This window comes from Abramis brama (assembly GCF_963993115.1).
Source record: "Abramis brama genome assembly, chromosome: 18".
Classification (NCBI taxonomy): domain Eukaryota; kingdom Metazoa; phylum Chordata; class Actinopteri; order Cypriniformes; family Leuciscidae; genus Abramis; species Abramis brama.
In genome coordinates this window covers 3,645,223-3,778,815 of record NC_139980.1, presented here as the reverse complement: position 1 = coordinate 3,778,815, position 133,593 = coordinate 3,645,223, and the positions used below count along the sequence as shown (strand labels likewise).

The following is a 133,593-nucleotide window of genomic DNA, read 5'->3' as shown; positions in this document are numbered from 1 at the left end:
GTTCATCGTTTCAATGAAATAAATAAAATGAAACATTTTTGTTTATTTTCTGTTTCTTTTTTATTTTATTCAATGGAAGAGCATGTGGAAAAAATACCATATTATCAGAGGAGCGGGCAGAAGCAGTCAATGTACTGAAAAGGTACTTTTACCTGTGGGCTTTTGTAGGCAGGAGTGGGACAAAATGTGAATGTTGCAGGTGAAAGCGAGAGAAGATAACATATATATTTTTGCGGGAGCAGGACAGAATCTTGAGGAAGTGAGATGGAAAAATCTGTCCCGTGCAGGTCTCTAACCCAGGGTGTAACAGATCCCTGGGCAGAGCATCCGCCACTTACAGTATCTTCTCTTGAATCCAGTCGGTCACTTAGCCGCAAGGATGTGACAAACAAGCACATGAGGGCCTTTCAGAGCTGGTAAAAATTGACACGGTTCTGGTTGTCCACTGACCTGTGCAATTTCTACACTTCTTCCAAGATATAATAAATAGTATATATAATAGGGGTGTAATGGTACATGTATTCGTTCCAAACCGTAAGGTACGGATGTCACGGTTCGGTGCATGCAGTTGCACGACGAATACATTAAGTCACAGGCGATCCACACTTCAATCCAGAATGGGGCGCGTGCACCAATGCAACGCTGTTTGCTTCCAGTAAAAAGTGCAAAAGAAGAAGAAACAATCGATCAGTATGTTTGTTTACATCTCTCAACTGTGGAAAGATATCAATAAAACAGCTTGAAAATAATATCTCACATAGCATTACATTTACGTCAGGCATTTAGTGTCGACAGCATGTTAGTTCGCTAGAGAAATTAACTCTAGAGAGAAGCATTTTGTATATGCACTATATTAGCCTATTCATTATTTACTTAACCTGTTATTGTCTTGATTAATGTATGTTAAAATACAATTTTAACAAATTGTATGTGTGTGTACCAACCATCATGTGTGTGTACTGTTACACCCCTAATATATAATAGTTTGCTGTCTATGTCCTGCTGTCTATGTCCTCTTCTATCCTTTCAGAAGACTTTCTCACTCCTGGCCCGTCACTCCTGGCACCTTCACTAAATTTGACCCTCCCATACATATCTCCCATATCTCGGAGCTAATCAAGACATCAAACACATCTTCCAGCCATCTTGACCAGGCCCCAACTGCCTTACTTAAAAAGTGTGCTTCTATAATTTCATTGCTCATTTCATTTCTCATCTCCCAACTTCTTATACTGTTTTTATTCCTCGAGAATTTAAAACTGCAGCGGTCACCCCTATCTTAAAAAACCTGACCTTGACAGTGTTGGACATGGCTAACTATAGACCAATTCCACATCTTCCATTTCTCTCGAAGCTACTCGAGAAAGTGGTCGCTGCTTCACAGCTATTTGTCATCACACGACCTTTATGAATGCTTCCAGTCAGGTTTTCACACTCTCCACAGCACTGAGACAGCACATTAATAAGCTCCTCGTCATCAAATGTTAGGTTCAGATCTCTTTCTCAAATTTTCTTAAGAGCTAAGAAAACTCCTCAACCAGGAATAATACACTGATGCTTCATCATGACCCTTCCCATATGCCAAAATTACCATACTGTGAACGTCTGCTGACTCAGGAAGCTGTGTATTAGAACCAAATATAGTACAACGTAAATGTCATAACTGTAAAAAACAGAAAAACTGAGATCTAGATATACCATACTGCTGTCGTATGTGTTCAAATGACTTCAGACTACCATTTTCATAAATAATAACACCCTTCTTAATCCATTCCTTCCATAGAAAGGGGGTTTTATTAATACACAATTTAGGGTTCAACCATATGCTTGAACAAGCATTGAAGTAAGGGTCAAAGCTATGCAGACGGGAAATCTTTAACCATACTGCATGCAAGTGTGGAATAATAGGATGTTTTTTCACCTCTCCATCCAGTTTACTAGACAGACTCTGCAATAGTGATATTGAAGGCAAGACAGATTGTTCAATCATTTACCAAGGGGGAGCTCGCTCAGGAGGACCAGTGAGCCAGGTGTCTAAGATTGAAAGCATAATAATTAAACAAAACATTAGGCAGGCCTAGACCACCTTTCTCAACAGGTCCCTGTAACTTATTAGAATGCATTCGAGGTCGCTTACCATTTCAAATAAAAACCTTACATATTCTGTCAAACTGTTAAAAATAGGAAAGCGGTAGGCTATTTGTATTGGGCGAGACTGTTATAAATAATTCAGTTTGGGCGTACAACTCATTTTAATTACATTGACTTTTCCAGCCATCGACATATAGAGTGGAACCCATCAATCTATATCACAGGAAATTGTTTTCATTAAGGGGTCAAAATTAGCTCTCACTAAATCATTCAAATTTAGGTGAAATAAAATGCCTAAATATATAATGCCTGACTTAGGCCATTGGAACGGGCCAGAGTGAAACGCTGAAGCAGGGCAAAATGCAGTCAGTGCAAGAGCTTCTGATTTAGACCAATTCACCCTATAAACTGAAAACTTAGGGAAAACCTGAAACCGTAAATTATTCCAAGGAGACAAGGTATGGACCTACCAGGGTCAGAAACAAATATTAAAATGTCATCTGCATAAAGCATAAGCTTATGTACTTCTCCCGCTACGATACCAGGAAAATCATAATCTTTTTCTTATTAGAATAGAATTGGAATTCAGAATTCTTAATAGAATTGACCTAAGCCATTGAAACTACAGCACAGGCCATTTTTGACCTCCTTCTAGGCTCATTGGAACCTGTGCACTGAAGAACTGTGATCATAAGCACTGTCATGAGCCCGGTGGGGCAGAGAGCAGTGGGAGCAGAGCGAGGCTGGTGGAGCGACGGTTAATGAGCAACACCTGTGAGTCACACTGGTCTCGAGTCCCACGGACGAGTTCTGGAAGACGAGGAGGTTTTCCAGACAGCCAGGTTAACTTACCGTCACATACACCCTGAACTCTCGGGTTGATTCTTCTTTCTTCTTGTTACGTCCCTAGATGTAAAGTTTTGTTGTTTATTTGCATTCTTGGTGATGTGATGTATATTATGTATTGTGTGCTGTTCACTCGTTCACTCACTCTCTCTCTCTCTCTCTCTCTCTCTCTCTCTCTCTCTCTCTCTCTCTCTCTCTCTCTCTCTCTCTCTCTCTCTCTCTCTCTCTCTCTCTCTCTCTCTCTCTCTCTCTCTCTCTCTCTCTCTCTCTCTCGCTTTGCATGCTGAGGGTTTGGGTTATGGGAGAAACAAACGGGTGAGAAGAGCGATTTGGGTTTTTCTACTGTTTTTCTTTATTTTTCATTTTTTTTAATTAATTTCTTCCTTTAAGTTTTATTTTGCTTTTTGTATAAATTGATTCACTTAATTTCGAGTATTACATACGCTTCAGTTTTCGGACGTTTTTGACTTTGTGGCGGAGGCCTGAGATGGAGGCTCACCCGAGTGGGGGTGTAGCCTCACTCTCGCTCCGCCATGGAGTCAGGTGTGTACCTTACGCAGATTCTAATGTGGAAGACGTGCTTGTCGCTGTTGGTGAACAGATTGGATACGGAAATATGATTTCAGCGTCAAGGATGAACAAAGCCGTGGTAGTTTTCCTTAAAGATGAAAGTTTGGTGAGTAAACTAATTGAAACTGGCATTTGGGTAAATGGAGCGTTTACTGTTGTGTCACCGCTTGTGTCACAATCTGTTAGTGTCACGATTTCTAATGTGCCCCCCTTTATATTAAACAGTGACATTGAAAAAGAATTGTTGAGGTTTGGAAAAATGGCCAGTGAAGTAAAAATGATTCCGTTGAGGTGTAGGAATGAAGCATTGAAACACGTGCTGTCTTTTAGGCGTCAGGTGTTTATGTTTCTTGATCAACAAACGTGAGGGTAAATCGTACACAGGATGGTGAAAATGTAGTGATCAGTGAGGAACCAAGCAAAACAACAATTGATGGGAAAAACAGACGAAAATGTAAATGAAGGGACGAGCAGTCAGAAGAAAAGAAACTCAACTGGCAGTTTAGTTGGTACTGAAAAGAGAGACAATCCATGTGGAGATGGTAATGGTGGTGATAACGAAGACGTTCTAAGTTACCAAAAGTTGTTACAAATGATGCACGAAATACTGGGCAGATTTGTTTGTCCCAGTTAACTGATGCTGATGAGCAAGATGACATGGAAGATGATGACAAGTTTTCAGAAGCATCGGATATTCTTTCTCAATTTGGAGAAGACCAATTGTATACTGTAAATGAGGTTAATGATTTCCTGGATGCGACCTTTGGAAAAACAATAGAGATTAGTGAATTTTTTCCTGATGCAAAATTTTTTTTGCAATCAGCTGTGAAAATTCAACAGACAGCCAGTTATGATGAATTGAGTAGAAGAAAAAGATTTAGATTAAAAAAAATTGTAACTACATTGAGAATTTAGTTACGCCGATGCTGACCTGCCAATCTTGTTGATGGACTAGTAAGTAAATCTCTTATTTGTAATCTCTTACTTGTTTGCGTTCTATGTTGTATGTTGTTCCGCTTACTTGTAGTATGTAATTCTTTACGATGCTGTTCATTCATCCATTGTTGATAATTAGACCAGTCCAATAATTTCCACATATGTCTAGCTAGCTTTCGATAATCAGAGCTGTCTTGCAGCTAACAAACACTCATTTCTCTTACGTGTTTTTGCGTTATGTTTTATTGCCTGGCTTGCCACACAAGCTAATTTGCCAGCTGAACTCGGGTGTTGTGGGGTGTTTAATAGCTCATGGACAGCTAGACGCTAATTCAGTGTCACAGAAGTGTGCTTTATGCCCCGTGCGCGCGCTGCGTGCTTATGTGAACAGCCAGTTTCGAACTTCGGAGCAGCTTTTCATCTGCTACGCGGGCACCAAGAAAGGCAGCGCGCTGTCGAAACAGAGGCTATCACACTGGATTGTGGTTGTCATGGGCTTGGGCGAAAGGCATGTCTATTCAGGACATTTGTCTCACAGCGGGCTGGTCATCTCACAACACTGGTATAGTGTGTATATACTGATTGGTATATATATATATATACCAAAAAAAATTTTTTTTTTTACCAATTGAAAGCTTACAATCTCTAGTCTGATTTTCAAAACAAATTACAGAGCAGTAATTTATCAATTTGCAACAAGAATATTTTCATACTCATAGGGCATGTTCAGACCTTTATTTTGAAATCATGAAAGATTGGTAGAAACTTCAGTTTGTTTTCATGTCAAGAGTTTAAAAGATAACATTTATTAAATTTTTGGAGAAAAACATGTCTGAAAATGTTTTAAATGTAAAGAAAAAAAATATACACTACCGTTCAAAAGTTTGGGGTCAGTAAGATTTTTAATGTTTTTAAAAGAAGTATCTTCTGCTCACCAAGGCTGCATTTATTTGATTAAAAATACAAACAAAAACAGTAATATTGTGAAATATTATTCCAATTTAAAACAGCTGTTTTCTATGTGAATATACAGTAAAGTGTAATTTATTCCTGTGATCAAAGCTGAATTTTCAGCATCATTACTCCAGTCTTCAGTGTCACATGATCCTTCAGAAATCATTCTAATATGATGATTTGATGATCAAGAAACATTTATCATTATTATCAATGTTGAAAACAGTTGTGTACAATTTTTTTTCAAAATTCTTTGATGAATAGAAAGTTCAAAAGAACAGCATTTATCTGAAATCTAAAGCTTTTGTAACATTAAACACTACCGTTCAAAAGTTTGGGGTCAGTAAGAATTTTAATTTTATTTTTGGGGGAAAGAAATAAAATAAATCAATACTTTTATTCATCAAGGATGAGTTAAACATTTAAGTTATTCTTAAATGTTAAATGTAAATAGTGATTTTATATTTCATGGAACACCAATTTGCAGTAATTTTGGATTTAAAACATGCTTTAAATCGCATTGGCTTTATAAAATGTTAATTAACCTGCTCTGTGACTCACTGCAGCTTCCAATTATGCCTATTGGGCAAATAAAATACCTTTACTTTACTATGGTATTCCTATAAATGTTATCATCCACCAAAAACAAACCAAACCAAAAGAAAGAAAAACATTGTACACATTTGATATGATATGATACTGACCTGCGAAGACACACCCTGTTCTGTCATTTTTCTAGAAGGTAAAGCAGAAGAGAATATAAGGAATACATCGTTTAATATGAGAGTATCTTTAACTGAGACGATTGAATAGCAAAATTAACAGTACAGATAGGCTAGCATTAGCGTTAGTGCAACTTACATTCCGTGAAACAAGGCTAACCCAACTAAGAAACAATGATTACCAACTTAGCCGACCAGCGCACATATTAAAACTACTTAAACAAATGTATAACGGTGAGTGATTGGATTGCAGGGGGAAGATAAGAAAAAAAACCTTACCTTTATTGGTCCTTCACATCGCCAGCTCGGGAAAATGGTCATGTTTTTTTTCCCCCTTTCTCGGTCGCGCGCCGACGGCTCAAACGAGCTCTTCTGATTGGCCGAAATTCTCTGCTCTCTGAACAGGGCCTGCCGCTGCCTCACAGATGCACAAATCACTTTTGCTCCACATTTCACGGAGTATATGGTGCAAAAGTGAGAGCGCGCGGAACTTGTCATTTGAATGCGAAAAAAACTGCGTTTGACACTCGCAGCAGCAGATTCAAACAGTTGTAGTGATTGGACTTGTGATTGTGTTAGAAAACTATCCAAGAAAAGTAATGCATTTGTGACCAGATATTCTACAAGTGTGCAACTCTCATTGTATGGATTCACATATTAATTTGCGGGTGTGCAAAATTTGTCCGTGACTTCACATTTTTGATACGGGTGTGTGAATGCATTTGCACCATATTCACTGCAGCAACTGTAGCCAAAAATGTGAGCGTATGAGTTTCTTCATGTGTGATTCGTAGAATAGAATTTGTGCACCTGCAGTGAAGAATGTGTGAAGGTGTAACTGTTGTGTTGTGTTTGTAGGAGAGGAAAAAAATCTATAAGTTTACAACTCCTAAAAGATTTTTCTCTGTGACTTAAAATGTATTGATACACATGTGTGGTATGCTTTACAGCTACAAATTCCGCTCTCACATGTGTTCAGTAGTTTTGCACCAAAATACCTTCATATTTGTCTTTCAAGAGGTCAACTCTGTTAAACATCCAATGGCCCGCGGACGGGACGTCGGAACTTTATCTGCCAGACTGCCCATGCTTTATTTATTGCATTTCCCAGATTGCAGGCCAATACTGAATCTACATTGAATCAATGTTAATGCATTAACCAAAAGATCATTGAATCAATGTTGAATTATCAACATTGATTCAATATTATTTTAACATTGAATTTTCAACATTGTTCCAATATTATTTTAGCACTGATTTTTCAACATTGATCCAATATTATTTAGCATTGAATTTTCAACCTCAACTAAAATGATGATTCTGATGGAATTTCAACATTTAATCAATGTCACCTTGCTATCTGGGTTGTCACTGAGTTTTTAATAATTTTTAATATCTTTGTGACTGTGAAGATGTTTAATGCAAAAGGAATCGATAAAACAAAACTCTATAATAATTATGTGGCCAAGACACAAACTGAAAAAAAATATATTCAAGCTCTACTATGATGTCACAGAGACATTCTATAGAACTCTTCTGAGCAAAAGTCCCACAAAGTCAAAATCCTGAGGTGACTTTAATCAGAGTTTGAGGTGAGAAGACTGAATACATTTACAGTCCTGAGAGAACATGGAGAACATAAGAGCCACAGCTTTTGACGTGTTTGATGAAGCACGTTTACTGGGTGAACACACTGACATGATCATCAAGTCAAATGACAGAGAATTTGAAGTGCACAAGATCATCATGTGTGGCTGCAGCAGCTACTTTAGGTGAGAAGCAGCATTTGAACTGCAATTGTGTGCAAATTACTAAGAAATAATTAATTATAATTATATAATTTCCACTGCTAACATCATACTGTTGAAACTGCCTAAGCTTTCCAAATATAAATGCATGAAAATGAATGTGTATTGCCAGAACAAAGGATGTAACTTAACTACGGTATCTAGGAAACCCCTTTCTTGAAATTTAATTCTTCATTTTAATGGAATTGAAGAGTGGCAATGAATGATGAAACTAATTGGATTCTGAAATGTAAATGATGAAAAGTTATTTTATTTATGCTCATTATTAATTCTTTGTCAAATTTGTTCACAGGGCTCTTTTCTCCAACAACTGGAGCAGACCACAACATTTCTGTGAAATTCTAGGAATATCCAGAGACATCATGCGTCTTATTATCCAGTATGCGTACACAAGATCTGTGCTCATTACTCAAGAGAATGTGATGGAGCTCTTGGTGGCGGCTGACATGACCTTAGTCTCAGGTCTTGTAGACGCCTGCTGTCAGTTCCTGGAGTCACAGTTATGCCCAGAGAACTGCATTGGCATCTGCAAGTTGACAGAGGACTTTTCCTCCTGCTCAAAGCTCCGCTGTAAAGCACAGCACTACATCCTGCAGCACTTTGAGGAAGTTCTGCGCGTACCTGAGGAGTTCCTGGAGCTCTCCCTGGAACAGCTGGAGGAGATCATTGATGAGGATGAGCTGAATGTCAGACAGGAGAAGGTGGTTTTTGAAGCCGTCCTCCACTGGATTAATCATGCACCAGAAAACAGGAGGCAACACATTGCCGTGCTTCTGCCAAAGGTAAAACAGAGATTTGTGTCTTGTTTTTCACTACAAATATCTTAAAACTGTTAAATCAAGATACGTTTTCTGCTATTATTTTAATGTTAGTTAAATGTTAGAAATTTTGTTTTGTGGTTTTGCCGTTTATATATATATATATTTTTTAATTTGTCTATAATTTAATATCATATTTTTTCAGTTTATTTTTTTGTTATTTTAGTATACATCAGACTAAATGAAAACGAGAAAAGGTTTTTAATTTTATTTTAGGGTTTTAGTTTAACTACAATAATCCTGGCATGCGGTAAGAAAAATAAACTTAATTCAAAGGGCAAACAAGTTTATTTTTCTTCCCCTTCTGACAGATTTTTTCTTTTTCTTGTTTTAAGCAGTAACTCACTTAATTTTGATACATTTTTCATAAAACGACTGCTTAGTAACAGTCTTACAACAGTCTCTGAAAGTCTAAACTCTCCCTTGTGCTTCAGGTTCGATTGGGGTTGATGTCATCAGACTACTTCATCAATAATGTAAAGTGCAATGCGTTAGTGATGGAGAATGAAGACTGCATGCCTGTTATCATCAATGCAATGAAGACTTTGTTTGACCTCAACATGGATGAACCCACCAACTCAGAACTCATGCATCAACTGACACGTCCACGTCTGCCCTCATCGATCCTATTGGCCATCGGAGGATGGAGGAGCGGCACTAGTTACACCAATAAGACTGAGGCATACGATGCGAAGGCAGACTGCTGGGTCAGTGTGACTCAAGAGGATGAGCGTCCCAGAGCCTATCTTGGTACGGCAGTCCTGGATGAGTTTGTCTACTGTATTGGTGGTTATGACAACCCCGTGGAGTGTTTCAACAGTGTGACGAAATTCAATCTTATCACTCAGACTTGGCATGAGGTGAGTAATGTTGTAGCTCAATGATGTGCTGTACTCCACATTACTTCAAAGAATAGATACAAACCATGATACATTTTTGTTTGTGTTCCAGCAATTGTTGTAGCTTAATAATATAATATAATATAATATAATATAATATAATATAATATAATATAATATAATATAATATAATATAATATAATATAATACACCAGGGCATCATGATTGTGTCAAAAAAATACCATTAAGAAAAATAATAATAGTAATACCATTGTATTTATTTGCAACTGATAGGACAGAACCAATGAGATGGTGTATTGGTGTGTGTTCGCACACTGATGTATTTGGTGTGTTGTAGGTGGCCCCCATGTATGAACGCCGAGGCTTTATTAGTGTTGCTGTTCTGGACGGGCTAATTTATGCCATTGGTGGTTTTGATGGACACCAATGGCTTAAAACAGTAGAGCGCTACGATCCAAACACCAATCAGTGGACAATGATGGCACCCATGAATGAAAAGAGGAGTTGTGCCAGCGCCACCTCACTGCAGGGCAGGGTAAGAACACTTACCCATGATTCCACACTCTTCTACTGGAGACTCTTAATGCCTGTAAAGCATGAAGGAAAGGTGAAATGGGGATATGGCATGCATGGGAATAGTTTAAATATGAAAAGGAATATCATAAAATTTGCTGTGTTTTAAACACTGCTTTTCTGATCCGTCTGTGATGATTGTGCACAAACATCATGCATGTTATGTTTGTGTTTGTCAGATTTATATCTGTGGTGGTTTTACTGGTACCGAGTATCTCTCCTCTGCTGAGAGCTTCAACCCTGAAACAAACCAGTGGACTCTCATCGCTCCCATGAGTAGCCGCCGCATTAGTTTAGGTGTGATCGCTTATGCAGATCGAGTGTATGCTGTGAGTATTAAACACACATATCAGTTTTATAGTGATAATTAGCTATGATAACCATGACACAAATACAGAAATATGGAACAATCACAGTTTAAAGGTTGCACTTCTGTAAATGCATGCATGGATGTGCATATACAAATGCTCAGAATACATAAATAAAGAGTGTATTTATTTAAAGGTTGGTGGTCTTGATGGTGCCAGTCATTTGCGGAGTGCGGAGGCCTACAATCCGCTCACTAACATCTGGAGTGATGTTGCATCAATGTGCAATCCACGCAGCAGCTTTGGCATTGAGGTGAGATGTGGACAGTTAATATCTGTATCTGGTGAAACTATGAAATAACATTACAATAATGATTTGATGATAATGAATATGCAGGAAGAAAATTGTTTTGGTCCCATATTGACAATAAGTGGAAAGTTGCACCCTAAAATTGTTGAAGGCTTCAAAGATCAATGTGTTTGATTATAAAAACATCTACCTAATTCAAAGAGTCAGAACATTCTACTATGTTTAATTGAAGTGTTGCATCTATAAGATTTATTGATGTCAAGTTAAAGAGTTTAGCTGTACATTATTCATTTTCCTTTTTCCTTTCCTCAAAATCCAGGTAGTTAATGGTCAGTTGTTTGCTGTCGGAGGCTTTAATGGATTAAGCACCACCTCTGATGTGGAGCACTACGATGAGAAGACAGATCAATGGTAACTTCCACAAACAATAAATCTCACAGATCATTTCACACTGCATTAGATATAAGTGTAAGTCTAATGCAGGCTATATTTCATTGCATTCACTGCATCCGTTTTCTATACAGGTTTGCTGCAAATGAAATGGCCATTTCCCGCAGTGCTCTGAGCTGTTGTGTAGCATCAGGATTGCCTAACATGGCACAGTATGCTGCCCTACGAGACACCAGACACAAGACGAGTCTGACAGTGAATGATCTCCCTCTAGCAGATCTGACAGTCTGACTACAAATGGAGTGTGTTACACCTGAATAAATGCATTCAAAAAAGAGGCTGTATTCTAAATGTTAAACTTTCTCTCAGGTGTAGTGTTGTTCATTAAAAAAATGAAACCTTGCAAGGGATCTCTACAGCTTTGTTATAAAGCTTTCGGCTGGTTACCAGTCTCCACGTTTTGAGAGCACTTTACACCAAATCCTTCATTCAGAACCCTTAAAGGATTAGTTCACCCCAAAATGAAAATTTCCTAATAATTTACTCACCCCAATGCCATCCAAGATATCCATGTCTTTCTTTCCTCAGTGGGAGAGAAATTATGTTTTTTGAGGAAAACATTTCTGGATTTTTCTTCTAACAATGGACTTCATTGGTTACCATCATTTTTAAGTCCAAATCAATGCAGTTTCAAAAGTCTTTGAAGTGTTTAAACGGGCTGTACGCGATCACAGCTGAAGAAGAGGTTCTTATCTAGCGAAACGATAGGCCATTTAATTTTTTAAAAATAATTTATAGACTTTTTACCTTCAATAGTTCGGATTGAGCTGATCAACAAACGGACAGGGAACTACGTCATCACGTTGAAAGGTCACGCCTGCGCCGGCAGAAGTATCGCCCCACTGTTTACAATGCGACCGTACGTAGGAGGATAGTTTAAATAGTATTGTTTGCTATTATATATATAGTAATAGTATTCAGTGAATATGAATATGAATAGTATATGAATAACATTCTGATGAATATGAATAGTAGTTCAAATAGTATTGCCGGCGCCAGCGTGACCTTTCAACGTGATGACGTAGTTCCCTGTCCGTTTGTTGATCAGCTCAATCCGAACTATTGAAGGTAAAAAGTCTATAAATTATTATTATTTTTTTTTAAATGACCTATCGATTCGATAGATAACAATCTCTTCTTCAGCTGTGATCGCGTACAGCCCGTTTAAACACTTCAAAGACTTTTGAAACTGCATTGATTTGGACTTAAAAACGATGGTAACCAATGAAGTCCATTGTTAGAAGAAAAATCCAGAAATGTTTTCCTCAAAAAACATAATTTCTCTCCCACTGAGGAAAGAAAGACATAGATATCTTGGATGGCATTGGGGTGAGTAAATTATTAGGAAATGTTCATTTTGGGGTGAACTAATCCTTTAATACATCAGACTAGATGATTTCTCTCACTGTGTGTTTGCGGCTAATCGCTACACCTGTTTAGAATGTATAATGTAAACATTCTTTATTCAAATGAAAATACTAAAATATGAAAATCACACACAAACCATGATCCATCTTATTTGTGTTTATTATTTCAAGTGTAGAAATGTTTCTTTGGTTCGTTCTTCACAGAGCACAGGGCAAGGAAATGTACAGGACGGTGTCATGCAAAGGGCAGGGTTATGGTTATGTTGACTCACGTACAATGACTGACAGCTGTAGAGATCAAATGAAACGAGTCATAAACTGATGCAAATTAGGAAGAGGAGAGACAGAACTCGCTCTGAATGCTCTTTCAGCTCTTCAGAACGCATAATTCAGTGGGAAATAAATAAAAAGGGTATTCTATATGACAAAAGATTTTGCAAACATGGCAATAAATCAATATTTCTCCAAATATGCACACTTTTGAACTAAGTGCCCTAACGGATGCTGTCTGCATGTATGTGAACACAAATAAACCGCAGTAGACATGCGTGAATTCATATGAGTGTTGATATTCTATACAATAATCTGGGGCCATCTGCAATCTTTGCCTATAAAGGGGTTAAATATCTATATCTAAAACACAAAACCACCACACAATAGCAGAGGACAGCACTCATTGGCCCATTCTGCTCTGTAAAAATTATTTTCAAGGGTTTTGCATTTGAAATAATATTTAAACTTTATAAAATCATTAAAATAACATTACAAATGACTTTGTCAAAATTTAACTCTTCAATTGTTCATTTTATGCATCGTATTTTGCAATATCACATTAGGATTGCAGTGACACCTGAAAATTATATTTTAAATTGGAGGCCTGAAATTTAATTTAATTACATTTATTTAACTATCGTTTATTTCAAATATCTATATAAACAAAAAATTGTGTGTGTGTAAGCATGTTTAAGGGAGTTAACATGGAAAATGTGCCTTGCTTTAGTGGAGACAAACTGACACTTAAAACAGACACATTTAAATGAAAGCAAGCTAATGAGTTAATGCTGGTCTTTTTTTCTTACTACTTACTAATGTGTTTCTATAATTCATATTTAGAAATGATAAAATCACTATTATAACATTTACAATCATATTTTATCAAAATCCATCACTTCATGTCTATTTAAACATTAGTTTTGACAATTGTGCTACATTATGAGTAATGTGAAACCTGAAAATGGTGTTTTACAGAAGACATTTGCAGTAAACATTTTTTTACCCATCATAATATCTGTATCTAAAACAAAATGTGTGCATGTGTGTGTAAGCATGCTTAGTCTATATTAAGTATTATTGTTTAAGCCTTTCATTCTTTTGTGAATGTGTTTTAGCATATTCTCCATCATGGATATTTTATGGTGTCAGGCAGTCAGCCCTACATTTCGGGTTGGCCTAGACCTAGACCTTAAAGAAACACGCCGACTTTTTGGGACTTTAGCTTATTCACCGTATCCCCCAGAGTTAGATAAGTCCATACATACCTTTTTCATCTCCGTGCGTGCCGTAACTCTGTCTGACACACCCACCGCTAGCCTAGCTTAGCACAAAGACTGGAGGTAAACGGCTCCAGCTAGCATACTGCTCCCAATAAGTGACAAACTAAACGCCAACATTTTCCTATTTACATGTTGTGATTTGTATAGTCACAGCGTGTACAAATAACACACATTCTCAGAAGGCGAAGCATTGCTACTTGGGCAGAGTGATTTGCTCGCAGCACCTGAGAAGAGAGTTCGCTCAGAGTGTTGCGCTAATCACTCCGCAGAAGTAGCAGTGCTTCGCCTTCTGAGAATATAGTTCCCAGTATGTATATGGTTAGAAGATGGCTATGTCTCATGTGACCTTGTTATTTGTACTATTTGACTATAATTCTTTGTGTATATTACTTTGTTTATGACCCATTTCTTCATATTTCTGAATTTTTTTTATTTTAATTACGTTAAGTGATATTTGTTATGTATGTGTAATGGACTAGTCCTTTGTGTATATAAGTTCTCCATGTGTGTCATTGAGGAGATGTATACATGTATTTTGTTTAGTTTGGTTTGCTTAGTTCGTTTGATTACTGTTAAATTTGGTTCTGTTCAGTTGACCCTTTTTATGGACCCAGACCTGACTTTATTTCATTCCGTTTAAGTAATTTAATTGGTAACTTTGTTTGGCATTTAATAAATCATTTTCTTTGTTTGGAAATCCTGCATTATTTGCCCTTGACTGCTTGGTCCCTCACACCCCCTGTGGTGAAAATCAAGTTTTTAATGTTGGTTCTATGTGGTGTTTTTTAATATGCTTTAAGACAAATCATGTGCAAAGTCATAAGTCGGCACCATTGCTGAGTGTTTTCTCCTTAAAACTGCAGTGAATCAAAGACGGTCTTAAAAACACGGTTTGAAATCACTGGGGTTTCTGACGTCACAAACTACCTTGTAACCAATCAGATCAACGTGTGATCGTCAATGAGTGGATCTCTGAGCTGCTGTGAGTGAGTGGAGGCGGGGCTCATTTGCATATTCATAGAACTGCGTATACTAAATGAGGCAACCTTTTATTCTCAACCCCATAATGGACAAAATGGAATTGGTTTAAAAAGGAAAAAAAGATTTTACACAAAACTTGCAATAAAACAAACATCTACCTACATCTCATGTGTCCCTCATAACAATTGAATAACTACAAATGTAATATGTATAATAATTCTCACATTTTGGGGGCTGAAGTTAAAAATAGACATATTGTTTGTCTGTGGTCTCTTTATTTAAAAAAAAAAAAAAAAAAATTAAATGTTACTAAAACCACTATTTTATTGTGTTAGTCCTTAACATGTCAGGTAGGAATTAGCAAGAAATGCCTTTTTTTGCCATTTTTAATCATCTTCCCTTTTTTTCCCCCAAAAGAATAGTTGAGATTAGTGTGACGGGGTTGAAGAATGTAACCGCTTTGAAGGGAGACATTGCCTTCAATTTTATATTTTTTATTCTGTCCCTCTCTCATATTGTGCCTTTTTTCTGGGTCAAAATATCTGCTTGCACAACAAAGTCTTTCTGCTGCTGATGTGGCTGCAATTTCTGACATATTGCTTGTCAGTGTTTAAGTGGACACATTACATCAAATATTATATTTATAACAAAATTATGAGTTTTGGTAAGTAGCCTATATCTTTACTGAAACCATGACTATATTATATATATATATTTAATTCAAATTATTCATAAATGAAGTGGGGGGTGGAGTAGGGGAGTGGGTTAAGTGAGCAATCAGTTTGGTGAAATTAAAGGTAGGCCTAGTGTCTTTGACCAGTGTTAAAGATTGATGACAGCCGAACATAAGTTGACTATTATAAAGAAAAGCTGAAATAAAATATATTTTTGAATCGTTACTGCCTTTATGTTTTGGAATAAATGTAAAAATGCTTAAAAGCACTAACTTGATGAGAGATTGGTTTTATTAAATAAAACATTAATTACATTGTTAATGTAAAAATACAAAATATTTATTTGTTTTTTCAATTTTAAGCATAGTAATGTTTAGTCCCAGCCAGCACAGCCACGTGGGGCCCAAATGGGTTTGACCTGGGCTGTCTAACTGGGGCCCAGCCAGTTTTGTCCTCGGTTTCCATGTAGGCCCCACATGGGTTTGCCCAGATATAATGAACACTGCTTAGTGTGCACACTACAGGCTGTTTAATGTAACACTTAATCAGTGTTGGAGGTAATGAGATTATTAAGTGATTGAATAATGATAGTGCATTATTGATGAACACCTGCTGTTAACAAGCATAATCACTGAAGGAAAGAGAAACACAAGAACTACTTCCAGCCATTGCCTTGGATGAAATCAACTGAAGATAAAATACATTAAATCTCTTAAGATCTGATTAAACAACTCCACAAACAGCATTACCAGCTTCACTTATTAGTAACCAGACTGACTTTATTTCTGTCAGACGTCTACAGAAGAAGAGGTTTAGATGTTGATTACTTATTTGAAAGTAATAGTTTGATTTGATGTTACCACTGTGGCGATCAGTGTGTGCTTTAGTCAGGATCTTGACTTTTTAACATTAGTTTTTCTCTGGCAGCTGTATCTGTTGTTATGGTGAGAACAGCAAGAGAAAATATAATCAGATGCTGTAAGCTGATTGATGATGAGTATAATCATCATGTAGTGGCTTAGCTCATTGAATATGTGTGAGGTTTTTATGGGTAGTATGTTATTCATTTTGTTTTATAGTGATTCTACAGCAAGAGAACAATAGAATTTAATCAGTCAAATGATTTTTAACACAACATTTACATATTTTGGGCTCCTGTGAGATTTACTCGCACACAGACATCAAGAATCAGCATATGAATCTCAACAATGGTGACATGCTTCATGCTGCAATGCATTCTGGGAGCTATGGATAAGTTTCGTATGATGCACTCAGAATGCATTGCAGCATGAAGCATGTCACCGTTGTTGAGATTCATATGCTGATTCTTGATGTCTGTGTGCGAGTAAAATTCACAGGAGCCCAAAATATGTAAATGGTGTGTTAAAAATCATTTGATGTTCTGATTAAATTCTATTATACTTTTGCTGTAGAATCACAACAATAAAACAAAATGAATAACATACTACCCATATAAACCTCACACATAATCAATGAGCTAAGCCACTACATGATGATTAGATTCATATGTTATCATCAATCAGATTACAGCATCTGATTATATTTTTTTCGTGCTGTTTTCACCATAACAAACAGATACAGCTGCCAGAGAAAAACTAATGTTAAAAAGTCAAGATCCTGACTAAAGCACACACTGATCGCCACAGTGGTAACATCAAATCAAACTATTACTTTCAAATAAGTAATCAACATCTAAACCTCTTCTTCTGTAGACGTCTGACAGAAATAAAGTCAGTCTGGTTACTAATAAGTGAAGCTGGTAATGCTGTTTGTGGAGTTGTTTAATCAGATCTTGAGAGATGTAATGTATTTTATCTTCAGTTGATTTCATCCAAGGTTGTGGCTGGAAGTGGTTCTTGTGTTTCTCTTTCCTTCAGTGATTATGCTTGTTAACAGCAGGTGTTCATCATTAATGCACTATCATTATTCAATCACTTAATAATCTCATTACCTCCAACACTGATTAAGTGTTACATTAAACAGCCTGTACCTTGCACACTAAGCAGTGTTCATTTCATCTGGGCAAACCCATGTGGGGCCCACATGGAAACCGTGGACAAAACTGGCTGGGTCCCAGTTAGACAGCCCAGGTCAAACCCATTTGGGCCCCACATGGCTGTGTTGGCTGGGGTTAAGCAGGAAAATGTGACAACATTAAGTAACGGACATGATATAGCATATATATATATAGAGAGAGAGAGAAAGAGAGAGAGAGAGAGAGAGAGAGAGAGAGAGAGAGAGAGAGAGAGAGAGACGGTGGGGGAAGGTTGACCAACCCTAGGGTAAGGCAAGATGCGATTCCTCCTTAAAAACACCTACACATCCCAGCATAAACGCTTTAACATCACATCAAACCATTTGAACAGGCAATTTGAACAGGCAAGCATATGCATAGGCTACTTTAACATGGAAGCCAGTTCGAATAATAAATAACCTATTGCCTTACCCTTACCTAATGCATTTTAATTTTAATTTCTGGATGGATTATTTCAGAACAGCACTGGAGCAGGGGCTGATCTGAGTTTAAGAGTCAAGAGCACAATTATGATCAGCCTGGTTGAAACCTACCATCACAGATCACGAACCGCTCTCGCGCGTCTTGCGTCATTGAAGTCTCTGATCTAGAGAAGGTGCGATTCGGTTCCCATCCGTCTCACTCATTCAACAAGCTGTACATTTCTGAGAGGCTCGGACAGTTTAACAGCAAAAAAAAAAAAATCTACCCTATCACGGATCAGAAGAAATGGAGTTGCAGAAATTGAACCGAACAGCTGCGACCACACGGTAACGCGAGCGTCGATGAGGAGAGGACTGAAGAAGTAAGTTACATAAACACCGGAACACAGCCGGCGTTATACATCAGATGTGTTATTTATGCGTGTGTATGTGTGTATGAGAGAGAGGGGAAGAGAGAGGGTACGCTACTCGTGAGGTTTGGATTTGATTTAGCCTAGTCCTTTATTTCAACTGAAGATAATAAACGAAATGATTAATATTACCCTACAAGATGAACCAAATCAGTGAATAATTTCCTTGGATAAAAAAGCAAATCTGTACATGGGGAAAAAAACCTACTGGGCAGCCTTATGAAATGGTTCATAAATTATCAATGTATTGCGTATCACGAAGAGATGTGATGCATGCGTACACTCATATCATACCATATTTCAAATCATATCACCTGAATATTAGTTCGTGATAATTTGGAGAACTGTTTAACAGTAGGCTAGTATTGATATGAGTGGGACATATAAATGCGATGTTTTGAGTTGGGGGTGCTGTGATTTTCTGGGGTGGATTTCTACTCAATAACAATTGTGCAACCTAGGCAATACTGTCATTAACAAGACAACTTTTTTTTTTTTTTAAATGGTGCAGTTAATTTAAAATAATTTCCAAATTTATTCTTCAGAATGATAGACTGGATTGTTCAGGGTTTAATGCAATTTAACGTACAGTCGACAGCATTTGTGGCTCAATGCTGATTATTTACACAAAAAAAATATTTAGCTTTGTCCCTCATTAAAAAAAAAAAAAAAAAGATTATGGCGAGACACTTACAATAAAAATTAATTTACAAGCAGAAATGTAAAGCTTATGTTGGTAAAAGCATTTACATAAATTCTTGTTAAAACGTACAGTATTTGAGGTGTACAGTTGTTTTAATCATCATTTTACAGTCATAGGGTTTAAGGCATATCATTGTAATTTCAACACTAAGTCATGTTATTTGGATATTATTTAAGTCTTGTGGCTATGCTATTAAAACAGTGAACACTTTGAATGTTTACAAGTTGGCCCTATTCACTTGCATTGTGCCATAAATCTTTTAAAGGTTGTTTTAAGTAAAATGTTCATTTCAGTGCCTTTCTCAAAAGTTGAAAATGCAAACCTTTTTTTGCATGACATTTGGTGCAGACACCCTCAGCACGAATTGTAGTAATTTGTGCATCTGTTTTGTGCGTTTTAGCCCTGATTTACTGAATTTTCTGATTTTCCTTGATAGCAGCATGATTGCTTGATTATATTTTCTTCAGCGTTTCTGTTTAATTGGTTGTTCTTTGTAGTTCTCAGCCTTTGTTGTGTAATCTAACAAATGCTGTGTGATGGCCATAGCCATTCATCGGTGGTAAAGTGCAGTGAAGATACACTATTTGCAGTTTGAAATTAAGATTTCTGTTGGGTATAAACCTGTTCTGTGGTGACTTCAAAGTGTACCGCTTTTAGGTATTGAGTTTGCAGATGTATCTGCATCAAATGAAAGATTTTATTTTATTTTATTGTTTTTTTATCTACAACTTATCCCTACATGTGTAAATTAACACATTTAATATAACATGCGGTCGCACCAGCCTGATTAACTCGATTTTTTTCCATCAGTGCGAAAAAGACTCAAATAACTAATTTTTGTCATACAGGCAAGTGTTCTACATCATTCAAAACTGTTAAATGTCTACTTTTATTTGTGTACATTCATAATTGTTTAATAATTTTTATTTTTAAATTATGTAAATCACATCAAAAACAAATATTCTCTGTTTAAGTAATCTGTATGAAAGCAATGAGATGTACAGTTCCTCATTAGCTCTAATCTGACCACACCCACGCGCGCAAGAGCATTTCACATGCAAATCGTCCACGTGAAGGAATGCAGACCTGTAAACGCCCCCATCACCTCAAAACAAAGCAATAGACTTCATCAGTCCTCTGCTTTTCATCAAGTCTGGAAGACACGTTTTGATGTGCTGTTTACCTTGGATTTACCTCAGAAAAATTAGAAGAACGCCATTTGAAGATGAAAAATATTTTTAAGGTAAGCAATTCCCACTCATAGTAAGCATGTTATGGTTGCATAAACTTCACATTGTAGCAACTAGTTAAGCTGATGCCAGCCTAAAATGTATGAAATATACAGAAACATGTTGGAATATGAACTATAGACAGGTAGGCAACCTTTCAATGCTAAATTTATATACATGTACGACATGAGGATGTATTTATGTTCGATAATAAAACACAGCATGATATAAGTAGGCTAGTATGAGTGTTTACACTAATATGGTGAATATTATAATGTTTAGACCCGTGTTTACTGTTAAATACTGTATTTGTGGATATCTGCTCAAACTTAGATATAATGTGGTAACAGTAATGTTTCATAGTTTGGTCCGACTTGATCGCTTCAGTAAATGGTCTCTGCACACGCTGTGAGTTTGAGTCACTTGCGCTGTGTGTTTGAAAAGCAAAACGCTCCAAACATTAGGCTTCATATTTTTACTACAATCTCATATCATAACGTTATAACGAATGGAAACATTTGAAGTAACATATAATAATCCATATATTTTTCTCTAGTGTAGTGTACTGAAGTGTTCCTTTTTAACGATTTATCGTTATGGCCGCCTGCATTTTTGTAAAGTACAAATGATTATTAGGCTATTGTTATTATTATTTTATGCAACCATACAAATATATGCCTACAAGGCACAACAAACCGGCCGTTCATTATATATATATTTTTTTTTTTGTTGCAATTTTAACCAGAAAAATCTAAAATTTCTCCCCAAAATAGCACAGCCCTATAGTTTCTATTGATATCAGCATGTTCACAGTTGTTTCGTTTTTGTTTTTTTGTTTTTTACAGGGACCAGATACCACTGATGAGTCCTGCTGGCTTAAACATTCACATGAGTCTCTGTACATGAACATGATAAAATGAAAAGTCAAACACCTTGAAAATGACAGGTATGTACTATGTTTCAGGAATGGCACAAAGGTGTGTGACTGTTCAGGTCTCTGTCTTTGGATCAGTGTCACGTGTCATTGTTTGTTTGGACTTTCAGTTTGTGTTTTGATTGGTTCCTGTTCTCCTTTGTTCTTTTCCCACCACTCCTTTGTATCAAATCAAATCAAGTATATTTGTATAGCGCTTTTCACAATACAGATTGTATCAAAGCAGCTTCCCAGTATTAAATTAAAATAAAATAATACAACAAGGTTTGTTTCTAGTGGAATTTATTGATTGATAGAATAAAATTAAATATCCCCAAAATATCCCCAACTGAGCAAGCCAAAGGCAACAGTGGCAAGGAACCGAAAAAACTCCATCAAGTGACCTATGGTGTCCTAAAACTCCATCAGGTGACCTAATGGAGAAAAAAAAAACCTTGGGAGAACCCAGGCTCAGTCGGGGGCCAGTTCTCCTCTGGCATTTATGAACTAGAGGCCGGATTGTAGTTTGAACTGTAAGATTAACAATATTATATGAATGCCTGGCCGAAAAGATGCGTCTTTAATCTAGTTTTAAACTGGGAGAGCGAGTCCGAGCAACGAACAGTATCAGGAAGACTATTCCAGAGTTTCGGAGCCAAATGTGAAAATGCTCTCCCTCCTTTGGTGGATCTGGATATCCTAGGTATGACCAAAAGCCTCGAATTTATTGATCTTAAAGCGCGCAATGGATTATAGGGCGATAGAAGATCCGTTAAATAGACTGGAGCTAAGCCGTTTAGGGCTTTATAAGTCAGTAGCAATAACTTATAATTAATACGGAACTTTATAGGTAGCCAATGTAGTGATGATAAAATCGGTGTTATATGATCATATTTTCTTGATCTAGTAAGAACTCTAGCAGCTGCATTTTGAACTAACTGTAGCTTGTTTACTGAGGATGCAGGACAACCGGCTAATAAAGCATTACAGTAATCTAGTCTCGAGGTCATGAATGCATGAACTAACTTTTCTGCATCAGAAACTGATAGCATATTACGTAGCTTAGCAATGTTTCTAAGGTGGAAAAAGGCTGTTTTTGTAACATACGAAATATGATTTTCAAAAGACAGGTTGCAGTCTAGTATAACACCCAGGTCTTTTACTGTAGAGGATAAAGTAACAGGACATCCTACGATGTCAAAGTTGTATTGTGAGAGGTTCTGTGGGCGGTTTTTTGAACCGATAAGTATTACCTCTGTCTTGTCTGGATTTAATAAAAGAAAATTACGCGTCATCCAATCTTTTATATCTTTAACACACTCTGTCAATTTGGATAATTTAACGTTTTCATCCGGCCGTGATGAAATATATATTTGAGTGTCATCAGCATAACAATGGAAACTAATTCCATGTTTCCTTATAATATTTCCAAGTGGCATTTATATTATCCATGGTTACTGTCATTATCAGTTCAGTTTTGTCACCTGTTTAGTCATCATCATCTGTATCACCTGTGTTCTGTTAATCAGTGTAATCTATGTTTGTATTTAAGTTCTATCTGTTCAGTCAGTCTTGGTCTGATCTACATCGTATTAAGTGTGTATGAACCTTCTGCCTGTCTTCTATGTACCTGTATGATTTATATTGTGATTAAAAGTTTGCATTGGAACTTTTGACTCTTCTTCGTCTTCTTCTGCCTGCACCACACTGTGACTGTCAGTGTGTTCAGTGGTGTCCTTTTTTGTACTTTATGTATCTTTATTATTTATTGATTATGTTGTGTTGTAAATAAATCCAAACAATCAAAAAGCCATTCTTAAATTCTCCTAATTCTTTGTTCTGGGTACCTCACAGTCCCACCTGATAGGGCCATTATGGGAGGGTATTTGTCTTCCCAGGTGTGAAACACATCGATATCCATGATGATTCATGCCTCCTCGCATGTGTACAGTACAATATGTACAGACATTACTGTTGATTACCAACTGAATATAAATGGCCATAATTTATGGTTGGACTTCATTGGGACAGATGAAGTGATCATCTTTGTGTTTGTTGGCTCTAATTGAACCTTAATACACCCTAATTACCCTAATAAAACCTTAATTAGGGTAGACGCCATATTGAATCTTATTATGAAAATCTAAATGAAATTTTGTTTTGAGTAGGATGATCTAAAACTCTGACTTACCTGCTCAGGATGACCGACCAGTGAAATTTAACTCACAAACCTAGCCCTAACCCTTAGCCTTTTGAATGGCCATGGGTGTTAATCTTCAGTGGAACATAAAGTAAAATTTTAAAAGGTATATTCTATTTTAGACCATTTTTTTTTTTCAAGCTGCAGAGAAAATAATTAAAAGAGGCACTTTTTACATGGACAATGCAGCCATATATCTGTTCCCACAGATTCCATCAATCTGCTCAAGCACATCACTTTTTGAATCAAATCTTGAACTGCATAAAATTGCCACAAACACCATCACTGAAATGCAAGCTTTTTCACTCCAAGGACTTGGACTCTCAAAAGGTGAAAGTCTGCCCACACAAAGAAACCTTCAAACGTTTCTTTATGTGTCCATCGCATACATGAAATAACTTCTCCACTTACAGATCAGATCCCAGCTTATGATCTTGCCACCAGGTCTGTGACTATACTGAAAAAAATACCGGTATATATTATATTTAATTATAATTATACCGGTATATATTATCATAATTTTGTTCAATTTCTCAATTGTTGGAAAAGGTGAACCAACAAACCTTAATGCACCAATCTGCAAATGCTGCTATAAATCATGTGTTTTCACGGGAGGCAACACATCAAATCTTGCCAAAGCGTTTGTCGTTTGCTCCTCCTAAATTGTTCCAAGAGTTGAGAGATTGCCAGGTGAGTGCATCATTCAAGTGATTTAATTTAGACTTTAATTCACAACACTGATCAACACACAAATATAAGAGTGTATAAATTAAATATGACACAGTAAAAACGAAAGCTCAACTGTGCATGCATGACACGCTAGAACCAATGAAGTTTAGGTCTAATAATATTTACACTTTGTCAATATTTATTAGGTAACCTCACCTAACAGTATTATAGCATTTATTAATCTAGGTCAATGAAACAAGGTATGTGATTGAGTCACAACTGTCCAAATAGAGTTACTTTGCTTGTACAACAGACCTTTGGATGAGTCGAACAGTAGACAATTTAGTTAATAAGTGACTCTTGGAAAATGCAGTCCTGGTGTCTTGGATGTGCAGCAAGACATTCAGATCACACAGGAGAGAATATTAGGGAGGTTCTTGAAGAAACAGTAACTCAAACATGGAAACGATATGACACTCCTGAGTGGAATCACAACTGATAATGCATCCTCAAACATCAAGGCATTTAAGGGGAAGTCTTGCCACTTTGGCCACAACCTACAGTACATCTGGCAGTGAACAAGGCTACAAGCCTGGGTGGCGTCTAGACTTAGAAAGACTATATTTGCATTTTCTAGATCTAACAAAATGACAAGGCTTTTGAAGCCTTCACCTCACAGAGCACAAGCTGTTTCACAATGAACCTACTTTCTGGGGTTCTATATTTGAAATGGTGGACCGTTTCTGTGAACAGCAGCAAGCCATCTGTGAATAAGTGGTGCCTAATGCCTACTGGCACAGACATCACCACACTGGAGACAGTGTGAGAGGCCCTGGGCCCACTAATTACTTCCATGGATGCCTTGTGTGCAGAAAAAGTGGCAACACTTTCTTCTGTCATCCCTGTGATGTGGAAGATACTGTCACATGCAGTGGCGGTCTTAACATAGAGGCATAGGTAGGCGGCTGCTTGGGGCCCCCTACCAGCAGTCGTAGTAGGGGGGCCCCCAACCAACCTCAAAAAAAAAAAGCATCTTATCATCATGAACGCTTCAAAAGCATGGTAAATTGTATTAATATTCTTAAGAAATACGTTGAAACGTTGAAGTAGTAGTTAAAATGTCCAGTTCATGCCTTCATGGTTATCCGTCTCTACACATACACTCCCGACTTTCACAATGAAATGGACTAGTCCGTAACGGTGCGCGGCGCGAAAGATAAACACGCAGTGACAGGAGGACTGTCTGGGACGTACACAAACAGAGACGAAACAAGACGAGTCTAAACGCGAAAATGAAACGAAGTTACCCAAGCGGCTCAAATAAAAGAAAAAAGCGAAAAGACGCAGATAAGTATTTGGCAACGCTGCCAAAGATGACAATTTTTTTTACGGCTACTGTTGGGGATACAGACAGGAACAACAACGTCCAAAGCGTTGAACATGCCTCTACAGCAGCAGCATCTAACTTAACGTTAGCTGTGAAGTGGCGCTAGGTGAGAATAATGTTAACGAGTCACATGGATATACGTGGATTTGCTTGGAGCAAAATGCAACATCACCTCTCCCAAGTTCGCCCCTCTTACGTTAACTTACCCCCTTACTATAAATACCGTTTTGGCACTTGTAAATGTGACGTGACAGATCACTAGCAGCAGGTGAACCGAATCGATCCTCTCTACTAGCTAATAGTGAATAAACACGAATGAACAATGTTGAAAGATATAGTACAACTTACCGAAATGTATATTCCTTATATATCGATCAATCAGTGTTTTTCAACCTTGGAAAGACGTCAATAAAACAGCTGGAGAACAATTATGTCACTTAACGTTACGTTACCTCAGGAAAGCCGTAATATATGTTATAGCATGTTAGTTGGCTAGAAAAAAGAGATTATTTTGCTAAATATGTGTAATATATTACATATTTAGTATATTTTTTTACTTATATTATTAAAATTGTTATTATAATAAAAACACATTATGTTTAATTTGAGTTTAATATATGTTTACAGCATTATGTGAGTTTTTTTTTCTTTGGAAAAATTAACGCCTATCTTGCGTACCTAATATTTATCCAAATGAGTCAATATTGGATCAAATCACAAGAATTGAATTGAAATCGTGAAATTTGTGTCAAGCAATAAAAAAAACCCGTAGCTTACCAGAAATTGTACCATGTAAACATTGTAACATGTTTCTGTTTAGTTACTAAAATGTTTTGACATCACAATACACTTATTGTGATGCTAGATTGTTCTGGTGTTATCTGAAACCGTATTCTCTGTTGGGTGCCATTGTGACTATTAGTTTGTGTAGTGCTACACTTTGTGTGTTCTCTGCTTTTTGGATTAAAGAAAATGTATGCAGGATTTAAAGGGAAAGTTTTTTTTTTTTCCTCTCCAACCTTTACTTCCCTGTAGATTAGCTTTACCTGCCTATCCACCATTCAGTCTGTAAAAAATTTTTTCGTTCTCTTTTAAAGATCGAATGGGGGGGCCCCGTACATACTTTCGCCTTGGGCCCCCAATTTGCTAAATCCGCCACTGGTCACATGTATAGGACAGTGATACAGACTCTGTGCTAACCTGCAATATGAAAACTGAGATCAGGAAATATCTGGAGATGAGATACAGCACTGAAGAGTTACAAATCCTTCTTAATTCAGCAACCTTCTTTGAATCTTGATTTAAGAACACATTTGTAACTAAGGAGAAGGAAGTGACGGAAGTACATATGCAAAAAGCTGAAACAGCTGATCTCCCGAATCAACACTCATTGATGGAGAACAAACAGAGCAGGAAGAACAAACAGCTGCGAAAAACAAACAAACAACAAGACTTGGGTAGCCTCCTGTCAACTATTGTATAAGAGAAAAACAAGAAAAGAGAGGGGAAATGGATATGAATGTCAAGCAGAGAGAGAATATCTAAAGATGCCAGCTGACAGACTAAACAAAGAACTCCAAACATACAATTTCATGAAAGAGACCAATGCCACAGATTCCACTTTCTTGGTGGAAAAGGCATGAATCAAACCTCCCTATTCTTTCAATGTTTGCCAAATATTACCTTTGCATTCCAGCATCAAGCTCAGCTTCTGAGAGAGTTTTCACAGCCCACTAAGATCCTGACTGTCAAGTGACAATATTGGCACATTAGTTTTGTCCAAAAATCTACAGATAGCAAAGGAGCTGTCAAAAAATAAAGACTGAAAAGATATGAAGATATGAACCTATTTTAATTGTATTACAATTTAAATTGTTTCCTAAATCCAATTTTAATGTTCCCTGTAGTTTTTTTTTTTTTGGTAAAATTTTGATACATTTTGTTTGCACCATGTTATAAAGACTGAAAAGATATGGAGAGTCACGTGATGGCAAGCTGGGAAATGGCAGCACGCTAGAGCAGCGCTCTGGATACCCACCATTATTTAGATTATTTAGTATATATTTGCTTTGCAAATTTAATCAAACTTCGAAAGATAACTTATTTTTAGTTGAAGCATCTGACAAACGACAAAATGACATCTTCCATGCAACCAATTCGAGTAGTGCAAACACGTCGGAAAACAACGAGCCCTGGAGCTTACGATTATCCGTCAACTTAAAATATATTTTTGCTGAAATTAGTCAAACGAACGCTAATTTGCAGGGGCAGCAAGTGATTTGATAACTATTAATGCGACTACTATAGAACTTAAAGATGCGATTAGCTCCATACAGGCCTGACTCGACAAAGCCGAGTATCGCATCTCGCACATGGAAGATTCAACGAATCACCTGACTGGTGACACTGAGAGGATGGCGAAACTTGTGGACGGACTCTGGAATAAAGCTGAGAATTTAGAAAATCGCAGCAGGCGGAATAAGATCAAAATAATCTTAAAGAGGGGAAAGAAGCAGGCTGCAAAATGAGTCTGTCCAAAAGATGGGGGTCAGAGGGGCTCAGGTTGATGGGATCACAGTTCGAGATTGAGCAGAGTCATCGGAGCCTCTGTGATCCCCTAAGCCAGTGTTCTTCAACCCTGCTCCTGAAGGACCCCCAACACTGCACGTTTTCTTTGTCTCCCTAATCAAACACACCTGATTCAACTCATCAGCTCATTAACCCATGTGATAATGAGCTGATGAATTGAATCAGGTGTGTTTGATTAGGGCAGGGTTTCTCAAACTCGGTCCTGGAGGGCCACTGTCCTGCACAGTTTAGCTCCAACCCTGATCAAACACACCTAGCTGTGAGTTTCTAGTGATCCTGAAGACATTGATTAGCTTCCTCAGGTGTGTTTGATCAGGGTTGGAGCTAAACTGTGCAGGACAGTGGCCCTCCAGGACCGAGTTTGAGAAACCCTGGATTAGGGAGACAAAGAAAACGTGCAGTGTTGGGGGTCCTTCAGGAGCAGGGTTGAAGAACACTGCCCTAAGCCTAATGATGATCAACGTCCCTGGGCCATGTTGGTGAAATTTCTACATTATACCACGAGGGAGAAAGTCCTGGCAACAGTGAAAAAGAGCAGGGGATTTGAATGGGAGGAATGCAAGCTTTCCATCTTTGAGGATATGTCAAGGGAGAGAGCAATGATGAAAAAATTCTTCACAGCGAAGAAGTTACTCTGGGACCGTGAGGTTCTGCATACCCTGGTTCATCCAGTGACACTGAAGTTTACTTGGAAGGGAAAAAAAGCAGAGTTTTACTGACCACAGTTATGGAATCAAGACCATCAACACCTGACCTTTCAGCTCTACCCATTCGATCAGCCTTACCCGAATTCCAATTCATCACACCTGTCGCCATCACGGTATTTAAGCAGCCACTCTCCACACCATCACTGTCTGGTTTCATTGTTCACTTCTGCTCAACTTACCTGACCACCTACCTGTTCTGCTCATCCCAGATCCCTGTTTGTCAGCCTTCGCCATCTTCCGTCTTCTTCAGCTCAGCTTCACCGTCTTCAGTCACTCTTGCCTGCCACGCACCTGCAAAGGACAAAGAGAGTTAACCAAGAGCTAAGTCATTCAACCAAACCTCCCTGTAAACCTGCCTGTTTATCCTGCTTGTTCTTTGCTTCCTGTAAATAAACCATCAGTGTGATTGCATAGCTGTCACTGGCAACTGTCCGCTGGCAACCACATGAAAGCGGAAAGATATATAAAGGAGCACATCCAGGAGGTGACAAGTAAATTGCTATGACTGAACATATGCAAGTTGAAGTATTATGATACGTGGTTGAAATGGTGGGTCGGGCAAAGCTTTGGGGTCTGTCTTCCTGAGTCAGTGAGTGCACGCTGACCGTGAGCATCAGGGACCAGATTTGTGACCCAGAAATGGGCTAACTGCCTCTTAAAGGTGCTCTAAGTGATGTTGGGTCGAAGTATTGTCCCCCTCCCTTCCGTGCTTCCTGAAACAGCCATGAACCATTTAGAAAAAACAAACTGGATTTACCCATCTGTCCAGCAAAAACAGAGCCACCTGAATGTCGTATTGGAAGCCCTTCTGCCGGCGGAGTTCTCGCCACCTTTTGAACGGTTTTCCGATGTCAATTCAGGGACTTCACGTTCCTTCTCCTTTTCCCTATTCTTTGTTATTTGTTCATCGGAACGTCGTCTCTTTGGCCGTGTGTCGGCCATATCAACATTCTCAAGAATATAAAATTTTAACGTTAGTCGTTGTTAGGACATCTCTCCTCTAGCTAACTTCCCTCTTTATGCTTCTCTCTCCTCCACTCCCCACACCCCCCTTCATGTGCATGCGCACTAACCCCCCGACCCCCACCCTCAAATCATTCTGGGTATAATACCAGTTTATATGTTAAAGGTAAATTTTTTTCTTTCCTTTTGGAACTTAACAAGGAAGTTGAATCGGAGCACAACAGGTTCAAAGTGTTACATTTTATTAGTTTGTGATTGATATACAATGTATAAATAGCATATCTTGGAATATAAATGGCTGTGGGTCACCTGTTAAAAGGAAAAAAATACTTGCGTACCTTAAGGTCAGAAAAGCTGATATTGCCCTTTTACAAGAGACACATTGTAAAGATTAAAACGAAGCTTTGAAACTTAGACGTGGCTGGGTCCGACGTAGTAGTAGCCATACTAGTGAGGAAGAACATACATTTTGTATTGATGAATCAACATAAAGACAAGGAAGGTTGTTTACTCTGCATATAAGCAAAGCTCAACTATGTTAAAGTAGTTCATAAAAAAAAAAAAATGAAAAAAATCCAGGTCCAGGCACTCAGTAGGAAGCTCAGTAGGTTGTTGTCACCAACACCCTGATGAAGGCCGATACGCGTTGGTGTTTTAATGCTTTAGCCCTTTAAAATAATAAAGGCTTTTTTACTTTTGCATCCTACTGAGTGCCTGGACCTGGATTTTTTTCCAATTCTTTTTTATGAACATTTAACCCTTCCACGAGCACCAGAGGATACAAGGGATACCAGCAGCGCTCCAGTTCCCCTTTGTCTATGTTAAAGTAGTGTTGTGTAATGTATATGCACCAAATAAGGAGGAGCCTAAATTCTTACATGAGGTAAACTAAATATTAGCCAACTTCGAGGGACATGTTATACTTGGAGGTGACTTTAATCAGACTATCCTGGACAGAAGTCAAAACAACATCAAATCAATCCCTAGAGATAGAGCTGCCATTCACACTCTCAAAGATGACAATGGATTAACAGATATTTGGAGATTGGTTAATCCATGAGAACGGAAATAGTCATTCTTCTCAAATTGTCACAAGACCTTTTCAAGAGTTGATTATTTTCTGATATCCAACTTTTTAATTCTCTGTTGCTGACTGCATAATTGGAGTAATATGATTGACAGATCATGCACATGTGGAGTTAAAATTAGAAGTCAAAGTAGATTTTAAGAAAAGGTGGAGGTGGAGACTAAATACCTTTATGCTGGAGGATAAGGTCTTTGTAGATTCATTGCAGGATGACAAAGTTGTTTTCTGAACTTAATATTGGGTCAACTCAGAGATTAGCAACAGTATGGGATGCCTCTAAAGCATTTATTAGGGGAAAATGTATTGCTTATACCAGTAGGAAGAAAAAAGAAAGTGTTGAAAAAGTGAAACTTTTAGAAAAACAAATAATTGATTTAGTAAAAGAATTTGTGCAAGGTTTTATAGATTTGAAATTTAAATAGCTTTGTCAATTAAAATTCATGAATCCTGAATGAATTCTTTAATAAGAAAGCAGAATATGCATTATTTAGATTGAAGACCGAGTATTATGAGAGTGGGGAGAAAGCTGGGAAACTCTTTGCTAGGCAGATAAAGCAACATGATGCATCTCACCGTCATACCTGCAATTAAGGAAGGAAATAAGGTGCTCACCTCCATCAAAGAAATTAATAGGTTTATTAACCAGTTCTATTCAAAACTGTACACACCAGAATCCATTTACAGTCAGGAGTTAAAAGACTTTTTATCCAATGTTACATTGTCCTTGATTTGTTTTATTCATAAACCACTAACGGTTAGATAACACTAGTAAAGGGGATCAGTGCAAGTGCTTACACCAGTGCCAGTGCTTTACAACTTTACCCTTCAGACACCACGTTGCGGTTTATGGGAAAGGAGAGATAGACTCTCTGTTTACAGCAATGAATGTGCCAGTTATGGTGAGGGGTGTTATAATTCTGTCACGTTCTAAGAGGTAAACTAATCACCACAGACTTAGCCAGCTGACCAATCAAAGCAGACTGGGCTTAACTAAATCATGTTCAGACAGAGGGTAAAAACGTGCTTCAACTGTGTAATTATAAGAAATACTGAACATTATTTGAACCTTAAATCATAGACATATTCAAGTAGACCAAAACCTATTCCAGTGAACAAAAAAAAAAAAAAAAAAAAAACAATAAACCATGTACATGAGCATAATAGGGGTCCTTTAACACTTTCCCTGCCAGCGTTTATTAAAACATTTGCCAGCAAAAATGTGTCGCCAGCATTTTTTTAAAATCATTTTCAGTTTAATTTAAAAAAAAGGATCATATTGAACAAAAAGCTGAGAAAATCATGTTTTTGCTAATGACTACATCATAGAAAAACATAGTTTGAGTCCATCAACACCGATAAAGCTTGTCTTATACCTCCTTGGTTTACCTTTTTATTTCGTAAAGTTAGCATAAAGTTTAGATTTATATACTGTTGAATGTTGGATGATCATGTTAGCTTACATGTGCGTAAGCAATATTCTATTGCTTGTTTTTGCGGCTTCTTCTTAGCTTGTTTTTGGATGTCCTATTTTAGAAAATGCATAACAGCACCCACTACTGTATAACAGTGAAAACATGGATTGCAGGAAAAACTCATCAATGGCTGGGAAGAGTTGTGTCATAAATTATGGAAAATCTTGTCAATGGCGGGGTAAGATTTAAGTGTTCAGATATGGCTGTCTGATTCTGTCCAGGAAACTCACAGAACAAATCATGAAAGTATAGAAAGAAAATAACTACATCAATTCAATAAAATCAGTCATTAAGGTTTAATCTGTACTTATCTGTACCTAGTTGGTAAAGTCTGCAAGGTTCAATATGTAAATATATTAGTTTAAGCCCCATTCTGCAGTCCCAGACTGATCAATCTTAAATTGGTATGGAAAGCTGTTAAAGTGTCTTGTTTAATATGGTCCTCAATATGCATATAAAATAATTCCTTTCACCAGATTATTATGCAATATATTATGTAAATTATAATATATTATGTAAATTCTAAAAGTAGCATAACATTTTGGGTAGTAGTATAGTATGTTGCATTGTTCCATAATTATGTTGCTTTAGGTAATGCTAAAAGGATAAAAGTAAAGTTTGAGATTATTTAAACATGTTCAACACAGTAAATTATGTAATTTAGTAAACACATTCATTCAATTTGACATTGCATCTTTATTCTGTTCTGTGCAAATTTGAAAGACTGAAACAAGAGCACTTGAACGGACTCACAAATCCTGCTAATCAGAAAACCACTGAGCTACTGGTGTGATTGTGTGTATAATCTGGTGAGCAAAACAATCTTCAGAATGTGTTCTTCAATTCACAGTCATTAGCTTATCTCATGCTCTTTCTTTCTTTCTTTCTTTCTTTCTTTTAGTGGCTGCTCCTGACCTCCTTGATCCTAAAACAGCCGCTCATAACTCCAGACCTCGTCTCTCATTCTCGGCTCAGCCAGTGCTGCTGAAGTCTTCTGAAAACTTTGAGACTCGTGTAACCGTCATGCGCTGGAAAACAGTGCTGACCGTCTTCCTGTTGGTGGTGCTGTACTTGATTATTGGAGCAACTGTGTTTAAAGAGTTGGAACAGCCTCATGAGATGTCAAAGAAACTGGCCATCCTAGTGGAAAAACTGGAATTCCTCGAGCAGCATCCATGTGTGAACTCCTCAGATCTGGAATATTTAGTGAAGGTAAAACAGCAGACGTGCACACAAACCAAATATTGGACTGAACACATGTTGGGCTACTTGGGTTACACATTTGAGGTTGATTATCTGTCCATAATGTCATCTTATGCTGGGCTCGTTTTACTTGTTTTTATTTTTTAAATAAGAACATTTTGTTTATTTTTTTCTTGATCATCACATTTATTTTGATCATCACAAATTTTAATTTTCATTCATTAATATCCATAAAATAATAATTAAATACCAATGAAAAAAAACGTTAAAAAAAACTTCAGAGCACTGGTGTATGTGCGATGGCAAGTATATGGTATGGTAACAAAGTTCGGGAGGAGCACACTTGGACAATCTACCCAATCAGCACGAGAAGAGGCATTTATATATATATATATATATATATATATATATATACAGTGAGGAAAATAAGTATTTGAACACCCTGCTATTTTGCAAGTTCTCCCACTTGGAAATCATGGAGGGGTCTGAAATTGTCATCGTAGGTGCATGTCCACTGTGAGAGACATAATCTAAAAAAAAAAAATCCAGAAATCACAATATATGATTTTTTAACTATTTATTTGTATGATACAGCTGCAAATAAGTATTTGAACACCTGTCTATCAGCTAGAATTCTGACCCTCAAAGACCTGTTAGTCTGCCTTTAAAATGTCCACCTCCACTCCATTTATTATCCTAAATTAGATGCACCTGTTTGAGGTCATTAGCTGCATAAAGACACCTGTCCACCCCATACAATCAGTAAGAATCCAACTACTAACATGGCCAAGACCAAAGAGCTGTCCAAAGACACTAGAGACAAAATTGTACACCTCCACAAGGCTGGAAAGGGCTACGGGGAAATTGCCAAGCAGCTTGGTGAAAAAAGGTCCACTGTTGGAGCAATCATTAGAAAATGGAAGAAGCTAAACATGACTGTCAATCTCCCTCGGACTGGGGATCCATGCAAGATCTCACCTCGTGGGGTCTCAATGATCCTAAGAAAGGTGAGAAATCAGCCCAGAACTACACGGGAGGAGCTGGTCAATGACCTGAAAAGAGCTGGGACCACCGTTTCCAAGGTTACTGTTGGTAATACACTAAGTCAAGATGTCATGGTTTGAAATCATTTATGGCACGGAAGGTTCCCCTGCTTAAACCAGCACATGTCAAGGCCCGTCTTAAGTTTGCCAATGACCATTTGGATGATCCAGAGGAGTCATGGGAGAAAGTCATGTGGTCAGATGAGACCAAAATAGAACTTTTTGGGCATAATTCCACTAAACGTGTTTGGAGGAAGAAGAATGATGAGTATCATCCCAAGAACACCATCCCTACTGTGAAGCATGGGGGTGGTAGCATCATGCTTTGGGGGTGTTTTTCTGCACATGGGACAGGGCGACTGCACTGTATTAAGGAGAGGATGACCGGGGCCATGTATTGCGAGATTTTGGGGAACAACCTCCTTCCCTCAGTTAAAGCATTGAAGATGGGTCTTCCAACATGACAATGACCCGAAGCACACAGCCAGGATAACCAAGGAGTGGCTCTGTAAGAAGCATATCAAGGTTCTGGCGTGGCCTAGCCAGTCTCCAGACCTAAACCCAATAGAGAATCTTTGGAGGGAGCTCAAACTCCGTGTTTCTCAGCGACAGCCCAGAAACCTGACTGATCTAGAGAAGATCTGTGTGGAGGAGTGGGCCAAAATCCCTCCTGCAGTGTGTGCAAACCTGGTGAAAAACTACAGGAAACGTTTGACCTCTGTAATTGCAACATTGATTTTCTCAGGTGTTCAAATACTTATTTGCAGCTGTATTATACAAATAAATAGTTAAAAAATCATACATTGTGATTTCTGGATTTTTTTTATTTATTATTATGTCTCTCACAGTGGACATGCACCTACGATGACAATTTCAGACCCCTCCATGATTTCTAAGTGGGAGAACTTGCAAAATAGCAGGGTGTTCAGGCCAAATTCTGAGCTCGGATCCCTCCCCTCGGCAGCACGCCAAATATGCATATTTTATTATATATCTGATGATTATATGTAAGTGCGAACTTGTGAAAAAATGGTTATGTAGTTAGTTTGTTTGTGACAGTACTCCTGAATCTACTGCTAGTACTTCTGAAAAAAAAAAAAAACACTTTCAGGGACATACAGTAACAACAAAAACTAGCAGTGTAAACTTTGGTTGCTTCCACAGTTGCTCTCTTCCTTTCCTCACATTATCTTCACCAAAGTAATACTTTAATACTACAGTGAGGCAGTTTACTAGATTCACTTAAGGAATTGTCCAGATCAGGCAATGGCATAAACATGTCCACAAAGTCTGTGCTGAATGCAATTTGCACAGTGCAGTTCTTCTGGGCCATATTTAGAGTGCCATATTTTGGATGATGACCTAAAGCAGGTCATCTGGTTAAACAGATGCAATCACCACTTAAATAGCACTGCACAATAACAGCTTTTGTGCAGTGCCATTTCAGTGGTGATTGCACCTATTTAAACCAGTTTGTTAATGTATAAGATGCAGCTTTTTTTGTGGATAAATAAAAAGTGTTAATTAAATAAATTTTGGACAGGTGCTCTGTTCTTTGTAATGTTATTGTGGTGCCCCATTGTCTTCACTTGTCTTGTTGATTATGGCCTTCATGGTTTTCCATGGCACATCTGATGTTTTGAAAATGCTTTCGTACCCTTCTCGTACCCAAGTTTTAATTGTGGTACCAAATCTTACCCTTCAATAAACCATATCAACACATCAGTCTTTAACCAGAAACCCCAAAACTAAGCCACAAAAATGGCATCAAAATACTCAGCCAACGGATTCATCCATAGGCAGTAAAACACACATTCACACCAATAGACAATTTAGTGTCTATAATTCCATCTTTGGATTGTTAGGGAATCCAGATCTGAGGGAAAGACCTTCTGGCTCAGCTGGGAGTCATCACTGAGCCACTGTGATGCCCTTAATCACAACCATAAGACACAGATACTGTGTATAAGAATTTTTTTTATGTTTTTAGGTCAAACAAACAAAAAACAACAAAAATTCGACTTCATGCAGTGCTGCGCAGACCGATCTGACTTGAAGTCTTCAGTTTCGGTTAGAAATTTTGTGCGACTTGAGACAGCGCCAACCTCACATTACTGTAACGTATGGCATCAAAGTACCGTGAGAGCGATCTGAGAGCAGCCAGACGATTCAGCCAGCGCAGCTTCTCCAGAGCGGCTGCACGAGCTCTGATGACGACACAGCTGATCCACGCATGACAACAATCATGTGTGTTTCTTGTTTATTCGAACACCTTCAGTTCCGCTAATGCTCACAAATCCTTGTTTTTATTACTCTTTTCTTTTCAAATTTTATATTGTGTCATGATTATCAAAATAAAACTGATAAAAATATATAGACCCACTTTATTGGTATTTAAATAGTATAGGCTTATGTTGACGCTCGGTATACATGTTCTCTGTCAACGCAGGTTTGATCCAGAGTTTGTGATTAACTCTGAAGAGTGTGCACCTGAAAGTGTGACACGTGCAGCGAACAACCAATCACATGGAACATGGAGAGCGTCAGTTTGATTCACTTCTCGCTAGAGAAAACCTCACTTTACTCACAGCTGATTGGTCCAGTTTGGGTTTGCGATCTCTAACCCAGAAAAAAACCTGCTCCGAAGCAGGTTAGCCATGTAGCGTAAGTTACCATGGCAATGAAACACGCTCAAAACCAATCCACCTTCTTGAGCCCGAAAAAACAGAAAATTATGTCAACTTACCTGGGTAGCAACTGAATCTGGCTTCATGCAACAGGCCACAGGAGTTGTCAACTCCTTGTTGATAATAACAAAAACAGCTTTTACTGATCTCAAATCTCCTCATTAGTTATAATAGTGATATGTTTATAACTTTATGTTTATAATTTGTGCCACCAACCCCTGTGAAACTGCCGAATGACATCCAATAGCATTAAACAATCAGATAAAGTCTAAAAGTGTGCACAAATCATTTTGAGCTACTGGATTTTTTTTTTAGACACATAAACATCAAGATTATTCATCTGAATCTCAACAATGGTGACAGTAAAAAAAAAAAAAAAAGCTTCATGCTGCAATGCATGATGGGTACCAGCATAGTACAAAACTCATCCATGACTCCCAGCATGCATAAATTATGCAGATGAATTGTCTTACTGTTTTCTGCTTTTATTTTTGCAGATTTTTAGTAGCTTGTTTAGCAATATTCAGAGATGATATTTTTATCTGAAATTGTTATACATATGTTGAATACTGTTTATTGTCACCATTGTTGAGGTTTGTATGATGAGTGTTAATGTCCATACATCTCAATAACCATTGAAAGTCTCTCGAAAAAAAAAGATATCATCATTTTGAAGTGATCTCTTTTCACGTTGTTGCTTCACAGAAATATTTCTATTATAAATGCTACATATGTTTAATAGGTTGGTATATTTAATATAGATTATATTAATCTTTAATTTAGTGTTGAAGACTGCAGCTCAATATATGAACTTCCTGCTCAGCCAATGGTGTGACTTAGTATGTGACAAGTGTTTGCCCAAACAATTACAGATGAAGGAATGTTTAAGAAATCTGCTTGGATCAATATTTTTGTCATTGATTTGGTGGATCAAATATATACGCAGAGGCAGAAACAGTATTAACTTAAAATGTGCATGCAATTATAAATATTTGTAAATATGTGTAATATGTGTAATTATTACAAACCTTTTTTTCTCTTATAACAGCAAGTGGTGTCAGCATTACGAGTAGGAGTGAACCCTTCAGGAAACTCCAATCAGAGCAGTTTATGGGACCTCAGCAACTCCTTCTTCGCTGGAACAGTTATTACAACTATAGGTACTAAAGTACACAAACACACATGCAAGCACATTAGCAAACACTATATTACTGTTCTAAAACCTAGTTCTCCTCCATTGGGAGGAGCAAGCCGGCACTAGAGCGGGTTCTTCGGTGTTACTGGCTTGAGGCGAGCACACGGGAAGAAACCGGCTCTACACCTAGACTATAGAATCTAGCGAACGTGTTTGTGTCGTCCAGCTCGCAGCTCTACAGATATCTGTCAGCGAGGTGCCGTGCTCTAGCTCCCAGGAAGAGGCAACACTCCGAGTGGAGTGGGCTCTCAACCCGAGTGGGCAAGGCACGCCTTGGGACTGGTCCGCCAAGGCGATGACATCCACTATCCATTGGGCCATCCTCCGTTTGGAGACAACCTTTCCCTTGTGCTGGTCTCCGTAACAGGCGAAGAGCTGGTCTGAGGTCCTCAGGCTTTGCGTTCTGTCCACGTATAGGCGCATTGCGTCTTGGACACGTATCCGGGCCGGGGTCTCAGAATAACCTGATAGTTGGCCGGGCCAAATTCTAGGCACGATTCGTCGACCGAAAATGCATGCAGGTCCCCTGCCCTCTTTATGGAGGCCAATGCAACCAGGAGTACTGTCTTCCAGGACAGAATGTTTAACTCTGCTAAATGCAAAGGCTCAAAGGGTGGTCTGTGAAGTGCCGAAAGACCAGAGACAAGCCCAAAGAGGGCATCGAGAGCGGGCGAGGCAGATTTTGTCTCCTCGCCCCCCTCAGGAACCTGACGATCAGGTCGTGCTTTCCCAGTGACTTACGTCAACTGCATCGTGATGTGCGTGAGGTGTGATAGGAGCCCGGCACGAGCACGAGCTGCTCTGCCACAACAATCTCAGGACTCGATCGTGGAGCCAGTGTTGAAGCGGCCTCATATGAAGCAATCCGAGCGATGTCACAATGGCTGCGGGTGCCATATGCCCCATTTGCTCTTTTCCCAGTTGACCCGAAGCTCTAAGCGGCTGGATCCGCTCTCCTATACCAATGAATGAATGTAATGTTTCCCCAGGGACACTACAATGCACTGTCTGATGCGATATATATATATATATAATTACTCATAACGCGTTATGATCAAATATTGCCTAAATATTTAAATCACCAAAGAAAGGGAATACATAGCCCATGTATTTGTACATAAATATATGGATAATTAATTACAAAGGATATAATTAATTATGAATATATACAGTACATCTTTGGTGCTGAGCATGCGTGTGTAGATTCTCGGTGCGTGGTTCGTGAGCATGAAACGTTCTTTGGGTTCTTCTGGAGGGCGCGTCTTTAACGGGAATATTTGAACGAGATAAACTCGAGAGTCAGTTCACCAGGAAGATGTTGTCTTATCCAAAGGAAAGGAAAAATGAGCAGACAGGGAAAAATAAGCAGGGAAGAAAGATTGAGCTATTATCATCGTCCTCTAAGGATAAATCAGTCCACACCTATTTTGGGTGAAATTACTAATAGTAGTTAGGAACTTTTAGCGGGAGAGAGTTTTCTTTGTCTCTTTCTGAAAGGCTAATATAAGGTGGGGGACATACATAATGTATCATATACATTCTGGGATGACTTAATTATGAGTTAAATGGAAAGAATTTCTATGTCTATGTATATTGGGTTAGTTTCTCCAATGCCCATGCCACATGGCCTTACTTTCCTGCCATAGGAGGGAAGTTGAGTTGATTAAAGCAGGGCTCAGTAGTTTCGGGATTTCTTCGCTGTATTCTCGCTTTTTGCTTACAGGTTTCTCTCTAGAGCTCCCCCCACAGCTTCGGAATAGATATTTGACAACACTGTTGTAAAAACTCGTTGGTGATTCTCAGACACCAGAGGCTAGTAGATTAACGACATCAAAGCAGATGGGACATTCTTTAAAACGTCTTCTTCATTCGGGTTCGAACAGCGTGAGGGAGCGCAATAATGACAGCATTTTAGCAGATTTCTTCTGGCCGTAAAGCAATTGTTTACATCGCAAGACCTGATATCACGCGAGACTTTCTGACGCGGCGGCCGGTGGCCCGCCGGCTCAAAGTTGCAAGTGTGTATTTTCCGCTCACGGGCACCAGGGGGGTGCGAAACGACCACCATTCAATCCGAAATAAGTAATATAACCATTCCAATGACTCCGAAGCTGTTCAGTTAAGGTAAAAAAGTTACTTAGAGCACCTTTAAGATCTTTTTGAACCTCACGAAGGAGCTTTGAGTTGTTTTCTGTTTAGCATTTGCCAGGCAACTAAAGGGGCAATTCGATCCAGACTCAAGGCCTGTGATTTACATGAAGTACAAAAGGTTAAAAGCTTTCTGAAGCTTAGATATGAATCGGTCATCGTGATTCAGTCCAGATGCTACAAAGTTCATAATGTCATTACTGCTGTGCTGTTTGGAAATGTCAGAAGTTTAAGCTTTATTTCATGTTAATTTAGCCACTGTATCAAATAAATACTTAGGGTTGTGTTTGTTTTCTTCTAAGAGAGTCGAAAAATAAGCAGATCTAGAAGGCCTTTCTGTACTCAATCGTGCTCTTGGAAACCTAGGGGAACTCTCTGCAGTTAGCTGTGCAATGGAAAGAATAGAGAGACCACTGATATGTGCCGTAAACTACAGCTAAAATGTTTCCTTTTGCAGAGGTGAATGGATTGAGCAATTGCTTGAGCAACCGATCCAAAGAACAAATCTGAATGAGTGGATGCACACCATCTCATTTTATTCCTCTAAGTCCGGGGATTGGCACGTGTAAATTGCACTCACCAATTCTAATTAGCTTTTCTCAAATTATCAGAGGTGTTTGGGGCCCCTTTAGTCGTCGCTGCATCTCTCTCTCTCTTCTTAATGTGCTTTTGGTGACCAGATTTATATACATTCTCTACTATTCATGTTTTATGATAATCTTCTATGGCTACAAGAGTTCAAATAAATAATGTAAGGGTTCACCAATTTTATTTAAATAGCTGTAACTTGAACAAAATGAGTTTGGTACAAAAAAGAAATACAAAATACATTGCCACCATCACCCAATCAGCTTTAAACAGCTATTGTCATATTATGTATGCATTGTTTGATGCAGACATGCATAATTCATATCACTTGATAGGCTTTCTCATGCTGAAGAACTTCACCTCAAGAGAAATTGGATAATAATAATAATAATAACTATGTTTATAAATACTTTTTTTAAACTTTACTTTTATTGACTCCAGGATTTGGGAATATCTCACCTCACACAGAGGGTGGACGCATCTTCTGTATTATCTACGCCTTGTTGGGAATTCCTCTGTTCGGATTCTTGCTGGCAGGAGTGGGAGACCAGCTTGGAACAATCTTCGGAAAGGCAATCGCTAAAGTAGAGGGTATGATTGATGTGAGTTAAAGCAGTTTTTTTTATATTTACACCGATAATAAATATTTGTTTAGTCTGTACAAAACCATTTTACATTTTTACATTATTTACAGATATCTTCAACCCTGTTCCTGGAGACCTAATGTCCTGCAAGATTTATTCCCAACCTGTCTTTAATTTTCAAGCGATCCTGAAAACCTTGATTATCTGGTTCAGGTGTGTTTGATTAGGGTTGGAAATAAATTCTGCAGGACATTGGGACTCCAAAAGCAGGGGTGAATGAAGATTTACAGTATACAAAAGGAGTACACCCCAGTGCAATATCACTAAAATGTCAAATGATTATAAATTGTATCACCTCTCAATAATTACAATATTTCTAAGTTGACAAATACTATAAAAAAAATGTCCTCATATAAACAACTAAAAACAAATACTATATTGAAAATATAGGCCCCAAAAAAAGAAATTCAATGCAACAATAGTGAATACACCTGTGATTAAAAGTAGAGATACATGGAGAGACCTGGAAGCCCAAGGTGGATCCGAGGAACAGTATGGTGTTGGCAGAGGTGGATGAAATGGGAGGCTGGGTCGGACCATCCACAAAGAAGGAGACTTGAGGTTGGGCGGGACATGCAGTGAAGAAAAAGACTTGAGGCTGGGGGGGACCAGTGGTGATGAAGGAGACTTGAGGCTAGGTGGGACCAGAGGCGAGGAGGAAACTTCTGGATGGGACCAGCAGGGGAAGGAAGGGCTAGGGAACTGGTCAGGACCAGAGAGTCCATGATGAATAAGATGGCACTCCTGAAGGCTGTCTCGGGGTGTCGCTGCACACAGCTGTTTTCTTGCTTGTTAGTTTGTCCTGTCTTTAGTTATATCCCTATAATTAGTTTTACCAGGGATGAAATGCTGAATTTGACAATACACATTTTAGAGGGACAGCGCCGCTGCTGAAGCGCCCCAGGATGCGCAAGCGTGGGAAGAGAGCCGGCATGCTAGTCAAGCTCAGACAGTGCTGCTTTAGGACCACGCTGTCTAGTATCTATCTGACAAATCTCCTCTCTATACCCAACAAAATGGACAAACTTCTTCTGCTGTCTCGGACAAATAATGGCAGAAGAAGTTTGGAAACCTGGCAGAATGAAGCCATTCTGGACAGCGCGCTGCATCTGCCGGGCTTTCAGCTGATCAGAGCGGATCGCGACACAGAATCAGGTGGGACATGCTTCTACATCAACAAAAGATGGTGTACAGATGTAACAGCATTGAAGAAGATGTGCTGCCCAGATCTAGAAGCTCTTTTCATCAACTGTAAGCCTTTCTACTCGCCGCAGGAGTTTTCCTGATTCATTCTCATGAGTGTTTCCATCCACCGCAAGCTCGCAAGTATTATGTTACTAAAGGTGATGATACACTGGGCAACTTTTTGAGCAATGTTGCTGGGCAATGTTGCCATCAACGGGCAACCAGATGAGACACAGGGCCCACGACCAATCTAAATTATCCAGATAGAAATGTATTGCCCATTTTCAATGGGAAAGTGCCCAAGCAACAATCGCTCGGCGAGATTGCCCAGCAACATTGCTCAAAAAGTTGCCCTGTGTATCATCACCTTAAGAGGGGCAGAGGGTGCCTGAACCCTCCCAGCTCTACAGTGCCCCACAGGTTTCCAATGTAAATCTGTGGTGAAAAATGGAACTGCAGTGTGCTCTAATTTAGAGCCACTGGGGGCAGATTTCAGACTATCCCACTTATTTACATGCTACTTTACTTAAACCACGCTCCAGACCAAGACGATATCAATCCGCTTCAGCTATGTGTATATTAGTCTGCATCAGGTCAGTAACTAGTTGGCATGTCTGTTCTTCCTTTGTGAAGAAGCTTATCAAATTAATGAAAGTGTAAATCCTTTAGTTTAAACAAGCTCATGTAAATAACCAGATTTATATTTGTTCTGAGAATAGACATCACATTCTTTTCCTCAGCGGAATTCCTCTACAACTTGTAAAATTCTAAAGTATTCTGAGGCAACATTTGGGAAATTCTAAGATAGCATCTGTGCATGTGTCGAGTGCTTCACTCAGGCTGAATAACTCAAGGACACTAGACCGCTGCCAACAGTGTGTCTGCATGTGATCAGCTGTGTTCTAGTACCAAGACCCAGAATCTGCTCTACCCAAATGTATGGTTAGGAGCTGCCACTGGGTGCAGGTGAACATAATATGTAACACTGGAAACAAAAGAGATAGGCAACATACATAGGCTAAGCCAGGAAGTACAAACTAAAACTACTGTACATGCCTAAATAGTGAATCAAATGAATTATTTCCCCATAGAACAGAGATGTATTCCATTTCTCATTATAGCCACTTCAACCTGTCTGCACATTTCTACACTTATGGTCCTCATGTCTCTATTTTCCTCCATTCATTCAGGAGATTAATAAAGTGTAGCTGTATGTCACATACATTCCCACCACTGCAGACTATCTCAATCTTTCATATGTCCACTCCTAACCTAACACAGACCTTCAGAGCTAATAAAGTCAATTTAAAATTTTATATATTTGCTATCCGTTGACTTGTTCGTTGACTGTTTATACAGCAAAATCAATGGCGTTCCACAGAGATATGTGACAAAACCTGTCCCATAATTTAATCTGCCATTAGTTCTTAAAATACCCGTTTTCACACTTCAAAATGTATCACAGATGATTCCTAGAGTGTTCTTAACACAAATGTTCCATTTCATCTTTTCTTAATTTAAAAAAATTATGACATTACCTTTTTAATGACTCCCCCTAACCATCCTGACAGCATAATGCAGTACTTATCCTGCTGAAGTCAATGAAGGTTTGTTGTTATTTCTCTTTTATGTGGCCATGTGTAAACGGTAAAAAGAAATGTTTCAATGTGATATTGACCCATACTGGGTGACAGACAATGAAAAAACACACTGTGTGAAAAACAACAACATGAAGTAGCAGGAGAAACATATCTCTGACCATCTTGAACAGATTAATCCAAAATAATTACCTGGTACATAAACTATATGGTTAACAAATAAAAATGTGTTAATTATGTGATTAATTTTTTTGGTTTAACACGTTAAAAATATTTAATGTAATTAACTCAGCATCTTTTTTTCCCCTTCCTTAAGTAGCTATGCTAATGTCTCTTCACATCATTTGGCAAGCATTAGAGTATATGATCACTCTATCTGGGTTCTGCTCACCTGCTCCGTGAAGCGAGATGGAGTGGCCGAAGTTAATCTCAAAGTTACTCAGATCTTTTTCGCTTGCCCATTTTTCTTGCTTCCAACATGTTCAATTCTACAAAAAAAAAAAAAACTGTTCACTTGCTGCTATATCCTACTCCTTGACAGGTGCCATTGTAACACTATAATCAAGGTTATTCTCTTCACCTGTTAGCGGTTTTAATGGTGTGGCTAATCAGTTAATACATTATATACAACAAAGACATATGTTGTGGCATTTCTTAAATGGGCTTTTATGATGATTATTATAAAGTTCACTTAATTTTATAAATGTTTTTAAGCCTATTAAATGTTTAAAAAATAAAATAATGTTTTTTCAAAAAGTATAATGTTCTATTGCTATGATTTCTTATTTCATTTCCAAAAATTAAGAAACAATCCATATAAGTAGCAGTATTGGTATTGGAGATACTGGCCTTCATTCATTCCACTTAGTATAAAGATGCCAATAAACAAATATTTAAAATATACCATTTTTATGCTGTATAATGTTGCATAATATTCTGCTTTCATTTCGGGATTCAGTGGGAAAATATGTATTACGATATTAAAATATATAACAAAAGACAAACAAGAATAACTAACACAACTACTAAATGAATACATAAAACGAATAAAACGAGCCAATGAACATTGGCATGCAAGATTTGCATTCCGCGGCCCGCCTACCAGCGCGGGTATAAAGCGGAAGCAAGCGCATACACAAACGCTTTTCGCTGAGGAGCCGAACGGTGTCCAGTCCTCCGCGAAGGTACAGCAGCATGGTGACGGGACGAGACGTCTCCGTCCCCTACTCAGGGAACGAGGGTTACCATACGTAACCGAGATGTTCCCTTTCGTTCGGGAACTCCTACGTCTCGTCGGAGGAGTTTCCAACGAATTGGGATCCCTAATAGAACGCCATGGTGCTGGTTCCTTCCAGCGCCCTACCTAAGCTTCAGCAGCAGTTTCTTGAAATTTTACTCCTATGTGCGGAAGCTTAGCTGGGAAGAGTCACACTGCTGTTCCGCAGGATCCGCTCAGTGGACATGGGATAACACTGGGAAAGCGTGCCCAAGATGTAGAAGGGAACGCTGCGGAGCCCAAGCCTGCCCGAAGGGAGGCACTAGGAATACACATGTGCACTAGCCCGTAGCGTAGTGAACACATGGCAGTCTCTGAGGTAGTCCCAGCCCGGAGGGTGGGAGCGTACTCAGCAGAGACGACAGACAGAGTCTATCAAGGGGAAGACACTGGCTAACCCGGAGGATAACCTAACGTGGAAAGACACCTATGGGGTCGCCATAGGGACCACTACATAGGACCCAGCCTGAACTCAGCTCAACAGAGAGGAACAGGCCTGGAGGGGGAGACGGAGGAACTCATGAGGTTAGCCGTTTGTTGGGTAACCAACGGAGCAGAATAACGCACGTATCTGGCCCCTGGGGCGAGAATGGCGTAGCAAGCCGACACTAACCTAATTCCTCGCGCTACTGGGCGAAGCGAGTACATGGGAGGAAACAGGTTCTACACAAAGGCTATAAAACCTAGCGAACGTGTTGGGTGTCGCCCAGCCCGCAGCTCTACAAATATCTGTCAGCGAGGCGCCTTGAGCCAAAGCCCAGGAGGAGGCAACACTCCTAGTAGAGTGTGCCCTCAACCTAGGTGGACAAGGCACGTCCTGGGACTCATAAGCCCGGACGATAGCATCCACTAGCCAGTGGGCTAACCTCTGCTTGGAGACAGCCTTCCCCTTCTGCTGGCCTCCGTAACAGACAAAGAGCTGGTCTGAGGTCCTAAAGCTTTGAGTCCTGTCAATGTAACAGCGCAGAGCGCGAACAGGACAGAGCAAAGCCAGGGCTGGGTCTGCCTCCTCCGGGGGCAGCGCTTGCAGGTTCACTACCTGATCTCTAAACGGAGTGGTAGGAACCTTGGGTACATATCCAGGCCGGGGTCTCAGAACAACGTGAGAGAAGTCCGGCGCGAACTCTAGGCACGATTCGTCGACCGAAAAAGGTCCTGCAGGTCCCCTACCCTCTTGATAGATGCCAAAGCGAGCAGGAGAGCTGTCTTCATTGACAGAATATTTAAATCGACTGCATGCAAGAGCTCAAAAGGTGGATTCTGGAGTGCTCTGAGCACTAAAGTCAGATCCCAAGAGGGTACGGGGTGCTGATTATGAGGAGGATTCAATCTCCTAGCACCCCTGAAGAACCTGAGGACCAGGTCATGCTTTCCCAAGGACTTACCTTCTACTGCATCGTGATGTGCGGCTATTGCGGCAACATACACTTTGAGGGTGGAGGGAGACAGCCTTCGTTCCAACCCATCTTGCATGAAGGAAAGCACGACACTGATCGGGCAAGTTCGGGGGTCTTCCCGGCGGGAAGAGCACCAATCGACGAATAGGTTCCACTTCAACGCATAGAGGCGCCTCGTAGAGGGGGCTGTAGCGGAAGTGATGGTGTCTACCACAGCCTGTGGTAGGCCACCTAGAACCTCCGTGTCCCGTCCAGGGACCAGACATGAAGTTTCCAGAGGTCTGGACGCGGGTGCCTTAGAGTGCCCCGTCTCTGAGAGAGAAGGTCTTTCCTCAGAGGAATGGGCCAAGGAGGGGCTGTCGCGAGGAGCATGAGTTCTGCAAACCAAGTCCGGTTGGGCCAATACGGCGCAACTAGCAGGACCTGTTCCTCGTCCTCCCTGACTTTGCACAGAGTCTGTGCGAGAAGGCTCACTGGGGGAAACGCATATTTGCGAAGACCCTGGGGCCAGCTGTGCGCCAGTGCATCCGTGCTGAGTTTTCCTTCGGTCAGGGAATAAAACAACTGGCAATGGGTCGTGTCCGGAGAGGCAAACAGATCTATCTGAGTGGCTCCGAAGATTCCCCATATCAGCTGGACCACCTGGGGATGGAGTCGCCATTCTCCCAGAAGTGGCGGCTGTCGTGAAAGCTTGTCGGCCGCACGATTGAGCACACCAGGGATATGAATGGCTCGAAGCGACCTCAGATGCTTCTGACTCCAAAGGAGGAGATGGCGGGCGAGTCGCGACATACGACGGGAGCGTAGACCACCTTGATGATTGATGTACGCAACGGTTGTAGTGCTGTCCGTACGGACCAGTACGTGCTTGTGCCTGAGAAACCCCTTGAGGCGACACAAAGCTAGGCGTACTGCTTGCAACTCTAGGCAGTTGATGTGCCAATGCAGTTGGGGCCCCGTCCACAGACCCGAAACTGCATGCCCGTTGTACGTGGCCCCCCAGCCATTGGCAGAGGCATCTGTGAAGACCACAGCATGCCTGGACACCTGGACTAGAGGCACTCCGGCCCGTACAAACGCAGGATCCGACCAAGGACTGAAGGTTTGGCGACAGTGCAGGGTGATGTTCACCCGGAACGTGCCGCTCTGCCACGCCCATCTCGGGACTCGATCGTGAAGCCAGCGCTGAAGCGGTCTCATATGCAGCAAGCCGAGCGGCGTTACCGTGGCTGCGGCTGCCATATGCCCCAGGAGCCTCTGAAAAAGTTTCAGTGGGACCGCTGACCTGCCTTGAAAGGACTTGAGGCAGTTGAGCACTGACTGGACGCGCTCCTCCGTGAGGCGCGCAGTCTGGCCGACCGAGTCCAGCTCCATACCGAGATAAGAGATCCTCTGCACGGGGCAGAGTTTGCTCTTGTCCCAGTTGACCTGAAGTCCCAACCGACTGAGATGGTGAAGCACCATATCCCTGTGTTCGCACAACAGGTCTCGCGAGTGAGCTATTATAAGCCAGTCGTCGAGATAGTTGAGAATGCGAATGCCACGTTCTCTCATGGGAACAATGGCCGCCTCCGTGACTTTCGTGAAGACACGGGGCGACAGGTCCAGCCCGAAGGGTAGGACCTTGTACTGATATGCCTGACCCTCGAACGCAAACCGAAGAAACGGTCTGTGACGAGGAAGAATCGAGACATGAAAGTACGCGTCCTTCAGGTCGATCGCTGCAAACCAATCCCGGGGACGGATGCATTCGAAGATGCGTTTCTGCATAAGCATTTTGAACGGGAGCTTGTGAAGGTTCAAAACTCGCAGGTCCAGGATTGGCCGTAACCCACCGCCTTTCTTGGGTACAATGAAGTAAGGGCTGTAGAACCCAGACCTCATCTCGGCTGGAGGGACCGGCTCGATCGCGTCCTTCGCCAGCAGGACGACGATCTCTTTCCGCAAGACAGGGGCATCCTCTGACCGCACACGGGTAAAGTGGACGCCCCTGAACCTGGGAGGCCGGCGAGCAAACTGAATTGCATAGCCGAGCCGGATGGTACGGGTGAGCCACCGGGACGGCCTGGGAAGCGCTAGCCAGGCTTCGAAGAACCATACCAGTGAGCCGACCCGGACCACCGGCGTACCCGGGGTGGGGCAGCGAGGTGGAAGACAGGGACTCGACTCCGGAGACCCAGGGGTGGCCGGAAGTGGAGTCTGGGTGTGACATGCAACACCAACCTGCTTCCACGCGGGGGCAATCGACAGGGAAGGCACAGAGGTGTTCGGCTGTTCGTTGCCCCGAGGCGAAGGAGGGAGGGGAAACGAGGAACGACGCCCGAGGGGATCGAGTCCAAGTATCCGCACCTCCCTGCCCAGTGGGAGATGAGAGGGATGAGGCCGAGGCGGCATCACTGTCATCTGAGCACTGGAAAGAGGGGAATGAGAGCGGCGAGGCAATACTGCGGCGCGCACTGTCACCCTGGCCCTCTTGGACGGAGGAGACTGAGAGCGGCGAGGCAACTGAGCGTCGTCCTGAACTACCAGTCTCGACCGTGTATGACCCAGGGGAAATAGAAATTGCTCTTTTGTTGAAACTTTGGGTATCTCGGAACAGAAACAAAAGAAAACCAAAGATTCTCCACCCGGCCCTCCTCCGGGGGAAGGAGTGGTGCAGAGGCACCTTCCCGAAGAGCAACAGGTATGTCCCCTGGGTCGCCTGTCTCAGGGTCTCTTCCCTCTCCTCTTGCCTGGAGGTTTAGAGGCGCTGGGAGCAGGCTGGGCAGCTCTCTTGCGGCCGGCACCCTGCGGCTTAGGAGAAGGCTGCTGCCTAGGCTGAACAGGGGCGGAGGCGGCGGCAGGAGGGCGCCCTCGGCGACGAGCAGCCGGAGGCGGAGCCGGTGAAGACTGGGCAGCAGCACCCCTCTTCCGTGGCATGATGTGTTTGATCACCTCCGACTGCTTCTGGGCGGCGGAGAACTGTTGGGCGTAATCCTCCACCGCGTCGCCGAAGAGCCCACCTTGGGATATGGGGGAGTTCAGGAGCTTACTCTTGTCCGACTCCTTCATATCAGCCAAGGTGAGCCACAGGTGTCATTCCTGGACCACAAGAGTGGACATCGCCTGACCCAGGGAACGTGCGGTGACTTTCGTCACCCGTAGGGCAAGGTCCGTCGTCGTACACAGCTCTTGCAGCACCCCTGGATCAGTACCACTCTCCTGCATGTCACTGAGCGCCTTCGCCTGGTGAACCTGGAGAAGTGCCATGGCATGCAGTGAACCAGAAGAAGAACTAGATCGGGGAATCGCCAAAGGGACTCCCCCTCGTCTGAGGGATCTCAGTCTCAGTCTCAATGTCGCAATGGTCATGTTCCCGCAATGAGAACATGACTCACCACTAACGCTGTCTCAGCGTGCGCGAGGCCCAAACACGTGAGACAGCGATCGTGACCATCACCCGGAGGCAGATATTGACCGCACCCAGAAACACACGGGTGAAACGTCATCCTTAAAAGGACGTGATCTTCACTCGTGTTGCTCTTTCAAAAAAATACTCTTTTAGTGTGCCGAAGCACGCAGGGATCAAACGCGGCAACACAGCGGGGAAACTGCAAGCCCGCTGTGTGCACTCAACCGAATACCAGCTGTGACAACAGCTCTTTGAAAAAAGCAGCTCGCCTGAAGTGACAGATGGGATCCGGGAGATCGCGAAGATCACTGCCGCACCGTAACACCAACACAAAGAGACTTCCTGAAACAGCAGACTCGTTGAGCTTCACGGAAACACAATCCAAAACGCTCATACACTCAGAGGACACAACCGGTCGGCTCCGAAGCAGAAAGCGTTTGTGTATGCGCTTGCTTCCGCTTTATACCCGCGCTGGTAGGCGGGCCGCGGAATGCAAATCTTGCATGCCAATGTTCATTGGCTCGTTTTATTTCACTCGAAGACAGTTGGTCTTCCTAGCGTGATCCCAATTCATTGGAAACTCCTCCGACGAGACGTAGGAGTTCCCGAACGAAAGGGAACTTATGATGCATCAAACAAATAAATGAAAGATTATTTGTTATTAACTATCATCAGCTATATTACCTCTAATGTAAATTAGAAAATCATATACTGATAATAAACAACAATGCCAAGGTCTCTGGAAAGAGGTTTGGTAAAGTGATATTTACATTCCACGTTGTCGAGCAGTCCGATTGCGGTGACATCTTCCACTGGTTGTGCTAGGTGACAATGCAGTGGGGAAAGGAGCCGGAATCAGTTTCAACTGCCTTGAAGCACCAAAGAGTCCTAAAATCTGGATTACGCAGATGAGGCTCTGAAGTAGGTGCAGAAGGTCCTTAACAATCTGGAACACTTGGATGAAGGAACCTTGAAGTGAAGGTTTGCTCTCCGGAGCTTAAACTTGTTGCAGATGTCTGTATGTCTTCTGCCTCTGTGGGCCAGACACGCAGAACTTGGTCAATCTGCTTTTATCTCTCTGGAATGGTGACTTGGAACGTGTTGTAGTAGTCTCACTGAACAAAGACTCGGAAATGTTTGTTAATGTCTCTTTCCTCACATACTGGAGACTCAGAACGTGGTCGTATTTTTTGCTGCTTCACAAGCTGTAGATCCAGATCATGGAATCTGTTGTTGTCTCTCTGGAAGAACCAAAGTCTCAGAACAGTGTATCTGTCACCGGGAGACTCAGAACTTGGTTGATCTGTTTCTGTCTCCCCTTCGCAGGCCTGAGACTCAGAACAAGGAGTGTCTGCTGAAAGGATACCTTTATCCCTTTCCCAGGAGGAGGACATTGCAATTTGGTGCTTCTCCATTCCAGTGCTGTGATTGGTTGCTGTCATCAGAAGGGACACACACAGTGTGGCCCACCCTTCTTTCCCCTGTGGAAATTATTTGTGTAAAGCATGCAGTTAGACGTCTTTAAAGTGTTTTTAAAGTGTCATTTATCACTTTCAAAACAACCACCAGAATACCTATTTATTCTAAACAAATAAAACGAGTCGGGACGAACCTCCAGCCACAGCGGCGAAGCCAAACACTGGCGCCATGCCAGTACCAGAAGCAACTTCATTTCAACTCATATTAAATATGAACATATATCTGTCATGATCCCAGCCTGTGTTCCCCTGGTCATGGTGTGGACTTTTATGTCTTCCCGTTCTGTGCCATGTTTTGTAGTTCTTGATGATTAGTTCTGTTATTATTCCCAGGTGTGTCTTGTTTGCCCGTCCCCTTCTGCATTTAAACCCCAGTGTTCCTTGCCGAGTCTTGTCCTTCTTGGCTGAAATGTTTGGTGGGCTCATTCTGTTCCTGCTTGGCCCTACGTTACAATATCTGAGATTATTAGCAGAAATTGTATATCATGCCTCATCTTGCTCGGCGGGACAATATAAATGCTTGGAAATAATATTTCACGTCTTTACAGCAAGCGATATTTGGCAGCTGTTGGGGAGGATGAAAAGTAGCCAATGTCCATCCCTTCCATGCCAGCCCTGAGCGCACATTTAAAGGAGCAGCAATCCCATTCAAATGCTGGTGTCATCTCTTAGCAGTGACTTGAGAAAATGCTTTTTCAACTCAAGTGTTGGTTAAGGGTAGAGTGAGGATTTTATTTGCACCAAGTGCTAAATCCTGTAAGCAGTTGTTTCGTTTTAAGCGTGTTAAGACCACCTGCTTTTTCTCAGGTGACAGAGCATTTGACTCCAACTTCTGACTAAATGTGGTCCCCAAGTTAGCATCTTTAAGTGCAAGGTATATACTAGAGGATTTTAGGTCTAATTCCCTGAGTTGTTGTTCATCATTCATACGGAAAACACGTAATCAACAGCTTGATTACACTTCTCATTGCTGACATGTACAACCAGTTGAGATCCCTAAAAACTGCAAGGCTATCACTGGTCTCTAACTAAAAGCACTTGTTGACAGCTTTTATTATTAAAAAATATATTAAAAAATGCATGTAAAGGCTGTTGGTCTTGTCTTTGTACATTTCACTCACTCTAAAATGTAAAGTGAATGCATCTTCTGGCTTGAGGATTTTGTCAATGCAATCTGCTGGCACTAACCAGCGGTGGGATCCTGGAGAAAGCATTTTCAAAGAACATCCTCTGCTGTTAATTTAGTCTCATAAAGAGTTTGGTAGGTATTCTAATGCTTAGATGAGTGTGCAAACCAGCTGTAAGTCTACCTGATCATATATTCAACATTGCTAAGGAGCTGCTGAATTGACTTTTGAGCCACAATCTCCAAAGAATGGCATACACATCAAATTAAATGTAAATTAGGCTGTTTCTGTTTGAGCAACTTATACACAGAATGATGGCTCCCAACTCTATCTGTTGCTATGCCAACCATATTTGCTATATCCAGCGAATTAGCTTGCAGAAAGTCAATGTTGGCATCCACAATCCCACTAATATCCACATCAAAAAAGCTCAGCCAGTCCCAGGGAAGTGCTCACATGTAATGTTGGTTGTTTCATCCAAATAAAAGGAGAAAGGTGAGTTTCCAATGTCCTGTTGAAGTTCTTCTTTAAAATGCAGTGCAAGAACTTAATGGCAGCTGTACATTTGGTTCTGTGCATCTAGAATGCTCCGGTCTCATCTTTCAGTATGTCCATTAAGTCATCCACAGCATTAACTGATCTCTGGCAAGCAACATATGTTGCTATCCGGAGTTCACAGCACTGGTCATCACAAATGCTCTTATGTTAGCTTTACTCTTATGTTAGCCTTAACTGTGGGCAGGCACTGATTCTTGTGCTTCTTGGTTTCAGCTCGGTCCTTCAAATCCTTGAGATGCCCATATGTCCGTGCTGCAGAATTTGTAGTGAACTGTGCTATCATCTCCTTTAGATGGCATTATCCATGGCTTCAGGTCCAGATCACTCTTCCACTCCTTTCTATACGTTTAAATTATTATTATTTTTTATTATTTTTTATAGTTCCACTTCAGCACCTTTGTTCTTTCCACTGGCTGTTGCTACTATCGCTCTTAATTGTTTGAAAGCACGGGCTTGTCCTGTCGCTGTCAACACCAGCTGACTTTTCATAGGGCATGTGTGTTTAGGTAAGTCATGCTGATGACTGATTGGAATACATGGCCACTTGGGTTTTGTTAACCAATTAGCCTATAAAATGTAAATGGTTGAAACCCAATAAACTGATCCCAAAGCAGCCCAGATTTTGTCTACCCGACTAAACCAATTTTGACCAGCACAATAAAATAAAAAAAACGCCCAGTTGCGCCCCAAAATCTTGTTACCAGTTACTTTTAAAGCGCCATGGTCATAAGATGCAGGTGTTAAGACATGCCCTCCAACAAGCCACCTAAAACTCACGTAAACATGATCACCACAGTTACAAGCTGGGATGTCATACATGAAACAGGAAACACATGACTGGATCACATGAAGGGAAACAGGATCACAGAACAAGCCTAAGTCCAAAAACCTAAAAATGATGCCTTCGGAGGACGCATTCCAAGGTAGGAAGGCATCAAGGCACGTCCGAATCCAAAGTTGGCCTTACTTCCTGTCTCCTGAGATACCTTCATCTGATCGATTTTTGAAGGCAACATAGACGTATCCTTCACTGTCTTTTATATCCCACAATTCTGTGCTTTCCATTCTGTGACAGTTGAGCTAAAATATAAAGATGGTGTCGGAAAGTTGGTGGTCAGTTTCAGTTTCACACCCAATTCAAGTCTTGTGATCTCTACTAATGAGCTGATGAGTTGAATCAGGCGTGTTAGAGGGTGAAGACATCCAAACGTGCAGTGGTGGGGGTCCCCAGGACAGGTTTGAGAAGCACTGCACTATTACATTTTTTCTTCCCTTTGCTCAAATACAGAAATGTTTTGCTTTTGAGCGATCATTCAAAATGTGCTAGATTAATTGTTTGTACTACCTGCGCATTCGCTAACCTCTATACGTAATATCAAAATTACATGTAAAAAATATTTTTGCCATAATTTTGGGAATATTGCAAAGTATGTCACAGAAAGTTCTTTAGGTTTGATAGACAAAATGGTGGATATCAACAAGGCTTATTAGCAACTTGTTTGTCTATTTGGGCTTTCAGTTATTTATCTGTTTTAAGGTCAATTTGTCTTGTGTCTGTATTGTAGTTTTGTAGACTTTTTATTTGTATTTTTTTCTAGTCCCAGGCTGAATCCAAAATCGCCCTATAAACCCTCAATCCCTATTCCCTACATTAGTCCACTAATACAGTTCACTTGAAATGAATAAAAACGAGGGAGCGAATTCCGTCGGTTGTTGAGTGTACATTGGCTGTACACTCGTCATTGCAGTGCAATGTGGGATTGAATGAGTGCACTCGATAACGTCCACTATGGTTTGGGACACCACTACAAATGGATGTCCCCTCGAAAAATGCCTTACAGTATATGAGGGTATAGGGGTTATTTCGGATTCAGCCCCAGTTTTCTGTTCCCTCGTTGCTCTTTGATTATTCTCACCTATGCCTCGTTACCCTCATCAATCTTTGTATAAGCTTTTGTATAAGCTTCCGTTTTCTGGTTCTCATTTTGTTTTGGTCTTGTTATTGTTAAATAAACATTCACCTGCATTTGGACATGGCATGCCACTTTGGTTTGAGGCTGAATAAACATTATAAACTGTTACATTTGTCTTTCTGAATGGGTGCATGATGATGCTTTATGACCTGTTAAAGTTTTTAAGGTCTTAATGCGGCAAATATTGGCTACTGGGACATGCTCATACTCGTCGGCAGTGGCTGTGTGTTAAACATACGTTTAGCAACTGTTACTGCTGTGTGTGGATCTTGATTCTAAAGCTTTTATTGTCTGTTTTTTTATTCCCTTTTATAATCTGTGGCATGAAAGCTATGGGTCTTTGCAGTTTATTTCATCACTCTAGCAGAGATTGCTTGTTTGGACATCATATTGTTCCATCACACACATGCTATTGTTTTCTATCACTTTGAACTGTGCTGTTGGCTCCACTGATATGGCGAGTTTGTTGTATGTTGTATTTGTTGTTTCAGTATATTGTTTGATTTGCTTGTTTATCGCGTTATAAAGCATAAAGCATATCAGTTTATGTTTTTTAAAAGCACCATATAGTACACATTATTATTATTATAATTAGTACTTTTATTATTATTATCAGTAACTAAATAAATAACATGACTAGTCATGTGACATCAATAAGGTGACCAACTCCATGTAAAATGAAACTGTCTTTTTAAAAGACTGATATATCTGGAGTCTTGGTCTCATGTGAGTGTACATCATTTTAATGATATTTCTACTTCTCATTTCTGAGTACACCTAAAGTTTGATCCCATAATGAGCAGAACCATGCTAAATTGTTCTATATATACTAATAATTTGTTAACAACAAGTATTCTTTACTTCAATGATCTCACTCCGCCTTAAATTAATACATTGACTAAATAAATACATTGTTAGCTGTATATGTGATTTGCGTGATTTGTATATGTACATTTCTGAAATACATAACTTAGACGGTCACCTCACCTTTGATAACAGATCACTCTAAATTGTAATGTAGACATGCATTTTCTGTAAAGCTGCTCTGAAACAATATGTATTGTGAAAAGTGCTTTACAAATTAAAGTGAATTTAATTGAATTGAAATTACATTCATTTCAGTTATACACACAAATATTCCTCAGGGAAGGACTATATTTTTGAACTTTGACCTAGACTGACCCGCAGAAACTTTATTAGGACTATGTACCTCATGCTTCCATACGCTATGTATGTCGCAACTGATATTAATCTTATAGAGGGGCGGGTGCCATCATATTTTAAGCACGCTCTTGTGCAGCCTCTTAAAAAAAAAAAACGAGTTCAGACCCGTCGGCAATTATAGACCTATTTCTAAGGGGCCTTTTTTAGCTAAAATGCTGGAGAGGGTAGTTCTTAACCAACTTTTTTAAATAAAAACAATATTTTTAATACATTCCAGTCAGGTTTCAGACCTCAGCATAGTACTGAAACTGCCCTTCTCAAGGTGACCAATGGCGTTTGTCGGTAGATTCTGGGAACTGTACTGCATTAGTGCTGCTGGATCTGAGTGCAGCCTTCAATACAGTGGATCATGGGATTCTCCTTGAGCGTCTGAGTCTGTGGGTGGGCATTAGGGGGATTGTATTAAGGTGGTTTACATCGTATTTACAGGGGAGAACCTTTGCGGTGGAAATAGGGAACTCTCGTTTCCTCCACTCGTCCCATCATCTCTGGGATCCCTCAAGGTTCGTGCCTCGGCCCTGTCTTGTTTTCCTTATATATGCTCCCTCTGGGATTAATCTGTCAAAAGTATGGTGTAGCATACCATTGTTATGCAGATGATACCCAGTTGTATCTTCCTTTGAAATCGAATGACATCTCGAAATGATCAGTTTTGCTTGACTGTCTGGACGAAATAAAGCTGTGGATGGCATCAAGTTTCCTTAAGTTGAACGAATCTAAATACGAAGTGGTGATTTTTGGCCCACCAAAGCTAGCAAATCAGATTGCACTTGACTTGGGCCCTTTAGCCTCTAATGTTAATACTCAGGTGAGGAGCCTTGGTGTGATTTTTGATTCCGAACTGAAATTCGATAAACAAATAAATGCTGTGGTTAAGGGTAGCTTTTTTCAATTGAGGGGCATTGCCAAATTGAAAGGCTTCCTGACTTTCAAAGATATGGAAACTGTGATCCATGCATTCATTTCGTACAGATTGGATTACTGTAATTTCTTTATTTGGGGTTGTCTAAGAAGTTGCTTTCATGGCTGCAACTGGTGCAGAATGCTGCGGCCAGACTGTTGACTGGCACCAGGAAATGTTCCAGTATCTCTCCGGTGCTGGCTACTCTGCACTGGCTCCCTGTTGAGTATAGGGTGCAATTCAAGGTCTTTTTAATGGTTTTTAAAGGTTTACATGGGCTTGCCCATGTAATTTCTAGTTTGTTACAGCATCATGTTGCTGCTAGACCACTAAGATCCTCTCAAAGCTTTATTTTAAATGTTCCAAAATCTCGGTTAAAAACTAAGGGAGATCTTGCCTTTGCGGTTGCAGCACCGCGTCTTTGGAATAGTCTCCCTTTACACATTAAATCCTGTGATTCCATTGAGTGTTTTAAATCTAGGTTGAAGACCCATCTCTTCTCTGCTGCTTTTAACTGTTCTTAGCTACATGTGGTTTATTTAGTGCTTCATTTTGTTTTATGGTGTGTTTGTCTATATGTGTTGTAAGTTTGGGTCTGTAAAGCACTTTGGTCAACTCGTGTTGTTTTTAAGTGTGCTTTAGAAATAAAACGATTGATTGAATATAAACCACCACTGAGCAAGCCAAAGAGCGACAGTGGCAAGGAACCAAAACTCCATCTGCTGATATTAGTAGAGAACGAAACCTTGAAAGAAACCAGGCAAACAGCTGATTCACACATGCCCTGAGGACCCTGGGCCTGATTCCATTTGGCCATCTCTCCTCCTCACACGTGGCACTTCTCAATGCTTTCCCCATTTATTCATTGCTTCTGGTCAACAAAGTTAGCCCAACAACTACACTCTTATTTAATTCAAATTTTTGAATTAAACCTAATAAGTGTAAACATTATTTCTGATGACATAATAATGTTGATAATTATATCAACTTTAACTGTAATTTCTGGGTTAATTAATGAAATTTTAGATAACAAATGAAATAGTTGATAACTTGAAAATTGAGCAGTGGATTTGTAGTTTTTAGAGAGTAAAATGGCACATAGAAATTTTTATACGCCTAGTATTTTTCTTTCAAATAGCTATTGCAACAAGCTACATACCTGTTTATTTGTATTATAAATTCTTTGTGACCTTGGAGGCCCCAGTCATATATCAGCTCTAGGATATCAAAGTCTTGGACATGTCTTGTTTCTTTATGTTATCTTTATATACAGTATTTGGTGGATTTTTGTACATTTCTGCCTCCATCGGTTTGTTATATATCACCCGTGCTGGCAAAATTAGTTGAAATGTCAAAAATGGAAAAAGAGTGAAATTTTTTATTTTTGGTCAAATTTGAGGTTTTCAGAAAAATGTGCTATTTCTACCAATCCCAATGCTCCAAATAGCAATTAAATTCTGTTTTTTTCCGCTCGCTTCTCGACGACAGGCGCTTCCCCTCAGCACAAGCTTGGTATTGTTTTAAAGTGCAGCATTCCAACTTTGTGAATATTCATAGCGAATTCTCGATGGCATGAGTCTGACTCTGAACCAATGAAATGTGATTTTCAAACTCATGTTGATGTAAACAAAACAATCTTACTGGCACTGACTGACAATCCGAAGCATGTGCACAAAGACGCCTCAGACAGTGCGCGATCACGATATACACATAGATACAGAATTACAGTATTTCAAAATATCTCTTTCTTGGTGAGTATTCACTTATCTGTCAAATCTGGAAAAAAAATGTCATAAGTGAATGTTTGGTTACCTGTTGAGGAAAAACATCCGATGTGTAACATTTATATTAGATCCATGCGGTACAGTAGGTCTTAATATATATATAGGCTGTGTGTTTCATTAATGTTAATCAAACAATTGTGGTATAATAAAAAAAAATAAAAAAAATTCCTATAGATATTTGGTTTTGACTTGGTGTGTGCCGAAATTGGTGTTTTTACCAGGGATTTTAAGGTATGTTTGCTAGGTGATTTTGTTTTGGAACCTTTAGAAAACTTTAACTCTATTTTTCTCAAAATTGACTTTGTGGACTCCATTGACTTTTTTTGTTGAGATTCCAACAAATCCTACATAATTTTGAAGGTTGTTTAATAAAGAATGGGAATTACAATAACTCATTTTTGAAAATTTGCCCATTGCGACTCATTTTGGCCAGCACGGGTCACATATTTGTTTATCAGACTTTCAAATCAAACTGTCCATCCATGGATTGACTAACCCTTTATATATTTATTTATCCATCCATCCATCTATTAACTCCTACATCTTTCCATCCATGCTTTTTTTTTTTCTTTCCTCAGAAGTGGAACGTGAGTCAAACCAAGATCCGTGTGATCTCTACTTTTCTTTTCATTCTCTTTGGTTGTCTCCTTTTCGTCACTCTGCCTGCCGTCATATTCAAACACATTGAGGGCTGGAGTGCGCTGGAGTCCATCTACTTTGTCGTTATTACTTTGACAACCATCGGCTTTGGAGATTTTGTTGCGGGCGAGGGTGAGCGACGCCTCCATGAAGAGAGCAGTGGTGAGCATTGACACGCATGACTGCATGTTTGCAGCTGTTTTCAAAAAGGATTCTAGCATTGTGTCTCATTTGTTCAGGTGGTTCTGAATTGGAGTACTTGGACTATTACAAGCCCCTGGTCTGGTTCTGGATCCTGATTGGTTTAGCATATTTCGCTGCTGTTCTAAGTATGATTGGAGACTGGTTTCGTGTCATATCCAAGAAAACAAAGGAGGAGGTGTGTTCTCATGTGATGCAATAAATTATGTCACCTTCAAACAACATCTGCACCCACAAATCTATGCAATGCTTTAAAGTCAGTTCACCCAAAAATAACAATTATTTCATCATTTACTCTCCCTCATGTTGTTCCAAACCCATAAGACTTTTTAGGTTGCACTTTATTTTACAATACATGCACTTACTGTAAAATCCAACAGTTGTTCTAACTAACACTTTTTAGTTAATTTTACTTAATGTCTTAACTTAATTGTAAAAATCTAGTATTATCATACTATGCCTTATTTACTCCGAAAACCAAAGTTTAATTTTTATTATTTGATTGGTTTGAGTGCCATTTTTCAAGCAAAAAAAAAAAAGTTTAAGGAAAGGAAATTCTTAATAGATTTTTTACTCATTTCCTCCTCTTCTGCAGTTATCTTTCTCTAGTTGCATTCACTCGTTTCCCAAAATCATCTAAATGTTGAATTGTCAATACAACTTAAAACTTTGAGAGAACATCACATAAGCTGACTTCATAAATTGATGTTGTTTTTTTCTAAAATGGTTTTGTTTGAACTCACCATTATGGTGATTAGTGGTTTTGCACTTGCAACTTCTTTTATATTATTGTAATTATCTTCCTATTGATGCAGCGATGCAACAAGAAATCACAGTTGCTTGATTTCAAAGGAAGCAAAGTAATAAATAGGTTGCTTTCAAAAAGGGACCTAAAGCTTCTAACAAAATCCTTAACTAGTCTATTTTTCATGTTGAATAACGATAAACACCTTGTGACACTTATAATTGGGTTGATACAATCCCTTTATTTTCTATTTGGATATTTTCAAACCCTCTATTTTCGTGACAATATCATGCAATTGATCAATGTTGAGTCACACGCCTAACAAAGTACTGGGTAATATAAGGTAACATGGGTTAAGGTTAGGTTTAGGGGTAGGTTTAGGGTTAGTACCTAGTTATTAACCAGTTATTGCAATTACTATAGTAAATACATAGTATGTACAAGGGGAACAGGACTGTAAGATAAAGTGCTACCAACTTTCATTCAGAGTAATTTGTATTTTTGGTTCTAGTCAAGTCAAGTCACATTTATTTATATAGCGCTTTTAACAATATTGTTTCAAAGCAGCTTTACAGTGATAATAGGAAATTACAGTAACAGATAATGTTTTGGCTTTACAGCATATGTAGAATAAAGTTATTGTCCAGCTAAAGTTAATGTTTTGATTTTTTTTTTAACCCTCAGATTCCAGATTTTCAAATAGTTGTATCTCGGCCAAATATTGTTATATCCTAACAAACCATACATTCATTGGAAAGCTTATTTATGTAGAAATATCTGATGTATAAATCTCAATTTCATAAAATTGACCCATGTGACTGGCTTTGTGGTCCAGGGTCACAAATGATATATACTTAAATACAAATCACAAACATTTTTTATTTTTTATTTACTTATATTATGATTATGGTTATATTAGGGTATCATATATAGCTCCAGTTTTCCTTGCAACTGTCAAAATTAAATATCACGTTGCTTTTCATCATTCGCCCTCATATTGTTCCAGACCCATATGATGTTTTTTTTACATCAACACAAAAGGAGATTTAAAAAAAAAATATTTGCACTGCTTTTTTTCCAGTGGCAGTTCATAGTCAGCATGTCTGTCAAGCTCTAAATAGGGCAAAACAACACTATAAAAGAGCCATAGATGTATCATTAATATCCATACAGTTAAATTAATGTACTAACTATTCTGACGTCATATGATAGCTTTGTGTAAAGAACTGACCAAAATGTAATTTAAGTCATTACTGACAGATAATATTCCCCTTCGGTCCAGCTCTCAAATGTCATTCTCCATTCTATAAATTTAAAATTGTGTTTGATTAAGGCATGTGAGAACCTATGGCATTTGGCTTTAAGCTAAAGTTAACATTTTTTCCATATACTGTACATGTGCATATAATTACTGAATGTAGTTGTTGTCGGTTTCGAACACAAAGCTACCATGCTTTCAGAAGACTTGGAATGTAGTGCATAGTTGGTATATATTTGCATATGTTGTTTTATTTTGTTGTTGTCCTTTTTGGAGCTTGACACTGTGTCAGTATGGGAATAGAGGTATTATATTAAAAATATTCAAAAATTCCCCTTTTGTATTTCAGAAAAAAGGAAGAAAAAAACATACTGGTCTGGCATGACATGATTTTTGGCGCAGTAACCTTTACAAATGTTTTTTATAATATTAATCTTGTTCTTTTTGTCATAGGTAGGAGAGTTTCGAGCTCATGCTGCTGAATGGACTGCTAACGTGTCCGCTGAGTTTAAGGAGACTCGTCGGCGACTTAGTGTCGACATTTACGACAAATTCCAGCGTGCTGCATCGGTCAACCGCAAGCTGTCCGCTGAAATAAACCTCAGCCCACCCATCAATCAGCAGATGACACCAGGGAAACGTGCACATTCAGTTAACCTCGGAGATCACAGAGAAGAGTTGTATCCCTACACATTTGTACGAAGCGGAAGCTTATACCTCAATGGCCTCATCCCGGATTACGCTGACCATCGAGATATCAGTACAATACAAACAAAATGAACTGGAACTAAAGGCATTCACCGACAAACTGTGAGAGCAAAAAATATAGGATTTATAAGGAAGGATAAGACAAAAGGAAAAATAAGAGGACAAAGACAAGACCATACATTGCATGTAAAGAAAATAGAATGACACCATTGTGTGGACAAAGAGCATTGTGCTCCATTGACGGCCATGCAAAAATAGCCATGTATTCTGATTAAATAATGAGTTATTTGTAATATATATGATTATAGTTACATATTAATATACTGTAGATGCTTCACGAGTGCTGCCCCCCCTTTTTTTTTTGGGATAGCTCTAAAATGCATGAAAGGTGTTTTTTTGTTTTTTTTTATCATTCTTCTGCAAGAATTTTCAGTATAGACAGCATTTACGTGGCATTTACTGGATGTCAGCATTCTGGGACTGCATGAGGCAGCCGAGCACCTGCTATGGAAACAGAGAGCTCTCTCAAGTCTACCACACTCCAAGACAATGTCTGCAAAGCCCAGCACATAATGAAGGCACAACATCACACAAGTCTTTTGTATTACTCTGTCCCAACTGCAGGCATACACTGCAGCAAGGGAGTGAGGAAATTCATTGACATCATAAGTTGAACATTCCCAACCATCCATGACCAGATGCACAGAGGCACAGTCAAAAGGTAAGTGAATGTGATTATAACAGTCCTGCCCTCAGTCATGTCAAAATGATCATATTTATGAGATTAGTACACATGAACACCACCACAATGTCATCATAACTAGTGGGAGACTTTTTTTTTTTTTTACATTCCCAAAGCAATTGTTCATTTCAAAATGAAAATTCTATCATCATTTACTCAGCCTCAAGTTGTTTCAAACTTGTATGAATTTCCAAACAGTTGTCGACCCCATTAACTTCCATAGTACAATCTACTATGAAGTCATTGGGGTCCATCTACTGTCTGGTTACCGACATTCTTCTGTTGAACACAAAAGAAGATATTTTGAAGAAAGAAATGTATACAGGCTTGACACAGCTTGAGGGTGAGTAAAAGATGACAGAATCTTCATTTTGAAGTCAATTATTCCTTTAAGCTTTTCTAAAAAGGGTCACAACACATGTATTGTTCCCTCCCTTTCAAAAATGGCAAGTTTTTTTGTTTTTTTTAAAATAGATGATCAGGGAACTAACTTCCCTGAAGTATAACAATAAAATAAAATGATGCACTTGTGGCAATTTATTTAGGCCTATGTGTAAATTTCTCTATTTCACCATAATGTTTATGGTTCCACAGAGTCATTAACACCACACTCTCTCGTCTCATGTCATGTATTCTGATTTTGTGTGTTAATCTATTTAATTACTTCAAGAATATAGCTGTGATCCGTACTCAAAATTCAAAATCCTTTTAGTCACTTTATTTTACAGGGGAATAATATAACAGACATTACGGCTCGCGGGACTTCTTCAGTGTGTTGAATTCTCTAATCCCTCCACCCACTATTTACACAATTAATTAAGACAAACTTTTACACTAAGCACAATAATCTCCACTTACTCTCACACTGAGACAGAGTGGTGCATGGTGATGGAAGAAAACTGCATTGCTCCCATTATAATCAACAAAGCTTGTAACACTGCAAGTATTTGTTGTGGCAGCGCAGCTTGTTTGCCCCAATCCTGTTTTTGATGTGCTGCGTTACTATACTCCCAGTACTTTTTTTATGATTGAGAGAAAATAAATCACTGTCAGGCCAACTGAGATTTCGGTATGGAGATAAAAGTTAGATCATGGTTTTCCAGCACGCATTTGGCGTTAGACACTCATACTCTCACACTGCCCAAGTAAATCTCACGTCAAATTAAAAAAGCCAACGTGCTACACATACCATTGGGTGTATGACATCAAGAATGCTTTGCTTTCGAGTCACTCTTGCTGTATTTTGATGTCATATGCCATTCGGTTTGTGCAGCACCGCATGAAGTCGAACGCACGTATTGACAAGGTATGATTTTTAATTAAAACAATGAAGACCTGCAACCTCTTAATTGAACCAGTCTGTACCAATCACATTTTCCCCACACCGTACAGGGTCACTGTATATAATACCCACCTGCATGACAATCACCGAATATGTTTAGGCGGCATTGTGAAACGTATTATTTGTGCACACAAACGTCTCAATTACATATGCAACCCTCGTTCCCTGAAGGAGGGAACAGAGACAACACGTCGGACTGACCGACGAATAGGAATCTCACTAGAGAGGCCAATATAATTCAAGTGTAACTAAATGAGCCAATGCACATTGGCATTCAATATTTGCATCACCTGCTCTGCCTAGCAGCGTGGGTATATAATGAGCAGAAGGTGCATCGCATCTTTAGGTTTTTGCTGAGGAGCCGAGCCGGTGACCGTATTCAAGCAGTTCAGCACTGAGCCCGTTCCTATGTGAGGCGTGCTGTCTGTCCGACCGAATCCAACTCCATACCGATAAAAGAGATCCTCTGCATGGGGGAGAGTTTGTTCTTTTCCCAGCTGACCCGAAGACCCAAAATGGCTGAGGTGACTGAGCCCCAGGTCCCTGTGTTCGCATAACTGATCTCGGGACTGTGCTAGTATGAGCCTCGTCGAGATAGTTGAGGATGCGAATGCCGCGTTCTCTCATGGGAACAAGGACCACCCCTGTGACTTTTGTGAAGACACGGGGAGACAGGGTCAGCCCAAAGGGCAGGACCTTGTACTGATGTGCTCGACCCTCAAATGCAAAGCGCAGAAATTGCATGTGTTGAGGGAGAATCGAGACATGAAAGTACGAGTCCTTCAGGTCGATCGCTGCAAACCAATCTTGGGGACGGATGCATTCGAAAATGCATTTCTGTGGGCGAACTGAATCGCATAGCCGAGCCTGATGGTCCGAATGAGCCAGCGAGACGGACTGGGGAGCGCTAGCCAGGTTCGTAGAGACTGTGCAAGCGGGACCATAGGCGTACCCGCAGTGGAGCAGCAAGGTGGAACGCAGGGAACCGGCCCGGTGGCAATAGAAAAGGAGATTGAGAGTGGTCCAGTTCTGCACTGTCCACTGCTCTACATGCCCTCTTGGGATCCAGAGATATAGGAAACTGCTATTTTATTGAGAATTTGGGAACAAAAACAAAATGAAACAAAGGATTCTCCACCCGGCCCTCCTCTGGGGGAGGGAGTGGTGCGGTCACCATCTCCCAAAGAGCTGTCCCCTCCATCTCCAGGTAGACCGTCTCAGAGTCTCTTGGACTTGTGCTTGCCGCCAGGCTTGGAAGGGGCCTGGACGGACTGTACGCTGTTCCTACGACCAGCTCCATGGTGCTGCTTGGATGAAGGCTGCTGCTGCGGTATGGGAGTGGGGCAGATGCACCGGGGCACCCTTGGCGACAAGCAGACTGGTGTCCTGCGGCCAATGGTCAGGTGGAAGCAGCAGCTGTCAGCCGGAGCAGGATGTGCTTGATGGCCTCAGTCTGCTTCTGTGCAACTGAGAACTGCTGGGCAAAGCTCTCGACTGCATCGCCGAAGAGGCCGGTCTGGGATACAGAGGAATTTAAAAACCTGACCTTGTTGGCATCCCTCATGTCGGCCAGACACAGCCAGAGATGGCGTTCCTGGACCTCTAGCGTGGACATTGCACGACCCAGAAATCGTGCCGTAACCTTCGCCGCACGAAGCGCGAGGTCTGCTGCGGTAAGAAGTTATTGTTGAACTTCTGGATCGTGACCACCCTCGTGCAGGTCCTTCAGTGCCTGTGCCTTAGCAACAACACCATAGCATGTAAGGCGGCTTCTCCACAAGCCTAGTAAGCCTTGCCCGTTAAATCAGACGAGTGCTTACAGGCTCGGGAAAGGAGACACAGATTTCTGAGAACCAGCGCAAGCCACCCCGAGAAACCAGCCGTCCAACCTCGTCTAACCTTCGTTAGTTTAGCCACTGTTTCAAATAAATACCTAGGGTTTTGTTTATTTTCTTCTAATAGGGTTGAAAAATAAGCAGATCTAACAGCTTTTAAGGCCTCTCTTTATGCAATTAAGCTTTCTTTCCATGAAATGCGAAATACCTCTAGTTTTGTTTTCTTCCAGTTGCACTCCATTTTTCTGGCTGCTCTCTTAAGGGCCCAAGTGTGCTCGTTGTACCACGGCGTTGGACTATTTTCTTTAATCTTCTTTAAGTGAAATGGAGTCTAAAGTGCTGGAAAAAAGAGAGTTAAAAGTTCTTAGTAATTCTGAAAATATTACTATAAATTACAGCAACACCTCTCCCTTTGCCTTTCAGACGAGGTTCATGTTTATAACATTAATCTTGCAGGCTCATTTAAAGTAATGTAATCATTTGGTTTTAGCCAGGTTTCTGTCAAACACAGCACATCTAGATTATTGTCTGTAATCATATCATTAACAATAAGTGCTTTTGAAGTAAGGGATCTAATATTTAGCAACCCAAGCTTTATCATTTGCTCATTTGTATTATATCTGTTTTTTATTTGTTGAACATCAATCAAATTTTTATCCTTAGATGGGTTTGGAAGTTTTTTGTATGTCCTAATTCGGGGAACAGACACAGTCTCTATATGATGATATCTAGGTGAAAAAGGCTCTATGTGATGGGATTTATCTGACCTTGGTGACGTGAGACGGCTGGCCGACGGTCGGTTTAGCCAGTCTGTCTGCTTCCTGACCTGAGCCTCAATTCATGTTTGAGCTCTAAGACATTGTGCCATATTACTAGAGAGAAGAGCAGCACCATCCCAGGAGGGATGAATACCATCTCTTTTCAACAGGTCAGGTCTGCCCCAAAAACTTTTCCAATTGTCTATGAATTCTATATTATTTTGCGGACACCACTTAGACAACCAGCCATTGAGTGAGGACAATCTACTAACTATCTCATCACTCCTGCGAACAGGAAGGGGGCCAGAGCAAATTACAGTGCCTGACATCTACTTGCGAGTTCACACACCTCTTTAACATTAATTTTAGTGATCTCCGACTGGCGGAGTCGAACATCATTAGTGCCGACGTGAATAATAATCTTAGAGAATTTACGATTAGCATTAGCCAGCACTTTTAAATTTGCTTTGATGTCAGGCGCTCTGGCTCCCGGCAAACATGTGACTATGGTGGCTGGTGTCTCTATTTTCACGTTCCGTGTAATAGAATCGCCAATAACTAGGGCACATTCAACAGGATTCTCAGTGGGTGTTTCACTGAGTGGGGAGAATCTATTTGAAGTAGTAACCGGAACAGAAGAGCTGTGTTTTGTCCCGCGACTACAGCGCCTCATGGTCACCCAGTTTCCCTGCTGCACGGGCTCTACAGCCGGAACCAAACAATGTACAGAGTTCACTAAGCTAGACGCATCCAAAGCAGTATCTAAAGCCCTTGCATGCATACTATCCTCGATTAAAGTTTGGATTACATCACATGTAAATCCTGTGCTGACAGAGAAGGCTATGCTAAACATGTTACATGAGGTGCAAGTAACAGTAAGAGGAGAAGATGACATGACTCACCGTGTTTGTTGACTGATCCTACTCACCTAAGTTGTTTGATGAACTTGTAAAAGGCGTGAGCGCGCGCGAGAAAAATAAAATAAAGTGCGAACGGATGGCACACTAACAGGCTAGCGAATTACTAGCGTGTTGTGCTAGTAATAACGATTTAGATTGAAGATAGCGATGTCAGGTTAATGTGTGACATTTAGTAAGTTATATTTAGCCGTATAAACAACAAGGAATGATAGTAAATAATGATTTAAAACAGAAAGATATACGAAGCTTACAGAAGCAAACCAACGCAGCAGCAGGAGCAACGAGGCAGACAAGAGCAATCAATCAGAGCAATCAATGTCCAACGATGTCGATGTTGAAAACGCTCACTTACCAGCAGTGAGAACAGATTTTCAGCGCTTTGTTAAAGTGCACCGCCCACTAGCAGTAAGAACAGATTTTCAGCGCTCTGTTAAAGTGCACCACTCACCAGCTGTCAGAACAGCTTTTTAGTGCTCAATGAGAGAAACCGGACTGCCGCTGTAGTGCCGTACAACCCAGATCAAACAGAAAGGGTAGAAGAACTGGCTCTGATTCAGAAGACACTCTTCGAAGATTTAAAGCAGGAACAAAGCAAATATGCAAATGATGCAACTATTGCATGCCAATGTGCATTGACTCGTTTAGTTAGATTTGAAGTAGATTGGCCTCTCTAGCGACATTCCTATTCTTCGGTCAGTCCGGCGTGGTGTCGAATGTGACCGACTGAGAGGGCAGCAGATTTACATGTCTAAGATAACTATTATTAATTTGAGTTGTTAATTTTAATATTTAATAATAATACCAGCTGACAGGGCTCCCTGTATGTTTACAGCATTAGTTGAGAGTTTTTGGGTTTTTTTTCCTTGAGAACATTTTACATGTAGGAACTGTATCTGATATTTATCTGAATTAATTGATACTGAATCAAGATCGGAATCAAATCATAAGCTTATGAATTTAAATAAATAAATACACTAATAAATACAGTAGCCTACCAGTCATTATGCCATGAAAACATTGTAAAATGTTGTCACTAAACGTTATGAAATTCTGTTTAGTTACCAAATGTTTTGACAGTCACAAGACATTGCCTTCCATGAGTGTATATTAGCAGCGTTTGTTGTTTGCTTTTGGGATCTGAAGGAGCTTTTGGACCTAGAAAAGGGTGACATGGGACATAATAAGTGAACGTTCAAGACATTCCAGGTTTCTTACCTTCTAACATTGTACTTAGCATTGCTTTGGTGTTCTACAATAGCCCTTTACTGTATATAGCAATGTATTCTGTTGAAAATAATGTAGGATACAATTATAGCATACAAAACACCCATTTTATTTTTTGCTGATGCATACAGTATCCCCAACTCACAGCTGATCCACGGTTAATGAACGTGATGGGTCTGTGCAACTTCAACATATGCAGATTATTAGACAAGCTCAAATCATTGACCTTTTCCACTGCAGACAAGGAGGATATGATAAGAATATTTAGATTTAATTGGGAGAACATACTCACCTTTCTCAGAGGATGCTTAGTGTATAATTGGGAACAGGTGCCTTCAGTTCATGGTTAATTAATTACTGTTTCCCATGGCAACCCTCACAGGTTCACAGAATGCCCTCCAGTATGGAGACTGTTTTTATATTTTCAGAGGACACATTTGAAATAAAATGATACAAGCGCATCATATATGTCAATATACACTACCAATATTGTTAAATATTAATACATCCTAAAGTAACTTTTTCTATTTGAATGTGTTTTAAAATGTATTTCTGTAATGTGAAGCTGAATTTTCAGCATCATTACTCCAGTCTTCAGTGTCACATGATCCTTATATATACCTCACTGTCTTGTATGCATGTCTCCTACAGTTTTATCTCCCACTATTGTGAAAAGTGGTGGTGTCTCTGTGTAGCCGTTTAATATTCAGTCTCTGATTCTCTTAATACAGTGTCTAATGATTCTCCTGCCCCAGACTGAAAGTCACATGCACAATCCTGACACAAATAGCCTTCCCCACCCAAACCAATCAGACCTCAAGGTACCACCCAAAATGCCCTGTAACATCACAACTACTGTTAATGAACTTACTGAATGCAATGAATTTGTTTCCATGATCATTTAATGCAATCCAATTAGACCAAAATATTTAAAATACATGATTTTTGTGTTGATGCCACATTACAGCTCAGTTGAATGTAAATGTATTATTCTGTTTAGCGAGCGCTGCAACCTCTGACATCCAGATCGCTGGGCTGAGACGGAGAGATTGCACAGTTGCCATGGAGATCAGAGACACATTTTAAGCCACCAGCATCACTGCAAGGACTACTATAGTTGTCAAGCCATGACTGTAAATTTCGCCCTTCTCGTACCCACTTGACACTCTTGATGGAATGACAGACAAATCAGACACAAGATCATTTATAGATGAAATGTGTCCTCAGATGAATCAGAGATCCAAAGGTGTCAAAGGCTCTCGAAAAGAGACTGAAAGTATTTCTCTTGTCGTAGACTCACAACGGAAAGCATTCAGGATTGGTGTATTAAAATTAATTTTTATTTATTTAATTTTTTTAAAGTCTGTACATTTTCTTGAAAGCAATTAACTAAAATGCCTTGGTCTTGTTGTAAAGGGTAGATTTACCTGGCTGAACAAAATGCTGATTTCAATATGATTGTAATCTTAAAATGCTATTGTTTCGTTTCTGCTTAGACAACAATAAAAAATAAGGATGATCATCAAGCTCCTGAAATAATAATAAAAAAGTATTAAATTTGGGTGTGTTCACACTTGGTGGGTTTGGTTTTATTAATACGAACCCTGGTGTGATTGCTGTTATGCTGCATTCACACTACAAGCGACAACGAGACGAATTATTTCAATGGAGAGTAGGCGATTTCTGTCGACAACGACCGTTGGCAACCGGATGGGGTGTGTCCAGTGACTTGACAAAGTTGAGATCTGTTCAACTTTATGCAAATGAAGAGCGACTTTCGGGAGCGACAACCAATAGGTGTGTAGTCAGTGGAGCGCACGTGATCCGGACCGTCGCTCTTCAGTGCCGAGGTAAGATGAAGGAGAAGCTCATTTTAGAGGTCAGCAACTGTCCTAGAATTTATGACATGTCTCCGTTTACATTCAGTGGTACTCGCCGTGCTGACTCTGAGCCTGAATGGATTCGTGAGCCCATATAGACCAGCATTTGCCCTTTTGCTGCAGATAAATAGCCGCGATGGCAAAGAGCACTCGCTGTTTCTCATTCATCTTTAAAGGAACACTCCACTTTTTTTTTTTTTCAACTCCCCTGGTGTTAAACAGTTGAGTTTTACCGTTTTCAAATCCATTCAGCAGATCTCCGGGTCTGGCGGTAGCACTTTTAGCATAGCTTAGCATAGATCATTGAATCTGATTAGACCGTTAGCATCTTTCTCAAAAAAATTACCAAAGAGTTTTGATATTTTTCCTATTTAAAACTTGACTCTTCTGTAGTTACGTCGTGTACTAAGACCGACGGACAATTAAAAGTTGCAATTTTCTAGGCCGATATGGCTAGGAACGTCTCTGTTGCGTATGCAACCCCCGTTCCCTTAAGGAGGGAATGGAGACGTAGTCGACTTCGAATGAATGGGATCATGCTAGGGATCTACACTAGCTTGATCAACCGAGCAGTGACGGCAGAGCGGACTCTGCCGAGGTAAGACGCGGGCTCGCCGCAGGGAGCCGTACCGTGGAAGAATACACATATGGGATTGCCGTAGGGATCACAACATATGGACCCAGCCTAACACAGGTTCCACCAGTGCATACGAGTGATAGACATGGCTTCGGACGTTCCACCACGTCTGTTGCCGAAGGGTATGGAGGAACTCGACAGGGTTCGGCTAATAACGGTAACTCACTGAAGCAAGAACTGCGCACGTATCCAGTCCATAGGAGGGGAATGGCGCAGCAAGCCGAGACTTCGAACCGTGCTTACAGTGAACTGGCTTCATGTGAAGGGAGCCCACGGGAAGCAACGGTTCGACACATAGGCTATTTCTCTAGTGAATGTGTATAGGTGTCGCCCAGCCCCCAACTCTATTTAACATCTGTTCAGCGAGGCACTCTGTGTCAACGCCTAGGAGGGAGCAATACCCTCGCTTAGGAGGAGCTCACCGCCCAGTGGGCACGTGCATCTTGGGAAACTTTCTCACCAAGATGAAGGCAACTACATGTAGTGGGCCAACCTCTGCTTGGAAACAGCATTCCCTTCTGCTGGTTTCCGTCACAGACAGAGCTTGTATAAGGTCTAGGCTTTGTATTCTGATCACGTATAACCGCACTGGAGCAGACGGAAAGAGAAAAAGCCAGGGCTGGGTTTGCCTCCTCCGGGGCAGCGCTTGCAGGCTCACCACCTGGTCCCGTAGGAGAGGTAGGAACTTTGGGCACATATCCAGGCTGGGGTCTCAGGTGTCATGAGAGTTAGCTGGTCCGAACTCCAGGCACGATTCATTGACCGAAAATTCGTTGGGCGAGTTTACTCTTTCCCAGTTGACCTGAAGACCCAACTGGCTATGGAGCACTCAAAGGGTAGGACCATGTACTGATACTTCGTACCTTCGAACGCAAGAACACAGGAGGCCTGTGAAGCGGAAGGATAGATATCTGAAGTACATGTCTTTCAGGTCGAACGCTGCAGACCAAGCTTTTTTGGGACGGGGCATTTTTGAAAATGCATCTCTGTGTTTAGCAAGTGAACGGAGGCTTTCGAAAAAGGGCCCGTTTCAGTTGGCACAGATCCAAGATGGACGTAACCCACCACACATTTAGGGTACAATGAAGTACGGGCTCATGGAAGCCAGACTTCATCTCGGCTGGAGGGAATGGCTAGCTTGCGTCCTTCGCCAGTAGGACTGCGACGTACACACACAGGACAGGAGCACTGCTCAACACCTAGGTGTGAAGGCGGGGTCTGAGTGTGCAGTGAAACACTTACCTGTCTCCATGAGACGGCCAGGGATGCGTGAGAAGGCGGATGATCGGGTCCTCAAACCGCACCCAGCTGCCGTGCTGGCGAACAAGAGGAGACTGAGGAGTGCAAGGCTTTACAGGGTCGCACACCGCCAGACTGGCCCTCTTGGGACCCAGGAACAGAGGAATTTGCTCTTTCTTTGAAGTGTGGGTACCGCTTGCTCCGCCTTTTTTGGGAGCCAGCGGTGGAACAGACACTCACACAAACAAAGACTCCACCCGGCCCTCATCCGGGAAGAGGGAGTGGATCGGTGACCAACTCCAAAAGCACCCTCCTCCATCCCTGAGCAGCCCGCTCAGGAATGCTTTCGCTGTCGCTTGCCACCTGGCTTGGCAGCGCCTAGAGCAGGCTGGGTGTCCCTACCTTGGCCGGCTTTATGCTGAGGCCTGGCTGGAGGCTGCTGCAGAGGCCCAGTGGGAGCGGCGGCAGGGAAACACCCTCGGCGACGAGCAGGCGGAGGAACTGCCACCGGCGGCAGGGTAGAGGCAGCAGCGGGCCACCGGGGAAGGATGTGCCAGATGGCCTCCGTCTGCACTTGGTCGCATCACCGACCAGTCCAACCTGGGAAATTGGGGAGACCAGGAACCGAACCTTGTCCGTATCCGCCATAACAACCAGGCTGAGCCAACGATGGCGCTCCTAGACCACTAACGTGAACATCACCAGGCCGATCACGCACGCCACGCCACTCGTGCCCAAGAGGGCGAGGTCGGATGCAGTGCGGAGCTCACCTATGAGCGCACGGTCTAGGCTACCCTCGTGCATGTCCATGAGTGCCCTGGCCTGATAGACCTGTAGAAGCGCCATGGCACGCAAGAGGAGGTGGCTTGTCCACAGGCCTTGTAAGCTCTGCCCATCAGAACAGGCAATAACTCACAGGCTTTAGGGGGGAGACGAGGGGCCCAGTCCAAAAAGCAGCAGCCGCCGGACACACGTGCACCTGTGTCGCTCCAGACCGCTCTATTGGAGGGACAGCCTCGCAACTCTTCACCGCTCCTCTTTCAAGGGTAGTGAGGGGGGGGGAGCTTATTCAGGCAGTTTCTGGCAGAGAAAGGTGCACTTTTCATGCTCTCCAAGCTCTCCATGCACTTCGGGAAGGAAAGGCACTGGGGCGGCGAGCTGAGAACCAGTGCGGCCCGTTCCGAGATACCAATCATCCAACTGAGACTGTTCGGGATACGGTGGAGGATTCCACTCGAGATAATGCATAATCACCGCTGCACTCACGCTGTAGAACCACCAGCAACTGGGAGAGTCTTCCTAGAAGAACACTGACACACTCACTCGTTGTATACAACAATACTCTTCAGAGACATCAAAAACGATCGGCTCCGAAGCAAAAAGCAACTAGTGCGTGCATCCACTTCCTTATTTATACCCGCGCTGCGGGGGCGGAGTGTGTGATGCGAATCCCTAGCGTGATCCCATTCAGTCGACGTCGACTACATCGAGCGTGAATGACTGAAAGAGAACTATACTCTTATTCCTGCGTAATAATCAAGGAACTTTGCTGCCATACCATGGGTGCAGCAGGCACAATGATATTACGCAGCGCCTGAAAATAGTCCCCAGCTAGGTAACTTCCAACGTGAGAAGTCCAACGTAAGTTTGTGTAATATCATTGCGTCTGCTGCACCCATGGTATGGCAGCAAAGTTCCTTGATTATTACGCAGGAATGAGAGTATAGTTCCTAGCCATATCGGCCTAGAAAATCGCAACTTTTCATTTTCCGTCGGTCTTAGTACACAATGTAACTACAGTAGAGTATCGAAACTCTTTGGTCATTTTTTTGAGAGATGCTAACGGTCTAATCAGATTCAATGATCTATGCTAAGCTATGCTAAAAGTGCTACCGCCAGACCCGGAGATCGGCTGAATGGATTCGAAAACGGTAAAACTCAACTGTTTAACTCTAGGGGAGTTGGAAAATGAGCCTATTTCCAAAAAAAAAAAGGAGTGTTCCTTTAATATTTGGCATTTTATGTACTAATTCCATTTAGAGTTTCCTTCCAAAATGTTTGTTTGTATTGTAAAACTGATTCGTTTACAACATGGAGTAACATCTGTAAATGTCTGTGTGGTTTGACGAATATATGAACACAACATGAACCAAAGACATTAAAACAAATCAATAACAGGACGCGATGTCACAAGATTCAACCCTAAAAACGGTACCTGTTTTTTCTTGTCATAGTCGAAATGTTGCCCATTGGAAATACCATCTCCTTGCAGCAGATCTTCGCTTGTGTGCAGCGGAGGAACTCTTGGCATTGTATTGACACCTTTTCGCAGTTTATATTTCAGCTGATGCATTTAGCCCATATATTTTCTTTTTTTTTTCTTTTTTTTTACTTTTAGATTTGACCTTAAAATGATAGTGTGAACACTAAGCAAACCAGGACTAAATGTATTTTTTCTTTTTTGGCTCAGACCAAAAGGACCAAGAGAACTGAATTACATGTGTGAACACACCCTTAAAGGGTTAGTTCACCCAAAAATGTTTGTAATACTGTCTGTCAGTAATTACTCACCTTCATGTTGTTCCAATCCCGTAAGACTTTCGTTCATCTTTGGAACACAAATTAAGATATTTTTGATGAAATCTGAGAGCTGGCTCAATCCATCACCTTCTCAGTTCTCGCGCATGCATCGTGGCACTCTCTTGAACTCCCGTCAGAGGCCCACACAGAAGAAAATTAATAGTTGAATAAAGCTGTATTTTTGTTTGTTTTTTTGCGCATAGAAAGTATTCTCGTCACTTGATAAACTTAAGGTTGAGCCACTGTAGTCACTTGAACTATTTTATTGATGTCTTTACTAACTTTTCTGGGCTGGCAGATGAAATTACCTTACATACTATGAAGGAGTAAGCCAGCTCTTAGATTTCATCAAAAATATCTTAATTTGTGTTCCGAAGATGAACGAAAGTCTTACGGGGTTGGAACAACATGAGGGTGAGTAATTACTGACAGAATTTTTATTTTTGGGGTGAACTAACCCTTTAACAAACTTTTGCATGGTTCCTTGCACAATACTATTAATAGATAATCTGCCACAGTACTCATCATTTGTGTGAAAATGGTATAAAAGTTGCCATTTTACTGCCTCTAGGATTAATTTCAGGTGAATTTTATGTATAATACAGTAGGTATGTTTTTGGAGTTTTGCAAAAAGGCATGTTTTTCCAGTGAGCTGTGTTTATTTGATTTACTATATGCTACATGGTGACATATCCATAAAGCTGCATAAAAATGGTTTTTTGAGAACCTTGTTTCTATTATATTGGCTGCATCTAAGTTTGAGATGGTGTAACCCTGACAGTGAAGATATGAAAGAAAAAGAAGCTACAGTATGTTTGAAAAACAGTATGTTTGAGTACAGTTATACCTACCCTGCAATATGTGCATTTATGAGTTTTGAAGGGTCTGTTTAGGAGATACATTTGAAGATCACCTGATTTCAAAACTTCATGTTAAATTACAAACACAGCTCAAATACTGTCCTTTGGAAAGATGCTGCACAATAAACACTGATCTCAATGTAAGAGCAGTTTCAGGCATCAAAAGGTGAAGAGCAGAGGTTAGAAGAAGTGTTATCGTAGATTAATAACAAATGAAACTGATAAGTATTTTTTACAGGCTTAAAGCTTTTATTTATTAAATATACTTTCACACTATAGGATCACTTTAAGGCAAAGGTCAAATATTTCAGGGGAGAAATAAGAAAAGTAATAATCATAGTTGACAAATGATTGTATGTTAGTTTACACTCGCAATTTGTAAATTGGTGCTCTGCATCTTTCAACTAAAATAAGGGGAGTAAAGCTGATAATAAGTGTGATTGTTAATGTGTTCTTAACTGGATCAGCCTTTTTCTTTTAATATTGATGTGTTTTCAGTGGCTGTTCTGTGGCAATAAATCTTGACAGTAAATGGGAATTAGTGGTGCTTTCTTTTGTGAATGAATCAGTATTTTTGAACAAATCTTTCTTGTTCATCTCCATGCACTCCAAGACTCATCAAGACTTATTTTCAGTCTCTTCCTTTTGAAGGCTTTTCTTGCTTCCAAAGACCAACTATACAGTAGAACAAACCAATAGCATTCAAGCCTTTCATTGGTTGTGATTGTAAACCAGTCTTGACCAGTTTTACTGAGGCTTCTAGGCTAGAGTCCTCCACAGCATTGAACGCTAGGATAGCCATCTGCCCTGAAGGAGGGAATGGAGACGTCACGTCAGAACGAAGAGAGCCCGAGAGCCCAATCACCTTTGAGTGTAAACTAAACGAGCCGATGCACATTGGCGTGCGAGATTTGCATCGTGCAACCCGCCCCGCAAATCGGGTATATAATGCAATTGCACTTTAAAGTTTGTGCTGAGGTGCCGAGCTGGTGACCCGGCCGCTTAGCGGAGGTGCAGCAATGTCTCCATTGGTTAATCGTTCCCTATCACTACCACTATTGCTGCCCCTCCCAGCGCTCCACGTAAGCTTCCTGATCCCCCTGTACCTACTGGGGCGGAAGATGGGACAGGGCTTTACGCAGAGAAGGTCGATCACCGCTTTTCCTTCTGACCCATACAGTGAGACTATTGGATAACACTGGAAAGCAAGCCTTTTCCAAGTGGAAAGGAATGCTACGGAGACCACATCCTGCCTGTAGGGAGGTAACATGTGGAGATTACACATACGGACTGACCAAGAGGGCAATGCAACATATGGAGGGTCTCTGGGGTATCTCCGGCCTAGTTAGAGGGGAGTCAATACAGAGCAGAGCCATCCCGACTACTTGTGGCAAGTACACGGGAGGACACAGGCTCTACACATGACTCTGATCGGGCATTTCCGGGGGTATTCTCGGTGAAAAGAACACCAATCAACAAACAGGCTCCACTTCAAAGCATAAGTGCACCTCGTAGAGGGGGCTCTAGCGGATTGTGTCTACCACTTCCTGGGGTATACCACTTAAGTCCTCCGTGTCCCGTCCAGAGAGGAGCGGGAGTTCCACAGGGATTTTGCCCGGCTTATAAGCTCTCGCTGAGAGATTCTCGATCTCCCATAGGGTCAAGCAGACCTGCGGCTGTGCTTTTACACACAAGCGGCGGCTGGTCAACAGAAGAGGGATCTCAAGCTTTCCGGAGAAAGAAGAGTCACGACTGGTGTGCAACATCTTTAAAAAGACGCAGTGTCACACCCCTTGCTTGCTCTTTTAGGGAAATAAAATAGTGTGCAAAAGAGTACTTTTAGAAGCTGTAGAAACAGCAGGAAATGCACTTTTAGATTGTGACCACCAATGCAGCGCTGTCACAACAACAGCGAATGAAGAGCTTCTCTCAACTCGTAGCACACTCGTTGATGATTGCAGAGCAGAACAACAACTACTCGCCTCCGAAGTGAAAGCAGGAATGTGCGATTGCACACACTCTTCCTTATCTACCGGCTTTGCGGGGCGGAGTGCACGATGCAAATCGTGCACGCCAATGTGGATTGGCTTGTTTAGTTTACACTCGAAGTTGATTGGGCTCTCAGGCGAGATCCCAGTTCTTCAGTCGTTCTGATGAAATGTTGAACATGACTGACTGAAAGGGAACAATGAATACAGTATAATAGATAGATAGATAAAAAATGGTGACGTTCAAATAAAATAAACTGGGATAAAAGACATTTTATTACTTCTCATATAGAAAACAAATCACAAACTGCGCCAAATAAATTCACTACATGTAAAAACTTATTCATATCTCAAACTTGCTTTATGCTAAATCACTCAGCCATTTTAGATTATACAATATAACTTTCTGTAAAGCTGCCTTGAAACAACGTGTATTGGGAAAAGTGTTATACAAATAAATTTGACTTGACTTGATTTGGTTTCTTATAGATTTCACACATTATTCCTTAAAAAAAAGTTTATTTGTTCCATAACTGCAGCAGAAATGCTGCTTTTCAGTGCTTTTAAGAAGGCATTTTGCAGTCTTTCAATTACTATTTACATTATATGCTGTCACTATAATTCTTTATTATAATACATTTTTTAATACAATAATAGCACAAAACCACAATCGCAGTCATTTGAATTAAAAAATATTTATCAGGGTGCAAAAAAATGTAAAATAAAAATTCTTAACATCCTGCCAAATCACATTAATATATACATTTCAGTACATTAAAGATAAAGTAAAGTAACTAGTATTTAATTATAAATTCACATTGTTATTTATTAACCAACCAATAAGTCTGAACAGGAATGGCATAATGGTCTTACATGTGCATGTATTTTTTTAAAGGTACAGTTATTGAAAGGGAACAAATATGATCTCTGAAGTCCAGGATTTGTACCTTCCATTTGGATTCGTCTGTAGCTTCTCACATTAAATTGAAAAATAAGAAGATAAATGAACTTTTAAAATGTTCATTTTTAAGTGTGAAACTTCAAGAATCTAGACCCTTATAAATTGCAGGTCTTCCAATCATTACAATATCTGAAATCATTTAAGAATAAAACTACTATGTTCAAAATAGTAAAAAAAGTTGCCAGAATTTCCTGTAGTGGAAATAATTTAAATTTTAACTTAAGTCTGTGAAAGACTCTAAAGTTCAATCATATTGTATGGCAAGAGTCATAAAATTACTGTTCTAATCTTCCTTTAACATATGCTGATAAGAATATTAAACCTTGAGTATACTTTAGAGTTTATAACTTGAGTCAGCACAGTCAGAGACCTCAAGACTTGGCTGATGTTCAGAAATCACAATCCCAGTCTGAAAACTCCTCCTCTGCTTGAGTCTTATCATAGGGATAGCGGTCAAAGTTTATATAGCAGGGACCCTGAAAAACAAAAACCCACAGACACAATTTGTTACTTTGAAGCTTATGTTGTAGATGGATCTGATTTTCATCCTAAAACAGTTTAAAAAGAGTCTGAAACCTGATTTTCAAATTTGCCCATTGGCCTTCACTGATAACTGAAAATATATTTTGAGCTTTGTACTAAAGAGAAACATTCTTGCTAAAGATATTTTTATATTGTGTCAGATGATCTGTGTAAAGAATATGATTTAAGTTAAAAATGTCACCTTTCTTATGAGCCGTACAGTCGGTGCTTCCAGTTGTCCCATTCTTAATCTATGCCAGTTAATGCTGTTAAACCACCTGAGTGATAATTGAGGGAAAATTTGTCATTAATAACAATAGAAACAGCACAAATGCTACACAAAAGCCTAGCACATCAAACTGACTAAACTCAATACACCTAAATTGTAATTGTGGGATATGAAAATATTTTTATTAATTGAAAATATTCATCTGAACTAATACACATTCATTAAGGTCACCTGTGATTTCTGACATCTTTGATTCCATTTTTCGTATTGCCCAAACGCTGTCCAGGACGTGGCCTGCAAGACATTTAAATAACACATAAACTGAAAAGTAGCAATGTAAATACCTAAAAAACTGATTAAAAAATGGTGACGTTCAAATAAAATAAACTGGGATAAAAGACATTTTATTACTTCTCATATAGAAAACAAATCACAAACTGCGCCAAATAAATTCACAACATGTAAAAAAAGCCTGAGCTTTTGTAATAGTTTCTGTAATTACCTGCACAATTTAGTGATGAGAGATTTGGCACCTTCCCCCATAATTGAAGGGAAATTAAGCACACCATCCAAGATCTTGGCATAGATCTTCTGAGGATCTGAACTGGAGAATGGTGGGCTTAAGGACAAATAAAACTATATTATTACAAGTAATTAAATTTGCCCTAAACAAGAGAAACTCTGATTTAAACACGCATAAAAGGAATAATTTATTCATTTTCACCCAGAAAGTCTTATGGGCCCTGATTTAAAGATTTTCATGAGAAAAAAATGCAAACTTTCATGCAAACTTGATAGGACACATTTTTAAATATTGTATGAGCTGATCAAATTAGGGCAAGCTCACAGTACAGGACTGTAAGACTAACTGAATTGCTGTGGTGTGCAAACTACACAACACAGCGTTGACGAGGTGCACAAACTACAAGACATTATGGTCCACTAGAAGTGTGGTGGTTCTTATAAATGCAAGCAAGAAATTCACACAAGTGACTTTTCCGTATATAAACAGGGCCGTCTAAATCCACTTTTGCTAGTTTAGCGACAGGAAAAATGGGTCACCTTGCGCATGGTCTAAAAGGGTTGTCCCTATTCTCTTAATGAGTAATGGGTGTGTTTTAGGCGTTACGTGCAATAAACCAATCAGAGTCTCATCTCCCATTCCCTTTAAAAGCCTGTTGCGCTCACGCCATGGAGGATTCACTATTTATATGGCGCAATTTGCAAGCGGAAAAACTGAACGCTTTTCTTGCGAGGAAACAGATCTACTCGCGCGCGAGTTTAAATCGCGCAAGCGGACCATCTACGGGATAAAGTGTATGCGCGTTGTGGACCCGCCTATGGCGCATATTACTAACGCGCTCTTTAAAGGGATGGTTCGGAGTAGTTTCAACCTATGCACCATGACCTCGAGCCAAACACCCCCCCAGAAGCTTTTTTTCCCTTGGTCGAACATTATTAAAGTTTAGACATTATTAAAGAGCTTATTTAGAGATATCAGCCGAATGGCTTACTGCAGGCGCTAATGGATGCAAGGTTGTATCTCGTAAATTACCCCACTAATAATGCCCGGAATGCTACCAAACTTATACAGTAGTACAAATAGGTTCTGTACTCATAAAACGAGGCATTGGAAAGTTTGTAAGTACATCAGGAGTTTATTTAAATAACACTTGCCTGACGGCTCATGCTACTGCTAACCCAGACGTCGAGGTCACTTCCGTGATTTTGGAAAAGCCTGTAACATACACCTTGGCGCCAGGTGTATGATAGGGCCCTAAAAGTTATTGTTTGTAAACCCCCTTACCCCCCTTCACTTCATTGATGAAAACAATAATTTAAGGAGGGCTTACACTAGGCTGTGAGCCATTGTGCACCTTAAGAGTTAGATAAGTTGATAATCGTGTCAAAACAGCTGGTACACGGCACAACTGTACTGCATGGCGAGTCGGTGGCGGTCGCATGAGCTTTTAGGCTAAACATGGAGACTGGAGCTTCAGATAAAAAAAGAGACCTATAGACCTATACACTGGTCAAAATGTGTAAAAATTGTTGGTAGGTCGGGAGGTGCTCATAACATACTCTGCTCGGCTCGTAACTCCTCAAGCCACAACCATACGAGCATCAGTTATTTCCATATGATTTCTCCTGAGAGAAAAAAATATAGCCTGCATGCTCGTAAGACAGAAAAAAAAAGCGTACCGAGTACGCCCGGCTTTACTGTTGAGGCATGCAGAAAACAATATATGAGAAAACTTTATACCTGCCCACAAGTAGCTCATAGATTAGAACACCAAGTGACCAGAAGTCAGAAGCAAAGTCATGGCCTTGGTTCTGAATGATCTCTGGAGAAATATACTCAGGAGTACCGCAAAACGAGTATGTCTTTTCACCCCGAGAAAGCTCTTTTGCAAAACCAAAATCAATCTGAAATCAAAAGAATACAAGAAAATAAGATAAAAAATAAACTTCACTGCACTGACTGTTACAACATTTTTTTCTGACAGTGTTTGTCACCTATTAACAGAATATTCACTCTCAACTCTGTTTAATTTGTATAAAGTAAAAATAAAATAATTGTATGAAAAGTGTTGCTTACAAGTTTCTTATTGGCATTATTGTCTTGACACTCAGTTTTGATGGATGGCCATTTTTTTGGCATATTGATACAGTATTTTTTCCACTTTCATCACCTTAAAAGTGCACTATGCAGGATTTTCGGGGGGAAAAATAGACTCATACTGTTACAAGGCGGTTGCAGCAGAGATGAAACAGGATCTAAGTGCAGCAGCTTTATTTGGAAACAAACTCAAAACTTCACAAAACAGAATCTCGGGTAGTGATGGGACGGTTGATACCGGGGCTCCGATGCTCCAACGCAGTTTTCAAAGCACTATTGTATCACACACTGTACCGATGCTTGTATCGAAATGACAATAACACGTGATTGATGACGTTTGAAGCTTCGAACGTAATGCAGTATCAGAAGGTCGGGACAGCTGGTCTGAAAAAAATTGGCACTTCTCGACCTCATCTGATGCATAAAAAGGGAAATGATTATGGGGGAGGCATTATTTAAATTATTTAACACTACACTTCCCTATAACATAATTTATATTTTTTAATAACAGAACACCCCAATTTGTTTTATAATTACAATTACTATAATTCTGATCACATACTTGTATATCACATACGTATATTTTACAGTATTGATCAATATGTGAATCCGTTGACCAGGCTAATCACAATATTTGCAAAACAGAGTTGGTTGGGCTGCGTGTGCTGCTGATATCATGTCAGGGGAGAGGGCTTGTTCTTCTGGCGGTGTTCCGCCTGTGAGGAGGGGCCAAGTTTGAACGTGTTTACAAACAGTAGCTGAAAATCCTGCATAGTTCACGTTTAAGGCTGGAATACACTACACAACTTTTGCCCAGATTTTTTCCACGATTTACAGTCTGGAAGAGTCAACACTAGTTGCTGAAAGTCAGAGCCAGTCTGCAGATTTTGAGCAGATAGTGTTGACAAATTTCACAGAAAATCACGTTGTATATAATGGGCACAGGCTCAGATTTTTTTTTACTTCAGACCATGACTCCATCAAGAGGATACCAAACATGTCTGATATTTTGAGCCTATTTTAGAAGACATATAGTTTAAATGTGTCATGCATCTTCTAAGAACATTCTTAAGAACATCGTTTAGTGCATGCCCAGTTTTTCTCTGTAACTACAAAGTCTGCAAGTGTATGATGTATACAGTCTGCTCTGATTTTAAAAGTAATGTAGGGTATTCCAGCTTTTAGTGGACTAATAGGGGACTGTGTGCTTTTAGGTACATTTGATGCCTTGGAATTTGTCTTAGATACATGTTATTTTTTAAAGACAGTTTCAAATTTGTCACTTTTAGCAACTCTAAAAAGGAGTTGCAGTTCTCTATGACAGAGATTGGAGGAATTCAAAGAGATAACTTGCACTAACATTCACATTCCACAAATTTGCCATGTACTGTAAAGAACGAAGCAAGAACAAAATGTGTATCACCAAACTCCTCAGTGAATTCAGATGCCCTGTGTAATGTTTGGGCATCCATCCTAAATGGTAAATCTTGAAATATATCTTGTTAAAATCTATCTCAAATAATTTTTTATCTTTTTTGTTAAGGTAATGAGGATCGATAAAAGCCTTGCAGCATGAGAAATATTTTTAACTGTCACAGTGGCAAATTTATCACAATTTTATTAGCAGCTTATAAATGTAAATGCCTGTAGTTTATCTATTTGTGGAAAGTATAAAAACAGATAATTTGTTTTACCAATTTCACATATCCTTTGGAGTCCAGCATGAGGTTTTCTGGCTTCAGGTCTCGATACAGGATGCCTTTGTTATGGAGGTATGCAAAGGCTTCAACCACACAGGCTGTTATAAACACAGCTATATTTTCCTGAAAGCGTCCTCTGCAACATGACAACAAATACACCCACATTCACACATTCAAACAGCACTAATTAGGAATTGTGATATTAGCTTTAAATAAACGCAGTCAATCATTAGAGAGAGACTGGAAATGGATTCTAAAGTGTACCATATTATTCAAGCAAAATGAGCAAGAAAAATGATTCCAAGGTGGTTATTGTGGTTATTCACCAGGGTGTTGCTATGCGTTATCCAATGTTGTAATGTTGTGAGTGGTTGTTAATTCATTATGCTGTTGCTACGGTGTTCCTGCTAGTTTATATGCAATACAGAAATAGAACAAAAGTAGGCTTAATAGCATGCTTTCCTAATCAAACTCTACAAACTCATGAATATCTTACACTTCTTTTAGCTTGGTCCAGATTTCCCCACCCGGGCAAAACTCCATTATCATATAGATGTAGCGAGAATCTTTGAAGCCAGCATGCAGCCTGAACAAGAGGAGAAAAGTCAGACAGAAGATTATACAGTTATACAAAAATTATTCAACCCCCATTGCAAATCAGGTTTATTGACTAAATTTACAGACTTTCAGCTGTTTGCAATGAACAAATCAAACAATGGTATCGTGTCTACAAGAACGCTCCAGATGTTGTGAAAATTCTGTGGAAAAACATGAAAGTGGCGTGGGTCAAGCAAATCATCCCGAAAGCCTGGCGAAGAGTGGGAGGGGTGTTCATCCCAAAAGAAAAGAACTCAATCACCATTGAACAGTTCCGCCAGATAAACCTTCTGAACATTGAAGGCAAGATCTTTTTCAAAGTGTTGGCAAACCGACTGACACAGTATTTAAAACAAAACCACTTCATTGACACATCAATCCAAAAGGCTGGCATCGCAGGCTTTTCGGGATGCCTTGAACATAACAGCATCATATGGCATCAAATCCAGACTGCAAAGAAAGAAGGGAAAGATCTTCACGTCTTGTTCCTTGATCTGGCCAATGCCTTTGGTTCAGTTCCTCATTCAGTTCTGTGGGCTGCCTTTGATTTCTTCCAAGTGCCGACTACAATCACAAATCTAGTGAAATACTACTTCCAGGACCTACAGTTTTGCCTTACAACATCAGGCTTCACCACAAGGTGGCAACCGCTGGAGGTAGGCATCATGGCGGGGTGTACCATCTCCCCATTGGCCTTCACGATGGCAATGGAGATCATTATTAGAGCCTCGAAATGGGTTGTGGGAGGAGAACGACTACAATGTAATCAGAGGTTACCACCAATTCGAGCCTATATGGATGATCTAACAATACTCACAACAACTGTCCCCTGCACCAAGAGATTGCTGGAGAAACTTCATCAAAATATAACATGGGCGAGGATGAAGTTAAAGCCCAATAAGTGCAGAAGCATCTCTATCGTGAATTGAATTGGAATTACCAATCACAGGGCTCGTGGAAGAGTTCAAATGCACCAAAGCAAGGCTTGTTATGACCCTATCTGAATCAGAGGATGCAGTCATTCGAACAGCGGCCCCCCGGGTGGTAGCGGGAAGGAAGTGGATTCCATCAGAAGCTGTTTGGAGTGCAAAGTCTGCGCTTCATTTCAGAGATGTGGTTGGACAAGTACAGCATGGAAGGGCAGGGTTTGGACTCATCCCCAAAACTCCTCTTTGGCATAAAGCAACATCAGTGCAGAAGAGACAGCTAGTGGTAGAAGAGGTTAGAAGACAGGAGGAGGGAGAGCGACATGCCAAAGCCATATCAATGGCCAAGCAAGGGAGATGGACCAACTGGGAGGGCCTGGAGAAGAAAAAGCTCAGCTGGCGTGACATCTGGAAGATGGAGGGAGCACGGCTGAGTTTTGTCATCAGGGCCACATACGATCTGCTACCCTCCCCTCAAAATCTGAAAGAGTGGTATGGAGAAGATCCCACCTGTTCCCTGTGTCAAGTACCTGCATCCCTAAGGCACATTCTATCAGGGTGTACTACAAGTCTCACCCAAGGGCGCTATACTTGGCGGCATAATCAAGTACTCAGAGAACTGGCATCAATACTGGAACAGAAACGAACTACAACAAACAATCTCCCACAAACATCAGCAGGAGAGGTCAACTTCACAAATTTCGTACCAGCTGGCCAACATCAAGAGCATAGTACAACACCTAAGGATGCAAGCATCCTGCAGTCAGCGCGGGATTGGAAATTGGAAGTGGACCTTGATAAGAAGCTTGTGTTTCCCCCAGAAATAGTGGCTACAACACTCCGGCCAGACATGGTCCTGTGGTCTCCAACAACAAAGTTAGCATATGTTGTGGAATTAACAGTACCATGGGAAGATGGGGTTGAAGAGGCTTATGAGAGGAAAAATAACAAATATTCCGACCTGGCAGCTGAAGCATCCCAGAACGGCTGGAAGACCAGCATCTTCCCAGTAGAAGTGGGATGCAGGGGATTTGTTGCCACATCTACCACCAGTTTTCTGAGGAAAATAGGGGTGAAGGGTCGCTCTCTCCAACAGGCCATCAAGTCTATGTCAAGTGCTGCCGAAAAAAGCAGAAACTGGCTCTGGATCAAGCGTAAGGACCCCGACTGGGCAGCAAGGTAGAGACAGATGGTATGCGGTCAGGCTTAGGCCCGACTCAGGGAGAAGGACGCCCCTGCCAGGCAGAGTCCATCAGGGATATGGAGGGTATGGCATGGAGGGGGGTGTACCTGGGACGCTGGGTACAATGTTGAGCCTTTTTTTTGAGACGTTGTGGGCTTCAATCAATGAAACGTCGATGAAGCAGGGTGCCCACCTGATGACCCCAATGACATACCTTACCCTCCTTTTTCACCACTCCACACCGACTGCTACTGTGAAGAGTTTCCTACTAAGGGGATTGAAACATCTAGTTCTATTAGCTTTAATTCATAAAAAGTAATTGAAATAGCTCAACACAGCTAATGTTTCAAGTGGTTTTCCCAAATTTAACTTAAATGCAACTTTTAGTGACTTCTGCAGTCTCACAATTATTCAACCCCTTCATGGCAAGCATCTTTAGTACTTAGTAGAACACCCTTTTGTTGTTATGATCTGCTGCAAACAATATAACCAGACTCCAGCTTCTGGCAGCGTTTCTGAGGAATCTCAGCCCATTCCTCATGAGCAATGGCCTCCAGTTCATGGGGTTCAAGTCAGGTGACTGTGATGACTGTTGAATCTTCCAGGACTTCTTCTGAAACCAAGCCTTGGTGCAATTTGAGGTATGCTTGGGATCATTGTCTAGTTGGAAGGTCCAATGACACCCAAGCTTCAGCTTCCTCACTGACGGCATGATGTTTTCTCCTAGGATAGTGGATCTCAACAGGGGCATTCAGAGAACAACGGGGGGCGTTGGAAGCAAGATTTTTGAAAGGGGGGTGTTCATAGGGGCGTTCACGAGTTTACACCAAAGATCCAGGCAAGACAATATTACATGTAATTACTTGTGAATTACATGTAATACCTACAACATTCTAAAATCTGATAGTTTAATGCGACATGTAAGCTATGTATCGTTTCTTTTGCAAGACTCAAGCACTGACTAGAATACAGCGCTGGCAAGAATTAGCATTCACGTGCTCAAAAATGTGTTTCGCGCTGACAACAATGGCTAGCATCCAGCGCTGACTAGAATCACGCAGCGGAGGGATGGAAAGTTGATAAGCCATTAAAAATTTATTGACTTAAGAACCACTTATATATTTTCAAATATTTTCAATAAATTATGTTCCCATTCACTCCGGCGACAAATTTTAATATTAATTAAACTAAATTCTATTTATAAGGTAAATGTAGGAGCCATTTGTTGGATGGTAAAGTTTTTGTCCACTGGGTGGTGCTGTGGCTGTGTATAATTAGAGCACCTGAGCAACAAGTGTGTGCGTTGGTAATTGGGAAGCACACAGTTTTTTGACCGCACGGCAAAGTAGCTCGCAAGGTGGGTTTTAGTTTTATGCTGTCTATAAGGTATGGCTTTGTGTGTACGTGTGAACAAGGAAAGGCCACAAGAAGTTTTGAGATCATGTTTAATGGAGCACAAGTAATGAAGAAAGACATTTGTTTGTATCTACATCCGTCTGCATGGACTGCATGTGCGCGTTCTTAACTTGCTTACTCCTATTATCAATGGCAACGGCATTGAAAAGCCATTACAGTAAAGCTTAAAAATTTTTAGGCATTAACTAATGCCTAATGCCAAAGTGTTTTCTTTGTTCACCAAGTAATTTACTGGTCATGCATTATTGTTAACTCGCAAGACTGTAAGGAGAAAATGACAATTTGATAGATAATTTAAATTTATTCTGTAATCACATTTTGGTAATGTATTAACTCCACCGTCACATCTGAGCGCGAAACGATGCTTGGATAGTTTCAAGATAGTTCAAAATAATTAATAATACAGTAATAATTGAATTGTTCATATGTGTTTATTCTTGTTAGAAGATTTTTTTTTCTGATTATGAAGACAAATTAATCATGACAAACCAAATTAATTGTAATTCGTAATTAATAACATTACCGCTTTAATGACTGTATAGCCTACATTTAGTCGTTTTTACTGTCCAATTACAGCCCATCTTATATCTACTTTGAGTGGCATGGGAGAGAGTCGGAAGTTCATTTGTTGCCCCTACGAGTTTATAATAGCATATTTTAACAATTTTAACTGATTCTTGCTTTTCCAACTACAACCAACTCCTCGTTGATTGGCTGCTATTTGCTATTTTCAAGTGGGGAACCACTTGAAACATTTGTTGTATCGAGCTATTTCAATTACTTTTGTTTGATTTGTTCATTGTAAACAGCTGAAATTATGTAAATTTTGGGGGGTTATATAATTTCAATTACAACTGTATGTGAACAATTATCGAATGGTTTGAAAAAAATATATGATTATAAGTTATGTAGGTAGCAGCACCAACCTGACAATGAAGTCACATCGGATTGCCAGAAGAATTTTCTTTTCTAAAATAATGTGTCTTTCCTGCTTCTTTGCAACAACATGTTGTTTACTGATCTTCTTCATAGCAAAGTACTTTCTGTGCTGCAAGGTAGTTACCTAGTAAACAAGCAAATATATTAGTATTTCAGGAGGTCAAATCAGAACAACATTTAATATAGTCTGGATGGACTAAACAGTGTTTCTAATTTATTTATTTATTTTTTAAATGACTCTCTTCTCATACCAGTTCCACTTTTCCAAACCCCCCAACACCAAGAGTGACAGGCTCTCCTTGATAACTTCCCTCCTGGTACAGTACAGGGACGAGCTCTTTCAGCTTTAGAGATGTTTCTGGCCTGGAGACAGCAATACACATAATACATATATTCAACAGAAATTACTACATTATGTACAATTCATATTCTAACTTATTTTAAAGGCTTTATTTAGCAGTAGACCGGCAGATCACAATAATTCCTGATGTATGTATATAGGAAAAACTAGATTCATACAAACTCAGATTAATGAATGGCTTTAAAAAGATGTTATATATTGAACTAATATGTATAAATATTATACATTAATGCCAATTAAATATTAATAGTAAACAAATACAGTATATAGAACAGTATATAGAATAATTTTTGATCCCAAACTTTTGAACAGTAGTGTATGTGAAACAAGCTTAATATATGACTGTGAAATTGTTCTCTGTCCTATTTTTTAACTTACCCAACTTTCTCTGGCTTTTCATCATCCTCCAGTGAATCAGCACTACAAAAAACATTTTGTGATCAATAAATATTTTTCAGAATGAGGTAATATACCAATATACCACTGATGCAAAACACTAGAAAAATAATATTTTCATAAGTTCAAAACTTGAAGCTGGTTGGAGAACAGAAAGCACTCTAAATGTTGATAATGAGCCACCTGTAAACAGGTCAGGAATAGCACAAAATGTTTCTACCGCCTGTCAAATATGTTACACTTACTAGCGAAGAAATGCTTTCTGCTTATGAATCATTTTGTGCAAAAATTGGTTTATGGACAAAATAATTTCTTTCCCCTACAAATAGCACCACAGGTGCCCTGAATCTTGCAGACACGGAGACCAAGTCCATTCATTTCCACCAGTCTGACCTGCATGCAGATTTGTAAACATGAGCGTTGGTTCAATGGCAGACTAATCAGCCGATCACAGTGATGTGGAGGCACTGCCTTTTCTCACTTCATTTATTTTGTGTTTATTTAGCAAATTATATTTATTTTGGTACTATCGCTATCAGTTATTTTAGACACGCACAAAACCAGCACTGTATAAGAGCAGGCGTATCTGTATTTTAGTAAAGTGAACACAGTCTCAACTCAAAAAGGACTTTCTGGTGGCTTTTCCTCTTGATTACAAGTAGGGAAAAATGCACTACATGTTACAAGTGACTAAGCAGAAGACTAGACTGAATATATTTACAAATATAGAAGTCACAAAGCAGGGAAACTCACTCGTCATGGAGCTCAAGACTTTCAAATGGAATGGTCTCCTCAAAAATTCTGTGAGAAATTAAGGACAATATAACATTTTTAAACAAATCCTAAATCATAGGCATTATATACAAATTAAGTGAAGTAATATTGTCATCAATGACATCAAACTCACTCTTTGTCAATGGAAAAGCAAGTGACAACTCCAACCGCTGTACATGTGGCTGTCCTGAGGATCTCTCTGGATTATACACAATAGAAGATTTGGTTGACTTTTACGTTTAAACCAGACAGAACAAATATTTACTCCTGATACAGTGCTAATGATGTTGTCACTAAGTAACAGTCACTATGGTTACCGTATAAGAGCCAGTTCTCCAAAATGTTCCCCCTCTCCCATCTTACGAATTATTTTCTGCTGTCCGTTCACTTTTTTCGTCACTGATACCTAATGTGAAATGAACAAAATTATTAGTTTTTTAAAAAAAAGTAAGATTTCTTTTAAGATCATTTAAAATGATGTTTAATACAAACACAGACCATTCTGTGGCATCTTTTATAATATGGTTGAGAAATATGTGCAAAGTTTCATGTATAGACTTACACAAAAGATTCATGTATTTTGTGTAAGGTTTAATTTCTGTGTAAAAGTGCTGGAAAGCACGCATTTAGATTAAACCCTTATTAAATGCAGGCACTCCTAAGTCATATACTTGTGTAAAGAAATAAAACATGTAAATAATGTAATCAGTGTTGCAGAGGATGTTCAAGAATAAAACTATCCTGAGATAAGAGAGCAACTGAGTAATATTTTAATACGTTTCTTTTACCTCTCCTTTTAGAATGATGTAAAAAGTATTGCCCTCTGCTCCTTCTCGGACAATGACCTCGTTGTTCTGAAACTTCACCTTGCAGGGGAACAAACATGGATAGCACATTGAGTCATCATGTCATGCTTAGAAGAAAATATTCCTGATGTACAAAGCAAAAGACAATTTTACCTTTAATTCAAACGTCACCTGTTACTAAACATTCTGACTACACTAAAATACACATTCATAGTACTGATAAAATGAGGGTGTCACACTCATTGACCATTCCTCATTGACCAATTTCCCATCTCTAAGTCAATAGTTTAACTTAATGAAAACTACTGCAAATCCTAGTGATGTCTCAAGATATTTTTTTTAAGGTCTTTGGTCAGCAAGTGCCTGTAGGAGTCTCATTTTGACAGAGTCATTTGGTATATTTTCTCCAAGAATACTTGAGGCATCCTTAATTTACAATATTTCCTTATTATAACAATAATGAGTCTATTTACAATTTATAAAAGTAAAATCACACTGACTTCCTCCATGGAATCAATGATCTTTGACAGCTGCACATCATTCAGGGCCTTCAAAGTGCACGCCCTGGTGGAAACAATTATAAACAATAGAATTTACTCAGCAATAATAGATGGATACACATGATGAACAATATACAAACAGTGAAGATTCAAAGTATGCAACATGCAAAGCATCTAATATTTTACTAGGCTAAATACAAGCCAGAATGTGTTCAAAGTGACCCCAGAATGTCTTACGTTTTCAAGAAGCCCATGAGTTGCTCTCGTTTCATCTTGGATTTGTTGGTCATGATGCTTCGATATGTTTGTCTCTCAATACACCATAACTTTACTGCAGTGACGGCTGTGGGTAAAATAGTATAAAAGCACTTATTTACCACATCAGTAGGGGGTAACCCACATCACTCATGTTCAGCCATCACTCCAGAATGATAACTGACCTTTGACAGATGCCGTGCGTTTACAGTTGTATAGAATGGCCAGTTCCCCAAACATATCGCCAGAGCTCAAAGTTCGTAGTTCACGTCCAGCCTGAGTGACCTTCAGCTCCCCCGCTAGAATGAAAAAAGGAATTTAGGCTCATCAATTAATTTCGACTGTCGAACAGTATTCAAACGAGATGTCGTTTTCAAGAATTGTACTGCAATACACTTGTACAAGATTTTTAATGCAGTAAAAAAATATATAGTAAAACAATTAAAAATTGTTTTCTATTGCACTATATTTTTATATGGCAGTAATAGAAAGGGCAGTCTGTTAGTAAGCATTTCTGAATTCAGCGACACTTAACTTGGCATTCAGTTATCTCTCCTTACACACTCACCAGCGACAATGTACATGCTGTCTCCTTCTGTGCCCTCTCTGATGATGACATCCCCAGGACTACAGTCCAGAACCTTCATCAGTTCCACCAACATACTGATCTGCTCCTCATCCAGACGACGGAGAAAGTCGTTCTTCCTAATGGCCTTTACGATCTGAGCTGCCTCACTGACACACACACAGAGCATGGCGTAACATTTGAGGTTAGTTTATTAGACTGGTGTTGAATTAGATTCACAGAGTTCTTGATTAATATGTGTATAAAGTTACCTGGCAGTTTTTTTCACTCTATTGGCCGTGATTTCCAGGACTTCTGGTACTTGCTCCGGGGCCATGACAGCTGCCCGACTCTGTCGAACCTCAGGCATTTCATCGCAATCTGGCAGACAACATTAGGTGTCAAATAAACATATCTTAATGTGTAAAATGTTTTTATTTTATACATTTATAATATTGTGAAAAATGTAATGTTAGTGTTGTTCCATGTTTTTTTGTGACCCAGTCATCCAAATCAATATTGATATATGAATTGTGCTGGCTTCAAGCAAAACGCTTCATCATTTTTATCAATTATAACATATGATATATGTTATAATTAATTGTTCATATTTTATTAATTGAAAGGAAGCAGATGAAAGGGGACTCAGTTAAACCCATTATTCTGTTCTGTCTTACCGAGCTCATCCAATCGTCCCTTCAGCACTTGTATAAGTCCCTCTTTCTGTTCAAGCTGTCTCTCTGTAATTAGAATACAATATTCTAGTATGCATTGAAATTAATCACCATCACATACCGTGTGCTCAAAAATGAGAAAAACCATTCATCATTCATGTTATGATATAGTGGTCTTACTCAGCTCCTGGTTCTGGTTCTGGAGTTCCTGGTTGAGCTGGCATTCTTTCTCCAGCATTTGTCGGATTTTCTTGAGTTGTGCTTCCATTGGCCTGATGAGATTTACCTCTACTAGAGCAGCATGACACTAACAAAGAGCAGGAAAAAGAGTTAATATGTAACTGCAAAATTAAAAAATTAAAAATAAAATACAGATTCATTCAACCAGTCTTTAAAATGAATGAATGATCATCATCACAGCATTTATAAAAAGGTTTCTAGTGGATTCAAATTTTAAAATAGTTTAAAAGCAATAATAACGTTGCATTATTGCGCTGACATATGGTGAATTTTACCATTACACTTTATTAGTGATTTAAAACGTACTTCTCAGATAACAACATAGTGTCGGCCCGGATCCGGCCCACATCTGGGCCGCGTGAAATCCACGTGTACCAGATGTGGGCCGGATCTGGGCAGACAATATGTTGCTGTCTGGTTCCATCTGAAATTTCTATCTGTCTCACACAGTTGTTTGAGCCATTCAGACTGGATCTGACACTGTGGATCCTCATCTTCACATGATAAAATCTACAAATTACCTTTTGTGCTTAATAGCACAACAGACTATCAGTTATTTGTAACATACTACTGTAGATTTTATGTGACATTAACAATAGTATAGTGCATGATTAGGTTCAAGTGAAGATAGAACCCCTGGTTCACATATTGGGTGCTGAGTGCTCTGACACAATTCAATCACTGGTGCTTAAAAAGAGAAGACAGAAAAAGATCAAATTAGACCCTTGGTGTCTGTGTCTGGCATGTTTAGACTAGTGTTAGTTTTTTATATTAATACTTATAATTCATATGGTTATTATTATTATCTATTTAAAACATGGGCAGTTAAATATGTAAAATATTCATATAATATTAGCGGATCAAGATGGCACTGTAGATGGCTGTGCCCGGGATAACCATCAGAGGGCACTCCAACCCGGACAATCACCACACATCCACAAACTACATTTCCCATAATCCTTTGCCCAGACTAATCAGCCATGATCACATTTACTTGTATGTCTTTACTTTGTTATTTCACCCCATATAAGCCTGGTTTTCACATTCATTCACTGTGAAGTCTTGTTAGTTGTTTACACTGCATCTCTGAGCGTTTTCCTGGTCTTATGTCTCTTGGTTTTGGATGTCTTGCCTGTCTCTGGGTTACCCTTTTGCCTATGCTCCCTGCCTGCCTGTTTGTTTGACTGGACTGCCTGCCTGTGTTTGACCTTGCCTGTACTTTGGATTATGTGTTTGGATTGTCCCTATTCAATTAACTGCATTTGGATCCTCAACCTTGTCTCAGAGCAGTATGTGACAATGTGTTTATTTATAATTTGATCTGCCACAGAAGCCAGCGAATATATATATATTAAACAAGTAATAAAAACTCGGTGAGTGTTTTAGCGCAATTTTCTCACCTCATGGGATCACAACACTAAGAGATAGTAAATCTTTTCCTGTTTTTTTTTTTTTTTTTTTTGTGCGTTCCCGAGATTAGACCTTCCTTAACATAATGCCGAAAACCCGAAGTCTCTAGGTGGTCTGGTTGACGAGTAGATAGAAGTGCAAGATTGGTGCGCACAGACAGAACAGAAATCATGAGTTAACAATCGCAATTTTGTCCGTTGGAAAATTGCGCTAAAAAAGATGAGGATACAAAAAAAGAGGGAGAGTTTTTAAACATTTATGGTACGAGCCCTCATGTTTTGCTAGTATACAGAGCCGTCACTGTAATACTTATGAGCTCTGATACATCACTGTCCTTCACTGACTACCTTTCACAACTGTCTTGATAACTTCGGGTGTGTAAAATCTTTGAAGTGACTCCCATGAGCACAGAATTGAGACAAATGCTGATCTAGAGTGACATGAATGATTGGAGTGTTTTTCAAGTCACAGCCACAGATCTGGATGAGCTCACTGATACTGTGAAATGATCTGTTTCCGTGAAGATGTGTGTTCCCTCTTAGACTTGTTTGATTTATAATAATGACACAATGTGGTTTACTGGAAAACTCAGACAGCTTCACCAGACATGATGCTTACACAAGTGGGAATAATGTCTTGAACAAGCAGGCAATAAACACACTGACAAAGGTTAAAGAAAAGCTAAAAAATAATAATAATAATTTAAAAAAAACAGTTTTAATCAACCCTGCATCAGTGTGGAAAGAACTGAAGCATTTGAGAGAGTGATGTTGGACTACCTGAAGGACATCACTGGACCCTTGCTGGATCCCCTTACGTTTGCTCATTGGTTAAGCAATCTCCCTTTACACAAACAAACTTTTCTTGAAGTTTGCAGACAACATTATGGTCATTGGCCTTATCCAGGATGGTGATGAATCAGTTTACAGAGGAGAGTTTAAGCAGCTGGCTGTCTGGTGCAGTCATAGCACACTCAAATCAGTGGAGATGATAGTGGAGTTCAGGAAGAACACCCCAGCACTCCCCGCTTATCACACTGAACAGCACTGTGGCCGTCATAGAGTCCTTCAAGTTCAAAAAGGTTCAAAAGCTCAGCAGCTTTAATCAACAGATGAATTTCAATCTTCCACAGGTTACAATGACAATTCTACTCAGTTGCACGTCTATAACAGTCAGCCACTGTTGTTCCAGACACGTTCTATCTGAAGTCTTAAGTTAAGATCTGACAAGTTAATTTATGGAATTAATTAATAAAACCGACAGTTTTTGTGGAGTTAGGATGCTTCTGTAATACCCTTTTCCTATCTGTAGTTAAGATAAGATAAAATAATATAATTATGCACTTAAGAAATGTCATTTTGTAATAGCTTTTGTCCTAAATGAGGTCCTAACTGAAATTGCCATGGTTATCATCAAACTGATAAGATTCTAAAGTTAGGATCTTTCTGTAATGCGCCCCCAGGCCCAGTGCTTAATTTATCAATTCTGAGGCCCAGAACAATGGGAGGGGATGGATCTGGCAAATTAGATATGAGCTATCTAATATCTAAGATATCTGAGATATATCTCTTCATAGCATTTAATAAAACACTGTCCAACAACACAAATAACTCTCTCCCAAGCAATGGGCTCCTTCAGGACAAGAGGTTCATAACGTAGTGGATGGAAATGTGCAATGACTCACCTTTTCTTTAGTTGAATATTAAGAAAAGAGCATAAAAAATGAAAAATATTTTGGATCGAAACCCAGCATCGCCGGGGAGTTAATTATATATATAATAAGGTGAATAAGGTGTGAAAAATATATATAATAATACAATAAGAAAATAAGGTGTGGCTCCTTTAAGAGAGTGCGCGCGCCCTGTTGAACTGTCTGCAGTCTGTATTGTATGTGAGCCTCGAACACCTCATGTATGCTGGCTATTCCTGTTTGATGCTCATTTTCATCTTATTTTGTTTATTAAGTAACGCTGTGGACAGTAGAACGTATTACAGACAGATACCCGAGTTCGATTGGGGAATAAAGTGCGAGTTGTGAGATGCCAATCGCCTCCGTGAGTCTGTCTGGCCACAGCAATAACTCCAGCTGTGAGCTATCCCTATTTTTCCTCCTGACACAACGCATTACAAGACGCTACAGATCTCTGTGCACTAGAACATTCAGGCGCAAGAACAGGGTTTTTTTTTTCAACAGGCTATCTGTACGGCTACCTACTCTCCACCAACAGCTAACACACCCACTACTATCTACATTTTTTATAGGTCAGTATCCTTATAGTTATGCCACTAGGCATTGGGCAATACAATAATTATACTTACATGTAAATACATCTTTTTATTTATATTGAAAGGTGTGGTAACACTTTATTTTGCAGTGTCCTTGTTACATACATGTACTTACCATAGTAATAACAGTAAATTATGAATAGTTACATGCAACACTCAACCAAAACCTAGGCTAATCCTACCCTAACCCTATAGTAAGTACATGTAGTTTCTTATTATTACTCAGTACTTAAATATATAATTACACTGTAACAGTGACACCTTAAAATAAAGTGTAACCAAAAGTTTATAGTGTATACCTAATGTGCACATCTGGTGCCTTCTGCTAACTTCATTGGTGTATGTTACTTTAAGTTATTTACCATAATTATACATTTAATTTTTCTAATAATGCTTGTTCTGATGAGTCAAATAATTAATATACCTTCCATTTACCTCATAACACAATAGGATTTTTATACAGCCAGTCACAAACAGACACCGTTCTAAAATAATTCCAGTCTATTATTGTAGTGTCATCTATTTCAGATTAAACTGTTTTTAAATGTCACGTAGAAACAAAAACAAATATAAATGGACACTTGTGGACAGTCTCTTACTGTCGACCCTGACTGTTCTGTCAGACTATTCTGTTAGTCACAAATCAGGCTAAATGACTTGGAAATGGAATCCATTTTATGATACAGCATATTAAAAGCCACTGTTAACCTTTAAGGAAATGATTAGCTAGCCTCATTGCCCTCTATGCTGTACACTTTATGACTGAAGAGGTGTTCAGGGTCTACTGAAATCCTACTAGTGCCCAGCCATCATTGCTTGCTAAAGGACATTTGAGGATTTTTACAGGGTTGGTGGACAACATGATGGATAACAGAATCTTTTATACTTGTCCAGAGATATTAAAAGTTATTTAGATTAAAGCGCTCTGTCCCGTCACATGTCTAAAATATTGCCAACTGCAAGGTTTACTAGATAAATGGAAAGCCCTTGTCAGGTATCCCACAAAGCACAGCAACGTAGATATGTTAATCCATGAAAAAAAACCTGTTTGTCATCTCTACGGACAATAATCAAATCATTGTTTTATTTGTTAATGAAACCTACCTGAAAACCCAAGCTCTCACTCCCTCAGATCAGTGTGTTCTGGCAGAAAGATCAGCTTTATAGATATAAATCATTAACCTGACGCTCCACCCTTCGCCACAGGTAAAAAGGAAAATGTGATTAACAGACCTAGAAAATGTTAATGTTCAGGTATTCCTCTTACAAAGCTCAGCAGATTTATTGAATGTCTCAGTTATGGTTTATCAACTTCAGGTTATGAACACAGAAAGGACAGTAAAAAATGGAGGCTAGTGAGAAAAGCTTAATTCTTAATTCCACTTCTACAGGAACAGCAGTGGAATGGTTACACTAGGAGACAGAAAAATGAAGAATGGTCCCTTTAAAGTTTTGTATAGCTCTGAGCTTGTCTGAAAACACCTCTGGGTGTCACTACAGAATCACTTTTTTTGTATGCAGTGCAAGCAGTTTCAGGACAGTGTCCACGCCAGCAGTTCTGTAATATTTCTGTCATTATGTGGTGAACTAATTTATATACAATATTATTGTTTATCTGTTAAAAATACTGAATCTGTGCACGTCTTATTTTATTATTGGAGCTTTTATTTGTTGTCATGCATTATTGTATAGAATTTTGTTTTCTGTGGACAATATGAATACTTTGGTTTTGAATGTATTTATGAATTTAAATTGTTTGTTCCACTGCCCTCTGTTGTATTTATGGTTTGAGAGTTTGTGGACCTTTGTTTTTTCATGGGTTTTTTTTTGTGTGCAAAAAGTTGAGGAATGATGTGTGTGGTGCATGTGCAGACACATTACGTACTACATAACATTTATTATAATAATATTAATAATTACTCATAATATTAATATTATTAATAATAATTTTGTTTTCAGGGACTACATATACTTTTTTTGCAGGAATGCCATGATAAAATGGACTTAAAGGGATAGTTCCCTTTAAAGGGAAAAACGTCATATACACCTAGGATGGCTTGAGGGTGAGTAAATCATGGGCTAATTTTCATTTTTGGGTGAACTATCCCTTTAAGAGTCAACCATGCTGTTATTTAACTTAAATTATAAATGTGCTAACTACTTTTTATGAAGTATTAATGTTGAAGTGATAGCTGTCAGGGAACACTGACTCAAGGAAACGGAGAGTAACTTCAGTAGAAATGGTTTATTGACAACAGATGAAATATGGAGAAATGATGCTGAAGTTCAACGAGAGAGAAGGATGACGGTCTGTAATGGTACGTGGCACCACACACACACACTTTTAGATAGCAGACGTTCAGAAGAATAATGCAGTCTTTTTCTCTTACAGGCCTTGCAGGGAGGGATGGTTTAAGATGGATACCAGGACTTGGAGAATCACACAAAGGTAGGTAATCACAGGTAAGTAAGACATTCAACATTATGGCAGTCCTAGTCGAAGACCAGACAGTGGTGTGTGTGTGTGTGTGTGTGTGTGTGTGTGTGTGTGTGTGTGTGTGTGTGTGTGTGTGTGTGTGTGTGTGTGTGTGTGTGTGTGTGTGTGTGTGTGTGTGTGTGTGTGTGTGGAGCAGGCTTAAATGGAGTGGAGCTGATGAGAGTGAATGATGGCAGGTGTGGATGATTGTAAAGGGGGGATTATGGGAAATGTAGTGCGAAGGTGACAGGTCATGGTGAAGTGACTGGAGATCGTGACACTAGTGCAATACAACATTGTTACACCAGAGCAATGAAATCCCACATAATTTGCTATTTTAAAGGTGCTGTATGTAGCTTTTCTACCAAAACGAATCCTTTTTTTATTGCCTGTGTGTGAAAGGGTTGTAATCTCACATTAAAATTATTCACTTTGCGGGTTTTGCTATTACCTCTGAAAGCAAGTATTCTTATTTTTATGTGAAGGTCCCGGGTCGGATTTACCGCCAGTGACGTGACTGACGTCACCTGCATGCGCGCTCCCGAGCCTCTAGACTCGTCTAGCCTACTGACTTTGCACTCAACAGCGACGACACTGCAACTTATGACATGGACTTATGCAACTTATGACATGTCTGATAACACTAAGAAACGACTGCGCCCAGCAAAACACAGACTCCAACACAAACTCCACATATTGATAAAAAAAAAAAAAAAGAAGTTTTTTCTGCTGAAGCTCGTAAGGCCAGACGTGAATCGGATGAACTTCGGGTAAAAAACTCGGATCAGCATCGGCAGGGCATTTGAATCATGGAGAAACCTTATCTACAAACCTAGAATGTACATTTCCTGAAGAAAATGTGAAGTGGTGTTTGCAGTGGCAAAATTCGGCACGGTTGATAGGGTTCCATACTTATCATAGTACGAGCATGGAGCATTAGTTCAACGTCAAGCTGATAAAAGTAGCCTATTATTGTAACGTTGCAGTGGGAGTTTACCTGAGTTTCCAGCATGTTGTGGGATGCTTTCTCCCGTGTGTTGCGTGACGCGTCTCAGTCTGGCCGGTACCCACAGTGCTCGCTCATAAATTCGAGCACGCGTAAGAGCACGCGCTTGTAAACTTATTGGTTGCAATCTGAAACATCACCGCTAGAGGCCGCTAAAAACTACATACAGCACCTTTAACTTATTTTAACTGTGCTTATTTCCATTGTTGATATAAGTTGCAGTGGATAGTAATAAACAAGAAATATACAGTTTTACACCATAATTGTTATGATACAGGAGATTGAGAAGGATCCATTTGCAGCTTTATTGAAGGAACGTCAAACAAGCAGGGGTCAGAGAACAGCAAACAGGGAAATCAGAGATCAACACAGAGAGAGTAGTCAGGTAACAGGTAGAAGATCGGGGCTGGCAGCAAGAGACAATAATCCAGAGGCAATCCAAGTCAAGACAGGCGGCAAGCAGGCAGAAGTGAGATAACAATCCGAGGTCGGCAACTAGATCAGCAGGATAGGGTAAACACTCAGAAATTACAGGCCGTGGCAAGGCAATACTTCGCAGTGAACTGAAGAGTGACAGGTTATATGGGTGTATGTGAATGAGCTGCAGGTGTATGAGATGAGTGCTGATGAGCTGCAGGTGTATGTGCAATCAGTCCCAGGTAAGCGGCATGATGGGATGTTGAGTTTGTGATGGTTTATATTCTGGTGTGGAGTGCCCTCTGGTGACTCTCAGAGGCACTCCAGCTGGTGATCGTTACATAAATGCTGATAATGTTTCTTTAGTCATTATACAATCCTGCATTTTGCAGTGTCCTTGTTACACGTTACATATAGTAATTACTATGAATTGTGCATAATTACATGCATCTAACCCTAAACCAAACCCTAATCCCAAACCTATAGTAAGTACATGTAGTTAATTATTATTACTCAGTACTTAAATGTATAATTACACTGTAACACGGACACCTTAAAATAAAGTGTAACCTAAAATATTACTCACCTGTATTACTTTTAAATCTGGCAATCACGCAATTTGGCAATTTATTTTACCACAGTTAACAGGCTGCTGTATCAATTCAAAATCATCCATTCAGGTTTTAGCAAATCATAAAGTATAAATACATACTCTAAAAAATAATATATTAATAAACTTCAGAGAAATGCTGTAGTTTGCTGGAATGCTGAATGCTGCTTCAATTGTGTCCGTCCATTCTTTTAGTATGGTGCATTTTTGTCCACATTTTGTTTAGATATAATATAATTACTTGGGAATGTCATTGTTGTATGGCCAGAAGGAATCATGCCATGTCCTGGATTTTTGTGAACTACATAATTTATTTGCAATAGTGTGGTTTGATCCACTTTCTGTAGACTGCACTGCAAAACAAAAGAAAAAGAAATTGTGAAATTTATGGTAAAAAAAAAAAGGCAACTATGATTTCTAGAACTTAAAAAAGCAGTCCCGACATTTTAGCTTTTATTTAAATTTACAGCAAAAATGTTTGTCATTTTAATGGTAAAATGCTGTAAAAATGCCATTAAAAAAACAACAACAAAAAAAACATTTTAATCTGTTAACAGTATGTTCCAGTACTATATACAGTGTAAAACCGTAATAGATTTCATTTTAGATTTGATGATTAGATTTAGATTTCATGCAAAAAGCACATAGCTAAACAATACAGTAAATCATATAATCAAATTGCAAAATACATCACAGAACATGTGCATTTATTTCTATTTTATTTAAAATTTATTTTATTTAAAAAGTTGTGTTGCTTTAAACATACATAGCATATTAAGCAAATTAAGTGCAGGAAGAGATAAGATGATATAAAAATAAACCCATCAGTTAGAAGATCAGAATAAAAATGGTATTACACTTGGCATTCTGTCACCTTCACTTCCAGGAGACTGCTGACCAAACACTGCTGACCTGAAACTGCTGTGGGGATCTGCAGATAGACATATACTTAATGTATAAGGCTTATCTTGTTTTCCCAAGAAACAAGATGGGCAAAAAATTCTAACTCTGCCAACATAAAGACAAAAAAAAAAGACTCACACACATCACAGATAGAGCAAGTTTTGGCAAGATGCAATAAAGATTACCATGTCAACATACACAGCAAAATCCCCAGTGTTAAATTAACACTGCTCAGTGTTTATATAATCCACCGTACAAGGACAGTGCTGTTATAATCAAAAAAAGTAAACCTAACTCAGAAATTAGGCTCTCACTGAGTTCAGTGTTTCAGGTCAAATAATGATTATGTTAAAACACATCCAACACCATCAGATAACACTTTCTCTTTGTTCATCTGGGTGTTATAACTGTTAGCCAAACTAAATCTAAAATAAAATAAGGGCCAAGAGCCCAACTAATGAAAACACTGATCATCATAATGGCGACTCACACATTTAAAATTTCTCCTTTAGTGATTCTTCTTGTTAACATCAGGTGTCTTCAATAATGCTCAATCATCACTCAATTAGTCACTTAATTATCTCATTTATTTTAACACTGCTTCAGTGTGGATTATATAAACACTGAGCAGTGTTAATTTAACACTGGGGATTTTGCTGTGTAGTAGGTTGTAATGAGGTGTTCGAACATTATTACAGCAGTGGTTCACTGTTGTCTGCTGGCTGGTCTTTGTAGATGTCTCAGGTATAGCTAAAAAAACAGCTATGTTCACTCTCGTATTCCCTTATCTCCAAAATGAATGCATCCAAAACACAATGCAGCTATAATGTACTAAAATATTAGTCACATATGTTGCTTGCAAAAACAAATTTCAAAAGTTTCTCATTTTAAATGTCTGTCAATGGAGAAAGATGCTCTTTGCACCCAGTTGGTGCAGTAATGAGCTGTGTTGGTAACGCATTACAAATAACACAAGTTACGTAATCAGATTACATTTTTCAAGCAACTTGTAAAGTAATGCATTACTTTTAAAATTTACAACAAAATATCTGAGTTCCCTATCAATAATAATCAGTTATAGAATAGTTTTTAAAGTGATGCTTTTAGTCTATAAAGCGCTGAATTGTTTAGGACCTGAGTATATTTCTGAAATGTTTGAAAAATATAAACCAAGCAGGACTCTTAGATCTATGAACTCAGGTCAGCTAGTGGAGCAAAGAGTTAGAACAAAACATGAAGAAGCTGCGTTTAGCGTCTCTGCTGTACACGACTGGAACAAACTATCAGAAGATCTTAGATGCGCCCCAAATGTATTGATTTTTAAATCCAAGTTAAAAACATTTCTTTTTTCACCTGCTTATGACTGCGCTCTTAAACTATACTGTTCAGCCTTACAGTTTCTTATGCCTTTTTTTATCCCATCTTTTAAATCTTTTTAATCTTTCTTGTGTCTGTGTGTATCTTGTACTATTATTATGTTTTTATTTATTTATTTATTTTGTTATTTTATTATTTTTCTTTGTAAAGCACATTGAATTGCTTTGATGTATGAATTGTGCTATATAAATAAATTTGATTTGATTTGATTTTGAATACAGTTCACTCGTATTGAGTCGCTAGACGCCATGGGAAAAACTCATTTTTTCTCAGAATATTGAAGCCTTATTGAATCACGCAGCAGATCTGCAAGAACTTATTGGCTGAGCAGTGTAATCGCTTGGGGTAGACCTAAGTCCTCCGTGTCCCATCCAGAGGCCAGACATGGAGTTTCCAGAGGTCTGGACGCAAGTGCCATAGGGTGCCCCATCTCTGAGAAACAGATCCTTCCTCCGAGGAATGGGCCAATGGGCTGTCGTGAGGAGCATGAGTTCGGGGAACCAGGTCCGTTTGGGCCAATACAGGGCAACTAGCAAAACCTGCTCCTCGTCCTCCCTGACTTTGCACATTTCTTAGAAAGAAATAGTATCTGCGAGGATTTCCAGTCAGGATTTAGATCGTACCATGAGACAGCTCTCATTAAAGTCACAAATGATTTGCTCTTATCATCCGATCATGGTTGTATCTCTCTATTAGTGTTACTCGATCTTAGTGCTGCATTTCATACTATTGACCACAACAATCTTTTTTAAATAAACTCGAAAATGATGTTGGCATTAGTGGAATTGCATTAGCATGGTTTAAATCATACTTCTCGGACCGTTATCAGTTTGTAGCAGTAAATGAAGAGATGTCTTATCGATCACAAGTTCAGTATGGAGTAACACAAGGCTCAGTACTAGGAACGTTGCTGTTCACCCTGTACATGCTACCCTTGGGAGATATCATTAGGAAGCATGGCATTAGTTTTCACTGTTATGCTGATGATACTCAGCTCTATATTTCTTCACGCCCTGACGAAACTTACCAATTCACAAAATTAATGGAATGCATAGCTGATATAAAAAACTGGATTACTAGTAATTTCCTACTACTTAATTCTGAAGATTCTGATTATTGGACAAAAAAACTTCCTCACGTTATAACCTAGAATACTGTCTAACACTTGATGGATGTTCTGTCAAGTCTTCGTCGTCGGTTAGGAACCTGGGTGTGCTCTTTGATACCAATCTTTCATTTGAAAGTCACGTGTCTAGTATCTGTAAAACCACATTTTTCCGTCTTAAAAATATATCTAAATTAAGTCATATTCTCTCAATGACAAATGCGGAACAGTTAGTTCATGCGTTCATGACATCAAGGCTAGATTATTGTAATGCTATTATGGGTGGTTGCCCTGCACGCTTAATAAACAAACAACAGCTGGTCCAAAACAAGTTCTTACCAGAACCAGGAAGTATGACCATATTTGCCCGGTTCTGTCAACACTGCTTTGGCTCCCTATTAAACATTGTCTAAATTTTAAAATATTGCTGATTACTTACAAAGCATTAAATAGTTTAGCTACCCAGCACTTGAGCGAGCTCTTAACGCATTATAGTCCTTCACGTCTATTGCGATCTCAAAATTGCGTCCAGTTGATAATACCTAGAATATCAAAAATCGACTGCAGGCGGTAGATCCTTTTCCTATTTAGCACCAAAACTTTGGAACAGTCTTCCTTACATTGTCCGGGAAGCAGACACACTCTGTCAGTTCAAATCTAGACTAAAAACACATCTCTTTGACCTAGCATACACATAACACATTATAAACTTATTTAATTCAATGTTAGGCTGCATAGATTAGGTCAGCCGGAACCGGGAACACTTCCCAAAAAATCCTGATGTAATCGTTACATCATAAGAAAGATGGCGTCTACGCTAATATTAGTCTCTCTGTTTATCCCAAGGTTTACCGCAGTCCGCCGGATCCAGGCCGTATCCAGATCTGATGAAGGACCCGAGCCTGGACACGACAACAACGCAGTCCTGAAGTGTCATAATAATAATAATAATTTCCCCTTTAGTGTGAAAGGGCCTTTACATTTGCCAAAAAATATAATTTTTTTGTTTTTGTTGTTATTAAAAAAACAAATAAGTATGCCCAGCCTAGGTAAGAAAATGTAACGCAAATGTAACAAAACACATTACTTTCCATAAAAAATTAAATAAGTAACTCAATTAGTTACTTTTTTAGGGAGTAAAGCAATATTTTAAAAGTATCTTTCCCCAACACTGGTAATGAGACGCTCATCTACCATCAGGGGCTAACTGGGTCACGCTAGCCATGACCTCTTGAGTTTGACAAAGACTTTAGCAGCCCCTAGTGGTGAAACGGCCTCTAGTTTGCAATCACATTTATGTCGGAAAGATGAGGCCTACATGTCCTGCCATCAATTCTGTCCAGAATCATTATGTACATAACATGTACAGACTGATTTGGGGTTTGTGTGCTGTAATGGAGTCCCAAATCACGACCCAGAGAGAGTTGCAAATGTTGTTTTGAGTTTTTATGTTCTTTTAATAAACAAATCTGTGAAAGACAGCCACTCTGATTTGAGTTCTTGCTATAGTTATCACTCATTTTCATTTTTATGTAAGAGTGAATTTATTTATTGGCAATACTGAGTCAAAAACTGCCAGAAGTGATGATAAGAAGGGTTGGGTGAGAGGTGGGACACATGGGTGGCTGAGTTTAACAGATTTAGTGTCATCTTTCAGACTGGAGGGTAAGATAATATGTATCGACCATCCTAATCCTCTGATCCCTTACTTCTTCTCCTCTTCTTAACTACATTTAACCCTCTTTTTACCACTTACTGTCTGCCACTTATACCAGTTTTTTTCTGCTTTGGTCTATCCAGATTACAGCTAATGCCCATGTTTGTGTGGTTGTTTTGAGGGTTTCAGGGCCAAACGCAGACACTGTCACCAGACAGAGGTAATTAATTCTAGCAAACAGCCCATCTAGACAAAACAAAACAAAGCATTAAGCATTCTGTTTTTATTATTTTGATAAAACAGGATATTTAGCTGTTGGTCGTGAAATTATGCTATTTGGCCCAAACTTTATAATTTAAAAAGGTTACTGCTGAGCTATTTTTTACAGGGCTATAACCACCACACTGAAGGATCACCATTATTTAGTGAAAAAGAATCACAGTGAATAATAAAAAAGGTAAAAAAAAAAAAAAGAATCACAGTGAATAATTATCTCAGATTTTTCCCCCATAAAATATGTGACCAAAATAAAAACAGTAAGACTGTAAGAGAAACTTACCTCAGTTTGAACCATGAGGTCCAAATACAGTATTCAATGATTTCACACTCTTAAATATTAAACGTAAAAAAAAATTCTTCTGAAAATGACTGAAAATGTAAAAAGCCTTAGAAAATACATACAAAAATCAACACTAAGACTTTATATTTTCATTCCGTTTAAAAGGTAGGTTTGGGTATAATTTATTAAAAATTCTATACAACCCATTACAATGCAATAGTGATGAATAGAGACATGAAAATTAGCCACTAGAATACTATCATTTAAATAAAAAAGAGTTTTATTTTAAAAGTTCAATGTGTTCTGTGAAATTATTTATTAAACTACATTCTTGAGTTGATAAAAACAGTGCCGTTCGAAAGCTTTTTATTCAGTAGAATGTGCACTGAAGCAGTAAACAACTGAAAAACAGCAATCTTTTGTTCATTTGTGTTTGGGATTTTGTGATTTTCTTGAGTTAATGCTGTATGTCTTTACACAGGTGGGAGGTGTCTACATTACAGACAGTTTACCAGATCAGTCAAATCTGCTAATCTGACACCAGATTACCGTGGTAGAATCAGTCTCGTAATCCAGTCTGTTAATCACACACAGACATGGCAGCATGTTCCATGCATAAACACATATCTATATTCACAGTCATATACATGTTCACACACTGTAAAAAACACACACAAAATGCTCTGATATGTCACATATGCGCACATTGATATAATGGAATATTTACACTCACTTACACTTCTATGCACATAGAAATATACAAGCACCTGCTCTAACCAAAACATGTGATTAACACGGTCAAACTGGAACATTACTAAGATACACCATTTCTGTTGAAAACTTCTGTATATTCTTTGCTAAAATGAATCCTCAATGATCAAGTTACAAAATTATTATCCAATATATTTGTGTTAAAAATGTTTTATTAAAGGTAAGCTGTTCAGTGGCTTATTCCCTAAAATGTGGTGCATTAAAACCAATGTTCTCTTGTTCTGACATGTCAACTTCTAATTTAGCCAATGGCATTAGTTTGAGACAGGTTTATCAGTTTGTTCCTTGTTTGTTTCTGTTCCCGTGCTTTTGTTTTGTAACTTTTAGGCTCCATTTACACTGTCAGCTTTTGGGATTGACAACCGCATTAACTTACAGGTGTGAGTCTTGAAATTCACACAGCAACTTACAGTAGCGTCTCTATTCTATTCTCGAAATCTGTCTGTATGAACGTCAAAGACTTTTTAGCTATGATGTGTTTTTAGTTGATATAGGTTACCATTAAGTCCAGTGTGGCCAATAAATAATCTTATTATAATTTAATCTTCTGTTTCCACCTTCTATACCCACATTTTCTTGTATACCAAATTAGTGTCTTCCCTTTGTTCCTGTCATGATTCCTGTCTTGTGTTCCTCTTGTCTTGTGTGGACTTTTATGTCATTTCCTGTTCTGTGTGATGTTTTGTAGTTCTTTGTAGTTTTTCTTGTTTATTAGTTCCTGATTGTTCCCAGGTGTGTCTTGTTTGCCAGTCTCCCCTTGTGTATATATACCCCAGTGTTTCTCATGTTCTTTGTCTGGTGTTGTCCTTTGTTGGATGTTTCGTTGATGTTCTCAGTTCTGCTCCCTGGTTTTCTTGTGTTTATTTAGGGTGTTAGTGTTATTATTTTAATAAAGTTATCCTGCACATGGATCCTGTATGGATTGTCCTGATCCTGAACAATGTATCGGATTCACTCCCGTTAATAAAATCTTTGTCTACTGAAACTTTGCAGTATACGTGGTCCAGACGTTGGTCCTCTTAGTAGCTTGACAAAACTTTTCTTCAAATTGTGAATGTATTATAGGCTATATATCAAAGCAACCAAAGAGATCACCCTTTACAGCGCGATCGACTGACTGAAAACTCCTGTCATAATCTATTAATCTAACTACAGTACACACTGCACAACAAATCTCTTATTTACGTCGTGTCTACGTGTAGAAGTATTTTATGTTAAAACCGGCGAATGGTGAAAAGTTTGCATCCCTGTGAGAGAACGTTGTGCCTCTGCGTCATCTGATCTCATTCAGTTTCAAAACAAGGTGTGCTTTTATTGATTTTTATTACGACATACACTGACCAGACCCGAGATCCAGTTTCCATTTTTTTTACTTTGAAACAACATTGGAAAACACTGGGTCAAGATCACGACGCGATCGGATCCCGGAAGTCCTTTAGCTGTAAGCAGCATGTCATCATTCCATGAGGTTTTTCTTACGATCATCCATAACATCATGTTATTGTGTGTGGACTTGTTTTGACTCAAGACAACCTGCTCTGAATATGGGTTTCTAATTTAGTATGGTTTCCAAATGTTTCGTGAAGCATAATGTAGCGCAAAATCAATCTGTAAAATGTTTACATGCGCCTCAGCGGCAACTCTTCATTTTTTGTATTGTTAGTTGAGACCTTTTCAATGATACATGACAAAAGACTGTTATGTTTGATGCTTTTACAAATCACATTTTCAAGTTAAGTAATCACGATATGAAAATGGCTAATTTCTAATATTTTTAGCGAATTTAAAAGCACTTATTAAGAGTTGGTCATATTACTTCTATTCACTGAAATGCAAGACTCTGAGCTTCCGGTTTAAGAGGTTCATTTGAAATACTCAGATCTGGAGTAGAGCAAAGTCCAAATTAGAGCAAAGTCCAAATTAAAGGTAGGTGAACGTATTCATTTGCATATATATTGTAAATCCAACATGGAATATTACTTAAAAACTGATATAACATCACAATTGTTAATCCAATGGTGTTGCTGCTGAAAAAAGCGCTACTTTAATGGAAAAAAAGGTTTATTTGTTATTTCTTTTCTACCAATGATTTCTTCATCCAAATGTACTTTTATTTACTTTTTTGTTTTTTTTTGTTTTTTTTTGTTAATTCATTAAAATGTAGCTAAAATTCTTGAGTCGTCTGTTAACAGTTCACGTATTAAACCCTTGTGGATGTAACATAATAAAATGTGTTTTCTGTGGGGCGGGGGATGGGGGGTGCTGGATGAAATAGTTAATCTGTGGTTTGTAACAGTGTTAGTGTGGATTAGGACATGTATCTGCAGGATCAGATGGACACATCGTGGTGGAGTGCTGGAGGCTCTGACAGCTTCATTAAAGTGCATCATAGACTTCTGTAAAACAGCCATTTGAAAGAAGAAAAAAATCACTTCCATACAGGCTTTTTCTCTTTTGCACACTTTAATTTTCTCATCTTACTCGTGACCTCATATGAGGCTATGTTTGGTGTAAAATCAGGGCATTCACAGGAAGATATGTCTTGGTTGTTAGATATGAAGGTAAATATATTAGGTATTTTCTGTTTAGATAGTTTTTTTCTCTTTGTGAATTTTACTGGAATACTAGTGACTCAACGATGTGTTGCTTTATATATATATATATATATATATGAAGAGTTCAGATGCAAAAGCCTCTAAGTACCATCTGAAATTTTCTTATAGAATGATAATTTTTATCAAGCTCGTATATTTAAGTTCAGTAGTTTCACTTAAATGACAATTAATAGGTAATTTCCATTGCTATTTAAGTGAAATTACTGAACTTAAATATACGAGCTTGATAAAAATGATCATTCAAGAAGAAAATTTCAGATGGCACTTAGAGGCTTTTGCATCTGAACTCTTCATATATATATATATATATATATATATATATATATATATATATATATATATATAATTTTATTGTTGTTTTATTGTTTTATTTTATTGTTTTATTGTTTTGTTTTTTATAAGTATTTTTCAAGAACATGCTAATTTCAAAATTCACTGAGAAATTCTTGCATGTGTGTGTGTGTGTGTGTGTGTGTGTGTGTGTGTGTCAGAGAGATTACACGTCTCACTGTATTAGGCTACTCCCAGTGTCTAAATCAGATTTGCTCAGACATTATTACCACATTGATTCCTCAACGAGACATTATTAGGAGCCTCAGATTAACAACTTCAGCCCCCCAGGATCATTAAAAGTGCTAGTTTGGCAATTTCTGCCCACCAGTAAACCTCCACAATTACATACACACCAAGCCACAAACACTTTTTTTATGCACAAGACAAATGTATCATTTTTATGTCAAAATTATAGTGAATTTCAGGATTCCTAATGGAATCGCTAAAGTATTCATTTTGATCGAATAATCAATTAAATAATGTGAACATTATTATTAGATTATTAATTTAAATTCTACAGTTTGTACTTTTAAAAGACAGGACAGTTAAAGGATACTGTACGTTTATAGGATTTTCTTTTGGGTATTGTTTTAGAAGATCTACAGTAGTTTATGTTAGAAATAATAAAATCCCATTAGCATTCTTTGGGATTAGTTCAAAATCATGATAGCAATTTCAATAGGAAGGATTTCTGGACTATGGTGATGCAACATAGACTTTGGCTCATTTATCATTTCAGGTCATCAAGACAGAAACTTCTGATATAAGTAGTAATAGTTATAGATTCTTTAAAAGAACGTAAAGAAACACTCTGTAGTAACACTCTATTATAATTGTTCCATACTTTTACTGTTTCTTTATAGAATCTGACCATTGTATTGAAGAGCCAGAGCTGATGTTAGAGTCAGAGCACTAGGTGGCAGCATGCAATGACTCTCTGATCGGTGTGAACCTCATGAGCTCATCGCTTATAATCAGGCCTTTCTGCCTGTTTGCTCTATGAATATTATAATAAAAATTGCTATTAGTCATGTCAAAACATATATATATATATATATATATATATATATATATATATATATATATATATATATATATATATATGCAGGGGTGATGAGTCATATGGTTAAACAAGAACACCGGTAAGTTCATGTTCATGTATACGTTTTTGGCTTTTCACTGTCTTAGTTGCAATTTTATTTTTGGGTTTTGGATGTCGACTTTTTAAGCTCTAAGATAATGGGTTTGTAACAGTCTTAGCCTAAAAAAATATTTTTTTATATTGTTAGTTCTATAAGTGTCTTCTGAACAGATTTCTTTTTTTCTTTTTTTTTTTTTACTTTATTGGAGGAATCAAACAAGATTTTACTAAGTATGAGTATATCCTCACTTGACAGTTTTTTTCATTTTCAGAATAAGTGTAAAAACGACAGAGAGAAAGATGGGATGGAGGGGGATTTGGAGCGGGGGGTCAGAGGGGGAGGGCTGGGGCGCTGTTAGTGACAATCAGCTCCAAAGTGGCTCTCACACCAAACACAAGCTCTCGCACTGACACATACACACTCATGGCAGGAATCAATCAGTCAGTCATTAACTCAGGATGTGTGTGAGCTGTCCACATGAACACACGGTAAGAACATATGGACTTTTAACACATTTCTTCCTCTGTCTCTCTCTAAAGTCATGCTAGTTTTATCCTGATGCTCTCTTTTTTCCATGTCGTTCTTACTCTTTTATTCCACTGTCAAATCCTCTCGTTTCCCACTTTATCTTCTGTTCTATTCTTGCTATGAAAGTAAAGACCATCTGAAGCCACTTGAAGGTCATTCTCTTAGCAGCGATCTACAGTAACGATTCAAATAATGATTGTAAGAAACTTTAAACATGGTTTTAAAAGTTGATTGACTGTCACAGGACTGTTAATTCTAATGTTGTAATTAAAGCTAGAGTTACAAATGAATGTTCAGCTTATAATGAAGATGATTTTTTTTCTTCATAATATTATTTGTAGATTTTTAATAGTAAATAACTTTAATCTAGCCTCTTAATTCAAATAGGTGTTGCTGAATATGAAGTGAAACGTCTAACTTTTTTAAATAAATAACTTCAGTACATGTTAATTTCAACATACTCTATGACAGGTCAGTTCATAAAATATAGAATCCTGCATAATCTCAAGATGTTTCAATAAAAAAAATGCTTTAAACTATTTTATTTTCATATTTGTACTTTATTTGTAGTAAATTTAGTTTATGGCCTAACCATTTAAGTGTGTATTTTTGCTCGTTACTGTATAAAAACAAAAAAAAATGTGCTGTAAATTTAACTGTTTGTACATTTCAACAAGTGGAACGTCAGTTACAAAAAACATATGCCAAAATTTTCGATTTTAGGCACAAAATGCTTTGAATAGTTGTTTTTTCTATAGATAAGATGTGTTTAGTTGTCTGTGTCTATCATGAAAGTACTTTGATCAATATTTTATGAGTCCTCACAAAATTCACTATTGTTTGAGTTGTACATTATAACACTTATGTTAAGGAGCAGCCGTTCCGTGGAATGACTAGATTGATGGATTAAGATTATGGGATTGGATTTAGGCCTTTCCTCTATTAATCTCAAACTGTTTTCAACCCACACATCAACATGATTCATAATTATCCATTATATGAGTTGCCATATATCACAAAGGTTCTGTAATGTTTCATAAAAACAGGTTTAAAGCCAGATGACGATGATTAATTTCTTACATTGTTTTATATTTTATTCTTTAACAAATGTGTCACTATTAGCCTTTATCGTAATATCAAGCCAGTTTTTGGAATCTTCTTGTCTCTCATCTCATGAGCTCTTCAACCAAAAGTATGTTAGTTAGTACCTCTTAGTCTTAATGTAGACAAACTATTATTTAGTCACAGATTATTATACAGTACCTGCACTATATGGAGTTGAAATTAAAATCTCTAAAGGTACGTTGACTTTTTAATCTTGACCTTCTTTAATTCTGATCCTCAATAACAATCTGCATAAACTCATGACAGTACAACAAATACTATGGATGTTCAAACGAATACTTCACAATTCACCTTATTTGACAGCTAAGAAAAAATGTAAATGGCCCACAAACTTAATGGTCCTAAAAAATAAAAAAAGCTTAAAAAAAATTTTTTTTAAAAGCTTTAAATAAGCAAACAAGCTTTTTGGGTATGTTGTGATGAAATATGATCTGAACATCTTTTTAAAAAAAAAGATTTCATCCAAACCGTCTGTAACTTAGTATGATTTCAGGAGCTACTGTATTAATGGAGCAGTCTGTGGCTGTCTACTCACTATTTTCTCTCTTTCTTTCCCTCTGCCAGTTTCAGATGATAAAACGGGAAGCCCTTCAATTCAAAGAAACAATAATTTAAACAATTTGGCACATTATTGTTTCTTTGTCTGTGTAGCAATCGAAGTCTGTTGTTGTGCGCCTTTAAAACTGAAAGACAACAACAACTTCCTGTTGCGATGTCTTCGTCTCTGCCACTGCCCTCTCTGCCCCCGAGCCCCCTGGCCATGGAGTATCTCAACGACTTCGACCTGCTCAAGTTTGAAGTAAAGCCAGACACACCTCCACCTCCTCAAACCTGCCTATACCCCAAACCAGGCCTCCATCAGGAGACGACCGGTTCCCCGTATGCTCCTTGCCCTCCTCCTGACTCCAGCCTCAGCTCCAGCCCTTACACTTCACTTCCTCCATCACCCACGCTCAGTGACGGACACCCACCGCAATCTGCATCCTCCTCTTCCTCTTCTCTCTCTTTCCCGCTGTCCATCTCCACTGGATACATATCGGGCCAGAGCTCTGGCTCTCAAGGTAACCTGGACGGGAGCCCAGCCGCTGGAGGCCCCGCACCATGTTCAAACCCCACCTCATTGGAGGATCTGCTCTGGTTGGCTGCACTGCAGCAGCAGTTCGGTGGGGAGCCCGGAGGCGCCGCGTCCCTGCTGGGAGCTCTTGGAGGAGTGCCGGAGCGAGGGGACCGGGATCGAGGAGGGTTTCTGGGATGTGAGGATGCAGTGGAGGCCCTGCTAAACTCCGCTGCTGCTGCAGTGAATTCACAGGTATGATCTGAGATATTTGGACCACAAATTTGTGTGTGTGTCAGGCAGAAGCACGTGAACACAAGCGCTTTGAAGCTCATTTTCACACACCATTGCATTCCGAAATTGGTTGACAAACGCAATTCATAAAGCAATGCAAGTACATGTTTGATCAGGGTTGGAGCTGAACTTTGCAGGAAGGTAGATCTCCAGGAACAGGATTGGGCACTCACCAATGGAAGACCACACATTTAGTAGGCTATGTACCACATAGTATCAGCAAGGCATGTACGTAAGCCCTACTCCTGGAGGTCAACCTTCCTGCAGTGTTCAGTTCCAACCCTGTTCCAACTACCTTCCTATAGACTTCAAGTAACCCTGAATACCATGATTAGTTAGGTCGGGTGTGTTTGAGGTTGGTGCTGAAGTCTGCAGGGCGGTAGCTCTCCAGAAATAGGGTTGGAGGCCCCTGCACAAATGGAGGGTGGCCCTCCAGATGCAGTGTTTGACACCTCTGGCAAGGGCTTAACCCTGGTCCTGGAGCCACCAGACACTGGACAGTTTGAATGTTTTCTTTATCTCACACACCCGTTTCATGTCTTGGAGACTCTGATGAGGTGTGTTTGAGTAGGGAAACATACAAAAAACGCAGGACTCCAGGATCAGTGGCCAAGAGAGTTTTTGCAGGATGTTTTTGCATTCAAAAAACAGAGCTCAAAAGAGTGTAACAGAGCAGGGTTCTCGAGAACACTTGACATGCCATCTTATTCTGGCGCCCTGCATAAAAATGGCCTTTTAAGGTGGGGTGTTTGTTCAAATGTGGCATTTTCATTATAATCTCTTTGTAATGTGCTCTTTGTAATCTCTTTGCATTTCCTCTGGTCTTTCACTCTCAGTTCCCAGTTTTGTCTCAGAGTTCGAGCAGCAGTCACATGGGTGACTCCAGCAGTGACAGCGGGGCTGATGTTGTTCTTAACAAGCCGTCAGACATGTGTCACCGCCCTATACTGGTCGTTTCTTCCACCCCTCCATCTCTTTCCAATGTCAACACATCGACCAGTCCCTTCTCACAACCCCTCAGTCCACAGAGCCGCCTCCATCACCCACACCATCCAATGCAAGGCCATTATCATCATCATCACCATCATCATCATCTGCAACTCTCTCAGGTACTTGGAGTTTTTTCGGTTCCTTGCCACTGTTGCCTTTGGCTTGCTCAGTTGGGGATATTTTGGGGATATTTTGGGAATATTTAATTTAATTTGATCAATCAATAGATTTCACTAGAAACAAACCTTGTTGTATTATTTTAATTTAATACTGTGAAGCTGCTTTGATACAATCTGTATTGTGAAAAGCGCTATACAAATATACTTGACTTGACTTGACTTGACTTGCAGTCACCAATTTATCCTCCAAAAACTTTGTCAACACAATCACATACTCAACAGTACCAAAGTATTTTCTCCATATGCTTAATAGAAGTTTTAGGCCACATCACAACATTTTGTTTTTTATAAAAAATAAATTTGAAAATCAGATAAACACAAGTTGCTTTTGAGGGACCAATGAACTACATGCCCCATAAAGCACTGTTATGATTTAATCAAACCAGTCTGTATTATTTTTTTTATGTATCATCAACAAACACCACTATGATATTAAGACTCTAATGCTGCAAAATATGAATGCTAATGGATAATGCCACTTCCCCATGATATATGTTAAATATTTAATTAACATAAGATAAAGAAATCACTGTAACGGGTGCACAATGATATAATCCAACTAGAACTATATTTAAGTACAAATATACAGAATAAACAGGAAACGCAACCACAAACGTAAACGAGACCGAACACTGAACAGAAAGATCTCAGGACTTAAATATATGTGGAGAGGAAATCAGCTGAAAAGAAACAGGTGCGTGAAACTAAGGAAACTAAGGAACAACTAAGGAAACTAACTAGGGAACACAGAACACAGGCAAAACGGGAACAAAGTACTGAATCAAAACGAAACTAAACAGAACTAAACAGAACCCTGACAATCACAGAGCTATGCCCACATTTAATGAGATTTAATTAATAAATGTTAAAAGAATGATGTCCACATCCACCAGTAATACTAATTTATACATTGTTTGTTATACAAACATTTCCTTTGTGAAAAGAAGTACACTTTAACATACCAGTACTTTTAGAATTTTTTTTTTTATTAAGGATATAATATACTTTAAAAGATTATGCTTAAGAATATACTTAACTGAATGTAAATTAACTATATTATAATGTATGTTAAATACAGTTAGCTGAACTTTTTTATGCTTTTTTTGACCCACTTACTATAAGTTTCTTCTATTGTCTTTAAAATGAAGTTAAAGTGTACTATACACTGTAAAATCCAACAATTGTTCTAACACTTTTTAGTTAACTATACTAAATATCTTAACTTAATTGTAAAAATATAGTAATCTGTACTATTCTCATAATATGCCTTGTTTACTCAGAAAACCCAAGTTAAGATTAATTGATTGGATGAAGTACCATTTTCAAGCAAAATGAAAAATGTTTTTGAGGCAGGACAATTCTTAATGGACTTTTCTCTCATTTCCTCAACTTCTGCAGTTATACTTCTCTAGTTGCATTCACTTAATTCCCAAAGTAATGTATGCTGTAGCTGACTACATAAATTTATGTTAATTTTCCTAAAATGTTTTAGTTTGAACTCGTCATTATGGTGATCAGTGTTCCCTTTGGTTGGGCACTTGGAACTTCTTTTATATTATTGGAATTATTGATGCAGCGATGCAACAAGAAATCACAGTTATTTGGTTTCAAATGAAATGTATAAATAAATAGATTGCTTTTAAAAGGGGACCTTAATAGAACTAAATCACTGTCTTTTTTCCATGTAAATATAAATCCAATAAGAAAGTGTTGGTGCACCCGCCTTGTTTCACATTTTGAACCGTGGATGGCTAGTGATATTGTGGCGAAGTGTGTTGAAAGCAGTTTAATGGAGTGGATGTCTGCTTCTAAATGTGGAGCAGCGCTATCAGATTATGGTAATATCTACTATTATTGTGATGTAATCCTGATCAATGTCACTTACACTCAGTCAGATTATGCTGTATGGAAATGTAATGCCAAAATCACACACATGCACAAAGACGCTCACATAATCTATAGGCTAAACTATGTACTACACAAAGCTCATACATTTTTGATTTTCCATTATCATATTATCCAAATGGTTGTCATGAGAAAAAATAGTATTCATTTGTAAGATTTTATTGAAAGAAAACTATTTTTAGAAAAAAAAGCAAGCATGAAGGTCCACCCCAACTGATGTGTAAGAAGATTGTACGGAGACGTACAAATGAGATTACAAATGAGATTAGTACGAATTCATGCGACCAATTCAATTGGCCAAAACGTAAAACAATTATAAATTGTCATGAGAGTGTGTTAATATTATCACAACACATCATGAATAAATTATCATAAGTCATGTACTTTGCACAACATTCCTTAATCATTCAATATTTTACAGATTCCTAATTACATTTTTCAAACTATTTTTAAAAGGAATGTCTCCACTGTTTCAATCGCAACCAAAACTACTTCACTAAAAATAAACAAATTAATGAATAAAGCAAGCATATAGTAATGGAATATGAACTTGCTCAGCCTTATCCTTAGCCAAATCCTTAGTTATTACTAGTTTTGTATTGTCATGATGTTTCCCGATGTTCGTATTAACTGGTTTGAACACAGTAGTGATACAAAAGCTACAAGGCAAACCAAACTAAAATAATACTTCTATATGACTGTGCTGTTTTCATCAGACTGTACAGTTCAAGCGCTGTGTACTATTCATTTCTCCTCCATCATGTGAGTGTTTGATGAAGCTTTAATTATCATGATCGCACGTTGTGTCCATTCTGTTACAAATCTCTGTGACTCATCTCTTTTTGTCTCTTTCTCTTTCAGTGTGGGGTGGATGAGCGTTTTTCTGATGAGCAGTTGGTAAGTCTGTCTGTGCGAGAGCTGAACAGACATCTGCGTGGAGTGAGCAAAGATGAGGTGGTCCGTTTGAAACAGAAAAGACGGACGCTGAAGAATCGAGGTTACGCCCAGTCCTGCCGTTACAAACGACTCCAGCACCGGCACGCGCTTGAGTCCGAGAAACATATTCTCACACAGCAGGTACACAACACACACATCAAACACTGAAATATGACAAAACTGAGACACATACAACAAAAGTCAATTATGACAGTAGCTCTCTTCCGAAACCTAGTCAGCTGCCTACCTTGACAGCATTAGGCCTACTTGTTTCAGAAGAACTTGTTCAGATAACATTCAAAAGTAACATTCAGACTGACAAAATTATCAAATAGAACGTTCACATAATGTTCTTAGAACATATTTCTGGCTGGTTAGCAACAGGGAAGAAACGTTCTGTTGATTGCCAACCTTTTAATGCAACACTGCATATATCCTTTGCGAAGAAGTCAATCCCAGAATCCATTGTAAAGAGCAAGTCAGCTCACTTGGTTTTGAAACATTAGAAAGTTCAATAAGATCCCATTAGTTAAGGTTAGTTAATGCATTAGGCCCTGCCTAGCATTATCACAATACATATTTATTCATCTTTGTTAATGTTAGTTAATAAAACACAACTGCTCATTGGTAGTTCATATAATTCCATTAAATAATATTAACAAATACAACTTTTTATTTTAATCATGTATTAGTAAATGATGAAATACACATTAACTAAAATTATGAATTAACTAATGTTAACAAATGAAACCTTTAAAGTATTGCCCAAACTGTAAAGTGTTACAGAAAGTTCTTTCCCAATATTAATCAAAAGTATTTCAAATCTATTCTTTTGATTCCTCTAGCTGGAGCAGCTGCAGTGTGAGCTGTCTCGCGTGTTGAGAGAGCGAGACTCGTACAAAGCGCGTTACGAGAAGCTCGTCAGTTCGAACGAGACTCAGCCTTCCCATCCCAACACCTCGCCTTCTCCTACTCCTCCGGATTACTTTTTGTGACGAAATGAACATTGAACAGAAGAGAATGAAAAGAGAGCTGATGAAAGCGATGGGTGAAAGTAATTCAACAGAGCTGTAACTACAACTCAACTTAAAATAAGCTATTTAACCAAAGCGGGTTGATTGTGAGGTGGACCTGAGCCCTGGATTGGAATGCTGCTGCTGCTGCTGCTGCTGCTGATGGGATTGCGTTTTTGCCCAATGTGAGCTTGTATAACACCAACCTGATTTCATAAGCATTCATAGGTATTCGTGTTTAAAAAGGGGTTTGTAGCGTGCATGTTTGGATGGACACTGAATATGTGCAGAACCAAAGAACTGACAGACAGTATTCAAAACATAAAGCATTTTACATATGTATAATGAATCCTCTAAGGATACGACTTCTTACGTAACACATTTACATTTTAGATTCTGTTAATATTGATATTGTACAGATTTAGTGTCTAAACTACAAACATTTATGTGTGCACATTTTCTACTAATACCTATGAATGCGAATGTGATCACCCATGGCAGCACAAAAGACTTGCTATCCCTTTGTGTTGAGCTATTTGTCATGATGAGTTTAGTTCTTACGAGAGTTTCATTGGCATTCACCAAAATGACTGTTGATATAAATCTATGCAAAACTGCTGGCATTTTGAGCAAGAGAGTAATGCATACAGAATCTATCATTATGTGTATAAGCCATCTGTGTGATATTTGCACTGAGGGGTTCGTAGTACCTATTGCAACACACTGTAAAACAATGCAATCAACAACCAAATATAAACATCGCTGCAAAAACGTCATGTTCATGCAAGTCAAGTGATGATCACCTCCTAACTTTGAGTGACTGTGTCTTTGGAAGTTACATTTTATGATCAAGTTAAGGGTGTAATTTTAATGTTACATCAAACTAATTTAGCAATTCACAGAGCTGGTCACTGTGGGTGATAGTAGACGCCTATCTAGAGCAGTGTTGACAGACGCAGATTTTTCTAGGAGGTTTACTTGGCCCGCCATAGGTCTATAAATTGACTTGGCTACAGTATTTCACTTATTTATTCACAGTATTTATTTATTGTTTGTAATGTGATAATTGTTTTCATTTGATAGTGTGTATCAATATCATTAATATTTTGTAGCAGGATAAAAAATATAAAAAGATTATATTCATTATGCTCCGTTTGTAGTGGTTTCTTATGAAATAAACATACTTTTACCATTAATGATTGTGCAAAGCATTGTGGACTGTGGAACTGACTCATTGATGTGATGTGTGTTATACTTTTTTTTTAATTTACTTATAATGTTAGTGAAGTTGTTTGAACCAAAAAACATAACTTATATTACCACATGACCATTTTCAACCCTGTTAGGGCTGCTTCTCCTTTTAGACTTCAAAGTAAACGCCCATTGTTTTGATTGGCTAGCATATTTGGACTAAAATCCATAAATTGTATTTTTCTTGCCATTTAGCTATATTATACTTAATGCTGTACAACACTGTCCAAATAATGCTTTAGAGAGTATAGTAACAGAGTATTCTGCTTTTATATAGACAAGCCCTTTGTCAAAAACTGCATACTTCCATACTACAATGTGAAAATGTGTGTGTAAACCGTAAACAGTGTGTGAGAATCACCTGGGTGATTTACCTCTTCTGTCGAGATTTTTAAGTGCGTAGCTGATGGACACTCTTGAATCCCATCAGGCCATAATACCAACATAGCGGATGGAGTACATCCAAATTTTATTCATACTACACGCATGAATACTTTATAGAACTTTTTTTTTTTACTTTCACAAACTAAGTTTATCAAATGTTGTTTGATAGTATGCAATTTTCAGATGCAGTAGGTAGGGTTTGTAAATAATCAACAAAAGTTGGGGCACCTTTAGGAATTGTTAGCATTCATATCTAGAGGTCAAAACTTTAGTCCAGTAAGGCCTTGTTCAGAAATGAAGACAGGCAGCAAAAGTTTATTGCTTTTTTATTATTATTATTTCTGTGAATGCTATCTTTTCCACAGTGAGAATTAATTACAATGTCTCTTGCACTTGAGACATTAAACTTTAAATAAACTGTGTTGTCGCTCTAAATAGATAAGGACTGTTTCTTGCCTGCCAAAATTTCCTTCCTCTGACTAAGAACCATCTATTCAGATGTAATATAATGCATTCAGCCTTTATGCATTCACATCCTTTTTTCAGGAAAGAAACAAAATAATATGTAACAAATTTTAGAAATCACACAACTGAAAAGATACGACATATGATACGACACGGTATTAAAAAAATCCCTTGCAAAAAAGAAATGCACTTACTTAAGGTTCAAAGGCGGAACCGATGGAAGGAGGAGCCAGGATTGAATCAGGAGCCCCAATGCCAAAGGTCACGGCGTGAAAGGAGGAGACCCAGGTGGAACCCAGGAGATGAAAGGCGTGGAGGGCCAAGGCGGAGCCACAGGCATCTGTGACTGGGGTGGAGCCAGAGTGACGATAGACCAAGCTGGAGCCAAAGGAACGAGGAAGCCCAGCAGAGCCGTGAGCGTGGAGCTGGTGGAGCAGAGGCCCAAGGTGGAGTCTGGGGCTCCAAAGCTCGAGGTGGAGCTGAGGGATCCTCAGACCAATGCAGAGTTGAACACCAGGAAGCCCAAGGAGATCTGAGCAGCAGGGCAGAGCAACAGAGAGGAGCCGAGGGACTGAAGGGAGACAGCAGAGGCGATGCCGAGCCACTGGATGGTGTTGGCAGAAGAGGAGGGAGAGGCAGGCTGGGCTAAAGCAGCGGCGACAAGACGACTTGAAACTGGGCTGAACTAGTGGTGATGAAGACGACTTGGGACTGGGCTGAACTAGTGGTGATGAAGATGACTTGGGACTGGGCTGAACTAGTGGTGATGAAGACAACTTGAAACTGGGCTGAACTAGTGGTGATGAAGGATACTTGAAACTGGGCTGAACCAGTGGCAATGAAGATGACTTCAGACTGGACTGAACCAGAGGTGATGAAGGATACTTGGGACCGGACTAAACCAGTGGCGATAAAGGAGACTTGAGACTGGGCTGAACCAGTGGTGACGAGGACGACTTGGGACTGGGCTGAACCAGAGGTGATGAACATGACTTGGGACCAGACTAAACCAGTGGCAATGAAGGAGACTTGGGACTGGTCTGAGCCAGAGGCGATGAACATGACTTGGAACTGGGCTGAACCAGTGGCGACAAAGACGACTTGGGACTGGACTGAACCAGTGGCAATGAAGGAGACTTGGGACTGGACTGAGCCAGAGGCGATGAACATGACTTGGAACTGGGCTGAACCAGTGGCGACAAAGACGACTTGGACCGGACTAAACCAGTGGAAATGAAGGAGACTTGGGACTGGGCTGAACCAGAGGTGATGAAGGAGACTTGGGACTGGGCTGAACCAGAGGTGATGAAGGATACTTGGGACTGGACTGAACCAGCAGAGACAAAGGCGACTTGGGACTGGTCTGAGCCAGAGGCGATGAACATGACTTGGAACTGGGCTGAACCAGTGGCGACAAAGACGACTTGGGACTGGACTGAACCAGTGGCAATGAAGGAGACTTGGGACTGGACTGAACCAGAGGTGATGAAGGATACTTGGGACTGGACTGAACCAGTGGCGACAAAGACGACTTGGGACTGGACTAAACCAGTGGCAATGAAGAGAAAAAGGTGACTAGGGACTAGGCTGAACCAGCGGTGGCGAAGGAGACTGGAGACAGGTGTGTAACTAATCCAAAACCATACCAACAAATGAAGGAAAAATCAGGCTGACAGAAACAGGAGGAAACCATGAAATGAAAACTAAACAGAACATAAATGTGACAATAATATATTAATTAAATAAAAGGCCAATTGTAATTAAACACTACACTTTCAAAAAAGTAGACTTTCATGACACACTTAACACACTTTTTAACACACTAAAGTGCACTTTTTAATAATGCCAAATTAAATGTTTTATTTTGAAGAACATTTAAATCATGTTTTAATAATCTTTTTTCTTGCTTTAAGTACACTTATTTTGATGTATTGACAAACTTACTCACATGTAAAGTACTTATTTTACCTGTAGTTTGTTATATAATATTTAAAGTTAACATATTAATAACTTTATAGAATATACTAAACTGCAACTTCATTACAAATGTGTAATTATAAGTATATTTAAAAACACAAGAGCTCTCAAAAGACATTTCTGGATTGTGCTATTGTGTCTTCAGTGTTATATGTCTGATGCGTAACCTTCTTAAAGAGAGTAATCAGATTAACTGTGACCATATTTATATGCTAAGAGATAAAAGAGGCGCTAAATTCACAAAAATAAATAAATTAACAAATGAGCAAATAAAAATAATTTAGATAAATGATGAACAAATAAATCCCTTTAGGAACCCTAAGCTATTCGAGTCAAGCAAGAGATGTAAAACCACTACTTTTTCTTTTTTTAAACTTAAGCATCGCAACAGTAACAAAGCAACCCGAACACACACATCAGGGTGGCGAGTTTTTGACCGGAAAGCACCGCTCATATTTTCTTGTGTAAAAATCTAGTTTTATTTGACCTCTTTTTTTGAAACCTTTATTTCCTGTCCATCTCTTTCATTTCAAACGTGTCTCTGTGATTGTTTCTTTTCCACCATTCTCTCCCGTCTCTCTGTCTCTCTCTCTCTCTCTTTCTCTCTTTGTGTGTCTCTGTGAATCTGACCCTGGATGAGAGTTGTTTAGGATGAGCTCACGGTTGTCCCTCCTCCCTCTTTCTCTCTTTCTGTCTCTCTCGCTCTCTCTCTCGGCGGAGCACAATACCATGGGGATTATGGGTATAATGGAGCGCAGGCCGCTCTCTGCCGGGCCTCATTGTCTATGAGAGGGGCACTATTGTGGACAGGACGTACACACACTCACCCCACTGCTGTGCTATACACACATATCTAAACAAGCACACACAAAACAGACAAACACTATCCTGGATATAATATTTTAAAATTTTTATTTACATATACAATAATAATAGATAGCTAGATCTATTATTAGTAAGTTTACAATAGCTTGTACACCATAGATGGCAGAATAGAGTAAAATTTTATTTTACATTTTAACCTCTAAATAAGCAGGACATTTTAAGTTTTTGAAAAACGTAAAACAAGAATATTAGGACATCAAAAGAAAAAGTACTATTTCCAGGTCACTCATTCTGTGACACTGACCATGTTATTAAGACAAAGATGGCTTAATATAAAGGTCAGATTTCCTTACATAAATTAGGATGTTCAAATAAGATCAGTTTAATAGTTTGACTGAAACGTGAATGGAAAATATTTCGAAAATATTAAGTATTTGGTCAAATTAATTTATGTATTATTACAACATCCACTTGAGATAGATAGAAGCTGATGATCATGTTAACATGGTCATAACACATAACACGAAAGTTAACATGGTCATTGCCACAAATTTAATTCGTTACCCAGAAATAGTGCAGATTCTGAAATATTTTGTATTTTAATTTTAATTTTGTATTGAGCACATACAGTGATAGGATGATATGGGCTGTTTTAATTTTTTTTTTTTTTTGTTCAGTTGCTGGTGTGATGTTGCATAAAGGTTTCTATAACTACTGAAATTAAGAATGACATCAGTAGGAATATGATTTGAATTGTTCTCTGCTGCCCCCTACTGTTAATGCTATTCATTGATTCGTCTGCACCTGAGAGGATCTGTTTGACCCGTCAGATTTTATTTTGTGGTTGCTTAAGTAAAAATAATTTGTGTGATTCTGAAGATGTGTCGTTATCATCATGTCCAGCTTCAAAGTCATGAAAATATTTAAATCACATCTTTCTTGCACTTTGTATCATATTATCATAATTGGCGTTAGAAAAATATTGATGAAATGTGTCATTTATATAATTATTTTACCATGAGTTAACTCTACTCTTATATTATTGTACTATTTTTTAATGAATTCATATATTTATATACTCAAACTCAAATAGAGGTACAAGTATGTTTATAAGACATGAGGCCTATAATAGTGTAGGCCTATATATAAAACACACTTTCAGTGTAAAATTATTTAAAAATAAATTAGTACTTTTATTCAGTTAGTACACTTTAAATTGATCTAACATGACATTAAATGTATTTCTACAATAAAACAAATCAAATCAAACAAATGCTGTTATTCAAACTTTCTGTTCATCAAAGAATCCTGAAAAATCCTAGCTTGGATGCCAGCCGAACTTAGCCCCTGTCCACAACATTTGAGGTCGGGAAGTTCGGTCTGGACTTGATCCGTTATGGACAACTATGCTCGAACCAGAGCTGTTCGGACCAATCAAATTGTCAGGGCGGGCTTTATACGATGATTGACAGATGATCAACAGTAATGTAATCATCCACGTCCCAAAGAGCGCTTGGGTTGCGATAAGATTTGTTTACTGTATTGTCGAGTAGTTCTAATCCTAAACGGAGAACTTGTTCGTATATGTATTCACCTTTACTATTTCTCTCAAAAGTGTTGGTAGTAGGCTACTCCGTGTATCCTTAGATGATTTTTACAACACCGGCAAAGATCGTTTACACTTCTTCTACTTCTTCCAGCGTGCGTGCAGTTGAGTCACTTACTCCGTTGCTCTGATTGGTTTTGGGTCTATCCAAATTGAGTGCAGAGGCATTTTCTTTCCTGGTTCGGTTGAAACACGCCATACTCATAGCAGATTTCATATTCTGACTAGAATCTGAGTATGACTAGCCTACGTCAGGTTAGAAAAATCCTGCAATATATTAGCTACTGTTTTTGACTGTATTTTTCATCAAATAAATGCAGCCTTGGTGAACACGAATCTTCTTTCAAAAATAAAATATCTCACTGACTTTATTGTCACATCTGTACAAAGTGTAAAGTGTGAAAATCATGCCAGAATCTCCAGATTGACAGCGCCCTCTGCTGGACTGTTTAGGTCAGGGGTGCTCAATCCTGTTCCTGAGATCTACCTTCCTGCAAAGATAAGCTTTTACCCTGATCAAACACACCTGAAGCAGCTGATTAAGATCTTCAGGAGGACTTGATAATTACAGACAGGTGTGCTGGATCAGGGTCTGATGACCTCTGCAGGTATAGGTAGATCTCCAGGAACAGGATTGGGAACCTCTGTGATAGAGTAATTCAGTGCTTCTTAGGGGCTGTTTACACAATTCCATTTTCAACTAAAAATGTAAAAAATTGTATATGTTTTGGCCGTTCGTTTATACGACAACAGCGTTGGGTGCCTGAAAACGCAAACTTTTGAAAACGGGTTTCAAAGTGCAAGTTTTTGAAAACGGTCTCTGTGTAAACAACAAAAACGTGAATCTCTGAGGACGATGACGTCAGGCACATGCGTATTACGTGTTCAGTCTGTAGTGTTTCATTGCCATCTAATGGCCTGGCAGCAGAATACAATGTTTTTAGTTGTTTTCGCGGATCCGTGTGAATTGGGATCGTTTTGACAATGGTGTCGCCTGTACATGGAAAACTCAAAGGAAAAACTTCTCCGTTTTAAGCGTATCGTTGTTGTGTAAACGTACCATAAAATCTCGCACCACTGCATATTTTGGGTGCTTCTCAATACTTAAAGTGATGTTTCCTCGTCCTCTGTCCTTCGGCCCATGACCTGAAAACCAATCGAACGCAGGCATCTTGAACATCTCAATTCTTTAATTGCAGCAGAAGGAGGTGAAGAACAAGGAGCGACAAAGCTTCCTCCTCGCATCCTGAGGGGGTGGAGCTCAGCTAAGAAAGGAAATGAGGTTGCACAAATAAAAAATTAGAAGCACCCTTTGTATTTTTCCCTCATCTAACAAACCTGACTCCACTCACCAGCTCATTAGTAGAGATTGCAAGACACGAGCTGTGTTCGTAATCGCCCTCTATACCCTCACGCACTATTCCCTACATTACTCCACTCATATAGTCCACTTGAAGGAGTGAATGAAAACGAGTGAGTGAATTCGGACACTGAGTGCGCTGGAAAGGCTGCTGTTTATGCATAGTTTGTGCTTGCTGTTTAATAATCATCTAAAACGTATCAAACTAGCAGCTCCAGCATGAAAAGATTTATCTTGAACTCTGTCATGGAAACTAGCATTTATAAACCTTAATTAAACAATTTACTAATCAAGTAAAAATGAATTAATACCTGTATGATATTACGCTGTAGCCACATTGGACCAGCGGTTTGGAAAATGGATGGATGGATGATTCAGCTTTTTCTGATCGGACACGGGAATTCATTCGACACGTGACTCTCGCTGTGCATTATGGGTATTTTCTAGCCATTGAATGTACATTACACTCATTATTGCGGTGCATTATGGGTTTGAATGAGTGCACTTGATAACATCCTGGCTTTTCCTCTGTGATCTCTGCATCCCTCCCCCTCCACTAACCACTTCTCTTCTCTTGATGTTGATGTAACTGCTGATACTCTCTGACAGTATTAGTCTTCTCATCTCCAGCCCTCGGCCCACAGATGCCCTTCGTGACCATGGAAAAAAGCTCAAAGCTACTCAGGGGAAATGACACCAGATGACCGGAGCAAGTTTCAGACTCTCCTGTCCTCTTCTTCCTCTAGTGTTCTGTTGCCAAGGTCTTTTACTATTAAAATAAACAGCAACACTTCAGACACTTGGAAAATATTTACAAAATTCTCCTCCCTAGATCCCCTCCCACCTTCTACAGGAGATTTGCCAAACCTGCTCTGACATCATCAAGACATCTCGGACCACTTTCCCATTTTCCCAAGGCTCTGGTAACCCCACAGCTGAACGCAAACAACACTTAATCCTACAGCAGATGAGAACTACAGACCAGCCTCTCTTCAGAAAATTTTTAAAAAGAGATGTGTTCAATTAGCTCTGCTTCTCTCTTAAAGAACTTGTGGACAACAAAAGTGGATGACACTAAATACAGGTGTAAATGGGGTCTGAAGTGTTTTGAGCTCGTCCACTTTCCAACACTTCCAGAGGTAATTGAAAACACATTTGACCGGATTGCTTTCGTAGTGTAAACACTCATGTGGTCGAATGCGTTTGAACAGCCACAAAAGACCGTCTACTCTCCGTCGCGTAAAAACGCGTTGACGGGATTTAAACTTTGTCAGCAGAAGACCCAAGTTTGGTTTGAAGATGAAAAACGTATCAAACACAATGTTCTCTTCTCACCATTTCTGATTTCTAACACACACTCACAGCGTTCGGCTGGTCTTGCGTCTGTCAGAGCAGAAACTAAAGCTGCTGTTCTCCATGTGTTTATCCAGTCGTCTCCGGGCGCATTCATAGAAATTGTGTGAGCTTATTTGTCCATTAGATCGAAAGATCTGAAAAAGCCCAAACATTTACAGTACCTGCCCATAGACCCTCTCCTTGAAGAAATCAGGACAGAAGTGTTTGAAAGTGGACAAAAGAGATGGATTAAACACCAGGTGTAAACGGGAATGTGTCTCACTCGTCTACTTGTGATCCGAATCGACCAAAACACATCTTAATACCAGGTGTAAATAGGGTCTAAGGGCCTGTTTACACCTGGTATTAAGTCTTTTGTGTCCACTTTCGATCACTTCTGTCCTGATAGTGATTTCTTTGAGTGGATGGTTGAAGACATTCAACCACATGAATGTCTATTAATGCATCCTCGACTACTTCTGGAAGCTGAAAACGCTTTACACCCTGTTTACACCTGTATGTAGCGTTCAACAAAAACACATTTTAATACCAGGTGTAAAGGCCTAAGACCATCCTGCTGACTGGCAAGAACGAACTTCAGATCATCTATTCTTATTCTACTGGACCGGTCTTCTGTCTTTGACACTGTGAACCACCAGAACATCCTGTCTGTCCTTTCTGACTTGGGCATTACAGGTACGGTACAGCTCCATGGGGAAATGCTCCTCATATCGCCCTCAGCGCTTGCCGTCATGGCCTTGTGCATTGCAGAAGGACTGGGGGAAGGAGTTTCGACCGCAACGTTGCAATGGTCATGTTCTCACAGTGGATGCATTTACATGCACATTCTTAACCCGATTATGCTTAATAAGCCATCAATGCACATCATCATTTAAACGCGTTAACCCGTTTTCCTTTATCGGAGGAAGGTAATTAGCATAACCCGATCATCACAGCTGGATTTTTGCCCCTTACGGCGAATTCAACCTGCATGTAAACGCATTAACCTGCTTTCTGCTTATTGAAGTGCGCGTGTGTGATACAGTATATGACAGGAACGCATCCTTACTGTGGATTTAAGTGCATCCAGACTGAGCGAGAGTTTTGCAGTAATATATCGCGAACTCAGACTCTGTCTTGATCACACTCTTTCCAAAATGCAGTCAAAATGCAGCATCTGTAACTGCATGAGAGGATAATATATGAGCTGTAAGTTTCCCGCTGACATGTTGCAATACTCTTCTTCAGTTTTTAATGCTTTATTTAACATCACAACCGACATAACAAATTAAATACTCAGAGTCAGATACGCAAATTTTTACGTTTTGGCGTCACTTCCGGGAAATAACCTGATTTATTAATAAAGTCTTAAATGCGGGTTACTTGCGTTGGTTTGCATGTAAACCTGGACAGCAGGTAAGCTGATTTTTGTGAGTTATCAGCGTACTGGTGTGCATGTAAACATGCTCAGTGAGGAGATGAACCATCCATGAAAGCTTTGTCAGCGTGGGTACGACCCAAAAACACGAAGCAGACATCATGGCAGTCCGAGGATAAGAGATATCGACCACATCCAGAAACACATGTGGATAGGCATCTTTAAAAAGACACTCTCCGTCTGTGTCTGTCTTCTTACAGAGGCGAATGGGCAGTGCGATTGTTTATCACAACCACTTGGCTCCGAAGAACAAATCTGAATAAGTGAATGCACGCCATCTCCTTTTACACCCGTATGTCCAGGGGAGTGGAAATGCAAATTCCACTCGCCAGTTTTCATTGGACTTTTCTCAAAGTGTCAGAGGTGTTTGAGGCTCCCAAGTGTGAGAGTCAGTCTAACATTGAAGTTACTTACAGATAGGGTAAATTCAGGTTGATTGTGACAATTTTTCCAAGTCATATCTATGGCAAAAAGTCCCAATCACCCTGAATTCAGCCTAGGGTTCTGTAAAGATGTTATTTCATCATTCTTTAAGTGGAGATCAGTGCTCGAAATGGGCCGGTACACAGAAATAGTTTCATCTGTAGCGTACCTTCACCTTTTCTTGCGTTCTGGCACTTCTCACATGTTGCCGGTATGTCCGCTGTCATAGATTTTTCCCTAAACCTAACTAAGTCCTATCTCATCTGACCTAAGTCTACCTGGGCCTATAATATTTATACTCTAGCGCGTCTACACATCGACGTCGGCTAAGTACAACCCTATACCCTAGGGCATCTACACAACGACGGCGGCTGAGTCTAATCCTATACCCTAGGATACATTAGCTGGGTGCTAAATCTGTTCCCGTAACTAGCTTACTTTCTGCACAGGAATAATCGACAAACAGACCTCAGCAAATGTCCTTCAAATGCTTTAATCACGGCCGGAGGATCTCTCGAGCAGTTCTCAGAGAATCTCCCCCAAGAAGAAGCAAGGCCGGAGGATCTCAGACAAATTGAGAATCCCACCAG

The 133,593-nt window shown here is 39.4% G+C and overlaps 3 protein-coding genes across 7 annotated transcripts; 2 read left to right on the top strand and 1 right to left on the bottom strand.

Moving 5' to 3' along the window:
* The first annotated feature begins 18,107 nt into the window (after positions 1-18,107).
* On the top strand, positions 18,108-77,067 carry kcnk2b (potassium channel, subfamily K, member 2b). Of its 5 annotated transcripts, XM_084090350.1 has the most exons (9): positions 21,536-21,587; positions 33,530-33,840; positions 38,610-38,721; positions 41,934-42,094; positions 60,607-60,829; positions 60,907-61,046; positions 63,325-64,300; positions 71,132-71,221; positions 71,401-71,944. In XM_084090350.1, the coding sequence occupies exons 1-7, from the start codon at positions 21,581-21,583 to the stop codon at positions 63,649-63,651; spliced, it is 1,281 nt and encodes a 426-aa protein (XP_083946476.1). In that variant the 5' UTR covers positions 21,536-21,580; the 3' UTR covers positions 63,652-64,300; positions 71,132-71,221; positions 71,401-71,944. The 5 variants fall into 5 exon arrangements, with proteins under 5 accessions (XP_083946478.1, XP_083946476.1, XP_083946477.1 ...); XM_084090352.1 differs by lacking the exons at positions 21,536-21,587; positions 71,132-71,221 and adding an exon at positions 18,108-18,661; XM_084090351.1 differs by lacking the exons at positions 71,132-71,221; positions 71,401-71,944 and adding an exon at positions 76,391-77,067.
* A 3,199-nt stretch (positions 77,068-80,266) lies between these two features.
* On the bottom strand, positions 80,267-100,062 carry prkg3 (protein kinase cGMP-dependent 3). The gene is made up of 22 exons (XM_084091186.1): positions 100,049-100,062; positions 95,189-95,315; positions 95,012-95,074; positions 94,607-94,715; positions 94,338-94,504; positions 93,955-94,068; positions 93,752-93,857; positions 93,515-93,578; positions 92,997-93,074; positions 92,526-92,614; positions 92,342-92,407; positions 92,188-92,235; positions 91,417-91,458; positions 90,929-91,040; positions 90,665-90,801; positions 86,113-86,202; positions 85,611-85,752; positions 83,560-83,723; positions 81,799-81,915; positions 81,528-81,590; positions 81,270-81,345; positions 80,267-81,021 (listed from the first exon to the last, which is right to left on the bottom strand). Exons 2-22 carry the CDS (start codon positions 95,274-95,276, stop codon positions 80,935-80,937), a joined length of 2,022 nt encoding a protein of 673 aa, XP_083947312.1. The 5' UTR covers positions 95,277-95,315; positions 100,049-100,062; the 3' UTR covers positions 80,267-80,934.
* Positions 100,063-114,292: 14,230 nt separating this feature from the next.
* Positions 114,293-123,150, top strand: nrl (neural retina leucine zipper). The gene is made up of 5 exons (XM_084090248.1): positions 114,293-114,403; positions 116,133-116,877; positions 117,753-118,025; positions 120,852-121,067; positions 121,772-123,150. The coding sequence occupies exons 2-5, from the start codon at positions 116,281-116,283 to the stop codon at positions 121,919-121,921; spliced, it is 1,236 nt and encodes a 411-aa protein (XP_083946374.1). The 5' UTR covers positions 114,293-114,403; positions 116,133-116,280; the 3' UTR covers positions 121,922-123,150.
* Positions 123,151-133,593: the final 10,443 nt, after the last annotated feature.

What these genes read in the sequence shown, in the direction of transcription:
- kcnk2b (XM_084090351.1), top strand. An exon ending in ATCTGGAATATTTAGTGAAG is followed by an intron (nt 33,841 to 38,609) that starts GTAAAACAGCAG and finishes CTCTTATAACAG; the next exon opens with CAAGTGGTGTCAGCATTACG. An exon ending in AAGTAGAGGGTATGATTGAT is followed by an intron (nt 42,095 to 60,606) that starts GTGAGTTAAAGC and finishes TTCTTTCCTCAG; the next exon opens with AAGTGGAACGTGAGTCAAAC.
- prkg3 (XM_084091186.1), bottom strand. Translation starts at nt 95,276, where the DNA reads ATGGAAGCACAACTCAAGAAAATCCGACAAATGCTGGAGAAAGAATGC. An exon ending in CGATGTGACTTCATTGTCAG is followed by an intron (nt 86,203 to 90,664) that starts GTTGGTGCTGCT and finishes CCTCTTGTTCAG; the next exon opens with GCTGCATGCTGGCTTCAAAG. An exon ending in TATGAGCTACTTGTGGGCAG is followed by an intron (nt 81,916 to 83,559) that starts GTATAAAGTTTT and finishes TTTGTCCTTAAG; the next exon opens with CCCACCATTCTCCAGTTCAG.
- nrl (XM_084090248.1), top strand. Translation starts at nt 116,281, where the DNA reads ATGTCTTCGTCTCTGCCACTGCCCTCTCTGCCCCCGAGCCCCCTGGCC. An exon ending in CTGCTGCAGTGAATTCACAG is followed by an intron (nt 116,878 to 117,752) that starts GTATGATCTGAG and finishes TTTCACTCTCAG; the next exon opens with TTCCCAGTTTTGTCTCAGAG. An exon ending in AACATATTCTCACACAGCAG is followed by an intron (nt 121,068 to 121,771) that starts GTACACAACACA and finishes TGATTCCTCTAG; the next exon opens with CTGGAGCAGCTGCAGTGTGA.